The 144,179-nt window shown below is 38.1% G+C and overlaps 2 protein-coding genes across 4 annotated transcripts; one reads left to right on the top strand and one right to left on the bottom strand.

Annotated features, from left to right (window-relative positions):
- The first annotated feature begins 51,434 nt into the window (after positions 1-51,434).
- Positions 51,435-72,296, top strand: LOC121387546 (vacuolar protein-sorting-associated protein 25-like). The gene is made up of 6 exons (XM_041518700.1): positions 51,435-51,613; positions 59,000-59,145; positions 61,326-61,379; positions 65,203-65,291; positions 69,059-69,134; positions 70,311-72,296. The coding sequence occupies exons 1-6, from the start codon at positions 51,558-51,560 to the stop codon at positions 70,421-70,423; spliced, it is 534 nt and encodes a 177-aa protein (XP_041374634.1). The 5' UTR covers positions 51,435-51,557; the 3' UTR covers positions 70,424-72,296.
- A 6,133-nt stretch (positions 72,297-78,429) lies between these two features.
- Positions 78,430-139,574, bottom strand: LOC121387767 (protein Wnt-10a-like). 3 transcript variants are annotated; one of them, XM_041518969.1, is made up of 7 exons: positions 139,513-139,574; positions 136,896-136,936; positions 111,992-112,840; positions 93,571-93,833; positions 86,151-86,443; positions 83,917-84,063; positions 78,430-78,795 (listed from the first exon to the last, which is right to left on the bottom strand). In XM_041518969.1, the coding sequence occupies exons 3-7, from the start codon at positions 112,084-112,086 to the stop codon at positions 78,478-78,480; spliced, it is 1,116 nt and encodes a 371-aa protein (XP_041374903.1). In that variant the 5' UTR covers positions 112,087-112,840; positions 136,896-136,936; positions 139,513-139,574; the 3' UTR covers positions 78,430-78,477. The 3 variants fall into 3 exon arrangements, with proteins under 3 accessions (XP_041374903.1, XP_041374902.1, XP_041374904.1); XM_041518968.1 differs by lacking the exon at positions 139,513-139,574 and adding an exon at positions 139,330-139,502; XM_041518970.1 differs by lacking the exon at positions 139,513-139,574 and adding an exon at positions 139,330-139,502 and having other exon boundaries at positions 83,923-84,063.
- Positions 139,575-144,179: the final 4,605 nt, after the last annotated feature.

The following is a 144,179-nucleotide window of genomic DNA, read 5'->3' as shown; positions in this document are numbered from 1 at the left end:
ATCATATTGTGGTTTTGGAGGGACATTCTAAAAGAAACTACTCACTTGCCAATATAGCCGGATCATATTGTGGTTTTGGAGGGACATTCTAAAAGAAACTACTCACTTGCCAATATAGCCGGATCATATTGTGGTTTTGGAGGGACATTCTAAAAGAAACTACTCACTTGCCAATATAGCCGGATCATATTGTGGTTTTGGAGGGACATTCTAAAAGAAACTACTCACTTGCCAATATAGCCGGATCATATTGTGGTTTTGGAGGGACATTCTAAAAGAAACTACTCACTTGCCAATATAGCCGGATCATATTGTGGTTTTGGAGGGACATTCTAAAAGAAACTACTCACTTGCCAATATAGCCGGATCATATTGTGGTTTTGGAGGGACATTCTAAAAGAAACTACTCACTTGCCAATATAGCCGGATCATATTGTGGTTTTGGAGGGACATTCTAAAAGAAACTACTCACTTGCCAATATAGCCGGATCATATTGTGGTTTTGGAGGGACATTCTAAAAGAAACTACTCACTTGCCAATATAGCCGGATCATATTGTGGTTTTGGAGGGACATTCTAAAAGAAACTACTCACTTGCCAATATAGCCGGATCATATTGTGGTTTTGGAGGGACATTCTAAAAGAAACTACTCACTTGCCAATATAGCCGGATCATATTGTGGTTTTGGAGGGACATTCTAAAAGAAACTACTCACTTGCCAATATAGCCGGATCATATTGTGGTTTTGGAGGGACATTCTAAAAGAAACTACTCACTTGCCAATATAGCCGGATCATATTGTGGTTTTGGAGGGACATTCTAAAAGAAACTACTCACTTGCCAATATAGCCGGATCATATTGTGGTTTTGGAGGGACATTCTAAAAGAAACTACTCACTTGCCAATATAGCCGGATCATATTGTGGTTTTGGAGGGACATTCTAAAAGAAACTACTCACTTGCCAATATAGCCGGATCATATTGTGGTTTTGGAGGGACATTCTAAAAGAAACTACTCACTTGCCAATATAGCCGGATCATATTGTGGTTTTGGAGGGACATTCTAAAAGAAACTACTCACTTGCCAATATAGCCGGATCATATTGTGGTTTTGGAGGGACATTCTAAAAGAAACTACTCACTTGCCAATATAGCCGGATCATATTGTGGTTTTGGAGGGACATTCTAAAAGAAACTACTCACTTGCCAATATAGCCGGATCATATTGTGGTTTTGGAGGGACATTCTAAAAGAAACTACTCACTTGCCAATATAGCCGGATCATATTGTGGTTTTGGAGGGACATTCTAAAAGAAACTACTCACTTGCCAATATAGCCGGATCATATTGTGGTTTTGGAGGGACATTCTAAAAGAAACTACTCACTTGCCAATATAGCCGGATCATATTGTGGTTTTGGAGGGACATTCTAAAAGAAACTACTCACTTGCCAATATAGCCGGATCATATTGTGGTTTTGGAGGGACATTCTAAAAGAAACTACTCACTTGCCAATATAGCCGGATCATATTGTGGTTTTGGAGGGACATTCTAAAAGAAACTACTCACTTGCCAATATAGCCGGATCATATTGTGGTTTTGGAGGGACATTCTAAAAGAAACTACTCACTTGCCAATATAGCCGGATCATATTGTGGTTTTGGAGGGACATTCTAAAAGAAACTACTCACTTGCCAATATAGCCGGATCATATTGTGGTTTTGGAGGGACATTCTAAAAGAAACTACTCACTTGCCAATATAGCCGGATCATATTGTGGTTTTGGAGGGACATTCTAAAAGAAACTACTCACTTGCCAATATAGCCGGATCATATTGTGGTTTTGGAGGGACATTCTAAAAGAAACTACTCACTTGCCAATATAGCCGGATCATATTGTGGTTTTGGAGGGACATTCTAAAAGAAACTACTCACTTGCCAATATAGCCGGATCATATTGTGGTTTTGGAGGGACATTCTAAAAGAAACTACTCACTTGCCAATATAGCCGGATCATATTGTGGTTTTGGAGGGACATTCTAAAAGAAACTACTCACTTGCCAATATAGCCGGATCATATTGTGGTTTTGGAGGGACATTCTAAAAGAAACTACTCACTTGCCAATATAGCCGGATCATATTGTGGTTTTGGAGGGACATTCTAAAAGAAACTACTCACTTGCCAATATAACCGGATCATATTGTGGTTTTGGAGGGACATTCTAAAAGAAACTACTCACTTGTAGGCTCGAGTTCTGGGATGAGAATAGTGAACGTCTTTCTGACGCTTTCATTGGCGATTTCAGCCGATCTTCGTTTCCGTCCAACAGATTGGCAGTCAGGCTACAACAAAACATCGTTACCGTTACGCGCAAATAACTAATTTCTGTAGAAAGTTGGTTATATAATTTATCGCATTAGGAGGAGGGACAACAAAAAAAAAAAAAAAAAAAAAAAAAAAAATCAAACCCCCTCAATAGAATAACCAAAAACAAACCAAATTGCCCCCCCCGGATCAAAAATAGGGGGGAAAAAGGAAAAAAAAAAAAAAAAAAAAAGGAAAAGAAAAAGAAAAAAGAAAGAAAACGAAATAAACAAACAAAAGAAAAAAAAAAAAAAAAAAAACGGATTTATAAGGTGATACCCACATTCTGAAGTGAATCTCTTCCAACCTTAGTTGAAATAATTACATTTTGTATTTTTAATATGTTATTATTTTTCAAATTATGAGGGAAAAAAGCTAATTTGATTACTTTTGTAACAAAAGTTTGTTGATTATACCGAATTATGTGACCAAGTGTATATATTGATGATGTCTTCGCTCATACTACCGTAACAGGAAAATTACTACCTGTAATATTACTACCCACACACACAATATTAGTTTCGCAGTTTTTTGACAGGGCGTCGGGATTGTACAATCCCGTACGCCCTGTCAAAAACCAGCGTAACGAATTTATTACATTTTAGATCTGTTTTTATAAGTTAAAAAGAACTACACTAACACTCAACCTATTAACCAAAATGCACACACGTTTTGAGTTTGAGTTTAATAAGATAACATAACATCAAATTCCCGAAAATATATCATTGGATTTTTTTGTCGAAGGGACATTCCTGATTTTGCTGCAATTTTTAAGATGTTATCGACTAACAGAGACTTTTTGATGACTGTAATTATATATCAAATATATTTTTCTGCATAAAATATTAGTGGCTGTATATTAAACGCGTTTCTGATCGTTCTAATATTTGTACTAGGTTAAATTTCATTTTATTTCCAAAAGAAGAATATTTTTTTCGTACGTATGAAATTATTTGAAGACAAAATCCAGTTTTGTCTTCTTACAAATATTAAAACGACCAGAAACACATTGAATATGCAGACACTGATATTCTAAACAAGAAAATATAATTTATTAGTCGGAAACATCTTAAAATGCATGAAACTCGGGAATGTCCCTTTAACAAATAACTACGCAAGGTATTACTGGGTTGGGATTGGGTTTTTTTGTTTTTGTTAGCTGTTTGGATATTAAGAGTGTTAAGAAGGATTCCGGGTGATTTTACCCTGAAAATATTTCGAAGCCTGTTTCGCAAAGAGAGACAACTCACGCCTTATTATCTTGCGTGTTTTAAACGTTTATGATTATGTTGTAATCGTATCGAGAAAACAAAATCGAACACCCGTAGCCAAAACAAATCTTTGTCGTGTTGTACTAACTTGTAGAACCTGTACAAAAAGCATGTCAAGTTATTACTTAAAATATGTTCGTGATAAATAGCCCAAGTTCTAACACAGTAACTGATTACGCCATGCTATATTCTAGCATTAGATTTTAATACGCGAAAAATTACAATCCAGCACATTTTTGGCCAAACGTGCTCAAGTAATCTTCAAATAAACAGTAAAAATTAAATTTACCGAATTGTGGTATTCCCATTAATAATGAATTCAAGCCTTTTAAGAAATTTAATCAGTGAGGCGTGTTGGAGAAAATTTCGTAGGTTTCGTCAGCAGTTTGTATTTTCGTACAACCAGTCGAGCAAGTCACGTGACATTTTGTACACCCCGGCAAATTCTTATTTTCCGGCAAATCCTGTATTTTCATTTGGTATGCATTGGCTATTGACCAATCAAAACACATGAAATTTATCTAAAAGGTAATAAACACATACATGCATGCGTACATACATACATACATACATATATACATGGCTAGTCTTGCAATTTGCGGGCGATTCGGTGCCACAGGCTCGAGTCCCAGCAACTGCATGGGAAAATTTGTGAGGCCAGAAAGGATTTAACTATCCCCTGCGCCAGTGCGTTAATATCTATGTATGTAACAGTTAACCTCGACATACGTACAATATATAAATATTCATACATCAATACATACTAGCCAGTACAAGGTCTGCCCATTGTTTCATGCACGTAAGCGAGATCGACCGCGTAGATTGTAGGCCCCATGCATGTAGTTGAGTTAAAGAGCATCCTTTTTATGGATGTCTCAATAGCTCAGATAGCATCGTGGTTAGTCTTGCAATCTGCGGGCGATTCGGTGCCACAGGCATGGGACAATTTGTAAGGCCAGAAAGGATTTAATTATCCCCTGTGCCAGTGCGTTAATATATATATATATATATATATATATATATATATGTAACAGTCAACATTGACATACATACAATATATTGATATTCATACATCAATACATACATATCTATTATCTATCTATATATATCTATATATACTCTTCAAAAGAAGAAACGCAAAACCACATTGTCGTAACATTTGGAGAATTGATTTAATTATTGAATGGTGAGTCCGATAATTACCAAATGTTGCAGGATTGTTCACAATTCACTCTAGTCCACTGTGAGTAAGTGATAGGACACACCACCAAGGTCAAGGTCATCTGGAGTCAATACCGGGTGTGGCCTCCGCGTGTGTTGACAACTGCCTGGCACCGCCTGCCCATTGAAGCAACCAGAGTACGGATGACGTCCCGGGGGATGATGGCCCACTCGGCCTGCAAGGCTGCTGCCAGCTCGGGCAGGGTCTGGGGCTGTGGTTGTCGCTGTCGGAGGCGTCGGTCCAACTCGTCCCATAGATGCTCATTTGGGTTCAAATCCGGTGATATCGATGGCCAAGGAAGGACATTAATGTTGTTGTTCTGTAGGAAAGCCGTTGTGAGACGTGCTGTGTGAGGCCTGGCGTTGTCATGTTGGAACACTGCGTTGGCGTTGGCCATAACTGGAACGATGTGTGGCCGGAGGATCTGGTCAATGTAGCCCTGTGCATTCAGGTTGCCCTGCACGTGGACCGGGTCAGTTCTGCCAGTGTGTGAGATGGCTGCCCACACCATGACACTACCCCCGCCGAATCTGTCCACTTCCTGCACGCAGTTTGCCGCATAACGTTCACCACGACGCCTATACACGCGACATCTTCCATCATGACGTCGGAGCAGAAATCGGGACTCGTCACTGAACCACACCTGTCTCCATCGCAGTTGAGGCCATTGTCGATGAATCTGGCACCACTGCAGTCGGAGTCGACGGTGTTGTGGTGTTAAGATGACACCTCGAACTGGACGTCTGGCACGAATTCCTACCTCACGTAGGCGGTTCCGTACGGTCTGGTCGGATATCCTGCGCAAACCTGGTATTGCTGCGGCTGTGGAGGTGGCAGTAGTCAATCGTTCCCGAAGGTGGCGTACCCGGATGTAGCGGTCCTGCCCGGGGGTAGTGACCCGTGGTCGACCGGATCTAGGGAGGTCACGTGTTGATCCATGTTGCTGGTAACGGTCCCACAGTCTGGAGATGGTGCTTGGGGACACATGGAATGCCCTGGCAACGGCCGTTCTGGATTCGCCTGCGTCTATTCGGCCGATGGCATTGTTTCTCTGCGGTTCACTGAGACGTGGCATGTCCTGGATTGTCAACTGTCGGCCAGATACAGAGGCCAGGCAAGCGAACACCCTGCACTTTTATACTGTCGGTGTTCATGTTGCACGTGCAGACAACGCACGTGCAGTGGTGACATGGTTTGCACGTGGCTGCGTTTTTGCGAATATTCACATTTTGGAACTTTATTGTACAGTAGCTGCGTTTTATCGAATGTAACCGTGGGAATGTGTTTGGGACATGCAATGACCTTATATTCACAAAGCATGAACCGGTAGGAAACATAAAATCGGAGTTATAACCCATTTGTACCCTTTTGCGTTTCTTTTTTTGAAGAGTATATATCTATATCTATATCTATATTATACATGTATAAATATATATAAACCATCGCTGCTGCTACAAAGTGGGGGGCACATGTCCCCTCCTTACCCCATCATCAACCCTCTTCCTACGCCAGTGCCCGGAAAAAGCATTGAATAAAAGAGAACTTTTGCTTGATCAAAGGGAGGGTTCGACCACCGAAACAGACCCTCTGTACACCGTCTTAATCTAGTAATCTAGACTACATTATGATGGAATTCCTGACTAAATTATGACAATACTCTTAATTCCATTATGTTCCCAATTTGCCTGGAGTAAATAACAAATAGTTGAGACACCTTTGTAACAGACGTTTGACACTGGATTTTGTTTTACGTTTGTTCTTTAATAATGCCCGAGCCGTCACCACACAATATGTACATGAACAGCTGATTGCAAATCAGCCAATGATATCATGTTTTCTTGTCACAATCGGCTATTGTCGTACTAAGAATATGTCTTGTCATAATCGGCTATTCTCATACTAAGAATATGTCTTGTCACAATCGGCTATTGTCGTTCTAAGAATATGTCTTGTCACAATCGGCTATTCAAGTTCTAAGAATATGTCTTGTCACAATCGGCTGTTCTCGTACTAAGAATATGTCTTGTCATAATCGTCTATTCAAGTTCTAAGAATATGTCTTGTCACAATCAGCTGTTGTCGTACTCAGAATATGTCTTGTCATAATCGTCTATTCAAGTTCTAAGAATATGTCTTGTCACAATCGTCTATTCAAGTTCTAAGAATATGTCTTGTCATAATCGTCTATTCAAGTTCTAAGAATATGTCTTGTCACAATCGTCTATTCAAGTTCTAAGAATATGTCTTGTCACAATCGGCTATTCAAGTTCTAAGAATATGTCTTGTCACAATCGGCTGTTCTCGTACTAAGAATATGTCTTGTCATAATCGTCTATTCAAGTTCTAAGAATATGTCTTGTCATAATCGTCTATTCAAGTTCTAAGAATATGTCTTGTCATAATCGTCTATTCAAGTTCTAAGAATATGTCTTGTCATAATCGTCTATTCAAGTTCTAAGAATATGTCTTGTCACAATCAGCTGTTCTCGTACTAAGAATATGTCTTGTCATAATCGTCTATTCAAGTTCTAAGAATATGTCTTGTCATAATCGTCTATTCAAGTTCTAAGAATATGTCTTGTCACAATCGGCTGTTCTCGTACTAAGAATATGTCTTGTCATAATCGTCTATTCAAGTTCTAAGAATATGTCTTGTCATAATCGTCTATTCAAGTTCTAAGAATATGTCTTGTCACAATCGGCTGTTCTCGTACTAAGAATATGTCTTGTCATAATCGTCTATTCAAGTTCTAAGAATATGTCTTGTCATAATCGTCTATTCAAGTTCTAAGAATATGTCTTGTCATAATCGTCTATTCAAGTTCTAAGAATATGTCTTGTCACAATCGGCTGTTCTCGTACTAAGAATATGTCTTGTCATAATCGTCTATTCAAGTTCTAAGAATATGTCTTGTCATAATCGTCTATTCAAGTTCTAAGAATATGTCTTGTCACAATCGGCTGTTCTCGTACTAAGAATATGTCTTGTCATAATCGTCTATTCAAGTTCTAAGAATATGTCTTGTCACAATCGTCTATTCAAGTTCTAAGAATATGTCTTGTCATAATCGTCTATTCAAGTTCTAAGAATATGTCTTGTCATAATCGTCTATTCAAGTTCTAAGAATATGTCTTGTCACAATCAGCTGTTCTCGTACTAAGAATATGTCTTGTCATAATCGTCTATTCAAGTTCTAAGAATATGTCTTGTCACAATCGGCTATTCAAGTTCTAAGAATATGTCTTGTCACAATCGGCTGTTCTCGTACTCAGAATATGTCTTGTCATAATCGTCTATTCAAGTTCTAAGAATATGTCTTGTCACAATCGTCTATTCAAGTTCTAAGAATATGTCTTGTCATAATCGTCTATTCAAGTTCTAAGAATATGTCTTGTCATAATCGTCTATTCAAGTTCTAAGAATATGTCTTGTCACAATCGTCTATTCAAGTTCTAAGAATATGTCTTGTCATAATCGTCTATTCAAGTTCTAAGAATATGTCTTGTCATAATCGTCTATTCAAGTTCTAAGAATATGTCTTGTCACAATCGGCTATTCACGTTCTAAGAATATGTCTTGTCACAATCAGCTGTTCTCGTACTCAGAATATGTCTTGTCATAATCGTCTATTCAAGTTCTAAGAATATGTCTTGTCACAATCGTCTATTCAAGTTCTAAGAATATGTCTTGTCACAATCGGCTATTCACGTTCTAAGAATATGTCTTGTCACAATCAGCTGTTCTCGTACTCAGAATATGTCTTGTCATAATCGTCTATTCAAGTTCTAAGAATATGTCTTGTCATAATCGTCTATTCAAGTTCTAAGAATATGTCTTGTCACAATCGTCTATTCAAGTTCTAAGAATATGTCTTGTCACAATCGGCTATATTCGTACTAAGAATATGTCTTGTCACAATCGGCTGTTCTCATACTAAGAATATGTCTTGTCACAATCGGCTGTTCTCGTACTAAGAATATGTCTTGTCACAATTGGCTATTGTTGTACTATGAATATGTCTTGTCACAATCGGCTATTGTCGTACTAAGAATATGTCTTGTCACAATCGGTTATTCTCATACTAAGAATATGTCTTGTCACAATCAGCTATTCAAGTTCTAAGAATATGTCTTGTCACAATCGGCTGTTCTCGTAAACGAACAACGGCAAATAGTAAACAAAATCAAATTTGAAAAGTGTGTAAAACGTGAACACGTACCGCTTGGCACTGCGAGGCCTTTCCTGCGGGACACACTTTGACGGTGCAGGTGATAGAGATGACGTGGTTGTTGTTGAAGATGAACGGCTGCAGCTCGAATTTGGATTTTGTGTCAGTTTCTTTAGTGAGATCCTGCTTCATAAGTTTGCCCACTTCCGACGACCGGCAGCTGAACAGACAATAACCATTTGTAAAACTGTTTTTATTAAAGTTTGTTTGTTTAACAAAACCACTAGAGGATATTGATTCATTAATCATCGGCTATTGGATTTGAAACATATGGTAATTTTTACATATAGTCTTACAGAGAAAACCTGCTACGTTTTTGCAATAGTAGCCATGGATATTTTGTATGCACCAACCAACATACAGGATAGCACATACCACGGCTTTTGATATACCAGTCGTGATGCACTGGCTGGAACGAAAAATACCCCAATGGGCCCACCAACGGAGGTCAATCCCACACCGACTGTGCATTAGGCGAGTGCTTTACCACTGGGCTACGTCCCTCCACTACATCTATATGTCGACTAGAATTAAATTTTACATAGAAATGCTGTGAATTCTTTTGCTAGAATATTCAATATATGAATACTACTAATAATAATATTGTTAGCAACCTGTCTTCAATGAGCTTCAAAGTCTCCTGATCCGAACCCGATTGACCGTTAGATGCCGTGCCACTCTGATTCCAGCAAACTCTGCCGTAGCTTAAAGTAAATAAAGAATGAAAGTTATATGGTACTGTTAATTGTTCATACTTAAACCAAAACGAAAACTGTAAAGGCTGCACAGCACCATTAATTACTACCTGCAGTCCAATCATTTCTAAGTCAGACTATATTCTATGATAAATACAACATTATCGTGTGGGTTATATGCCTACTGGTAGACGATCACAGTTATTTGTGAATCATCAGCTGAGATTTATGAATGCCAGCCCATGGCATCCTAAATGTCTATCTGCGGTTTAAAAATAAAGAAAGATACAGGTATTTTTAGTTTAAAGAAAATTACAACTAACGTCATAATTATAAAAAAAGTACTCATTTAAAATATGTTTAGTTAAATGTTTGTGTTACTTGCAACATTATGTGCCCAAAATGCATGATTTTAGGTGTATTTGTGACAATGTTCACACCCATACAAACCACGCCAAAGCGGGAGTTGGCGGATATCATACATATATTTATGGAAACTTTGCTCATTAAACCTTACAAAAACCTTCATTTGAATAAAGGTTTATGTATTACATTTTTTTCACAAAATCAGCTTGTTTGAAAATTACCCAAATTGATCGCGCCTTCTGTCAAAAAATTGAGTTCGTTATTTCGTTTTACAAACAAACTCATATGTGAGCTGTCAAATAATTGTGTTCGTTATTTCGTTTAACCGACAAACTCAAAGCTACGCTGTCAAGCAGTTTAGTTTGTTATTGCATTTTACCAACGAACACACGGGTGAGCTGTCAAACAATTGACCTCGTAATTGCGTTTTACCAACAAACTCACGGGTGATCTGTCAAACAATTGACCTCGTTATTGCGTTTTACCAACAAACTCACGGGTGAGCTGCCAAACAACTGAATTCGTGATTGCGTTTTACCAACAAACCCAATTGTGATTTGTGAAACAATTCGAGTCATTACTGTGTTTTATCCTGCAACCACTGTTTTTATTGGCCGATTATGATGAACGATTAAAGCAAAGTTATAAACGTGTACTAGCAGATTTGACGTCCAGGTCACTGTACAATGTAGCTGAAATAAAAGAAATTTCTCCTTAATTTTTATGGAGTGCAGGATAACAATTCCAACTAGTTAATGACGCAGGATATCGGCTTTATCCTGTTCAAGCCGAAGTGGAAATTTCGCTCGACAAGCCTCGCGGAATTACCCATTCTTACCTTCATAGGATAAAGCCGATATTCTACGTCATTAACTAGTTATTCTCTATTATATACATAGCAATGAAATATATAGATCTACAGAAATCATAAAAGTGATATTCAGTGAAAAGTAACATTTTCACTTTATTTTATTAACAAGGAAAATATAGAAATTGTATTTACTTTTTTTTTTAACAAGCTCATGATTAAATTATCTCCCTTGTAAAATATTCTGTTTTGATTATTGAGGTCAGTGCTTCTTCTTGGTGTTTAAGTTTTATGATTACCGATGCATCCGATCGTATTTGAAAAAGAAAAAAATGTAATTTAAACAATTATACCTATACAAAAAAGATATGATAATGAAATGCATTTACGATAAAATATCTAAAATTAATTGAATATAAAGCTAAATAATGGTGACACAATGTCCTCAGTTAAAATTAAACATGACGTTCGATTCGTTTTGCTTCTGTGAGATTTTTGAGAGGATTGCTTTGTCAGGTATGTTTGCACAGCAGTATTATTAAAACAATGTTAAATTACTAATTAAATAAAGATAATTTCTATTCAAATTCCTTTTACAAAGTCTAGGGTCAAGTACATTCTCTGGGAAAAGTTTCATCAGAAGAAATGTATCATGACGTTACGAGATTTCGACAGGATAAACGAAAACTAAAAGTGAAAGATATTGTCAAACAATTATGAAAGATGTATACGATTTACACATCGCTCGTTGACATAAAATTTGTATTCGGAAAAAAAAACCCACACACAAACATGAAATAGCCTCTGTCTATTTACCAGCAAACTCGAAGGTGAGTTGTTCATCTAATGGCACCGGGGAGGAGCTGCTGACAGAGTTGCCATTCCTCAGCTTGATCTCAAAGTCTACAGCAGATGAGTCGATGTCAACCGTATTGTTGATATCCGGTCCTTTTAAGTTTCTGGAACAAAACAATACAAAGAAATACGGCAAAGATAAAAGTGACAGAGTTTTTCTGCTGGCGATGAATGCTGCCTGGTATGGGACTGATTGAATGCTACGACGCTTCTCATTTTAACAGCCTGCACTGCACCAACAGGGTAGATTCGTATTCAGGAAGAATCGTTGCCTGTACGTCATTTCCCCAGACTAATGCTAGTCGACCTGCTCTACAACTGGTGAAAAGGCCATTGCGGAGAACACCACGTAGTCTAGACAGTTTGGAGCCAGACAGTTTGTTTCCCCACACCGCATTTTGGAGAGGTCTCTAGAACAACATGTTATAAATGCACCATAATATTATACACCTTGAGGAAATATGTCTAATTTGCAAAGTTTGTTTTGTTTAACGACACCACTAGAGCACATTGATTTATTAATCATCGGCTATTGGATTTCTAGCATATGGTCATTTTGACCAGTCATAGAGAGGAAACCCGCTACATTGTTTTTCCATTAGTAGCAAGGGATCTTTTATATGCAGCATCCCACAGACAGGATAGCGCATACCACGGCATTTGATATACAAGTCGTGGTGCACTGGCTGGAACGAGAACTAGCTCAAGTGGCCCACCGAAGAGGATCGATCCCAAACCTACCGCGCATCAAGATAACGCTTTACGACTGGGCTATGCCCCCCCCCCCCCCCCCGCCGCCCCAATTTGTAAATATTCAATGTGGCTGTCAAACAATCCTTTTGTCCATATAGCGTGTACGAAGCTGAGTAGTTAGGTGCTTGTAAAGTTTAAAATGTATTTCTTAAGCAAGCTGATCCCTTTACAAGATGTAATATTTTACATTGGCACTTTCTTCATTTTGCATAAATCTAATATGGATGCCCAAATTCCTGGAAATGGCTTATTTTACCACATAAAAAGATCCAACGTAAACATTGTATTTTGTTTTGATGTTTATAAATATTACCGTAAGTTTAATTTCCTACTAAATGTTAATCAACACATTACACTCATAAAAATATTAAAGCTAAAGATATATTTGTTTGTTTTGTTTAACGACACCACTAGAGCACATTCCTTTATTGATCATCGTCTATTGGATGTCAAACGTTTGGACAGTCTTAGAGAGGAAACACGCTACATTTTCCCATTAGTAGCAATGTATACTTTATATGCAGGATCCCACGGCACATACCACGGCCTTTGTCACACCAGTCGTGATGCACTGGCTGGAATGGGAAATTGCCTAACGGGCAAATGACAGGGGGTCGATCCTAGAACGACATCGCTTCAAACAGCTTTAGATATATTACGAGTCATAAAAACATTACTACGCCACTCACCCATCCTGGCTTTGGCTGGTGAAAGTCTGTGTGACGTCAACTGTGCCTGCTTCATTTAGACACGTGACTGTCAACATGCTGTCTACGTTGGTGATGTATTTCTCGTTGTACTGTATGATCAAAGATCGATAACGGGCACCGGTGTCCTATCATTAAAAACTGACCTCATTTACGGACACATTTAGTCACCTCAGGAACAAACCATAAAAAATATACTGTTCCACAACATTTAAGGGTATTTACACAGCACGTGTGGTCGTCTTAGACAGGCTATCCCTGTACAAAGAGAGTATTAACCGTGTTGGAGGTGACTCCGCCACCGAATATCCCTGTACAAAGAGAGTATTAACCGTGTTGGAGGTGACTCCGTCACAGAATATCCCTGTACAAAGAGAGTATTAACCATGTTGGAGGTGACTCCGTCACAGAAAATCCCTGTACAAAGAGAATATTAACAGTGTTGGAGGTGACTCAGTCACAGAATATCCCTGTACAAAGAGAGTATTAACGGTGTTGGAGGTGACTCCGCCACAGAATATCCCTGTACAAAGAGAATATTAACGGTGTTGGAGGTGACTCCGTCACAGAATATCCCTGTAAAAAGAGAGTATTAACGGTGTTGGAGGTGACTCCGCCACAGAATATCCCTGTACAAAGAGAGCATTAACCGTGTTCAGTTCAATTCATTTATTAACCTTGAACATTTACAGTTCATCAGTTATACATACAAATGCATATACAACAATGACACAATGGAAGGTGTTGGCAAGAAAAGGACACGGAGAATATAAATGCTTTTGTATAGAACTCTGTATACAGACTATTTAACTATCGATTCTCGTCTTTTAAACATTTTGAACAGATATTTCCCTAATTTACATAAATCATTAACATTGTTAGTTGATAGTAATTCTATCAATTTAAACATAGATGGATGGATTCTATAATATTTCTTGATATATAAAATTCTATAATCACTGAAAAAGGGACAACATAATGTCACATGAAAATCGTCCTCAATTTCACCTATTTTACACAGGACACACAATCGTTTAGATCTACTTATGTTATGATAGCGACCAACTTCAATAGCTAAACTATGTGATGATAATATTATCTTTGTAATGCATTTTTTGTATAGACTTGGAATAGGTTTCATCAGGTAATTTTGTAAAATAAGCTCTTGTACTAAATATTTATACAAATATGAACATTTGATAGACGTGTCCAGGAGCCCATTAAGATCTTGCTTACACTGGTCCATAATTCTCTGTTTTATTAACGACAAATGAAAATTACAGTTTAATGCTTCTTGGTTACACCACAGTTCATATAAACCTAATGAACACAATATTTGCCTTATTTGTCTTGCCCAGTTATTACCTGTATCACATTTTGATCTAAGTTCCATATATGCAGAGTACAAGATACAATTCTTTGTGTTCAATAATTTAAACCAATATTTTATCATACGGTACTTACGAGTATACAAAAGGGGATATCTACCTAATTCAAAATATAACATAATAGTAGTAGTGGAACTTTTAACATTTAGAATATTCTTACAAAATTCTATGTGTAACTTCTCTATAGAGTTTGCCTTGTAAAAAACCCCAAATCTCAAGGGGTTTTATGATAATGGAAGATAAACTAAAAATTGCATCTGTTGTTCCCATACCTCTACGGAATCCAAACTGGGCGTCACTGATTTTGTCAAATTCCCCCGACCAGTCTAACAGTCTTTTATTAAGTATAGAAGTAAATAATTTACCGATAGCACTAAGTAAACTGATACCCCTGTAATTATTGGGATCGGCGGTATTCCCCTTTTTAAAAACCGGCACAATAACTGCAATACTCCAAGCAGCAGGGAAAATGCTTGCATTTAAAATAATGTTAAACATATCTTTGATAATAGGAAACAGAAATTCTTTGTATTCAATAAGACTATTCCTTTATATAGAAAGTACTGACCGTGTTGGATGTGACTCCATCACAGCATATCTATGTATATAGAAAGTACTGACCGTGTTGGATGTGACTCCATCACAGCATATCTATGTATATAGAAAGTACTGACCGTGTTGGATGTGACTCCATCGCAGAATATCTCTGTATATAGAAAGTACTGACCGCGTTGGATGTGACTCCATCGCAGAATATCTCTGTATATAGAAAGTACTGACCGTGTTGGAGGTGACTCCATCACAGAATATCTCTGTATATAGAAAGTACTGACAGGCAATATCTATGTATATACAAAGTACTGACCGTGTTGGAGGTGACTCCTTCACAGAATATCTCTGTATATAGAAAGTACTGACCGTGTTGGAGGTGACTCCATCACAAAATATCTATGTATATAGAAAGTACTGACCGTGTTGGATGTGACTCCATCACAGCATATCTCTGTATATAGAAAGTACTGACCGTGTTGGAGGTGACTCCGCCACAGAATATCCCTGTACAAAGAGAGCATTAACCATACTGGAGGTGACTCCGCCACAGAATATCCCTGTACAAAGAGAGTATTGACCGTGTTGGAGGTGACTCCGCCACAGAACATCCCTGTACAAAGAGAGCATTAACCGTGTTGGAGGTGACTTAAACCTAATAAAGATGCTTTGAGTATTAGTTTCTTTTTCAGTCAAGTCTAGCGTATTTTTTGACAGAACTTACCCATATAAGGGTGAAAGCCCTTCAAATACATCTAGTTAAGTTAAGTCTAATAATCCTTGTATTTCTTTAAACCCAAGGGAAGGGGATGTTCTCTTCTTTAGGTGAAGTTGATTTGTTTTCATATGATTAGGGACTTAGGGTAACAGGTACAACTTAAACAATTATTTAGTGATAACAACCATACAACACACATATTAACTGCAACACATAGGATGCACTGACTAATGATAACAATGCATCCAAACCACAATATAATGTCTCAGCGCCTTGTACTTAATAAGGAGCGGGGCAAAAGGACACAGGCTCCATGTACACAATTGCATAGAACCCAGAGGGAGTCGAACAAAATAATACTGACTCCCTCTACCCAACCCATTAAACGAGTCTCCCATGAGTTGCCCCTGCCAACCGGTCATGTCCTTTCAAGGAGAGAACCCGAAACAAAACAAAAACAAAACAAAAACAACAACCATGATCCCACAACAAATCAAGCAATTTTTAAGGGTAAAAGCTAGGGGGCAACCACGGGAGACCAACAACACGTCCACCAAGAGGCTAGGTTCCAAGACGAGCTACTCTCGGCAAACTAAGTTCAAATTAACATGTAGCTCACTTTTGTTTCCTTTTTCTTTCGACGGATTATTAAAAAATGCGCCAAAATTCTATTAACAAATTGCGCACTGCTTTCCTTTTTGACAGGTTATTCAAACTTCAATAGCACCAAAATTGCCGCCAATCGCTACTGAGTCCAGCCGGGCTGCTGGTGCTCCGTTGCACTTAGCAAAGCAGGCGACCCCTCTTCCACCCACCCCAACCCTTTTCCTGTCCAGGAAAGAGGAGCTGGTCGAGGCCGGCACCTGCGCCCAGGAAAAGCGTTCACTACAATAGTTTACTCTGAATGTGCACATAAAATTCTATGCTATGACATAACATGTTACAGGTGACTCCATCACATCATATCCTCCCTGTATATAGATAGTACAGTCCGTTATGGAAATTGACTTATTAGTAGAGAGTACCTTGTGTGTTGGAGGATATAGAGATACTGTCCGTGTTGGAGGTGACTCGGTCACAGAATACCCCTGTATATAGAGAGTACTGACCGTGTTTGAGATGACTTTGCCTCAGAATATCCCTGTATATTGTCATGGCTGTCCCAACAATTTTTTAACTATGTGCTGTGACATGAACTTTATTTTTACTTTTAGTAGTAGTTATTTTAATATTTGCTTGTATTCTGTAATATCTGGAACTATGCCATTTATGATAGTTATTGTTTAATGAAATTCTTAGTAGTACAGTGTTTGTCGTGTCGCGCACTATAGACAAAAACGAAATTGTGTCACTATTGTTATTAGCGATCGTTTGGATGCACAATGCGATCTACGTTTAGTTGTATTTCAAAATAATATGTTTATAGTGTATGAAACTATGTTTGTAAATAGTTGCCGTAATTTATTTATGGGATATTAATATATTACGATCGCTAAATGTGTTAATTTAATGCTTGACGTCCGTGTTTTGGTCTTGCGGTCTTCGACTTTATTTAATTCTCAAATTCCTGTGCATATAAAAGCTCAATGCTCAGTCAGGATTTAGAGACAAACACTCAAGTCAGACTGCACTAATAGACCAGTGGTTAGAACAACTAGATAAAGGAAACATGATTGGTTCTGTATTTTTCGATTTGAGCAAAGCATTTGACTTGGTGGATCACCAAATCTTGCTACAAAAACTTCAGGTATATCGACTGTCACCGAGTACTGTTGAATGGTTTAAGTCATACTTAAACAACAGAAAACAGCTTATACAAATTAACAATATTAGCTCCAAAGAATTGGGTATAGTATCTGGTGTGCCTCAAGGCTCTATTCTTGGGCCTATTTTATTTCTTATGTTTATAAATGATTTTCCAAAATGTCAGTGTAGATATGTATGCAGAGGACACGACATTACACACATCTGGCAGACATTTGTGTGTAATAGAGACTACGTTACAAACAAACTTAGATGCTGTAAACTCTTGGTACATCAATAATAATATGTCTATAAACCCATCTAAGACTACATGTATGTAATTGGTACACAGCACAAATTGGGCCAAACTGGTCAGTTGCAATTAAATATCAATAATAACCCTATATCACATTCGTAATTCACATGAAACATGTCGTATACCCTCAGGATAATTCGGAATGTTTTCAAATAAATATTTTTAAATCACTGGCATGATTCTGCAAGTAAGGTTTTGATTGCTGGACATGAGCTCCAACTGGCTGCTGTTAGATCCACATGTAATAGTGGAGCTAATTTTAATTAGATTGATCATATCCCTATATATAGAGTAATAACTGTGTTGGAATTGACTATATCACATCGTAGGCTTGTTTATAGATAATACTCTTACCGGATATATGGTGACTCCACCACAAGCTGTATTCTCTAAGTTCAGTTTAGTAGACCACGTTCCACCGGAGATCCTACAACCTGCCGTGTTTTTGTGACCATCAACGTAGAAAACGCCGGTAAATTCCCCATATAGATCCAACGATATCCGCATGGACGACGCTGTACACACCACACCATCTGGAAGTTAAAAACGACACTACTAGAGCACATTGATTTATTAATCATCGGCCAGTAGAAAGGGATCTTCTATGTGCACCATTACACAAACAGAATATCACATACCATGGCCTTTGCTATACCAGTCGTAGTGCACTGGTTGGACGACGAGCAACACTGAACATTGTCTGGAAGTTTTGTTTAACGAAAACACTAGAACACATTGATTTATTGATTCCTATAGTAGCAAGGGGTATTTTATATGGACCATCCTACAGACAGGATAGCACATACCACGATCTTCGATATACCAGTCGTGGTGCACTGGTTGGACGACGCAGAACAGTGCACATCAACTGGAGGTTAAAGTCTGTTTTGTTTAACGACAACACTAGAACACACTGATTTATTAATCACCGACTGTTGAATGTCTTACAAAAAAAAAAACCGCCACATTTTTCTATTAGTAGTAAGCGATCTTTTATGTACCATCTCACAGACAGCATATCACATTCCACGGCAGTTGGTATACCAGTCGTGGTGCACTGGCTGCAACGACATTAATCTACAATGTGAGAGACTTTTGTTTCACTCTGTTATAACTTTATCCAAATGCGTATCAGGTTTGTAGATTAACTAAACTTAGTGTCCCATTTCCACGAAGTCTGTTACTCATCTAGTCCAAAGCGGACCCAATTTAAATTTACCAATTTTCTATATACATGTACATGTATTTACCTATTTATTTTTGATCATGTAGATAAGTAGATTGACTTAATCTGTTAATGAATACGGAGCTTGACTATTATGACAGTGATACTTAATGCAATCTATAAAGTTTTGTTTCCTTTGTTTAACGACACGACTAGAGCACATTGATTGATTAATCATGGGTTATTGGATGTCAAACATTTGGTATTTTTCACATATAGTCTTAATAAAACGTGGGCCCACTATAACCCCCCTGCCCCCCCCCCCCCAGGGATTTTTCAAGATGAGTATATCTTTGAAGCCTATCCATAGCTATATTCAAATCAGCTTGTCTGCAGGCAATCTGTTGGTGGGTGTGCCTGTAGGGCACGTTTGAGTGTAGGCACCCTATTTACTTTTAACAGGGCAAATTTCTGATCAAGGTGAATGTTCCACATAATTTTCAAAAATATTTGAAAATAATTCTGAATATATCACTGCTTTTACTTTAAAGCTGGGTTACTGGTGAATGTATTCCACCAAAAACTAATACATTTTTGGCATCTGACTAAGTATAGTGAGTCAATGAATTTGAAATGTCCTGAGTATTACGAACATAGTATATGAAAAAACTGCATGGCAATGTTGAAGTTAACATGCATACATATTTTGAACAGGTTTAAGACCAAATTATGAATGCTATTCATGCTAAATTACATGTTCATAACAAACTACAGGTAGTACTATACCAAATAACTTCCGGCTGGGTCAAAGTTCGAGGTGCACCCAACTTTTGATAGAGAAGTGAACACCACAAGTCCTGTGATTGGTATAAATGTGAGTGTGTTGGTTGTAAAAAATAATAGTTTCATCTGGGTAAAATAAATGTGCAATTTTATTTCATCTAGTACCAATGTGTCAAGTAGCCTTGTGCTTGAAACATGTATGGGGTACCTGTAAAAAAAAAAGTACTCGAATTTTGTGCGAAACTAGGGTAGTCATAGACGCTACCCGTTATCTCAGAAACGAGCAGCTTGACCCCCATTTTTTTCTGATTCACTTTAAATGTAAGGGGTGGTAGTATTTATATCCGTGGCGTTTATGTCGGTTGATACGTTGCAGTTAGGAGTTTTAGCCGCATATGTTACTATTGTCGTCTATGGGATTTGATTTGGTAGTATACACCCTATAGCACATATTCAGTGCATAATAAAAAATATTATGATTTTGTCATTTTATTTAATTAAACTATACTGGTTGATTAATTAGCCATCACTCGATCATGCAAGTTCACAATGACCTTGACCTTGACAATAATCTCTGTACATGGCTCTGAATGGAGTTTGAATCAAAGTTAGCACTGAAGAAAAGTTGGTTTTGGCCTATAATTCATACTGTAAAGATTTCAATAATTTCTTTTTACATGGTATTTGACTTGCCATATACAACTGCTCCTAAATATGGTATTATATATAGGCAACCTGAACTAAGATTTTAATAGCAATTTATTTTTATATTAAAAATAGCATGTGCCAATAGTGGGTTAATGTCTTTAGTTTCCATTAACATTGTTAATTTTTTATGTATGAAATTCTGAAAACTCAAATTTGTAAAGAAGTTGATTTTTATTGTCATTTTAACATATTTATAGGGTGCTAAGTTATATTTTAGACAAATTTGTAGTTTTATGCAAAATTTAAAGTAAATTTGAAGAAAAACTTTACCAAAAACATAATTAAATTTGTTGTCACTATTGTGCCTTCTGTTCTTATTTGTACATAACAATAAGGTTGTTAAACATATACTTAGATCTCCAGATAATTTTTGTTTCTTAATAATCACTTAGTTAGCTCTCATGAAAAGCATTTTGAGTTTATACTAGATTCAGAACCAATTTTTTCAGATTTGATTATCTGCCTTGGATTAAGTTGATAAATTTATTTTATTGTTAAAGCTGTATTACCTAATGTTACTAGCTAAATAAAATGCTGGATTACAGATTGCAGGAATACATCTAATGTACATATTGTATTCATTCGGATTAGAAAATAATGCAAGAAAATAGATGTTCGGGTAATTTTGTCATTTAAAAATAGTTTTTTTCAGTAATTAATCAAAAATAAATATGTTAAAGCTGCATGATTATTCCAGATATCACACCTATTAAAACCTCCAACTACAGTAGGCTATAAATAAAATATAGTCAGGAATATTGGTGGCTGCCAATAGTTTTGATGGTTCATTATGAAAATCAGCATCGCCGATGGATTTGAAATTCCCACACCTGGTAACTTGAAGACACCCACACCCAGCATACAGGATTTCCTCTCAACACTAATGTTCAGGACATTAAGTCATTACTTCATACAGGTACAGTCATGTTTGTGTTTCCTTCCTCAGACAGAGTATTTTTTTATACTGATATTTCTTTGATGTGCCTGTTAAGGTCTTCATAGTCTAGGGGTCAATCAAGTGCATGTGTTTTAATGGAATTCTTTAAAGGGGTAGAGGTACTCTGACTATCTTTGTTGTCTCTACATATATACCCGAGTACACACACCCAACTGAAAGTAAATATCTTCAGGAGTTTTATTTTAAAACATTTTGTTGTTTAATATGACATATTGCATTTGTACAAAACTATATGCAATATATATGCTTTTTGAGGTGTACATTATATTAGGTTGCACTGTAGAAACAACAGTTTCAGTGAGGTTGTCAGTTTATGTCAGAATACACCAGATCCTGGTTGTCATAAAGACACATAGCTGGACACTTTTTGAAAAATGTATGTTATCAGTATAGGTAGTACTATACCAAATAACTTCCGGCTGGGTCAAAGTTTGAGGTGCACCCAACTTTTGATAGAGAAGTGAACACCACAAGTCCTGTGATTGGTTATAAATGTGAGTGTGTTGGCTGTAAAAAATAATAGTTTCATCTGGGTAAAATAAATGTGCAATTTTATTTCATCTAGTACCAATGTGTCAAGTAGCCTTGTGCTTGAAACATGTATGGGGTACCTGTCAAAAAAAGTACTCGAATTTTGTGCGAAACTAGGGTAGTCATAGACGCTACCCGTTATCTCAGAAACGAGCAGCTTGACCCCCATTTTTTTCTGATTCACTTTAAATGTAAGGGGTGGTAGTATTTATATCCGTGGCGTTTATGTCGGTTGATACGTTGCAGGTAGGAGTTTTAGCCGCATATGTTACTATTGTCGTCTATGGGATTTGATTTGGTAGTATACACCCTACAAAGCAATGCAATATATGTGGTATGGATATAGTACCGGGGGAATACTCACCAGCAAAAGTTACACAGTTCCCGATATACGTAATTCTCTATGTACATGTGTATATATACATATCATACCTAAAACATTGTGATTCTTTTATTATTGTATTGTATTTAATATTTGAAGGCAGCATTACTTACATATGGTGCAGTGCATGCTGTCTAAACCATTTACATGGATATTTTGAATATTTTTATATTACACACAAGTCTTACAAACATAAAAAGTGAATTTACATACCATTCTAGGCAAGTTTGCATTACATATACAATTTATCTATCTCACAACAGTTCATCTTACAATAGTTGGGTTTTTTTGTTGCTTTTTGTAATATTTTAGAATTGCAGTTCTATTTATATTATGCTTAACTTATGTTTTGGTGTATATAATTGATATCTACATAGAATATTGTCATCAGGCAAATATCTAGCACTATAAAAATGTAACTTTCATTCCCAATGCTCAATCATTTTATGTGACCCAAATATGATATATGTGAAGTTTACAATTTTCTATTTCTACATCCTTTCTTTTATTCTACAAAGTAGATGTTAATAACAATTACAAAACAATATAATATGAGGTATGAATAAGTATATACTTCTCAAAACAAGTTACTAGTAACCAATGTATTAATTTCTATGTATATACATACTTAAGATTGCCTGAAGCTTTTATTATTAAAAAAACAAATAGACCTGGCTTTTTTAACATATTGAGGCTTCATTATTCAAATGTGGTTTAGTATATGGAGTTTATATACAATGTTCACAAATTTATGAAGATGTCCCTCTGTTCTTAGTACCAGCCAATTATAAGTACCTTTCCTCGGCATGTGTGTTAAAACATTTACAATTCATCTATCTCACAGAAGCTTGTACTATTTTTAAAAACATATTTGTATTTAAATTGTGCTTAATTTATGCTTAGGTTTATATAATTGACATCAGATATAGTCACTAGGCATATCTAGCACTTGACTTTCTTTCCTATTTCAGTCTTATCATCTGACTCAAATATGTCTATTATGTTCACAATATCTGTAATGTTGTTTTTTTCCTCTGGGCCTTTGCTCTTGTTCCTCCCTTAATATGTCAACAGCTCTTGCATTATCAGATCACAAACCATCCAATTCAGCTTCATCATTTCTTTGGACATTTCTCAGCCATTTCTATGTGGTTGAGGAATACCCTGGACTTTGTGAAATGACTAATATGAGACCATGGCAATTTGCTCTCTTCCAATTTGCTCTATTGGTACAGCATATTTTCAGGGAATATCTACTGGATGGAAGGTTTGCAACTAATCCACAGTAGCATAATAACAGCATTTGTGGTTTGGCACTAAATTTCTCATGTGAAAGGGGTTCTTCCAAGCCACACTTGATCACGCAATCCCTACACAGGTCTTAATAGATTGGAAGACCTTTTAAATGAAAAAAAGAAAACTCTGTCCTCAGCTTCTTGGGAAGAGGGTTCTATTTGTGAGACAAAGTACATGTTTCAAATGCAAACCATGTCTGGGGGTGTTGTAAAGTACACAAGAAGATGCAGAAACAAAGATTATACTTCAATGTCTGTACATTGCTGCCAGTTCACCATCCCAGATACAAACTTTTGTATACACTCAACTTGGCAACACGAGGCATCTTATAGATGTGCACAGCATCATTAAGGATGCAGGGAAGACACCAACTAGCAATTCCAGCTGTGCTTGCCATTATTGGCTGTGATACCAACAGTGCTTTTATGCAGAATGGAAAACTGGAGGTTTTGTATATTCTCAAGCCACACCAAGACTTCCTTGAAATGTTGTTAGCTCATGAAGTTCAGCAAAAATTGATGTTCATATATTTAAGAAGCAGATCGTTTCATATACCTTCTCTATGGGAGTGCAGGTGCGAATAACATACAAAAACATCATGACTTGAGAAATATCTGGAAATGTTTGTTGCCAAACCAAGGATGATAATATTAAACTACAGAAGAGTGTAAATCAGCCTTCTCCACTCAATTCTACATGTATGTATTCACTGAGAATGCTCTGACAATGCACATAAAGAGAACAAATTGCCAAGTTGTCATTTGGTATCAGTCATGCCAGACAGTCCAGGCTATTCCTCAACCAAATTGTCATATGGTTGAGAAATTTTAGAAGGAACACTAGAGATGAAATAGTGATATTATACTATGAACGCTGATGGACATACTGATGGGAGAACCAGAGCAGAGTCTGGAGAAGGAGAATACCAGAAATTGTGAACATGACGGACATATTTTAATTGCATGAAAATGCAAAGGAATATGAAAGGAAGTCAAAACTTTCCTAGACAATATTTGATGTAGAAACTAATTATATACACCTGAGCATAAGTTAAGCACAATGTAAATATAACGGAAAATCTAAAAATATTACAAACACAGACTAGTATAAGATGAACTTTTGTGAGATAGATGACTTGTACATATAATGCAAAAGAAATTATGGTAGGTACACAAAACTGATGTTTTAAATTTTTAACACTGGTGTTTAGTAAAAAGGGACATATTCATAATATTGATGCACATACATGTATACTCAACAAAATTAATTAAGGGCTAGTAAACTTTCTTATATTATAATATAATTCTTTGTTACTGTCATATTATTTTAGCATGTTTTGGTCATATATATGGCTTCTATACATTGTTTCAGTAAACTTTTACTGGTTATACACGCAAAAAACACTGGGTATTTCACATACTTGAAATATTGAAATGAGCATTAGGCAAGTATTTGTTACACATTTGTTCATAATGTTTTATGTTATTGTGTTCCCTCAAAAATGTTATTTAAGTCATTAAGTTCAAGAACATGCCACAATGCTGACAACTTTCAACTGAAGAAGTGGTATTTTCCCCCATATTTAAAGAAAAATGCTAAAATATCTATTGGACCTTAATTAATTTTGTTGAGTATAGTATAGGCAGATATACTGAACCATATTTGAATAATGCTGCCTCAATATATTAAATACAGTGGAATTTTTAATAGTAAAAGGTTCAAGCAGCCCAAAATATGTGTAAATATAGAAAATAATGCATTTCAGGCATTACTTAACTTTTGCCGATGAGTATATCATTATTCATACCACATATTGCATTGTTATTTGGTTTGTTACTATTAACATCTAGTATAGGATGAACATCGTTCATTTTGGCCTTATATCTGTTAAAAATTCATATGGATGACAACTTTATCACTATATTTAATATTTCAATATAGTCTTTTGGGGACACAAAATGTGCAACGGTACCCCCATTCAAATGGTGATATTGTTTTAATCCACCAACATTTTTGCTGCAGATAAGCAGATATTAAATTCATATATAATGAGGTATCTAAAAATACTTGTCTCCAAAAATCCCTAGGGTGGGGGGTTCGGTATCTGGCCCATGGACCGGCCTCGGTGGCGTCGTGGCAGGCCATCGGTCTACAGGCTGGTAGGTACTGGGTTCGGATCCCAGTCGAGGCATGGGATTTGTAATCCAGATACCGACTCCAAACCCTGAGTGAGTGCTCCGCAAGGCTCAATGGGTAGGTGTAAACCACTTGCATCGACCAGTGGTCCATAACTGGTTCAACAAAGGCCATGGTTTGTGCTATTCTGTTTGTGGGAAGCGCAAATAAAAGATCCCTTGCTGCTAATCGGAAAAGTAGCCCATGTAGTGGCGACAGCAGGTTTCCTCTCAAAATCTGTGTGGTCCTTAACCATATGTCTGACGCCATATAACCGTAAACAAAATGTGTTGAGTGCGTCGTTAAATAAAACATTTCTTTCTTTCTGGCCCATGGACTATAAGAGAGGAAATATGTTATATGTTTACATTAGTAGCCTGGGATTTTCTATATGCACCATCCCACAGACAGGATAGCACACACCATGGCCTTTGATTTACCAGTCGTGGTGCACTGGCTGGAACAAGAAAAAGCCCAAATCGGGCCCACCAACGGGGATCGATCCCTAACGGACCGCGCATCAAGCGAGCACTTTAACACAAGGCTACGTCCCTTCACTAAAGCAATCTTTCAGTTCATTTTAAATTATTTTGGTGCTTATATCGAATTAAGGTTCAAACACGCTGCCCTGGGCACACACCGTAGCCATATGGGCTGTCTGTCCAGGACAGTGGGTTACTTGTTAGTGAGATAGAAGAGAGTGTAGTGGTCTTACACCTACCCATTGAGTCGTTAAACGTTAAAACTCGCTCTGTGTGGGAGTCGGTACCGGGCTGCGAACCCTGTACCTACCAGTCTTATGTCCGATGGTTTTACTACACACTACCGATGCCGGCCAAGGCAATAAAATACTGTGAATGTTCTTCAAGACATAACTGCAAACTTACATCGCTTATTTTCGCAATGGGCGCCAGTCGAGTCTGCGGGACAGTAACATAGCTTAAGTACAGACGTGTAGTTGTAGCAGATTCCGCCAGCAGAGCCACACGAATCAGTGTCACTGGTACACGGTGGTCCGCCCTTCAGTCCTGTAAAGATAATTACACATCAGTGTCACTGGTATAGGGAGGTCCGCCCTTCTCACCTGTAAAGATAATTACAAATCAGTGTCCCTGGTACACGGTGGTTCGCCCTTCTCACCTGTAAAGATAATTACAAATCAGTGTCACTGGTACACGGTGGTCCGCCCTTCTCACCTGTAAAGATCATTACAAATCAGTGTCACTGGTACACGGTGGTCCGCCCTACTCACCTGTAAAGATAATTATAAATCAGTGTCACTGGTATAGGGATGTCCGCCCTTCTCACCTGTAAAGACAATTACAAATCAGTGTCACTGGTACACGGTGGTCCGCCTGGTACACGGTGGTCCCCCCTTCTCACCTGTAAAGACAATTACAAATCAGTGTCCCTGGTACACGGTGGTCCGCCCTTCTCACCTGTAAAGATAATTACAAATCAGTGTCACTGGTACACGGTGGTCCGCCCTTCTCACCTGTAAAGACAATTACAAATCAGTGTCACTGGTACACGGTGGTCCGCCCTTCTCACCTGTAAATATAATTACAAATCAGTGTCACTGGTACACGGTGGTCCGCCCTTCTCACCTGTAAACATAATTACAAATCAGTGTCACTGGTACACGGTGGTCCGCCCTTCAGTCCTATAAAGATAATTACAAATCAGTGTCCCTGGTACACGGTGGTCCCCCCTTCTCACCTGTAAAGACAATTACAAATCAGTGTCCCTGGTACACGGTGGTCCGCCCTTCTCACCTGTAAAGACAATTACAAGTCAGTTTCACTGGTACACGGGCATTGACCCTTCTCACGGGTCAGTTTCACTGGTACACATTGACCCTTCTCACCTTTAAAGACAATTACAAGTCAGTTTCACTGGTACACGGGCATTGACCCTTCTCACCTGTAAAGACAATTACAAGCCAGTTTCACTGGTAAACGGGCATTGACCTTTCTGACCTGTAAAGATAATTACAATTTCACTGGTACACGGACATTGACCCTTCTTACCTGTAAAGACAATTATAAATCAGTTTCACTGGTACACGGGCATTGACCCTTCTCACCTGTAAAGATAATTACAAATCAGTTTCACTGGTACACGGATATTGACTCTTCTCAACTGTAAAGACAATTACAAATCAGTGTCAATGATAGATTTCACCTTCTCACCTGTAAAGACAATTTCAAATACACGGAGAGACAGAAACAGACAGAACTTCACGAAGATGAACAAAAATGACTTTCCAATAAATACAATAACACTAAACTATTAAGGCGACACGACATGATACGAGTCCCTAATACGAAAACGGCCGATTGCACAGCAACCGACGAAGTCGTAACGTTGTCACAACCAGCCACTTGTATCGTGTGTAGACGACTTTACAATATATGTTAACGAAACCTCGACTTACTCTCCACAAGCTCGCAGTTGTAGCCGAGGTATCCACTTTTGCATTTGCAGCTGCCATCTTCCTGACACGTCTGGGCCTGAACGCAGTCCTGACCATTCCGACGACAGTCAAAGTAGTCCCCACCTACAATCATAAAAAATAAATACGCAATTAGTAGTACCAGCCTAAAATCATACAGATCATTACGCGATTGGCTGTCCACGTCTGTAATGATACAAATCAATACGCGTTTAATAGTCCCAGCATGTAATCATACAAAACAATACGCGTTTAATAGTCCCAGCCTGTAATCATAAAAAACAATATGCGTTTAATAGTCCCAGCTTGTAATAATAATAAAAAACAATACGCGTTTAATACTCACAGCCTGTAACCATACAAAACAATACGCGTTTAACAGTCCCAACCAGTAATCATAGAAAGCAATACACGTTTAGAAGTCCACTTCTGTAATCATACAACTCAATATGCGGTTAGTAGTATCCGCCTGTAATCATACAAATTAATACGCGTTTAGTAGTACCCGCCTGTAATCATAGAAATCAATATGCATTTGGTAGTACCCGCCTGTAATCATAGAAATCAATACGCGGTTAGTAGTACCGGCCTGTAATCATACAAATCAATATGCATTTAGTAGTACCGGCCTGTAATCATACAAATCAATATGCATTTAGTAGTACCGGCCTGTAATCATACAAATCAATATGCATTTAGTAGTACCGGCCTGTAATCATACAAATCAATATGCATTTAGTAGTACCCGCCTGTAATCATACAAATAACTACGCGTTTAGTAGTACCCGCCTATAATCATACAAATCAATATGCATTTAGTAGTACCGGCCTGTAATCATACAAATCAATACGCGTTTAGTAATATTGGCCTGTAATCATAGAAATAAATACGCGGTTAGTAGTTCCAGTCTGTAATCATAGAAATAAATACGCGGTAAGTAGTTCAAGGCTGTAATCATAGAAATAAATACGCGGTAAGTAGTTCCAGTCTGTAATCATAGAACTAAATACGCGGTAAGTAGTTCCAGTCTGTAATCATAGAAATAAATATGCGGTAAGTAGTTCCAGTCTGTAATCATAGAAATAAATACGCGGTAAGTAGTTCCAGTCTGTAATCATTGAAATAAATACGCGGTAAGTAGTTCCAGTCTGTAATCATAAAAATAAATACGCGGTAAGTAGTACCCACCTGTATTCACACCTTGTGCCAGAAGACAAAACAATAGTACCACCAGTAAAACGTGTTCCTGCATCTTAGAGGAATTCTGAGGAAATAAACAGATAATAAAATATTTTTAGTCAAAATGCAGAAGAAATTCTAAGTTTGAACATTTGGAATAATAGTAATATACTAATAGACAGAAAACCTATATTATATAAGACTTTCATTGAAAAAGGCGTTATATTTGTATATGATTTACTAGATAGCCAAGGGCAGTTTATGGATTATAACACTTTTAATGCAAAATATAATATACGATCAAATTTTTTTGAATATGCGTCTTTAATATGTGCAATCAAATGATTTATACGAAACAAAACAAATGTAAATAAACAAACATACAAAATGCCTAAACTTCCCGTATTTCCTTCGAAAATAAAGCTTCTTGCGAAAAACAAATCGGGAAGTAGAGAAATATATAAAGTGCTGTATAATGCTACTAGTAGGGTCAAAATATGAAATAAATGGGCAAACCCCCACAAAATTCCTAGAAAACGTTTCATGGTGTTTTCCTATAGTATTTGGTCCAGAGAACAACATACCGAAAGTAGGCCAAAATAGGACTATCACAAAGGGTACAAATTTGACGTCAAAACAAGATGGTCGCCTCTGTTAAAAAGTGCTTTATATCTGCTCATATCCTATCAATATCCTATCAATATAGCTGTTTTTACCCATTTATGTGTGGAAATAAACTGGTCAAACCAGTATATCAATGAATTCATAATTCAATAGTATTGCCCAATGTACCCAAGTGACGTCATGACGTCATCAATGGTGTCGTCATGACGTCATCAATGGTGTCATGACGGAGCTTTTCATTATTTCAAGTTTTGTGGCAAATTAAAGACTGTTATTAAATTGTGTGTAGGAAACTCCAGTCATGCCAGTAAAACAGTAAGCAGGTGAGTGCATTAGCATATTTTCCCCAGGTGAGGCAGTCCATAACTGTAGTGCTGCCATCTACAAATATCGCTTCTCCAGAATAAGACAAAAGACTCCAATCAGATTCACATTTCTCCAGATTTTACCTAAGGTCGACGACTGTCACTTTTCGCACCCTTGTTTTGGCTTCCTACACAGTAAATAAAACATATCCAACGGTAATTATTTTATATGATATATTTGACAAAAGGTACAGACCTGAAATTGGAGTCCACTGTTGAGTATGTTCCCCAGAGCTTGCGTTACATGCTTCAGAATCTTCGTATCAGAAAGGACACCCGGAGGAAAGAAACAAGTACAGGCCACTCAATCATTCAGGCAGTTCGTCCAAGGACAGTTATAGCAACCTACACCTAGGACTTGCAGCACAAATGCACCACCACTTTCGATCTAGATTCCTTATAAACAGTCTTTCGGCAATGGGCTATTGCGCATCATATTCCGAAGTACAACGATTTGAAGAAAATGCTGCGTCTTCAGTTGCTCCAGATATTTTAGGTGGTCAAACAGCCATAAGCGAGATGATGCTGTTATTCGCTGCATAATGTGGACCACAACATTGTGACTCTTGATGGGAAGGGTACATTCCATGGAATGGGAATGATTGCTGCTGCAAGTCAGCTACACAATTCTTAGGCAGAAATTGTGTGAACTAAGCGTCATGAATGGACTAAAATTCCAATCAAAGAATACTGCTTCTCAAAGCACATCCGTTGCAGCATCAAATTCCAACCGCTACCATTGCTGAATAACGATGACCATAAAATTGATCTGCTTTGGGAGATGTCCTTCAGATTTCATGTACAATGCCCAGATTGGCAAGGAATGATGCACACGCTGACCAGTGAGCGTGGCCACCCAGGACAATTATCTGTGCTGTTCCTGCCAATGATTGATATGTACCCTAGAGACAGGACGTGCATCCTGTCCACTCTTGAGTTCATATGCAAGCTCGCATCAAAGCACAACATTTCACCTGTAGTCACTTTCGACCAGCCTCTCTTTTGGAAAGTTTCTGAAATAGTGAACAAGGTTGAAGACAAAAGCCCAGTAAAAGATGTTGTCTTGTTACTCGGGAGCTTCCATACACTAATGAACCTGTTGGGTGCTATTGGGACATTGATGGAATGCAGTGGACTCAAAGAAGGCAATTTATTGGGAAAATGCAGTCGTACACGTGATGACTGGAAAGGCTGTGCAGCGTGCGCTTCGTGGACATCATCTAGTTGACCAGTGTCTCACCAAGCAAATCATATCCAAGATCATTGAAAGTGAACCAGGATTTGAGAGCCTCATACAGGAACTCGAGGAATTATACTGTCAACCAGAGAAAGGTGAAATAGATGTTGACAGAGTGATTGGATGTGATTGTATGGACAAGTTTGTTTGTGTAGTAACATCAAAAAAGGCTGAATTGTCTGACAATTCCAAAACAAGCAAACTGTGGTTGAACTATCTGCGAATGTTGGGAGTTGTGCGGGAGCTTATTGAGGCTGATCGCACGGGATCATAACAAATGCATCTCCATGCTGTCTCAGATTGTTTGCCTATATTTGCCGCCGCGGGTCACCCAAATTACCTCAAGTCTGCCTATCTGTATGTGACTTGGTCATTGAACAGACTTTTATGAGGTCACTTAAAAATACAGGGGGTTTAACAAGGGGGTGTGGGATGTCAGAACACCAAAGGGCCATCTGGACAATGTCTTCTCCCGTATCATGTACGTAAAACTATGCCATGCAGGAATTTTGCGAACAGCACAAAAAAGCAACTGCTGCAAGAATAGTCAGGGATATAAAGAGGATCTGACCAAACTTGCCACAATGCTTGGACTGTATACCCCATTCTCAGATGAAACGAAGTTGTGGAACATTATAGCAGGGATAAACGCTAATGACGACGTAAACGTGCATGACCTTTTCACTGTTGGCAGTGACACTGTTAGCAAAATAGAAAGTCAGTTGATACTTTCGTATTCACACAAACGCAACACTAAAGTGAAGACACTGGCGTCAACAAGGGCTGTCAAGGTTGCTGAAGACAGAACCATTGATCCAGCACTGTTGTTTCAGAGGTTCCTGGTAGTGTCACAGTCTGGAGAGTTGAGCTTAGATGAGGTGATGAGTATGAACTTCCCCCGTATCCACCCTCCTTGTTCGAAGCCAAACATCAACTACGAAAGCCAGACGAATCCGCACTTCTTGAGGCTATACGGAACCATGCTACTTCTGTGGATGATGCTGTCCTTCAGTCTATTCCCAAGGCTGAGCACTACGTCTTAGATGGGGGTTCCCTCCTACATCGGCTGCAATGGACTGAAGGGATTTCGTACAGTTCAATTGCTGGTGCTTACACATCTTTTACAACAGAATTGTATGGAAAAGCAACCGTGGTCTTCGATGGATATGGAGGACCCAGCACAAAGGACAACACCCACGCAGACTTGGATATGGTAAAAGCAGCTATCGCTATCAAATCAACCACCCTTATCGGAGAAGATATAGATCTCATTGCTTCTGTACCATGGGAAAATAGACAGTAAGGAACTCTACTTTCGTTCGGACAAAGGGAAACCAAATGTGTACATTATAAAATTTTGAAGAAGTTACTCAGTGATGATGTCTGCACAGATTTGTTGTTTGTCCATGCATTCACTGGGCGTGACACTACATCTAGAATCTTTGGTGCTGGGAAAAAATCAGTGTTTCAAAAAGTCATCAAGGGTGATTCTGTCTTGCGTACCTGTTCAAAGATTTTTTGTGCTCCAATCACAGATCAATTTACTGTAGAAAGTGCTGGGTGTAAGACAATGGTGTCTTTGTTTAACGGGATAAAGTCTGAATCTCCAGTATCATTGCGGTACAGTTAACTCTGCAAAAAGGTGGCGACAGCAAAGAGATTCGTAACACCAGAGCGACTGCCCACCACAACCTCAGCTACAAAATATCACGCACGGCGAAGCTACCTTCAAGTCGTGCAATGGATGGGCCACAGTGACAACATGGACCCTGCAAAACGGGGCTGGGATATTCAAGAGGACAATTTCACACCAGTAATGATGGACAATAACCCTGCTCCTGACATCATGCTAAAAAATTATTCACTGCAACTGCTCGGCTGGATGCAAAACACTTAGATGTAGTTGTATGAAGTACAGACTTGAATGCACCGGGGCTTGCCAGGATGGCAATTGTGAAAATATGAAACATGTACCCATTTTAGATGAAAATGAGGACTGATAATATTTTGATTTGTTTGTGAAGCAGTAAGTAATGGTTCCCCACCTGGAATGACATCCTGGGTACCAACTAATTAAGAAAAGGTGGAATTTGGTTTTATATACGTACGAGACTGTGTGTTAAAAGCGTGTGGTTGTGGCATCAGCATCTTGGCGCCATCAGTGATTTGATGATGCCATTTCACACAGATATACAGGAAAAAAACTATTTCAATTTAATTTCATGTGAATCTCAGTTTCATAAATTGGAATTTACCATTAGATTACAAGACATTAGGTCATGTCGTCATTTCATGACGTCACATCATGTCATGACGTCATGACATAACTTAGAGACACTTCTGTCAACTGCAGGACTTTTAAGGTAATAAACTTTATGAATAATTTTCACTTTTAAAGTGGTCTGGTACTGCTTGTTTCAAAAGATATGTGAAGGTATTAGGATTTTTGATCAAATGGCGACCATTTTGTTTGACGTCATATTTAGACCCTTTGCGGTTCTCATATTTTGGCCTACTTTTGATATGCTGTTCTCTGAACACAATTTTACCAAAAAACACCATAAAAAGTTTTCTAGGAATTTTGTTTGGGTTAGTCTGCATAATGATCCTACTATACTGTAGTTCCTACATCACAACTGAAATATTCTCGTGAAGGATGCTGTTTTCCTACTTCAAAATAAGCAAAGTATTATAGTCTTCCATTTATGATTTTGAAAGACCCAACTCTACTATGGTTTTAGTACCAAATTTTACATAGCATTATACCAACAAATTCGTTTTTATATAAAATAAAGTATATTGCTTCCAGTACTTGTAACTTTTGTAATCAGCAACCAGAAACATTGCAACACTTGTTTTATGACTGCCCTAAAGTAAGTGAACTTTGGAAAACTATAGAACAATGGTTACAGCAAAAAGACAAATATATTCAGCTTGATAAAAGTATGGTTCTATTCGGCAGCATACATACAGATCATAAATTTGTGAATTGGCTTATTGTCAATGTAAAGCATTATATATATATATAGAACAAAACTTCAAAAGAATATACTTCATATAACTGGAATTAAAAATGTAATTACAGATAAATTACAAATAGAGAAATACATACTCTATAAAAACTGTTCACATAAAGAGTTTGATGAAACTGGGCACCTTGGCAAAGATTTCTAGAAAATTAAACTTAGCCTTAATAGTTAAAAATAACTCCAGTATAAGACACATACTGTTGGTGGTGTGTTTTTTGTGGGGATTTTTGTAACCTAAAAGCCAATAACGTTTGTTTTTTATATTTGGAAATATGGATTTTTCTTTTCTTCTTTTCTCTCTGTCTATCTGTTTAAATTCTCTTTTATTATATATTTAGTCTGTCATTAATTTTGTGCTCCAAATTTAACTGTTTCAATTAACTAGTAATTTTATTGAATGCACTTTATATTTATGTATCTATTGTAAGATAATGATTTCAGGGCCCCAACCCTGACATTATCAATATATAAATATCTGGGGCAATAAATATATTTAAAAAACTAAAAAGCAACAACAACAACAAACGTTTTAGTCTGTCTGTCTGTCTGGCTGTCTGTCGCTCTCTCTCTCTCTCTCTCTCTCTCTCTCTCTCTCTCTCTCTCTCTCTCTCTCTCTCTCTCTCTCTCTCTCTCTCTGCATGTCTATTTGTTTGTCTGTCCTGTCTCAAATCTCCTTCTCTCTCTCTCTCTCTATCTCTCTCTGGAAAAGGGGAAGGGGGCCGGCATCTCTCTCTCCTCTCCTCTCTCTCTCTCTCTCGTCTCTCTCTCTCTCTCTCTCTCCCCCTCCCTCTCTGCATGCAGGTATTGTTCATGTATAGACAGAGCAACCCTGACATTATCAATATATAAATATCTGGGGCAATAAATATATTTAAAAAACTAAAAAGCAACAACAACAACAAACGTTTTAGTCTGTCTGTCTATCTGGCTGTCTGTCGCTCTCTCTCTCTCTCTCTCTCTCTCTCTCTCTCTCTCTCTCTCTCTCTCTCTCTCTCTCTCTATGCATGTCTGTTTGTCTGTCTGTCTCAATCTCCTTTCTCTCTCTCTCTCTCTCTCTCTCTCTCTCTCTCTCTCTCTCTCTCTCTCTCTCTCTCTCTCTCTCTCTCTCTCTCTCTCTCTCTCTCTCTCTCTCTCTCTCTCTCTCCCCCTCCCTCTCTGCATGCAGGTATTGTTCATGTATAGACAGAGTAAATTGCCGTTAAAAATACTGTAGCTCTCTTAGACAACTTTATAATGACATTACGGGATTTTTTCCTACCACCGAGTAAGCCAAGAAGTTCCCGATATAGTGCAACAATAATCCTATGCTGACCATACCATTCTTAAATACCATTCTTACACACCCGTTGGTGGGAACATCATTCGTTATTTTTGTTAACACGTACTTCCTAACACATATACGTGCGATAACATTTTACAGACATACGACAGGCTGCTCCTAAGCAGAGGCGGATCCAGAGGGGTGACCAGGGGGACGCGTCCCCACAAACCCCCCCCCCCAAAAAAAAAAAAAAACAAAAAAAAAACCGGGGTTCACCACATTGTCTAACACGAGTAATTAGCGTCTTAAAGTTGCGTGATCAAAGTTGCATAATGATACCCTAATAGTTTTTGCTTTGAAGTTGTATAGTTTTATTTTACAAGTGCTTACTAGTGTCCCTTTGTGTCATTGGGTTTTCTTCTTTTTTTTTCTTTTTTTTCTTCTTTTTTTTTTGGGGGGGGGGAGGTGTTTTGTTTTTGTTTGTTTTTTGTTTTGTTTTCTGTAAGCTATATCTGTCCCTGGAATAGTGCCCTTTAAAAAAGTAACTACAAGTTCTTTTTGTTACCTGTGTCTTGAGATGGCGTGGGAAAAGAAAACCGTTTCACTAAAGATGCTAATTTTTAAGACTCACTTAACATCAGTTATACAGATGAGCAAACTTGTTATATAACAATTTCCAGCTACCTAATGTAGTGCAAATGATAGTTTCGCAGTCTTTCGCTTTCAAAGTAATAAGTTAAAAGATAAATGTTCTTTGCTTACCGACACCACTGAAGCGCATTGATTAATCATACGCTATTGCATATCAAACATTTGGTAATTTCGACATATAGTCTGAGAGAGAAGACTCGCTACATTTTTCCATTAGTAATTAAGATGACTTTCTTTATCTACCTCACCCCATGGTGCAAGTAACAAAACATCCTTATTGTTACTGAGATCTTCAGATGGCATAGAAAAAAAGCCATATTAATATATATGCAAATTTTCACGAAATGTGACTTTACAAATGAGCGAACACCTTAATACAGGTTCATTTTTCATATATAAATGATACATATTTTCATTTGAAAACCGATACATCACTGCACATTTCGGATCAGCAATGCGTTCGTTTATTTATTGATGCAATACAAGAGAAAACACCGTAACGTGTTGCCGTCGTGTTTTCACGCACCCTTGGAAAGAATAACGACGTAAAGAACGTTTAAAACGAATGTCAACATAACTTTCAAAAATACAGCTAGCACCTGTACGCCATGATATAGTATATATAATGTATATACTCGTAGGATAATTTCCTAAGTCATTTTATTATGATTATTCCCGATTCATATATGCGCCAAATACCCGTATCCAAATAAACATACTTTACTATATTTGTTTTTGCTGTTTTTTGTTTTGGGGTTAACATTTCGTCAGTTTCATCAAATCATGTGTCAAATCGTTCGTTAGTAGTGTGGGACTTATTTTCACAGGGGTGAATCTCCCCCTCGGGTTTTTCTCTTTTGTTCTTTACGACATTCCCATTCTCCTTTGTCTTTATTCTCTTCCATCTGCTTATCATGTCTTTTATTTTACGTCTGTCTTTGCTTTATATCCCAATCTTTGTATTTATTATTTTGTCTTTCTTTATGGTGTGTTTTCGTTTTGTTTCTTTTCTCTGCCTTTGTTGTATTTGTTATCTTCCTTCCAGTGTATCTGTCCTATTTCCTTTTCTCTCTGTATATTTTCTTTGTCTTTCTGTTTACCTATCTTATTTTCTTTTCTCTCTGTCTATTTTCTTTGTCTTTCTGTTTATCTGTCTTTTTTCCTTTTCTCTCTATTGTCTTTGTCTTTCTGTTTATTTATCTTATTTCCTATTCTTTGTCTATTTTCTTTGTCTTTCTGTTTATCTATCTTATTTGCTTTTCTCTCTGTCTATTTTCTTTGTCTTTCTGTTTATCTATCTTATTTCCTATTCTCTGTCTATTTTCTTTGTCTTTCTGTTTATCTATCGTATTTCCTTTTCTCTCTGTCTATTTTCTTTGTCTTTCTGTTTATCTATATTATTTCCTTTTCTCTCCATTTTCTTTTTCTTTCTTTTCTCTTATTCCTATTTACTTTTTCTATCTCCCATTTTTCATTGCCTTATGTTCTCTTTCTTCTGTTTCTTTTCTATATTATCTTTGTCTCCATCTTTCTTCTTTTTATTTCCTTTTTTTTTTGTCCTATTCATTCTATTCTCTGTCACTTTTATGTTATTTTGTATGAATATTGAATCTTCTGTTTACTCTCTTACTCCTATTTTCATTGTCCTATATTCTCTTCCTTCTGAAAATAAAGATGCATATGAATCGCGAATATTTAATAATCATTTGTGGAAGACAAGACATAACTTAATATATGTCAGTTCACTTTCTAAAATTACATTGTATACAAAAAAAAAAAAAAAAAAAAAAGAAAAAAAAAAAAAGAAGAAGCAAAAAACTGCAAAAACCCAAACAACAACAACAAAAAGACCAACAATCAAACCCAGTTTATTTATTTTTAAAAATTAAAACCTTCCTCAAACAGTTTTTCTAATTATGATGGTTTATATTTTCAATAATAGCATCGGACGTACTATTGACGATAAGCAATCCTTTCTAGATCAATAGATAATGTTATGCACTTAAAATAGTATTACATTAGATGTACTCTTGCATTTCCGTATTAACATAATTTTATGTAATTATGCTCCATTAAAACAAATGAGAGGATGTTGTGGTCTGCATGTCTAAGAAGTCAATGTGTTCAACATTTGGACCAATGTTAGGAAAAACTTATTTCTGTAAAAATGACAAAGGAGGGAATATTTATTTTAGGAGTAGATATTTATGCTTTTAAAATAATTCTTAAAGGAACAATGCTGAGTTTGCTGCAATTTGTAAGATGTTATCGACTAACAGAGACTTTCTAAATACTGTAATTACATATCAAATACATTTTTCTGCATAAAATATTAGTGGATGTATTTTAAACATGTTTCTGATCGTTCTAGTATTTGTACGTACTAGATTACATTTCATTTTATTTACTAAAATATTTTTTGTTCGTACGTATGAAATTATTTGAAGACAAACTGCAGTTTGGACTTCTTAGAAATATTAAAACGACCAGAAACACATTGAATATACAAACACTGATATTCTAAACAAGAAAATACATTTAATGCATTTAGACGTTAAAAGATGTTATTAAGCAGAAACAGCTCACAATGCAAGAAACCCAGGACAATGTTTTTAATGCTTTATTTTGAACAATGTCTAAATGTTTCAGGGTTTCCGAATCTGCACGACAGACGTCTTGGGCTCCATATTGTAGTTTAGGAATAACAAAAAATTAAAAAGTAAAGATTGTTTTATTTAACGACACCACTAGAGCACATTGATTTTTTTATCTTATCATCGGCTATTGGACGTCAAACATATTATGGTCATTCTGATACTGGTTTGTTAGAGGAAACCCGCTGTCGCCACATAGGCTACTCTTTTACGACAGGCAGCAAGGGATCTTTTATTTGTGCTTCCCACAGGCAGAATAGCATAAATCCATGGCCTTTGTTGAACCAGTTATGGATCACTGGTCGGTGCAAGTGGTTTACACCTACCCACTGAGCCTTACGGAACACTCACTCAGGGTTTGGAGTCAGTATCTGGATTAAAAGTTACATGCCTCGACTGGTATCCGAACCCAGTACCTAACCACGACGCCACCGAGGCCGGTAGTTTAGGAATAATAAAAGCATTGCAAACCATGCGTAGTGTTTTTTCTGATGATCTCCTGTTTCTAAGACAAATGGTAGTTTCACTAATTGGAGTAGAAGACAATGGGAGATCAGTTATATTGTCTACACTGATTGACCAGTGCTGCATCCATCTACAGGCACTGTTACTTGAGATGATGTCAAACATATCTAAGGGGATTAGTAACTTGTGAGCAATCATGAAAGTAATAACAGATTACGATATTACATGAGCAATGTAATCGATTACAATGGCGATTTCTTGGCATCCTCATACATTGTAATCGATTATGATTGCGAACACATAAAAAACATGTAATCGTAATCGATAACTGATTACGATTACCTCATCTCTATATATATTAGTGTGTGTGTGTGTGTGTGTGTGTGTGTGTGTGTGTGTGTGTGTGTGTGTGTGTGTGTGTGTTCATAATCATCAAAGAAAAAACATTTCAATAGCAATTTATACTGAAAGCTGTCCAGCGTTCCGAAAAATAAACATTATGCACTAGTTTATTTTGATGTAAGGACATCCAAAAATGACGTCATTCGAGTTTGACGTTATTTTCATTCAAACAGACACCACATACATTCTTACGTCATTTGAATATTTGTTAATGGCGGACTGGAATTAAAGTTGAGTGTACAGTTTACAAACACACGTTTTATTAAGCTCGATTTTATATGATAAAAATATTATTACCCTCGTGTGTTTCGGTATCATCAATATCATATATTAAAAATACAGAGGCTCGCATAATACAATTTTTATTCCAAATATATGATACCGAAAAACACTTTGGTAATAACCTATATGTATGTATGTATGTATGTATGTATGTAGGTATGTATGTATGTATGTATGTATGTATGTATGTATGTATGTATATATATCTATCTATCTATCTATCTATATATATATATATATATATATATATATATATATATATATATATGTGTGTGTGTGTGTGTGTGTGTGTGTGTGTGTGTATGTATGTATGTATGTATATATATACTCTTCTGAAAAGGAAACGCCCAACTAGTATATATTGTGATGACATTGCAAATTTATTTCATTAAGATAGAGCTTTATATATAAATATCAGAGAAAAGTTGAAACTTGCATAATATGATCTGATTTTCGGGTCGGGCCTCTGGCAAGGACAGAAACCTGACCCGGGACAGACATTACTGAACAGGAGGTGTACCGTATGTTCAGCGGACGATTACCTGATAAGGAACGCATGGGAACTGATGAATAACGGATGTGTAACGGGTTCCACAGGACAAAACTGACGACTTCAGAAAAAGTACAGTATAAGTACCGTACATGTAACGGGTCTTCACGGGGTCCGAAATGTACATCCCCCGGGGTATATAATGTGGCTAAGTCCGAGGGGCACCGAACTTTTGATAGAGAAGTGAACACCACAAGTCCTGTGATTGGTTATAAATGTGAGTGTGTTGGTTGTAAAAAATAATAGTTTCATCTGGGTAAAATAAATATGCAATTTATTTCATCTAGTACTAATATGTCAAGTAGCCTTGTGCTTGAAACATGTATGGGGTACCTGTAAAAAAAGTACTGGAATTTTGTGCGGAACTAGGGTAGTCGTAGACGCTACCCGTTATCTCAAAAACGAGCAGCTTGACCCCCAATTTTTTCTGATTCACTTTAAGTGTGAGGGGTGGTAGTATTTATATCCGTGGCGTTTATGTCGGTTGATACGTTGCAGGTAGGAGTTTTAGCCACATATGTTACTATTGTCGTCTATGGGATTTGACTTATAGTATACACCCTATAAGTATTTAATATCCATGGTATGCGCTATTTTCATTGTTTACCTGTATGTATTTTAATAACCATTTTTGGGGTTTTGGATTGTTAGGGAATGTGTTTTCATTTAGACGACGTTTACGGTGGTTTGAATGACCATGGTTTTGTAACAAATGTACTTGCGTTTTTTATTGTATTGTAGTATGGTTTTGATATTTGATTTTAAGATATATATTTTTAATATGCAGGTGAAAGAAAGAATATTGCTAACGGAATTGACCGTGTTGACTTATTGGAAGCCCAGGTCCATATACCTGGTAGGTGTAAAACACATGTTAACATTCTTAAAAACATTATTATAATGGATATATTGTATGCATGTTCTTTTATGTATGTTATATTATGTATGCCATATTATATGTATGAAATAAGGTTAATAACAATGGACATAAGTTCATTTATGTACCATGATATGTCGAATCTTTCTTTTTGTTTTGTTACAAACTACAATATTGATTGTTACAAACCAAAACATTTCAGAATAAACAATGTACATATATTATTTATGAAAGTAAAGTATAGTTTTCATGATCCAGCTTAATATTGTGTACTATTTTATTTTTGTATTGAGCTTTTATGTTGAACCCTGGAAAATAAACCATCAATATCGACTACCTTGTTTATGTTGATGCTGTTATAATAGTACTCGAATAATGTATTGGTATTGAATGAATGAATGAATGAATGAATGAATGAATGAATGAATGAATGAATGAATTTTTAACGATACCCCAGCACGAAAAATACATCGGCTATTGGGTGTCAAACTATGGTAATGCAAATAAATAAAGTGATGATCAACACCAATATAAAAATTCAAGACTTAAACAAAAACAGTGTAAAGAACTGTGCAACAACACAAATATCACAGAATTTTACGGATACTGAATTTTACTCAAAACTTCAATTTTGTGCTGAATTGGCCATTCTCAAAGAGAATGTTACACCCCTGCACCACGGTGAGGTTACAGCACACGCAGGGATATTGGTATTGCGCCTCTGTGGTAACTCTGGGACGGTCGTATCGGGGACCCATTTCGCAAAACATCGTAAGTTTACATCTGCGACTAGCAGTAATACCGGGCAAACGTTTACATGTGTTTGGCATTTATTTCACACGGAAAATTACATCATTACGAAAAATTGAGCATTTGAATAACAAAAGAAAAATTAAATATGTGTACTTAAAACTATTTGTTGTACTATGATAATAATACGAATTTTGTTTTAGTCGTAGATTTACGTTTACGTGCAAAACTAGGCTTACAATGTTTCGTGAAATTGGGCCCTGGGGCGATCACGTGACATTCAGTTTGCTGATAACGGTGCCTAAGTCTAGATATTGTAGATTAGTATCTAAAGTTTTGTCTACGTTTCGGGACTTTGGGCAACAGGTACAACGTAAACCGATAAAGAAAGAAAGAAATGTCTTATTTAACGACGCACTCAACACATTTTATTTACGGTTATATGGCGTCAGACATATGGTTAAGGACCACACAAATTTTGAGAGGAAACCCGCTGTCGCCACTACATGGGCTACTCTTCCGATTAGCAGCAAGGGATCTTTTATTTGCGCTTCCCACAGGCAGGATAACACAAACCATGGCCTTTGTTGAACCAGTTATAGATCACTGGTCGGTGCAAGTGGTTTACACCTACCCACTGAGCCTGGGGTTTGGGGTCGGTATCTGGATTAAAAATCCCATGCCTCGACTGGGATCCGAACCCAGTACCTACTAGCCTGTAGACCGATGGCCTACCACGACGCCACCGCATAAACTGATAATTAAATAACAACAGTCATACAGCACGTATACTAAATAACATCACTTCCACACAGGATGCTAAATAACATCACTTCCACACAGGATGCATCAACTAATATATAACAATATATTCAAACTACCTTTTAATGCCCATTACCACTGCACTACCTTCCTCGGGTGTGTGGGTGTGTGGTTAAGTTTTGACATGCTTCCGTCAGAGAACTGTTCAAGCATACCTGTCGTGTGCACAACCTCTGACTTCTCCTTTGCACACCCAAGCGCGGGCGACCCCCTCTCCCCCCACCCCGAACCCGTTCCTGTCCTGGACGAAGGAGCCGGCGAAAGTCGATTCCTGCGCCCATGACAGGCGTGTGGTCAAGGTCAAGGTCAAAGGGTTTTACGTGCACGTTCAGAGCAAGCTGTTGTAGCGCACGCCTGTCGTGGGCACAGTTGCCGGCCTTGGCCGGCCTCTCTGTCCAAGACAGGAAAGGTGGGGGGGGGGGGGGAGGAGAAGGGACCGTCTGCACTGGCAGGTGCAAGGGAGCACCAGCAGTCCGATTGAATCGGTAGCAGGCGGATGGGTTTTGGGTGCTATGGAATTTTGAGTGGAGCGATTTATCAAAAGAGAAAAGGTGCGCAGTTTTGTTGAGTGATTAGGCGCAATTTTGAACGGTCGGTCGAATGGTAAAATGAGCTAGTATAGATTTTGGAATTCGAGTGTAACTCGTTAGTGGTTCGAGAGTAGCTCGTTATTTATAGACCTTCCAGGCGTGTGCTAAAACAGCTTTGTTTTGAATGTGCACGTTAAAACCTATAACCTGACCTGACCTAGATATTGTTCTGTGAGGTGTGTTCCACAGACGGGCAATTTCTGATTGCGACTCACCATGACACTAAAGTGTTCGCCGCTTCTTCTAAATGACTTAATCGTGTTGTTTTAGAGGACAACTGAGGAGTCGCCTGTTTTTCCATGGATCGGCCGGGTTCACCTCTCTCCTTCTGGCAGGCTTGGTACCCAAAACGAAACACTAAATTAACCATCGCTGGATTTTTTGCGCCACTCCCCTAGTGGCACCAGCGATTAAACTCTTACAACCCTTGGCGTCACTCTTCAAGTGACGCCGGTTTGGGAAGTTATAATAACTTTCTAAACAACTAGTAGGCTGCCAGGATTGGACTGAACTGCAGTTGGACACGGTGGGGGTGGGGGTGATGGGATGACGGGAGGTAGGGCATTTTTTGGGGCTATATGCGTAGGCGGTTCGGCCTTAGGTTTTGTGTAGGGCCGGTGTAACGTGGTATTTTGACTCCCGACCCTCACCTGGTCACACCAATGTTTAAAATATGACTGGCAACCCCCTTTCCTCTTAACCTCCCATGGGCTTAATGAATATTATTTACGAATTATTATTAATTTTAGACCAGCCCATCTAAATTTGCGCCGAAAATATATTATATTAATAATTTATATAGGTTAGGAATGGTGATATTTTTCTTTAAGGGCGCAGCCAAAACTTTTTAACCCCAATTTCCCCCTTTTTATACTTTTGGCGTTAATATTCAAAATTTCCCCTATTTGTTAGGTTATCCCTGTCCCGAGTCAGACCCCCGATCCTATCGGAGGCCGGACTCGGGATAGGCGTGTTCGAAACCCTAGTGGTATATGGACACGTTAGCTTTAATAGCTTAGTAACTTGTTTAACGTGTCCATTAATAAACACGTTAAACCAGTTACTAAGCTAAGCGACTCACAGGCATTCATCCGGACAGTTGGCCTCAGATTACAGTTATCTTCCCATTTGGTTGTCCAAAATCCGGAAGTTTGACCGCGCAAGTAGTCTGCTGTTTGACTGTGATTATTTCATGGCAGACAGCTATGAAGTGGCAACTGTTTGACTGAAGTGACAGGGGATAGCATGTAGTTTGTAAACATGTGTAACTTGTTGACATTGAAGACTTGTTTGTGGTAATTCCGGCCCATGCAAAAGTAGTGCTTTTTGTGTAAAATGGGTGTACTCCGGCCTGGTTTAGAGGGTGTGTCTGTTTAAACCAATATGCTGGGAGAAAGAGCTGGACAACAGGGGTTGTCCTTTTCAGGGTATGTGTCCCCCATGCAGGCAAAGGTACATACAAAACTTCACGGGCCTGCTGATATTAATAAAAATGTTATAGCCACTAAGGCTATATAGAAACATATAGCGAAATTAATTGTGGTCTGAGGCCAGTTGCATTTGCATTGTTACAATGGGGTTCTGTCATCCGTGGCAAACGTTGCGACGCTATCGATAAGGCGTGTATGAATGCGAGTGTGAGGTCATGTAGGCCTACGTTTTGTACGTGAAAAAAGATAACGTCGAATAAAATACCTATTTTTGCCTTAATAACTCGGTTTATTTGTAATCCCAAAAATTCTTCGATTCCACAATTTATACTTTTTGATTCCAACTTTTATATAACAAATAAGAAAAATAGCCATTTCTCATTGGCTAATAAATCCTTTCGTCTAAAAGACTATTTTGGCAAGCCAAAGAGAAAAACGAATGTCACAAGTTTTTAAAACGTATTTAATTCTCCCTCCCTCCATCCCTTCAGCAGTTATTATGATACCAATACTGGCGGTGGATTTGCCGCACCTTCACTAAAAAAATTAGATATTCATAAATGTATAGAATTATTATTTATCATATCTTTTACATTTTCACAAAAACTAAATATCAAACAATAAACGGCAACCTTTAATAAATAAGGTGAGTCATTTTCGCCAACACCCTTGTTTGCATGTTTTCTTTTGAGTGAACGGAGCTTCACTGCATGTTGTATGGTCATACTGTGAGGTAATATAGTTACTGCTAAAACGGACCGAGTTATTGAAAGGCAAAATGTGAGCTCTGCAACCACAGAGTAATTAAGTTTGGGCGTGATTCTTTTATTGGATTTTATGGCTGTGGCGGTCGAGTCATCACCGTGGGGCAACCAATCATATGTCTCAAATATAAATATAATAATAATAATAATAATAATAATAATAGGCTAATAACTTTAATGTGGGTGATAGGTTTAGCACAAGCTAATCTTCCACTAGGCCCTCATTAATACATTGAAACATTGGTAAAATATTAAATATATACATGTATGTATACTATACTACTGCAATAAATGCATGCAGACGAATTGACTAGAGATACACATAAACAATCCTAACCTGGAAAGTATAAAACAAAGTACTACATTACGACTACTAAAATTTAAATATCTTATTTAAAAGTTGGAAAAATCCTGTGCCAGAACGCGAGGCTATCAAATTTCACGACCGGGCAACCAGTTTTGCCTATGACGTAAGCCCAGCAGGCTAATTGGAGACCCCCCCTCCCCCCACCCCCCCAAAAAAAAAAAAACACAACAAAAAACCAACAAAAAAAACCCCCGAAAAAAACACACACCTAAAATATAATTTTAAAATACCACGCTAATAGTCCCTCTCAAGCCAAATATTTGATATTACTATTCAATTACTTTACCGGCCGTTAATCCACATGTTCACGTGAACCAACCATACGACTCGGACATCGCCAAAACAACCAACGAGATGCACCGCGTTTGTTTTTACAGTTATGATTACAAACAAGTGAGAATATTTAGTAATACGACTGTTAATTGTGCAATATTAACATCAGACACACTGAACATATAGAAATTTATTTTTAAAAAATACTAATAATAAAAAAAAATAAAAAAAATACAATCCACCCAAACCCCCAAAAAACTCCCCCCCCCCCCCCCCCAACAAAAAAAAAAAATACACACGTATATTCAACCAAGTAAAATTTCATAAGATATTGTTTCGGGTTGTGTTTTAAGCTCTCAACTGACATTTGGTGTCTAATATCAAGGGGAATTGTATTCCATATCTGAACACCTGAGTAACTGGAGAACTTTTTATATAGTTCAGTGTGAGGCCTTGATAACTAGGGGACCGGCCTCAGTGGCGTCGTGGTAGGCCACCGGTCAACAGGCTGGTAGGTACTGGGTTCGGATCCCAGTCGAGGCATGGGATTTTAATCCAGATACCGACTCCAAACCCTGAGCAAGGCTCAAGGGGTAGGTGTAAACCACTTGAACCGACCAGTGATCCATAACTGGTTCAACAAAGGCAATGGTTTGTGCTATCATGCCTGTGGGAAGCGCAAATAAAAGATCCCTTGCTGCTAATCGGAAAGAGTAGCTCATAAAGTGGCGACAGCGAGTTTCCTCTCAAATCTGTGTGGTCCTTAACCATATGTCTGACGCAATATAACCGTAAATAAAATGCGTTGAGTGCGTCGTTAAATAAAACATTTCTTTCTTTCTTTGATAACTAGGGCCTCCACGAGTCCAAAATATTGGACTCTAGTACTATACTCGACCCGGACTCGAGTACCCGGACTCGAGTACCCGACACTTATACTAGATGATAATGAGAATAAGGAATAGCATAAAATAGCATTAGGCATCTTAATTCCAGGGCTGAACACGGATACCAAATAATGCCAAGCATATGGCAAAGTGACGTAAAAATATAACTAAATGAGAGTGCTCTTCCTTGCACGGGTACTCGAGTCCTGTAAACAGACTCGAGTCTTACTAGACTCGGCCCGTGACCGAGTACTCGAGTACTCGTGGAGACCCTATTGGATTATAACAACAGGGTTCAGATATTGGTGTTAGGAGAGATGTAATGTATTCTGGGGAAATATCGTTCAGTACTTTATACACCATTATGCCGATGTGGTATTTTATTCTGTCGGGAAAATGTAAAATACTTAGTTCCCTGAGCATATGTCTAGACGGTGTTAACAATGGCTTGTTTACAATGTTCCCAAACTGTAGCAGCAAAGTCGATAATTGGAATGATATATGCATTATATAAAAACAAAAAAACATGTCTTGGCAGCTTGATATAAGTATGTATTAAGTCTCGTAAGAAGTGAGATTATAGAGGACAGTTTTGAAATCAATTTTCTGATGTATTTGTAGTCCAGGTCAACGACTCGTCACCAAGTACTTTTGGAGATCTTATGCTCTATTGAGATTTTCATTGTTCAACATGATTTGTATTGAGGGCTGCGTGACTATTTTACGTGCTGTACTTATTAACGTACATGTTGCTTTTTGAAGATTAAGGGCCGTATTGTTATATTTGCACCATTTTTTAATGCCTAATAAACTAAGGCGTAGGAAGGTGCCAAAACACACACACACACACACACACACACACACACACACACACACACACATACACACACACACACATATATATATATATATATATATATATATATATACTAGTGGAAAAAAGTGGTGTGATTTTCTTATTTGTAAGTAAATCAACACAATTATTTGACACATTATTTATTTGCTATTTACGATCAATGCCAAATCCAGAAAAAAAAGTCTGGCATTGTCGTTACCAATCTCTGGGGTCATGAAGAGGGGTGGCGTCGAAAGTGAGTTCACAATGTCAATACCGTATATGGCCACCGTGTGCGTGCACACAGGCCTGACAACGACGTCTCATTGATGACACCAGATGGTTCAGAAACCCTTGTGGGATGTTGTTCCAGACCTGAACAAGGTCACGACCCAGTTGGTTCAAGATCAACGGCTGGTTTGGCAGGAGACGTAGGCGTCTCTCCATTTCGTCCCATAGGGTCTCAATGGGCGACAGGTCAGGCGAAACAGCGGGCCAAGGCAGTGTGTCGACATTCTGCTGTCCCAGGAAGTCGGTCACTACACGTGCGACGTGAGGGCGAGCGTTGTCTTACTGCAACATGACGGCGCCACGTTGACCTTGAAGGAACGGGAGCACATGCGGTCTTATGATCTCATCCCTGTAGCGTACGGCAGTCAGATTTCCAGTCATAATCACCAGCTGCGTCCTCCCGTGTGATGTGATGCCTCCCCACACCATGACGATCCCACCGCCGAAATTTGCACGCTGCACAACGCAAGCGTCAGCGTAGCGTTCGTTAACACATCTGTAGACTCGATTTCGACCGTCACTACCGTCCAAATGGAATATGGACTCGTCGGTGAATAGCACAACTGACCAGTCGCGACGGGTGAATCGTAAGTGTTGTCTACTCCATGCTAGACGCGCATTTCGGTGACGTCGTAGCAGAATAGGACGTATTGCTGGGCATCGCGGCCTGATGATGTGCTCCAATAAACGGTTGCGAACTATCCTGGCACTGATTACTCTCAAACCAGGGATGGTTCTGGCTGTCAAAGTTGCCGCCCGAAATCCATTCAGAAGATGTGTTACCCGAATATGGTTGTCCTGTGCTTGTGACGTCACACGCGGGCAACCTGAACGTGGTCTGTCTCTGGTGTTGCCCTGCTGTTGGTAACGTCGCCACAAATTCTGTATCGTGTTTCGATGCACGCCAAAACGTCTTGCGACCTCGTTATGCGCCATTCCAGTTTCGAGCATACCGACCGCGCGGTGACGTTCAAATTCAGATAGGCGTGGCATGATGTCAACGCCGTTTAGAATTAATCAAAGTTGTTTTTCTAGCCAGTGGTTTTGTCCTCTACCGTTTTCCGTTGCACAATGAACAAGGACATGTGCACCTGTACCACGTGATCAGCAAATCAGGTTACGAGTCGTGCACGTGCGGCACATGAACAACACGTGCGATTGCAATATCGAGGATAAAGTTTTGAACATAATGGTTGGGCACATGTCTCCTGAAAATTTTGTTATTTTACAACTTGCGATTATGATTTTATTCAACTTTTTACCATGCACAGGGACTTTTTTCCGGGATGCAGTGAACTCGTATGGAAACTAACTCGTATGAACGGAAAACTCGTATGTAAAAAATAACGGTGAACTCGTATGGGTATGTATGGATATGCAGATATACTAACTTTGATATTTCTCTTAAATGTGTATTTTGACACTTGTTTTGTATACATGCTTTTTATTTATGTCACCATCACTCAACTATTTGCATGTCAACCGCAGTTTATGCGTCAATGGCAGTCACCTATTTTCGTGTCACCCGTGTAATTCCAAATCAATAGAAAACAACTTGACACAAGTATGTTCAATTAATCATGTTTATTTTATTCTGTAACAAGCATCCAATGTCACCGGTATGGTATGGTATGGTATGGGTATGGTATGGTATGGTATGGTATGGTATAGTATGGATAATATACCTTCATGTAAAATATATAAATGTATGTATGTATAACACATTCTGTCAACATGTGAATAGCTATCATTATAGGTAACATTGAAAGTAATATATGTATTTGATCTAGAACATATTCTGATGTCATAAAAACTACACACAAGTTGCTATACAGTATTGGATATATCAGTTTGTAATTTCCATACGAGTAAGTCTTCCATACGAGTTCACTTGTGGATTTCCATATGAGTTCATTGCATTTTCCCCCATACGAGTACGTTTTCCATACGAGTTCACCGCAAGCCCTTTTTTCCACTATATATATATATATATATATATATATATATACACACACACATACACACACACACACACACGCATACACACACACACACACACACACACATGTATATACCTTTTTGCTAATCACGGGGAAATGAAGCGGGTTTCCTTTAAATATTTACATGTCATAATTACCGTATGTGTGACATCCAATAGTCGATGATTCATAAATCAAAGTGTTCTGGTGGTGTCATTAAAGAAAACAAACTTTACCTTGTAAGTCAAAAGAACAATTTGATATCCACCAGTTTGTTCACATTTCGCATGTTCTTTGTGTGATCGTTGTGAACTCGACAAATTCCGTGTATTTCCGACACTATGGTTCGGATTTTACACCAAGCTTTTACTGAAGGCCGCTAACAACAAATGGGAACATATTTGTAGAAATATAAATTACTTCTTTGAACACGCAATAGTTAAATATTGTTGTATATAAAGATTTAATGCACATGTTATATTTGTGAAAGTTTGTGAAGCATAACCACATCCTGGTATATTTTGTTTTGATAGAAGGATTATTTATCATCGGAATGGCGACCGAAAATTTTGAGTTTCCTTGGCAGTACAAATTCCCTCCGTTTTTCACGTAAATTAACTATTCATTTTTTAAATATATTCTTCTTTTCAGTGTATAAAATGTTTTGAATGTTGGGCAAGACTTTCGAACGTTCCAGCATTCAGTTTATTCAGGTTTAGGGTTAAGGTTAGTGATTTAGCATGCAAGCTGGAACGTTCGCCGGTTCGGAAGTCTTTCCGAATGTTGTAACAGACCAGCAGCCACTTGTCACGTACCTGTATATCGATTAAAAAACCGTGTAGTTAGATTTAACGGTCAGCCATGATTTACCGCCCGTAAACCGTTATCCGATAGTAACCCGGAAACAAAACAACAAAAACCCAACAAAACACTGTATCACAGTGTATATTAAAAATGCTTCAAGTCAAGCTGCCAACTTTGTTTTAATTATAATACCATAAATAGTGTGCATGTTATCAGTTTTTCGTAATGCAATGTTTTGATATTAATAAAATGCCTCACATAGCGAAATCCAGGTATCACAAATCCCTGCAAAATTATCGTCTGCAACACTGACATCTGACCTGCCAAAGTTCGACAATATACCACGTGATCATTACACTGAACAATAAAATCTATGGAAGGCTGGTTGGGTTACCTCTTATGTCATTCACAGCAAAGATCTTTTCGGTAATATATGGTGGGGGCATGTTTACATGTGCATTTACATTTACTACAAATAAAGGTGGTTTGGTGGAATTATATTTTTTGAAAATATATAGTTCTGTATCTCTGTCAGAGTACTTAAGGTGACAGTCTGAATTTTGGTGTCGTTGATACGTATAACAAGAGGATTAGACATTAGCCTATGACGAAAACATAATGTAAATATGTTTTACGTGAACACTGTCTATTGGTCTGAAGATTATTCAATATTTTTTACAAGTTACAAACATTATATGATTTTATTTTCAAAAGAAGATTTTGATGTAAATTATTGCACGGAGTATAGACTCTTCACTGCCATAAAAAGGACAAAAATAGACAGCCAATGAAACTATCGTAAACATATGACGTTTGTGAAAATATAGCGGAAACACCTGTACGACTTGTTTTTGGAGGAAAATTTTGTGTTCATGGGAAATGATCACTGTTTTTCATAATAAACTAATGTGACTTGAGAAAGGTAAAGTAGTATTGTATACATGTACGAAGTATTGTTTTTATTTTATTTAAATTTTTTGCTTATTGTATCGAAAACATATGACGCCGGGATACATGTATATTTGTCATGAAGATACCTCTCAGTATTTAAATATGTTAAACAATTAACTCTACCACATTGCAGGGCTCGAAACATGCCAAAAAATATGATAGCCCAAAAAATAATAATCAGTGTTCTCGCTGCTCCATTTAAGCGGGGCGGCCCACCCTGCTATTGCATTTTGCTGCCCTCCTTTCACGTTCTCCACCCTCCTTTATTTTTCTGCGCCCCTCTTTATTTTCCAGCACCATACTATATTTTCCAGCACCTGTCTCCGCTATTTCAAAATGCACACTTTTTTCCACACATAAAAACCCCCACAACCATCAGTCTGCCCACTGGACATCAAAGGAAACAAGCCGCGTTGTGTACGAAAAAGCAACTGACGAAACATTTACGACGGTTACCGTAACATAATTTAATAGTATTTTTAACAGCCTCTATTTTGTCCTATACCTGTATCCATTTGTATGTTTAATACTAGCCCGAGTACTCTGACTGTAAAAGAGCTAGACGGACATTTTGACATAAATACGTTCTCATTACAGTCAAAGACCAACCTACATGTATATTTTTGGCAATTCCTGACTACCAAACGGTAGGCAAAGATTCCCGCTCTAATACCACAACAATCCTATGTTTGACTTCAAATACCTTTACATCGATCATTTTTGAGTTAACTGATACAAAAAAATCCACATATTAATCACTAATACACATACTACAGAAAGAAACCCAACAGCACCCACATTCAGCTACGCTTCGTGACACTCTGTCGCAACAATTACAAAGCTCGGCGATCTATTTCGAGACGTAGATCACGTGATCAGTCCAAACAAAAATATAGGTGTGTTTCCGGTTGCATCCCCCAAAAATTAGGGTAGGTAGGTAGGTTTTTGTTTTTTTGTTGTTTTTAAATTGAATACTATCATAATAATAATAATAATAATAATTATCGATCAAGTCAAAATGGCATCGAGCAAGCAGTGTTCGAGATTAAACATTTTGGGCAGTATCCCAGTTGGATACTAACATTTCAAAATCTGGTATCCCACCTGAGAATTTATTATTATATGGGATACTGGGTTCTTGAAGTCTGGTATCCAAAATTAAATTCTGGTATCCCCGGGATATCGTGATACTGTTAATCTCGAACACTGGACAAGTCAAGACCTTACCAGGTGTCGCCCATCAGGCAGCCGAAAATTTCTGCATATTGTCGCTGTCGGACGAAAATGGCCAAATTCAGTTTTGGCGTGAATTTTTTTATTGCATTTTTAGAATCGGTTTATTTTATGTCTCCTTCTGAAAAAATGGCAGATCTCTAACCCAATTGGAAGCAGACCTTTCTGCCATGTGACCATTTGGCTGATATTTATTGGCCGAAAACTTTGCCGGCAAAAATATCGTATCTCAAGTTTCGCCATTTTCACCACACAATAACTTCAGATAAGTTGCATAATAATGCAATGAACGAAATTTGTCTATTAACACCAAAATAAGTCAGATTTCGTGAATATATTTACCCAATATCGTTATTTATAAGCTGGGGCATCGATTTGTGTTCGATTTCTTATTGTGCATTCTACTTAAAGAGATTTATTGTTATGTAGTGAACACATTTATTTATTTATTTTGTGGAGATACGACCTTTTCGCTCATAAAATAATTGTTAGGGTTTTAGTTCAGTGCATTTCGCTACACATACTTTTTATGATAAAATAAATTAAAATTAAATACGAATATGGAACAAAACTATTTAAGGAATGTATTTTTATCTTCTTGTCTTACACATATTGTTCATGGTAGTAAAGAAAGAGGTGAAAAAAGTGACAATATATAGTGATGGGTGCACTTATCAAAACAGAAACGTAACTCTCTCCAATGCACTTCTACTGTTCTCAATGAAAAATAACATAACAATTGAACAGAAATATCTAGAACGCAGGCACACCCAAATGGAGTGTGGTAGCATTCACAGTTGTATAGAACGGAAGATAAAAAACAGTCGGTTTTCATTCCACAGCATTATGTGGATGCAATCAAATCTGCACGTTTACGTCCACCATACAAAATAAAGTACCTAGATCACACATTTTTCAGTGATTACAGTGCACTGTCTTTTTATCCATCAATACGGCCAGGACAAGGAGTGGGTTCTTCTGTCGTTACAGACATTAGAATTTTGAAATACTTACCTGAGGGTAAAATCCAATTTAAGACGAAATACTCTGATGATAATTACAATGACTTACCCAAACCAAGAAGTACACGAACATCCACAGAGGATGCAGTTTCCAGTCTGTATCACAGCAAACTGCCCATTAAAATAACCAAATATGAACATTTGCAAAAACTGAAGGAGGTGATGCCAAGGGACTATCACAGTTTTTATGACACTCTTGTGAACATTCGTGTTTGTTCATTTACATTGAGCATATATTAACTTTATATTTGAGAACATTTAGCATTTTAGCATTACACAAGCTGAATGTTGTGCTATCAAATGCTAAAAGACGATCACTTTCTACGATATATTTCTCTCCGAGGAACTACATTAATTTTTGTTTAAATTGTTTCTGACACTGTTCGGTTGATTTGATGATACATTAACATTATATCTGAAGTAATTTGAGTATTTACACAAACTGAAGGAAGTACTATCAGATACCCAAAGACTCAATTGTTTAATTGGTGTCTCACAACAGTTAAATGGATGATATATAACATTTTATTTGAAATAATTTGAGCACTTCAAATAACTGAAAGAAGTACAGTCATAATGTGTCCGATGACTACCTCAAACTATGATATGCTTGAACCTGAGAAAGTACTCTTTTTTTTGTTCTTTTTGCCTCACAGCAGTTAAATAGTGACACATGAATCGTGTTTTTTAAAGGTAATTCGAGCATTTAAACGGAAAAAACCCTGAAGGAAGTACATGTATTATTAAATGTCATTATCTGCCAGTTTCTATGCTACACTTGTACCAGATGAAGTGCAAGTTTGTTTAATTTGTTTTAACAACAATTAAGTTGGAGATACAGTGTAGGCCTACATTAATATTTTATTTCAGGTAACAAGTTGCTTTAAGTTTATATTTTATTTTTTTTAGTTTGTTTGATTGTTAATAAAGTTAATAATATGTTTGCAGCGGTTTGTTTAGTTTGTTTGATTGTTAATAAAGTTTTGCAGCGTTATACTGTTAATCCAATACTAGTGATTCTTATATTTTAAAAGTGAAGAAATGGCGTAACTAAGTAGAGACAACACAATGTTTCTAATGATAAGTTTGGAAAATGACGTATCTCAAATAAGTTGTCACGAACTGAAACAAACACAGTAAACGGATTTTCATATGTTTCAGTACTAGTAATTAGGTCGTTATATGAATTATTATTTATTTATTACAAAATGTTTAAAAGTTACAACATTTTTTAGCCCTCCTGTAAAAAGCCGAAATTTGACTTTGGCCATTTCCGTCCGACAGCAACGATATAGTATTTAATTTGTATCAAAATTCAAATAACTAATGTTTGAAAGAGATTGGAAAGTTATTCTTTATTTATTGTTTTCAACTGGTTTCCTATTAGTATCTGCACAACCAAACCTATATACGACATAATAGCGATCACTTCCCCAGTCTATCGAACAGTCTAAAACAATTCAGAATGTTTCGGCCGGTTTTGATTACGTATTCGGAAAACCTCGGCCACGTAAATGTATTCGTAGGTTCAGTCGGAACACCTCAGTCATGTCCGTCTTACTTTCTATTTACCGGCCTCAGTGGCGTCGTGGTTAGGCCATCGGTCTACAGGCTGGTAGGTACTGGGTTTCGGATCCCAGTCAAGGCATGGGATTTTTAATCCAGATACCGATTCCAAACCCTGAGTGAGTGCTCTGCAAGGCTCAATGAGTAGGTGTAAACCACTTGCACCAACCAGTGATCCATAACTGGTTCATCAAAGGCCATGGTTTGTGCTATCCTGCCTGTGGGAAGCGCAAATAAAAGATCCCTTGCTGCTAATCGGAAAGTGTAGCTCATGTAGTGGCGACAGCGGGTTTCCTCTCAAAATCTATATGGTCCTTAACCAAATGTCTGACGTCGTATAACCATAAATAAAATGTGTTGATTGCATCGTTAAATAAAACATTTCTTTCTTTCTTTTACTTTCCATTTAGTTACAGTCGGAACAACTCGTCACATTCCGCTACGCTATGTCTCGCAGAAAGATTTTGCTTACGAGCCTGAGGTTTTCCGAAGTTACATTGTGTTGGAACGTTTTTGTTTCTTGCAGAATATACTGAGTCTTCTATACCAAACACCCAATCGTCACTGCGAACAATGTCAACATAGATTGCTGTCAGCTTAATATTTTTTTTAACTCCTCGTCATACGGCCTTAAAAGCACCTTATTCATTCCAAGACTGAGCCTTGGTAAAACATTCCAGGTGTTTGATTGTGTGGGTCCCCTGACCACATAATAATTATAATTTAATCAGAACAGTTTGTAATAAAACTAAATATGATATAACATGTTTTTAAAGTGTAATTTAAGTAAGTTCTTTTTTTCGGTCGCGGGTCATTCAAAAGTTGCATGGGTGAGTCAAAAGCGTTGCTGTGAGTGGCCTGAGTACCCTGAACAAAAAACTAAACAACTTAATAAAATTAATGATTTTAGAGGTTTGTAAAAATTTGTATTTAGATACTTGCTGGTCTGAAATGTTCTCGAACTGCAAAGAAAAACTTCACAAATGAACGATAAGCAAACAACAACAAATCAGATGTTGTTTGCGCGAACCGTGCACAAGAAAACAAACTGAACGGAGATTAGGAACATTGACGACAGTCTTAGAGAGGAAACCTGCTACATTTTTCCATTAGTACTATAGTAGCAAGGGATCTGTTATTTGCTCCATCCAACAGACAGGATAGCTCATACCACAGCCGTTGATATATACCAGCTGTGTGGCACTGGCTGGAATGAGGAATAGCTCAATGGGCCCACCAGCGGAGATTGATCCTAGACTTACTGCGCATCAAGCGATTATATCTTACTAAAAACAACAAATACATGTGTAGTTGCTATAAATATGTTCCCGATTATTGTCACATTTCCCGATTATTGTCACATTTCCCGATTATTGTCACATGGTGTGCATGTCATTGTTATTCTGTTGTTTGAAACTAAGAAGGTACAAGATAACTTACTTATGACTCCTTTTTTTTTTCCATTTGTCCGATAATAAACGTGACTTTTATTACATACCTATTCAATCTTACTATAGTGATAAAGACATTTTGAAACCGTGTGATAAATTTATTTTGTATCACACATATGTGCACATATGTGTGATCAGGACCGGAACTTTTAAATGGGAATTTCCTTTTTTCTTTTTACTGCGGTTATCACCTTTTATTTACTGACGTCATATATGATTTACAAATGACATCACATCGTATTTGAAACATTACACAAGGCAGGTGCAGAGTATGATTCTCAGCGTTAAGTAAATCCATGAAAGGAGTTTTGCTCATATATTTAACAAAGTGTTGTTATGACATTAAATTAAAAACCATTTTTGTAAAACTTAAAAGAAGGTATGTAATAAATACAGAACTTCACATACATTGTTTTTGCTTCCTATTTATTGCACTCCTTTATTTTGCTAAAGAACATATCACTCAACCGCTACGCAGTCTCGCTTCCTATTTATTGCACTCCTTTATTTTGCTAAAGAACATATCACTCAACCGCTACGCAGTCTCGTGGTATATATTTCGGTATTGAAAAATGTTATCCGCCATTTAGTAAAGCACTAACGATATATCTGACGAATGCAAAATAGCTGAAAAGAAGAGAGACGAGGGCCTTGTTTATGAATTTAATTTTCTTTACATGAAATTAGCGGGTGAGACTAAACTCGCGCATGCTTTTAAAGCAGTGTATACTGAAATTACCGCTTAATATCAGTATCGGTATCGGAGCAATACTGAATACCGTACCAATACCGAGGTAAATTACCCGTAAAAATACCGATACCGAAACTGAAATGTCAATAGCGGCCAGCTCTAGCTCTAATAATGTTATCAATTATAGATACGAACATGTACCATGTATTTTTCCATTATGGAATGTTTGACACATTGATCTGATGTAGTTAATTGTAATTTCATTTCTTCGTTTCAGAATACAGCCAAATTTGGAGACTCGGAAGAAGCAGTTGGAGGCGTGGTGTTCATTGATAATAGATTACCAGAAACATGCGAGGAGCTACAGACTAGATGTCACAGAAGCTCACAACTCACCACTCTTCCACAACAAGTCTATCAATCGTATCCTTGTCGGCAACTTGCTTAAACTGTATTTATGAACATCGTCATCATCGGGTCTATAAAACCCCCAACATATGTGTGTTTCAGGTTTCATCCTTCAAAAAACAGGGGGCGGGACGTAGCCCAGTGGTACAGCACTCGCGTGATGTGCGGTTGGTGTGGGATCGATCCCTGTCGGTTGGCCCATTGGGCTATTTCTCGTTCCAGCCAGTGCACCATGACTGGTATATCAAAGGCCGTGGTATGTACTACCCTGTCTGGGATGGTGCATATAAAAGATCCCTTGCTGCTAATCGAAAAGAGTAGCCCATGAAGTGGCGACAGCGGGTTTCCTCTCTCAATATCTGTGTGGCGCTTAACTATATGTCTGATGCCATATAACCATAAGTAAAATGTGTTGAGTGCGTCGTTAAATAAAACATTTCCTTCCTTCCTCTCCAGTCCAATATGAATGCATTACTGGTTTAGATGATGGTGTATAAAAGTCAGTGGTATGTGCTATACTGTCTGTTGGATGGTGCATATAAGAAATCCCTTAAGACTAATGGAAAAATGTAGCAGGTTTCTTAAGACTATATGTCAGAAGTACCAAGTGTTTGACATCCAATAGTCGATAATTAATAAATCAACGTGCTCCAGTGGTGTCATTAAACAAAACAAACTTTTGAACTTTTCTGTTAGGTAGTGTGCCATTCGGATGGAATTTTATCATCAATCATTGGTTATAATTGGTTTACACCAACAGATCAACGTTTGATTACACTATCCGTTGAGGTTTAATTATAAAGACCATACAGTTGTTGTCATGTTCACCAAGACGAACCGTACAGATTGATAATTTTACCTTTAATAGAGAATAATACATGATTGGCCGTTAATAACATTTATCTCACAAGTGGTTTTAAAATCTATCTAACGAGCAAAAGCGAGTTTGATATGTTTTTAAACAATGAATTGTAAGATAAATGGTATCTAATGGACACAAATGTATTATTCTATTTCATACATATCCTCAAAAACCAGGTTTTAAGCAAATTTGAACATCTTTTTCGACTAAAAGTTATTTACAGCCGTTGCACTTGTAGTGAACTTGTCAGGTTAACTATACGTCACAGTGTAATTTATTTCCACTGTGTTGTTTTTCATTGGCTGCATGGCACTGGTGACCTGGTCATCACCTAGGAACAGCCAGTCGTATGTCTTGAAATTGTTAACACACGTATACATACGTGTGATAACAACCCATGTGTTATAAAATAGCTATTTATTTTTTCTCCTTTATGTACATGCATGTACTCATGAAAACAACCCCAACATATGAACATCAGTTCCACTGGAGGAACAATTACAGTTAATATTTTTCCACAAAATTGATTACGTATTTTTATAATCGATCCTCACATCGATTGAACCAAACAGATCAATTTTTGATTGTGGTCGATCATTGGAATATGACAACTGTTATGTGTCTACCAGCAGTGCTGTGGTTGGTCAGGTGGAATGTCATCTGGACACACAATAACACTGGCGTTTGTCAGATCCTCTCGCATAGATCTGAACTCTGGAGTGACCAGTAAGATCGGATTTCAATTTGATTCATACACGTGGCATGTTCAGTGTACAGTTAAAATACAAAATGCTGCTAATCAAATGTTATACAAAGACTGAGTGTTTTTATTTTTGAAAAAAAAACCCCCATCCCATCACAAAAGACTAGTTTCATTAATCTAATAACCTTTATTAATTTTTTATGTCATATTTTTATATGCCCGTCTGTGATGGGTCATATTATGGTATGGCATTGTCTGTCCATACATCTGTATGTCCATCTGTTATCTTTTTCTTGTCCTGACCATACATGTATCTTGCATACAGATGGATACAGAACCATCAAACCTCACATGTAGGAACAACTTGAGATGGCGGTGTGTCTCATACTATTACTAGGTCACTGTGACCTACTTTTCACAGTCTACTACACATAACATCCATCCCATTGCAAACATTTCACATAATTAAAATTGAATCATACCCGTAACATATTCATTAATATCAGATTCTATGGTTTTCCATCAAATTCCTGATGGGCATATCATGTACCTCACCCATACTCGTGTTAAACTTTATTATAATTTTTAATCATCTTAATATCTTGTTTGTTATTCCTTAACACACTAAAGGTAAGCTGTCACAAGATGAGGTGTATATTATTTTAGAAGAACTTCGCAAACGAGGTAAGCAGGGCAGAACATTTTTCAGTTAAACCATATGTTGATCGTATGGTTTTAGTGTATACACAAAACGATTTTCTTTAGTAGATCAGATACAAATGAAAATATTAAAGGGACAGTCCTGAGTTTGCAACCATTGTAAAATGTTTCCGACCAATAGAGCCTTTTCGATGATGTAACATACAAATGAAATACATTTTCTTATTTAGAATATCAGTGTCTGTATTTACACGGTGTTTGTTGTTGTCCTAATGCTTTAAGTAGCCCAAACCAGATTTTACCTCCAAATAATTTCATATGTATGAAACCATATACATGTATATGTATCGTGAGTTGAAGTAAAAACTGAGTGATACAGACATTAATATATATGACTGCAAACGCATTCGATATACAGACACTAGTATTCTAAACAAGAAAATGTATTTAGTATGAAATAGTAGTCACCAACAAAGCTCTGTTATCGCAGACATCTTACAATGGCTGCAAACTCAGGCCAGTCCCTTTAATGGGCCACAGTAATCAAACGAGAATCCAATATGAACTGTTTCCATAGAAACCTGATGCCTCTATGCAAAACGAACCTGCACTGCACTTTCTTGTGGTAATGTAGGTCAAAGTGTGTTCCCACATGACACGTTGGTACTGGTTAACAACATTAATGACATGACCGGACTCGAGAATAATCAGATGAACTCTCTGTGGCATCAGATTTAGGAATGGCTTGCGACCCTTTGGTTGTTGACAATTGCCAAAGCATTACATAGAGTTTCCTCTAGCCTTCCACTACATATCAATGTCAATACGGTGAGGCCTGGAGGAGACTCGAGCCATGTTCCAAGTGACTGTCAGGTATAGAAAGAAAGAAATGTTTTATTTAACGACGCACTCAACACATTTTATTTACGGTTATATGGCGTCAGACATATGGTTAAGGACCACACAGATTTTGAGAGGAAACCCTCGGTGGTGTCGTGGTTAGGCCATCGGTCTATAGGCTGGTAGGTACTGGGTTTGGATCCCAGTCGAGGCATGGGATTTTTAATCCAGATACCGACTCCAAACCCTGAGTGAGTGTTCCGCAAGGCTCAATGGGTAGGTGTAAACCACTTGCACCAACCAGTGATCCATAACTGGTTCAACAAAGGCCATGGTTTGTGCTATCCTGCCTGTGGGAAGCGCAAATAAAAGATCCCTTGCTGCTAATCGGAAAGAGTAGCTCATGTAGTGGCGACAGCGGGTTTCATCTAAAAAATCTGTGTGGTCCTTAACCATATGTCTGACACCATATAACCGTAAATAAAATGTGTTGAGTGCGTCGTTAAATAAAACATTTCTTTCTTTCTTTTTCCATTTGAGGTTTAAGGTTGGAAATATCCAGTGTCGTCTATCTAGACTATTCTGTTAATGTCAGTACGGGGCTGGAGTGCAGTTTATGAAGACCCCACAAGATTTGAGTTCCTTGTATAACCGACTAAATTGTTATTTCTTGTCACAATTGGGGGCGGGATTTAGCTTAGTGGGTTGAGTGCTCGCTTAAGGTACTTGCGTCACAGAGTCGAACCACCTCAGTGGATCCATTCAACTGATTGTTTTTTTTTTTAGTTTCGACCAGTGCACCACAACTGGTCAAAGGCCATGATTTGTGCTTTCCTGTCTGTGGGAAAGTGCATATAAAAGATCCCTTGCTGCAATAGGAAAAATGTAGTGGGTTTCCTCTGAATACTACTTGTTAGAATTACCAAATGTTTGACATCCAATAGCTGATGATTAATTAATCAGTGGGCTCTAGTGGTGTCGTTAAACAAAACAAAGAAACCTTTTTGTCACAAATGGCTATTGTCATGGTTATTCTTGTCCGAGGTATTCATATCGTGTGGCATAGCCATTAGTCGTAAAAACTATGTTGGTGTTTTGTGTTAGTCAGGACACACACACACACCCAGGAAATAATATTTGAAACATTTAGGGAACCACAGGATGATCAGGGCCTAACCTAGCCGGGGAAATTTATAGTTTCTTTACCAAAAGTTGGCTCTAGTCGCTCAATTATTAGCAGTAGTGAGACGTCAAAGTTGCTGTAATATTTTCGACCTACTCCGATTTGAAAAAAAAATCGTTGTCCAGTGAACATTTTGTTTTCAAGATCCTGATTAGCAATATTTTAGTGAATTGAAATTTTTATTAACTCAAAGGTGCATTGAATGTACATTTAAATTGTAATGACAGTATTTTCATCTGGGCCCGTGCTTATAAAACTTAAAGTCTAGACTTTAACGTAATAGACCGGCCTAGGTGGCGTCGTGGTAGGCCATCGGTCTACAGGCTGGTAGGTACTGGGTTCAGATCCCAGTCGAGGCATGGCATTTTTAATCCAGATACTGACTCCAAACCCTGAGTGAGTCACACACACAGACAGACATGCAAGGCTCAATGGGTAGGTGTAAACCACTTGCACCGACCAATGATCCATAACTGGTTCAACAAAGGCCATGATTTGTGCTATCCTGCCTGTGGGAAGCGCAAATAAAAGATCCCTTGCTGCTAATCGGAAGAGTAGCCCATATAGTGGCGACAGCGGGTTTCCTCTCAAAATCGGTGTGGTCCTTAACCATATGTTTGATGCCATATAACCGTAAATAAAATGTGTTGAGTGCGTCGTTAAATAAAACATTTCTTTCTTTAACGTAATACTATTTGAATGGCGTTGCCATGACATTAAAGTCTGGACACGGGGCCTGATACTCTTACGTTTTAGCAAAATAAAACATAAAATAGAAATATTTTATTGCATTTCATTTAAGAACAGTTTCTTTGATACTTAATTTTGTTTTTGTTGTTTTGTGTTTGTTCAGAACACACACCTAACATGTTTACTGATTTTGTTGTTTTGTGTTTGTCAGGACGCACACACGCACACACACACACACACACATACAGACACACACATACATACAAACACACACACACACAGACAGACACAGACACACACACAGACACGCACACACATACAGACACACACACAGACACACACACAGACACACACACACAGACACACAAACACACAAACACACAGACACACACACACAGACACACACACAGACACACACACATACAAACACGCGCATACACACACACACACACATACAAACACAGACACACACACCCACACACATAAACACACAAACACACACACAGACAGACATGCACACACACACACACAGGCAGACATGCACACACAGACAGACACACACACACACATAGACACACAAACACACAGACACACACACACACAGAGACACACACACAGACACACACACACAGACACAAACAGACACACAAACACACACACACAGACAGACACACAAACAAACACATGCACACACAGACACAAACACACACACAGACACACAAACATGCACACAGGACACAGACACACACACACACACACATACATACACACACACAGACACACACACAGACACAAACACAGACACACACACACACAGACACACACACACACAGACACACACATACATACACACACAGACACACACAAACACACACTCACAGACATACGCACACGCACACACACAGAAACAGACTCACACACACACAGAGACACACACACACACACACAGACACACACGTACACACACACATACAGACACACACACAGACACACACACGCATGCACACATACACAGACACACACACACACAGACACACATACACAGACACACACACAGTCTCTCTCTCTCTCTCTCTCTCTCTCTCTCTCTCTCTCTCTCTCTCTAACATGTTTACTGGTTTTGTGTTTGTTCAGGACATATAGAGTGGCAGGACAAGACTAAGAAACAATGTTTGGTCATGTGGAGAACACCGGAGCAGTGGGGAAAGCAGATCTACAAATGGGCAAGTTTACATATACTGTAGTACGGCAGTTGTCGTCATTGAGATATAAATAGCCGGAGGTTTGGATCATCGCCAACGACACAAAAGTGCCATCGTTAAAGCTCCGTAATGATGGCAACATTTTTACACCTGGTGTTAATTACCTGCCAGTATGTAACATTAGTATATTTAAAATATGTCTATATACAGCAAAATAACTTTTCAGTCTTATTTATTTGCTGAAAAAGTAATTTTTGAAAAATAAAACATTACCATGGGCAGACTTTAAATTGCTGCCGGTAGGCTGTTTAGCCCTCTACAATTTTATTTTTAAATTTCCGTTGGAGACAAATTTTTAAATTCGAGCCCTGCACCGAGAGTGTATTTTTCCTATCCCTCTTGAGTGGATATGATGAAGTCTTTTTCTCTCGTCCTTTCAGTAAATAAACTATTGTTTCACACGAATAGACAAAAGTAACTTTTTTTATTTGACCACTTCATCTTAAAAAAACCTACACTATCATATTTGCTGTGTTTATTTTGTTTGTTAAATAAAATTGTAGTTTTTATAATGAAGGTTTTGGTAACAAAATATCGATCTAAAGCTATTGTCTGATCACCAACTCGCATTAATATGACATCAAATATTACCAACAACATCCAATCTGATTAAAATTAGCTCTACTGGTCTCACCAGTAGATCTAACAGCATTGCGTGGACTCCCATGTCCAGGTGACATTTCATCTATAAATCTATAAATAACAATTTAAATATCGACCAATTACACTTCGCCTTTTATAATGTTATTCGGGAGCATACAAATTCAAAAAATATCGGGCGAGACTATTTATGCAGTAGGTGGACTTGTTGGTCTATTTCAACATTGAAAAAACAGGGGAAAAAGTGCAGTAATAAACTCTGGATTGTATACTAGTATAAACAGATTTTATGGCTATACCATCACAGGGTTTTTTTTTGTCTTGAAATTTTTTTTATATAAAATTTTATAATGAAATTAATTTCCGGCATACCGAATGTTTTCAAATTCTTTTCAAATCACTGGCATAATTTTGCAAGTAAAGTTTTGATTGGTAGAATGAAAGGTCAACTGGACATGAGCTCCAGCGAGCGGGCTGCTGTTCGATTCACATGTAATAGTGGAGGTAATTTTAATTAGATTGAACAACATCATACCCCCCTTGTTAACCATGAGCATCTCAAAGCCTGGAAATGTCATATCTTTCATAGGTTTCTTCCATGTATGGGCGGAATGTAGCCCAGTGGTAAAGTGCCCACTTTATGCACGGCGGCTTAGGGTCAACCCCCCCCCCCCCCCCCCCCGTCGGTGGGTCTATTTCTCGTTCCAGCCAGTACACCACGACTGGCATATCAAAGGTCGTAGTATGTGCTATCCTGTCTGTGGGATGGTGCATATAAAAGATCCCTTGCTACTTATGGAAAAATGTTGCGGATTTCCTCTCTAAGACTACGGTATATGTAAAAATTACCAAATGTTTGACTTCCAGTAGCTGATGATTAACAAATCAATGTGCTCTAGTGGTGTCGTTAAACAAAAAAAAAAAAATCTTTTTGTCAATGTATATAGTTAAGCATCAGGGTTTCTGCCAGAGGGTAAAACGGGTATGGTGCCATACCCAAAATTTAATTTGTTTAAGTTAACTTTTTGACAAAATGAATTACTTTTATCATTACACTATGATTTTCTTAACCCTAACCCTAAACTTAACCTATTTTCATTTTGGGGGGAGGTCCCCCATACCCCTTGTAGTGCCATACCCAAAAATGTCTTTCTAGCAGAAACACTGCATGAGCATGAGAGGAATGTTGATCACCACACATCTACAAATGTCAAAATGTGGGTGGGGGGTAGGGGTGAGGAAGAGTTATATTAGTCACACACATACATGTATAGACACACTAACATCACAAGCACTTATTCTTATTTGTTTGTATTACCATAGTTTGACACCCAATAGCCAATGTATTTTTCGTGCTGGGGTGTCGTTAAACATTCATTCATTCATTCATTCATTCATTATTCTTATTAACAAATATACAGAAACACTTTTACATTCAACGATAGGTCACACGGGCTCCCATTTTTGTAGGGAGGCAGGCTGGTTTTTGCCTGAATTAAAACGAAAAATCCAGAATCTGGATGACAACATTAATTCATATTAGCATTACTACCAAACCTCGTTCCAGCCAGTGCACCACAACTGGTATATGAAAGGCCTTGGTAAATCATCCTGAAGGGGAATGACATAAAAGATTTGCTACAACTGGAAAAATGTAGCGGGTTTCTCGGACATGACAGTCAAAATGACCATAATTTGGCATCCAATGTGTACGTATTAATAAATCATGTGCTCTAGTGGTGTTGGAAACAATGAAATTTTTTTTTCTTACTACCAAAGATTTATATAGGGTTGCAAACGATCTATGCAAATTTACATAGACAGCTAATTTTGAAAGTAGTGATTGAAATATTGGTGAAAAGGTCACAGGTTAGCAATTTTGCCTGAATGACATAATTTGACTCAAATTTGCCCCCCCCCCCCCCCCCCCCCCCCATCTCATATGCTTAAGTTTTCAACAGGACTCATACTAAAAGAAATTTTGGTTTAGCCAATTTTCAATTATGTACAGTATTTCCATGAAACGATTAAAAATTTAAAGGGACATCCGTTTTGTTAGGGCACATCCCCTAGTTTTTGAACATTGAGACATATTTGTGACTATGATAGCCGTTTTTGATAACTGAAATCATACTTTACTTAGATTTTATTGTTTAGATGATCAATTTCCGTACATTCGAAGTATTTTTGGTCATCCTGGTGTTTTTAATATCATAAAATGCATTTCTCATGTCTTAAAAACGCACGTGTGTATGAGAAGTAACAGTTATGGAGTCAAGCTTTAGTCTATTTTTAGAGGGTATTTCACCATTTCAAAGTCACAGACTCATGTTTCACTCAATTGTAAATTTATCCCAATGTGTTACTGGTTTGTAGATTAACTAAATTTAGTGTTAATTTTCACGGGTTGAAACTAGGTCCTGTCCCTTTAACTAAACTTAGTATTAATTTTCACGGCTTAAAACTAGGGTATGTCCCTTTAAGGGACATACTTCTGTTTTTTGTGAATGACATTTAAGATTTGTTATCGCAGATCTCGGACAACAGCATGACCAACACAGTGTGTACGTATTACGAAATCACTGAAGGGGAATGACATTTAAGATTTGTTATTGCAGATCTCGGACAACAGCATGACCAACACAGTGTGTACGTATTACGAAATCACTGAAGGGGAATGACATTTAAGATTTGTTATTGCAGATCTCGGACAACAGCATGACCAACACAGTGTGTACGTATTACGAAATCACTGAAGGGGAATGACATTTAAGATTTGTTATTGCAGATCTCGGACAACAGCATGACCAACACAGTGTGTACGTATTACGAAATCACTGAAGGGGAATGACATTTAAGATTTGTTATTGCAGATCTCGGACAACAGCATGACCAACACAGTGTGTACGTATTACGAAATCACTGAAGGGGAATGACATTTAAGATTTGTTATTGCAGATCTCGGACAACAGCATGACCAACACAGTGTGTACGTATTACGAAATCACTGAAGGGGAATGACATTTAAGATTTGTTATTGCAGATCTCGGACAACAGCATGACCAACACAGTGTGTACGTATTACGAAATCACTGAAGGGGAATGACATTTAAGATTTGTTATTGCAGATCTCGGACAACAGCATGACCAACACAGTGTGTACGTATTACGAAATCACTGAAGGGGACGACAGCAAGGGGCAAGGTACAGCATTTTGTATGTTACAGTTTTCGACAAACTAACTGAAATCTGATATTGAACTAGGTGAGCCATATCTGTGTTAAGGAGACAGCTAAGCAAGTATTATAGTTAACACATGTACATGTTACATACACTCGGTATTTACTGTACACTCGTCAGCGGCTTATATAATCACCAGCTGTCTGTATATAGTCACAATCTGTCTATATAGTCACCAGCTGTCCATATATAGTCACAATCTGTCTATATATAGTCACAATCTGTCTATATATAGTCACAATCTAATTTTTCTATATATAGTCACAATCTAATCTGTCTATATATAGTCGCAAGCTGTCTATATATAGTCACAAGCTGTCTATATATAGTCACAAGCTGCCTATATATAGTCACCAGCTGCCTATATATAGTCACCAGCTGTCTATATATAGACATATTGTCTATATATAGTCAATATATAGTCACAGTATGTCTATATAGTCACAATATGTCTATATAGTCACAATATGTCTATATAGTAAACAGCTGTCTGTATATAGTCACCAACTGTCCACATACAGTCACCAGTTGTTTATATTTAGTTGCCAGCTGTCAATATAGTAACAAGCTGTTGATAAAGTCATCACCTGAGTATATATAGTAACAAGCTGTCTATAGCATCATCAGCTGTGTGTATATATATATATAGTCACCAGCTGTCTTATATAGTAACAAGCTGTCTTATATAGTAACAATCTGTCTATAGTCACCAGTGTCTATAGAATAACCAGCTGTGTATATAGCCACCAGCTGTCTTATATAGTAACAAGCTGTCTTATATAGTAACAATCTGTCTATAGTCACCAGTGTCTATAGAATAACCAGCTGTGTATATATAGTCACCAGATGTCTATATAGTTACAAACTGTCTATATAATTGTAACTAGCTGTCTATATAATTGTGTCTAGCTGTCTTATATAGTCACCAGCTGTCTATATATTGTAACTAGCTGTGTATATAGTCACCAGCTGTCTATATATTGTAACTAGCTGTGTATATAGTGACCAGTTGTCTATATATTGTAACTAGCTGTCTATATAGTCACCAACTGTCTATATAGTCACAAGCTGTCTATTTAGTCATAAGCTGTTAACTAGCTGTCTATATATAGTCATCTGTTATTTGTGTTTTCATTTCAGAATTCCATGGTCTGGAAAAATGGCTTCTCGTCCGAGCGCTTCAAACTCTACAATCTCAGGGGAAAGCAGAACTCATCTCAGCTGGAGGAACCGAAGGGGTCAAATTCTTCTGATAGACAGGTTTCCTCTCTAGTGTATCTGTGGTGACATGGGTTAATCGACATGGCTGTAATTGCGGATGCTCGAGCTGGCACAGTTGTTGATTGGCCATGTGAATCGTGCGGTCTTCATCACTGAGTTACCGGTGGCGCAGTGATTAAGACATCAGACATGAGGCTGGTAGGTGCCGGGTTCGCATCCCAGTACCCGCTCCTAATTCAAAGTATACTTTTGTGGCTCAGTGGATAGTTGGTTGTATGGCCACTCTGCAGATTTCTGTACTCACTAGCCACTCACAACTGATGCCTGTCCTGGACTAATGGCACAGATAGCTTGAGCAGTGTTCGACAAATGTTTGAGAAAGTCCCTAGCCCTCAGAGAAGCTTTGGCTGGTGCCCTACATGTATGTTATATAGTAATACAGTTGATAATTTCCACTAGCCCAGGACAAAAATTCACTAGCCAGAACGTACGGCTAGTTGATTTTTCGAACCCTGAACTTAAGGTGTGTGCCAGGGACAGCATACTTGAACCGTAATTGGATATTCATCTAAAAAATCAAGATAAAAATGAAATCAAAATTTCTCTTGCCAAAAGATGAAGACTTTTAATGTGGTTTGTGAAATTTTTCGGTCTAAAAATGGACCGCTTTTTATAGACCGCTGTTTCAAACCCTGCCTGGACAGGTAGCTGAGGTGTATAATTATATGCCCTGGGTCATGTTTTACGAAGCATTCTTAGTGCTAAGATAGGTGGCATGTAGCCCAGTGGTTAAGCGCTCGCCTAGTGCGCAGTCAGTCTGGGAAGGAAGGAAGGAAATGTTTTATTTTACGACACACTCAACACAAATGCAAAAAAATGAAATGCAGTATTTGCATGTCAGTGGACTGATAGACGATTGAGACTTTTTAATGCAATTTGTTTAATTTTTAACCAACAATATTCTGTGTTTTTAAAACTAAATTCTAGACTCCGGCCTGCTAGGTACTGTGTGTGTATCACCATACAAGATTCAATTTCATTTCAGAATAAGTACACTGTTCATAAAGAGCGTGTAAGGCCACTTTTGTGGCTTGTGCAAATATACATTCAGGTCTTCATAACCCACCCAGGTTTGCATAACCCACCCAGGTTTGCATAACCCACCCATTATGTCCATGAAAATAATGTCCTAAATTTAATTTGCGAACACAAATAGTTCATGTAAAATCATAGGCGTACGGGCTTCATTTTTTGCTCGCATTAAATAAAACTGTTCGAATCTGAATAACAGCGTTTTTTCCTATTAGCAGTACTGCCAAACAGCTATATAGGGTTATAATTAAATTTCTGTTACATTCATTTCCGCACATCACGTCGTCGGGGAACATGATATCTGATGACGTCATTTTATATGACCAAGTTGTCTTATTGAGCGTTATTGTTTATCTAACAAAAATAATTCAGAATAAAGTATGAAGTTTTAATGTTATTATTAGCAAGTATGATTCAAATTTAATTATAAGTATTGTTGGTTATTTTTTTTTAATGTTCATCTGGGTACGAATAACAACAAAGAATCATCCGCAAACTTATATGAGAACGGCTTTGCCGATTCATACAGTTAACAGATGATTTGTTTGTTCATACCTCGATGAACGTAAAAGAAATAACAGACAATCCTTAAGTAAACGAATCACTACGCATTTTTACGTGAATTACAACTAATTTTGAGGGTTGAATGGTGGACATACATGGTAAAAAGGCCTCAGTTTAGCACTTTTTCACCGAATATCTCTATCTTTTTGCCCAAATTTGAGGATTTGCTCCAGCACTAGGGTGTGGGGGTACGCGTATGTGCAAAATTAGATTTGTGTTAACAATGCATAAATAAAGTGATCATTCTTACATGTTTCGTTTAAAGGGACATTCCCGAGTTTGCTGCATTGTAAGATGTTTCCGACTAATAAAATATTTCTACGATTAAACTTACATATTAAATATATTTTCTTGTTTAGAATATTAGTGTGTGTATATTCAATGTGTTTCTGGTCGTCTTAATATTTGTAAGAAGCCCAAACTGGATTTTGTCTTCAAATAATTTCGTACGTACGAAAAAAAAAAAAATTGGAAATAAAATGAAATTTAACCTAGTACAAATATTAGAACGACCAGAAACATGTTTAATACACAGCCATTAATATTTTATGCAGAAAAATACATTTAATATTTAATTGCAATCGTTAAAAAGTCTCTGTTAGTCGATAACATCTTAAACATTGCAGCAAACTCAGGAATGTCCCTTTAAAGTGTGGAGATTTCAACATCATTGCTGTAACATCATACAGATTCTTCAGACTTCACTAAAACTGGAGAAAAGAATTTTCACATGAACAATGTAGCGATATTGGATTTTAAAATATTAAAATTATGTTGGTTTTGTTTAACAAAATATTTTAAAAGATATTGTATGATATATGATTCCTAACCCACGGTTTCTGCCAGAGGGTATGAAGCGTAACATTATTTATCATCGACTAAAAGCTTTTGTAGGAGATATCGCTGGCACTGTAATTTGCGATATCCTCCTAGGAGATATCGCATCTTTTGTTACGTCGCTGTGTGTTTCAGCGCTAAACCTATCATTAGTGACGTCACGCCATTGTCGTTCTGCTAGTTAACAATTAAATTCGGTTATTTTCTTTATGCCTGACATAGTCGCAAATGAAAATAATGATAATGGACGATAAAAAAGAATACACCCGCCTCGTGTCTTGTGATATAATTTATCAGCACGAGTTGATAAAAAGTATGAAAACCGAGGCTGACCGAGAATATAGGAAATTAGGGACACATTTTTATAATTCTTAGAAGGATTATAGTAGGAGAACTGCTGTTTAAAATTCGTCAAACTTCAACAACTGCAGTGTCCAATTTCAAAAGAGTTTTAACCCATAGCCGTGGGAACACAACTAGACCCCCTCCCCTCCTATTTATTTGCTCGCTAAACTAGACACCCACCCCTGCTAAAATGCCTGCATGCCACGTGCATGAGTATTCTCAAGTGCCACTTATTACTTTGTGTTTCATAATTTTTTATCTGGTGAAATTAATATTTTAGTGTGTTATTCATTGTATGTAAAACATATATTATATGCTGTAGATTTTCTGTATAAATTATGAATTTACAAAAGACTTGAGAATTAAACTTTATCTCTATTTGTTCAGTACTTCTACGACTCAAACTGGATTGAATTTTGGTTCAGCCAATTTTCAAATGTGTAGAGTATGTGTATTTCCTTGAAAATTATTAAAGGGACATTCCTGACTTTGCGGCATTGTAAGGTGTTTCCGACTTATAAAATATTTCTACGATTAAACTTACATATTAAATATATTTTCTTATTTAGAATATCAGTGTCTGTATATTCAATGTGTTTCTGGTCGTCTTACTATTTGTAAGAAGCCCAAAGTTGATTTTGTCTTCAAATAATTTCGTACGTACGAAAAACAATATGTTAGGAAATAAAATGAAATTTAACCTAGTACAAATATTAGAACGATCAAAAACACGTTTAATATACAGTTACTAATATTTTATGCAGAAAAATATATTTGATATGTAATTACAATCGTTAAAAAGTCTCTGTTAGTCGATAACATCTTCAGAAAACTCAGGAATGTCCCTTTTAAAGGGACAGTCCTGAGTTTACAACCATTTGTAAAATGTTTCCGACCAATCGAGCCTTTTCGATGACGTAACATACAAATTAAATACATTTTCATATTTAAAATATCAGTGTCTGTATTTACACGGTGTTTGTTGTTGTCCTGATACTTGTAGTAGCCCAAACCGAATTTTACGAAAATATATATATCCCGAATGGCGTAGTGGTTAAGCCATCGGACTACAGGCTGGTAGGTACAGTTTCGCAGCCCGGTACCGGCTCCAACCCAGAGCGAGTTCTTAAGGGCTCAATGGGTAGGTGTAAGGCCACTACACCCTCTTCTCTCTCACTAACTACTAACCAACTAACAATTAACCTACTGTCCTGGACAGACAGCCCAGATAGCTGAGGTGTGTGCCCAGGACAGCGTGCTTGAACCTTAATTGGATATAAGCACGAAAATAAGTTGATATGAATGAATGAATGAATGAATGAAAGTAAAAACTGAGTGCTTACAAACATTAGTATACGACCGGAAACACATTCGATATACAGACACTGGTATTAGAAACAAGAAAATGTATTTAGTATGAAATAGTAGTCGCCAACAAAGCTTTGTTATCGCAAACATCTTACAATGGCTGCAAACTGAGGACATGTCTCTCTAAAATAGGGTTAATTACAGAACACTGCATTAGCCAAAGAATAAGCGCCTAATTTACAAAGCCTGTTTGTCTTAAACGCAGGTGATTAAGCATTGTAACGCGTGTAAGACATAAACAGGCATTGTATCCACGGCCCCGTGTGTCTTAACGACTTCGTATGTAAATTAACAAAGGACTAATTTAGCAATGGACAGGAGAACTCTAATTACCGTATTGTAACGGAAACCTTCGCCTGCATCTCAGTTTACGTCGATGTCAGCGTTACGTTATTATACCTAGGTGGATCCGACTTGGGTTTTTGTAAGATAAACCTTTGAATGGATGTCTGTCACCTATGTATGTGTGTGTGTGTGTGTGTATATATATATATATATATATATATATATATATATATATATATATATATATATATACACACACACATGTATGTATGTATATATATATATATATATATATACACACACACACATATATAATATAATATACTCTAGACAGGACAGTACACACCACAACCTGTATGTCCTAGTCCTAGATGGAATGGTAAAACCCCCCAACAAATCCACTTAGGTTGATTGGTGCTGCAACCTCGAGACAAAATGCTTTACCGCTAAACTTTGTTCCACCTCTATATATATGCCTACGCACTGCCATTGGTACTAAAGCAACAGAAAGGTAAAACAAAAATGGCAAACTTTCTACACACCCGTTGGTGAGAACATGGGCTATTTTTGATAACACATGGGTTGTTTACACAGGTACGTGTGTTGACAATTTCAAGACATACGACTGGCTGCTCCTAGGTGATGACCAGGTCACCAATGCCGGACATCCAGTAAAAATCAGCAGGGTGGAAATCGATTACACTATGCACTGTGACGTATAGTTAACCTGACAATCATGTGTCTGTGACACGTAAGTCAGCTACAAGTGCAACGGTTGTAAATGACTGTTAAAAGATGTTAAAATTGGCTTAAAACCTTTTTTGTTTTTTTAGGATATGTAAGCAATAAAATAATACATTCATGTCCGTTAGATACCATTTATCTCACAACTCGTTGTTTAAAAACATATCAAACTCGCTTCGGCTCATAGATCTAACGGACATTCGTGTATTATTCTCTATTTCTCAGTATGCTCTTATAGGATCTACATAATTATATTGTCATCATTAATCTTGGGGTGGGATATAACCTAGTGGTAAAGCACTCGCCTCATGTGCGATCAGTCTAGGGTCGATCCCTGTCGATGGCCCATTGGGTTATTTCTTGTTCCAGTCAGCGCACCACGACTGGTATATCAAAGGTCATAATATGTGCTATCCTGTTTGTGGGATGGTGCATATAAAAAATCCCTTGCTACTAGTGGAAACATGTACTATGTCAGAATTACCAAATGCTTTACATCCAGTAGCCGATGATTAATAAATCAATGTCCTCTAGTGTTGTCGTTAAACAAAACAAACAAAAACAAAAGTTTTTGTTTAACGACACCACTAGAGCACATTAATTAATCATGGGCTATTGGATGTCAGACGTTTGGTAATTCTGACTCGTAGTCATCAGAGAAAACATGCAGTAAGAGATCTTTTATATGCACTCTCCCACAGATAGGAAAGCACATACCATGGCCTTTGACCAGTTGTGGTGTACTAGTTGGAACGAGACAAAATCCAATAAGTTGAATCGATCCACCAAGGTGGTTCGACTCTGCTACGCAAGCACCTCAAGCGAGCACTCGACCGACTGAGCTAAATCCCGGCCCAGAATAACAAACAAAATACTCTGCTATTGCTTCCACACTACCAGCGATATTGTAGTGCCATGGGACAGGCATCTCAAACAATAACATTGCATTTGAAAAAAAAGAAGAAGAAAAGAACAACACAAAAAAATTAACTGTACAGCGTTTATTTTTAAAATATATTTTTCACAAAAATTGCATATATTTTACATTACATTAGGGTTCAGCACGGGCGGATCCAGAAAATATTTTTGCGGCAGGAAGGGAGTGGGGAGACTAACAGGCTTGTCAAAGGGGTCATCCCAATGTAAAACAAAAGTAATAATAAAAGAGCACTGATATTTTAGGGGGCGGGTCCGCTCCCCCCTGGATCCACCTCTGTTTAGAATAACGTGGTCTGACGAGTTTCTTCTTTGTGTTCACTACCTCTATACTACTCGACATTGAGATCGACACACCACACAAACATGGTTTTGAACACAATGGACTATCTTTGAAACAATTATAGAGCAGATAAGAGTATTTTAAAATTCTTGACAACTAGTTTCATATGATATGGCAGCCCTGCCTAAACCACTCTCCAAATAAAAAAAAAACTACAGAAAATTGCATAGCGCGATCATATTTAGTATTAAAATATCATATTTAGTATTAAAATACACCTGTGATGTCAGGGTATTGTCTCAACGTAATATTTCGATCTACTCATTCCTGCATTCCATTTTTCATAAAGCTGAGACACCCCATGCTATAATAATAATAATAATAATAATAAATAAATAAATAATAATTAAAAATAATATTAATAACAATAAAAATAAAATAAAAAACATGAAAAGATTGAAAAAAGAAAAAAAAAATCCAGAATTTTCGGGTATACTGTTTTAGTCAGTATCGCGATTTGGGACACCTCGCTCACGATCATCAGTCTTGAAGCTGTGGTGTTCTGATTATGCATTGTACCGCCCCGCCCGTTGAAAAGTCCATTCATTACGGCCCGTTGAAAAGTCCATTCATTACCGCCCGTTAAAAAGTCAATTCATTACTGCCACCTCTGGTTGCTCGATCTTCCAATATCTTTGGGTCAGTATTTATTTTGATAATACATCTGTCTGAAGATCCAGCGAAAAGCTAGTATCAGACTGTCAACTGTCACCATGAAGTTGGCCAACTCGACGGTTATGTTGTAATTTCCCCCAACTCAATACTTAGACGGGTGCGCTCAGATTAACAATGCGGTGAAGGCAGTGGAAAATGGCCTTCCACGTTGTTTGTGTTTTTTGTTTTTTTGTTATTCTCTGTTGCTGTGCTGACATGGAATTCATATTTTTCTCAGCCTGGATGCATGCCCCCAAATTCTCCCCGTATACAGGTTTGGGCGCTCAGAATTAATGTCCAGGCCTAGGGCTATCACACTGACAGCGCCCCCTCAACTTTCAATATCCACTTTCAATACAAACCGCGGGCCCTGGTAATGGTCTGTTTTCAGCATTACCCTTCAAGTCGTAAGGTTCCCGCATTCGAAATGACACTGTCTTACATCAGATCTACTGACGAATACCACGACTTCAGGTGTGGTAAGATCCGAGGTGTGTTCAGGAGGGAGAGCACTAGCAATCGCTAGACTGACTGGTATTTTGCGTCTATGTTAAAACCAATGCGATTGGTAGGGTAGGAAACAGTCTAAATGTTCGGAGAGCGCTCTTCCCCTGGTTTCTCTGTCCTGGACAGAGGAGCCAGCCAAGCCCGGTACACGTGCCCATGACAGGCGTGAACTACAACAGTTTGCTCTGAATGTGCACGTAAAACTCTCTGCCTTTACCTGATCTTCCTCCGGAACACGTCACTGAATGCAATCTGTTTGTGACACACACAAACAAAGTTACTCTACCCTCCAAAAAAATAAAATAATATCAAGCCCCCCATCGCCCTCACCCCCCCCCCCCAAAAAAAAAAAAAAAAAAAAAAAAGAAGAAGAAAAGTGAGAGAGAAAAAATTGTGTCATCAGCCGAAACTTCATTTGCATACGGTGACCCACTCGTTGTAATGACACGTCTTGCACTCCACGTAACAGCACCAGTAGAACTTGCAGTGACACCGCTCCGAGCGCTCCACCTTGAGCGTGTTGTATCCCCGCCCACAGCACAGGGTCTCGCAATTGTCCAGCCCACCGCTCGTCTTGTTGCACATCCGACCGGTTGTCCCCGGCGCGTCGTATCTTCGGCTGGGTTCGCAGAAGTTCGGCGACTTCTGGTAGTAGAGGAGATCGGTTTGACGCGGGCGTCGCCCGTTTCGCTTGAACAGAGTCCCGTCGGCGTTGTTGGACACGTGGACCTAAAAATATAAATTATATTTTCGAGAATTAGAAAGGAAAGGAACGTTCGTTTAAAGAGATTATCCCGAGTTTGGTGTTATTGTACCGTGTTTCCTAGCCCGAGTACTCTGACGGTAAGAGAGCTAGACGGACATTTGGACCGTTGTTAACACTCTTTTTATTAAAGGCATATTGTCACAGACCACTGACCTATTTATTGGTCTAACACAATATTATCTGAACAAATATAATTTGATTTGTCCCTAAATGTACTTTATTCAACCCTCTTCATAACCACCATATTCCATTTATTAATATTTTATAAAAATAATTGAATTATGGCAATGGTCCATAATTCAAAAACTAAAATTGCTGAGAGGGTTGACATGGATTTCACTTCATCATTGTTCAGTTAAGGTGATGCAATAGCTAGATTTGGTTTCCAACAGTTAATGTAATTTTTAGTTATTATAAATTAAGGTCCTTAAATCCGTGACAGTATGCCTTTAACAACTCAGTTGAACTGTCCCAATGTCCGTTTAGCTCTCTTACCGTCAGAGTACTCGGACTACATGTTTCCGAAAACAACAACAAACATCACAATAAAACAACAACAACAAACAAACGAAACAAGGCAAACCAAGAAAACACAACACTAATGCTAGCTCAGACTACCAACTGTTAGACGAAGTTGGCCAACTCGACGGTTGCGTTGTAATTTCCCCAAGTTTAATACAACCGGTGCGCTCAGATGAACAACTAATGGGTTATACGACGAGAATCGAGTTGTAAGAGCGCTCAGACTAGCAACTGGACAGTCGTAGATGTCGTTGGAGCAGAAAGTTGGCCAACGTCGTGCTGGTTATTTACAAGATCAGTGTCTCTATAGCCAGTGGTGGGGTTAGACATATAGCGCTCGCTCGATGTGCAGCGGTCGGTCTGGGATTGATCCCCGCCGGTGGGCCCATTGGGCTATTTCTCGTCCAGCCAGTGCACAGCGACTGGTATATCAAAGGCCGTGGTATGTATTACCCTGTCTGTGGGATGGTGCATATAAAAGAACCCTAGCTGCTACTAGCGGGTTTCCTCTCTCAATATCTGTGTGGTCCTTAGCCTTATGTCTGACGCCATATAATCGTTAATAAAATATGTTGAGTGCGTCGTTAAATAAAAAATTATTTTAAAAGTGTGTTTTGTTTAACGACACCTCTAGAGCACATTGATTTATTAATTATCGAATATTGGATGTCAAACGTTTGGTAATGTTAACATTGTCTTAGAGAGGAAACCTGCTACACTGTTCCATTAGTAGCAAGGGATGTTTTATATGCGCCATCCCACAGACAGGATCGCAAATGCCACGATATTTGATATACCAGTTGTTATGCAATGGCTGACCCACCGACAGGGATCGATCCTTAGGCCCACCGTGCATGAAGAGAACGCTTTACCACTGGGGATCCGTCCCGCCCATAGCAGTTGTTATAAAGACTTTACTAGTCTGAAATATATTACAACAGCAGCAAAATCAGGACAATATCCCCCCCCCCCCCCCCCCCCCCCCCCCACACACACACACACACCCACCCCATGCAAAGAACAAATGCTTAATTATCGTTGTGTCGAACTATGTTATTCTACGAGCTGATAGGCGGGACGTAGGCCAGTGGTAAAGCGCTCGGTTGACATTTGTTTATAGTCTTAAAGGGACACACCCTAGTTACGTTTATTTGTTAACCATTACGGTGTTGTTTTACGCTATTAAACCCCATTTTTCACAAATAAAATTGCACTTTACTTACATTTTATTATTTAGAATACACATTTCCATTCACCTGAAGTGCTTTTTGGTAATCCTGATGTTTGTAAAACCACGAAATGCATTTTTTGCATGCACCCCCCAAGACGTGTTGTCGAGAAAAAACCGTTAAGCAAGCGAGGTCCAATCTATTTTTAGAGATGATATTTCCATTTCAATGTCACAGACGTTGGTATATCACGTGACCGTTATCATTTTGGTTCGGTTTGTTTTCTCGTGCACGGTTCGCGCAATCAACATCCGATTTGTTGTTGTTCATTTGTGAGATTTTTCTTCACAGTTCGTGAACATTTTCAGAAACAATAAAGTTCAGACAAGTAAGTGTCTCAATACAAAACGTTACAAACCCTTAAAACCAATAATTTTGCTAAGTCTTACGATATCTGGAGAGGGGATACAACCAGGACAGAACAGTTGGAACATGTCCAGGAGAGGTGAAACGAACGCACCCTAAGTCTGTGAAATTTGTCGTGACGTAGGCATTGTTGTGCTTCGAGCGACATCTACCGGTGACATCAGAATACTAACTTTCAAAATTATTTCAAGCAATTGGGACATGGTATTTATCGATATAAAATCTGCTTTTTCACTCCATTTGATAAAAACGTGATCTAAGTGTGTTACAGGTTTATAGATTAACCAAATTATAATTTATTTTCGCTGGATGGAACTAGGGTGTGCGGCTTTAAACACTATTTTGTAATCCCAATTCCGACAAAAAGTGACGACACACGACGTAAGAGCCTCGTACGAGAGAATAGCCAACAGACCAAGGGCCTAATTCACTAAATTCTCGCAACTTTGCGATCTCGCAGTGCAATGCTAAAAGACTGGCAAAGAGGATGCTGTGCTTGTAATTTCCAGGACTCGGGACAATATACCCCCCCCCCCCCCCCCCCCCCCCCCCCCCCCCCCCCCCCCCCCCCCCCCCCCCCCCACACACACATACACATGCCAGTACTCGAATATTGTTGTGTCGAACTCGTTATCTTTCGAGTTGATAGGCGGGACGTAGCCAAGTGGTAAAGCACTCGGTTGATGCGCGGTCGGTCTGGGATCGATCCCCGTCACTGGGCCCATTGGGCTATTTCTCGTCACAGCCAGTGCGCCACAACTGGTATATCAAAGACCATGGTATGTGCTATCCTGTGCGGGGGGTGATCCCTTGCTACTAATGGGGAAAATGTAGCGGGTTTCCTCTCTTTGACTGTGTCAAAATGACCATATGATTGACATCCAGTAGCCGATGATTAATAATTAATGTGCTTTAGTGTGTCGTTAAACAACAACTTTTTTCCTTGTTTTTTTTTCTTACGAACTGAGGTTACCTTGAGATCCTGGAAGTGTGCCACGGCGTCGTGATCGTTAGTGTTCAACTATACACATGGGAAAAACGTTAAGACGACATGCCAATAACTTTGTATAGTCCCATCGCTTTGAAAGTGTTTGTTTTGTTTAACGACACCACCAGAGCACATTAGATTTATTAATTATCGGTTATTGGATGTCAAATATTTGGTCATAGAGAGGAAACCCGCTTAATTTTTTGTTGTTGTAGTAGCAAGGGATCTTTTAGATGCGCCATCCCACAGACAGGATAGCACACACCACGGCTTTTGGTATACCAGTCGCGGTGCACTGGCTGAAACTAGAATTATGGCCCATGCATATTGTCACAGACCACTGACCTATTTAATGGTCTAACAAAGTATTACCTGAACAAATATAATTTGATTTGTCTCTAAATGTACTTTATTCAACCATCTCCATAACCACCATACTCCATTTATTAATGACATTTTTTACAAATAATTGAATTATGGCAATGGTCCATAATTCAAAAACTAAAACTACCGAGAAGGATGACATGGATTTCATGCCATCATGGTTCAGTTAAGGTGATGCGATAGCTAGATTTGGTTTCCAACAATTAATGCAAGTTTTATTTATTATCCATTTTTAGAGAAATAAGGTGCTTAAATCTGTGACAGTATGCCTTTAAATCCGTGACAGTATGCCTTTAAGTGCTTTAGCAATACTTATTCGTTTTCTTATTATTTTAATTTGGGCCTATTTATGCTGAATTAGTGTTATGGGTTACTGCCATGCATTTTATTTTAGAGATCGTCTATGGGGAAAGCCAGTCCAAATTCATTAACAATAAATGCCATTTTAAGTAATTATCACAAAAAGAAAGTCCATTTTTAAAAACACTGTAAATAATACAAAACAGTATTTTTACTTTTCTTCTTGCAAAATATATAAACAGGCACGGCGGAGAGAGTAGGAGGGGACTCTAGCACCCTCAGTAATTCTGAATTAAAAATATTATTGGTAATAAATTCTAAAGCAGAGATGAATTTTACTTGTAGAATGCAGCTTATCTCTGAACCCCCTAGAAGCTTTGCGCCCTCGATCTCAGCCCCCCCCCCCCAACTACCCCCACCCCGATGTCTACTTGCTTCCGCCATGCCTGAATTAAGAGCTGTGCATATTGTGAAATACATAAAACACATTTGTTTGTAGTCTTTTAACACTATATTGTAATCCCAATTCCGCTAAGACAAAAAGCAACGACACACGATGTGAGAGCTTCGTACGAGAATAGCTGACAGACCATAATTCACTAAACTCTCGCAACTGTGCAATCTCGCAGTGCAATGCTAAAAGACTTGCAAAGAGGATGCTTTGTTATCTAGCAGAGCCTAAGAGACCTTTGTGAATAAGGCCCCAGGGGCCTAATTCACTAAACTCTCGTAACTTTGCGATCTCGCAGTGCAATGCTAAAAGACTTGCAAAGAGGATGCTTTGTTGTCTAGCAGAGCCTAAGAGACTATTGTGAATTAGGCCCCAGACCTACATTACGATTCCATCGCTTGCTATGCGATCGTCTATTCTCGTGGCTATTCTCGTGCGAAACACTCCCATCGTGTGGTCGCCTTAAAGCGGAAATGATATTATTGTTTTTATTATTAAAGGGAAGTGTTTTTTTCTTTTTAAATTTTTTTTTTTTTGTGTGTGTGTGTGCACATTGGAAGGTTATTATCACAGACGATCCCTGTAAGATTAAAGAAAAAGCAACACACACACACACATGATAATCAGGAGCGGCTACGTGGGTTTTCTAGGGAGGGGAGAGGAAACGTCTAAAACGGGCACCTACGATATTCAAACTACACAAACATGCATTATACAGAGGATGTATATGGTATGGAGTTAGGGGGAGGGGTGCGTACCCCCACCCCCACCCCTGGATCCGTTCCTGATAACTATCCTAAGTAATGATCTCCATGCCATGCCTAGAGCATGATAGAGCATGTACCTGTACCTTGCTCGCCCCGTCAAACTTGCGTTTCAAAATATTGCCAACTAGTCGAAATTTTGGAGTCGCCTTCCAACAGGTTTTTAACTCACAGCTGCCCGACATACCGTGACACTTGCACTCCTTGGTCACGTGACGAATGACGGCCTAAAACAATAATAACATAATTATTATACACACTGCTATCGTACAAAGCTGGTCTGACCCATGACACTATCTAACGATTGCTGGTGGGGGAGGAGGGGGGGGGGGGAGTATAGCAAGTGGTTACAAGTGCCTTTTAACAATGCCAAAAGAAACCCACTGAACACTCTCCGAAGTGGTCAGACTAAGCCCACAGCTAAAGCTGATGGAGAATGACAGGCATAGCCACAAGAGACAAGCACATGTCGCGGTTGAAAAGACAAGGACCAGGATGTGGAAGCAGACATCGAAAGAAGCAGAAAGATCGGAGGATCTGCTAAATCAGGAAGAAATAAGAGAAAGGAAGGGGACAGTGGGATAAAGCAAAATTACTGTATACAATAACAAAGTTGAAACCCGCTGCAGTTTTCCTAATGAAGCAAGGGATCTTTTATATGCACTTTCCCCACAGACAGGAAAAGACACACCACGGCCTTTGTCACGTTGTGGTGCACTGGTTGTAACGAGGGAAAACAAATCAGCTGAATGGATCCACCGATGTGGTTCGATCCTGCGACGCAAGCACCTCAAGCGAGCACTCATCCGACTGAACCAAATCCCGCCCTCGTGCCGATACAAAATAATCACATTCAATCATTCTGCATCCAACATCAACACACCTTTATATTTTAAAAGGGTATTGTAGTAGTCCCGCCCGCCCCCTCCCCCACCTCCACTGCAGTACTCTACAATGCGAGTAAAATACTCGCCATGGCGACTAAAAACATTCCCTGGCGTCTAAAATATAAAATCACATTCGCCAGTTGGCTACTGTCCAATAATGTTACTTTAATCTGTAAACAAAACTGGACATCGGAAAACACAGTGGACCAGTAGCAATGTATCTTCCATAAAACATGTTTTCTATCGGTAGTTTGTTGGAAAAATAAAAGTTTAAGACAAGTTAATCGGACTATGAATAACGGTGACGTTAAGGGAGGTAATACTTCGTTATGATGTTATCTCCCTTAACTTAAATTTCAAGCGTTTGGAAATAATTCGGCCTCAGTTCAGTTTTGGACCAAGTCGGTCCTGTCCCATTTAGAGCCAGGTTTTATTTATGTATTAAAATGAGATTGTTGATTCACTGTGCGTCTTTACTTGTCTGTTTCAAACTCCAACGTTAATTATTTTAAATGTCGACTTATATATGCGTTATGCTGGGCTCCAATCGTGTCGTGCTTATCGTGATAACGGGTCCCCCCACAATAACGACGCGTCCAGTCATGAATGTTGTTTTAATCACGTCGGAAGTCGTGTTCACCAGTGGAGGATGAAAACATGTTTATATTTTCATGACGCGACTTTAGATGGCTTTAAAGACACAACTATTTACAAAACAGTATTTACAGATTTGCAAGGCAGTATTTGACAAAAATAAATATTACTTAAACCAAAAGTAAGGTAACCGATTGGTAACTACTAGTAACATGTTGAAGCCTGGTAATTATTATCACAATGCTTTTATTTAACTTTTAATGAGTACTGCAATTTAAATGCATGTCTTAGCAGTGTCATTAAAATAGTAATTCGCTTAATTTCGTTTAATAAAATTATTGGGTACGGAATTTCATAATGATAGTCAATAGTCCTTCACTGTTTTAGTTGTAATTAGTATTTAACAACTAGGAATTACCCCATCACAAGTTCATTCGAATGTGGTCCTAATAACAATTACGGCATTAGTAATGTGCCGTAAAATGGCAGATGAATTGATTTAATTACAAGAATATATTAGCTGGCTACTAAATATAAGTGGCTGGCGACTAAAATATTATACTTTACTGGCCAGGGAAGAGTAAATTTGAACTGGCTTTGTAGAGCACTGTCCACACACTTGCAGGTGCGTGTGCACGGTCGGGAGGGGGAGAATCGGGGACGACCCCCCCCCCCCCCGCCTACCCCCTTGCTCAAGCACATTTTTTTTCTTCATATATTTTCCAGGGAAGCAGGACTCGACGCCACCCCTACCCCCCTATAAACTGCACTCGCCACAATCTAAACCCACACCTGCTAAAACTCCTGCACACGGGCCTGACTAGGTTACTTACCAGACGTCCGGCTTTGTTATTGTGTAAATTAATTTGCGAATGAATGTCTCTGGCCATCTCCTTAGAATCGAGGAACTTTTTCGCGTACTGTTCTCCAAAGTCTACATTATGGCTGCAGCCACCCCATTCGAATTTTTTCCGCTGCGCGTACGCGTTCGGGTGGGCTCGGGTAAGTCCGTAAACGCTCATGTCGCACCCGCACGATTTTAGTTTGCCCATACTACACGCCTTCGACACTTGGTGGGTTACTCCGGCCGCAGAGATGGCGTAAGCGAACGAAGTCTCCTTGAAACCTAAAATAATAATAATAATAATAATAATAATAAAAGGGTAAGTACAAGTGAGAGTAAATAAGTAAGTTAATAAGAGTAAATAAGTAACAACATAAGAGTAAATAAGCAAGGATGTAAGCAAATAAGTAAGTAAAGTAAGTATCTTAGAGTAAGAAAGTAAAAAACAAAGTAAAGTTTGTTTTATTTAACAACACCACTAGAGTACATTGATTTTTTTTTAATCTTATCATCGGCTATTGGACGTCAAACATATGGTCGTTCTGACACTGTGTTTTTTTAGAGGAAACCCGCTGTCGCCACATAGGCTACTCTTTTACGACATGCAGCAAGGCATCTTTTATTTGCGCTTCCCACAGGCAGGATAGCACAAACCATGACCTTTGTTGAACCAGTAATGGATCACTGGTCGGTGCAAGTGATTTACACCTACCCACTGAGCCTTGCAGAACACTCACTCAAGGTTTGGAATCGGTATCTGGATTAAAAATCCCATTCCTCGACTGGAATCCGAATCCAGTACCTACAGGCCTGTAGACCGATGGCCTAACCACGACGCCACCGATGCCGGTAGAAAGAAAGTGAGTACCTACACGCGTACATGCCAAGGTTTTCCAAGAAAGATAACCTACAACAATTATTTTACAGACATGGATTATTCCCCTTATGTGATTGTTAGACAACCTGACTACATTACCCAGAAGAAAAAAAAAATGTTTTACTTAACGACGCACTCAACACATTTTATTTACGGTTATATGGCGTCAAACATATGGTTAAGGACCACACAGATAATGAGAGAGGAAACCCGCTGTCGCCACTTCATGGACTACTCTTTTCGATTAGCAGCAAGGGATCTTTTATATGCACCATCCCACAGACAGGGTAGAACATACCACGGCCTTTGGTATACCAGTCGTGGTGCACTGGCTGGAACGAGAAATAGCCCAATGGGCCCACCGACAGGGATCGATCCCACACCGACCGCGCATCGAGCGAGCGCTGTACCACTGGGATACGTCCCGCCATCACATTACCCAGAAGAACGTAGTTTCGTTTGCAGGGCCCCGTTCCACGAAGCGATCTTAGCACTAAGATCACCTTAGTGCATAAGGTAGCTATGCACTTTAGGTGATCTTAGGGCTAAGTTCGCTTTGTAGAACGGGGCCCGGAACGCTTATGCAGAAGGACGGGTGTCTAGACTATGCAAACGAGTCGAATTTGCTTAGGATTTTTTAATAGACGGGACCCAAAACCCGTTGTTGGTTTTGAAAATAGAATTTAAAGGTCTTTGACAGCTGGACGGGACAAGTTTGCTTTTTAGTGTGTGTATTCTGTAATATATATTGTCTGACCAAATATAGGAGGGTGGGGGTGGGGGATGGGGTGGGGGTGCCGGGCCCCTTAGGCCACCGCCTGAATCCGCGCCTTGTTTTAGAATCTGATACATCAACATCCCGCAGTAGCGGATAGGCTAAAGCGCGGTTGTGGAGATTCTAGAATTCACGGACAAGTAACATAATTTATAACAGGTTTTCGGTTTATTTTTAATTTTAGGGCGGGAGTTAGCTCAGTCGGATGAGTGCTCGCTTGATGTGTTTGCGTCGCAGGATCGAATCACCACGGTGGATCCATTCAACTGACTGGTTTTGTCTCGTTCCAGCCAGTGCACCACAACTGGTCATAGGCCATGGTATGTGCTTTCCTGTCTGTGGGGAAGTGCATATAAAAGATCCCTTGCATTAGCAAAAATGTAGCGGGCTTCCTCTGATGACTTCGATTCATAATTACCAAATGTTTGACATCCAATAGCAGATGATTAATTAATCATTGTGCTCTAGTGGTGTGGTTAAAAAAAAGAAAAAAGAAGAAGAAGAAAAGAAGAAGAAAAAAAAAAGACGTGTTACAAAATTTTAATATTAGTCTTGTCGTCTGGCTTAAAGGGACATTCCTGAGTTTGCTGCATTGTAAGATGTTTCCGACTAATAAAACATTTCTACGATTAAACTTACATATTAAATATATTTTCTTGTTTAGAATATCGGTGTCTGTATATTCAATGTGTTTCTGGTCGTCTTAATATTTGTAAAAAAAACCAAACTGGATTTTGTCTTCAAATAAATTTGTACGTACGAAAAAATATATTTTAGGAAATAAAATGAAATTTAACCTAGTACAAATATTATAACGATCAGAAACACGTTTAATATACAGCCACGAATATTTTATGCAGAAACATATAGTTGATATGTAATTACAATCGTTAAAAAGTCTCTGTTAGTAGATAACATCTTAAAAATTGCAGTAAACTCAGGAATGTCCCTTTAAAGGCATATTGTCACAGACCACTGACCTATTTAATGGTCTAACAAAGTATTACCTGAACATAAATAATTTGATTTGTCCCTAAATGTACTTTATTCAACCCTCTTCATAACCACTATACTCCATTTATTAATGATATTTTGTAAAAATAATTGAATTATGGCAATGGTCCATAATTCAAAAAATAAAATTGCCGAGAGGGTTGACATGGATTTCACTCCATCATAGTTCAGTTACGGTGATGCACTAGCTACATTTGGTTTCCAACAATTAATGTAATTTTTAGTTATTATCAATTTTTAGAGAAATAAGGTCCTTAAATCCGTGACAGTATGCCTTTAAAGGTACTATCCAGAGTTTTGATTGATTGTTAAGATGATGTCAACCAACAGATACGTTTTAGCGACTGTTGTTACATATTAAAAAATTTTTTTTAAACAAAACATTTAGTGATTGTTTATTAAACGTGTCTCTGGTCAAATGTCAATTTATTTATTCCTAATAATACCATTGGGCTATTTCTCATTCTAGCAGGTGCTCCACAACTGGTATAACAAAGGCCGTGGTATGTGTTATCCTGTCTGTTGGATGGTACATATAAAAGATCCCTTGTTGCTAATCGAAAAGAGTAACCCATGAAGTGGCGACAGCGGGTTTCCTCTCTCAGTACACGTGTGGTGCTTAACCATATGTCCAAAGCCACATAACCGTAAATAAAATGTGTTGAGTGCGTCGTTAAATAAAACATTTCCTTTCCTCCTTCCTAATATATATTTGTGCAAATACACATGTACTATATTATTGGGATACCAAATCCAATTTGGGTCACTTACAAATATTAGTACGATAAGAAACACATTGAATATATAGACACTGATATTCTAAACAAGAATTATATTTAATATGTACTGTCAACGTCCCAAACTGCGTTCAGCTAACGACAAAAATTCGAATGCGATACTTACGGAAACAATATTCTATATGTTTTAGAGTAGGCTACATGCAATACAATATATTCCAATCAGTTAACGAAAGTGTAACACTGTCCAGTAAACAGGAAAGTGTGGTAGTTTCTAATTGTGCTCAGGCGCATGCGTTTGGAAAAATTACCAAAGAAAAATGTTCCCGCACTGTGACAAAAAACCTCACAAATGAACGACAAGTAGACGACAACAATTCGGATGTTGATTGCACGAACGGTGCACGAGAAAACAAACCGAACGAAGTTTTAAGCATAACGCAGTTAGGGACGCAGACGACAATAATAGTCGTTAAAAAAAAAAAAATATTTGTCGAAAACATCTTTAAATGCATCACTCCGAATAGTTCCTTTAAACTGAGGTTACGAACACACACGAAGATACCCGAACACACAAGACGGTTCCCGAACACACACGAAGGTTCCAGGTAGCTCAGCTATTTTCCCTCGCTATGGGTTGTTTGATTTTACTGAAGAGAAAATAACGATCCATAATAAGCGACTTTTATTTTCCAATTCATGGCCAACACCGAGTCTTGCAGAAAAGAGAGATTCTTTTGATCATTAACAGATGTTTAAGTATCGGAACCACTCGGGGCGACTTCGGCTCCTTCGGAAATATTTTATGTGCCCGGAAATACACAATAAGCGCGAGCACCCACAGGACTAATCAGCAGTAAATGGTGTTTATCGCCACCGCGGTTTGATGTCCGCGTCACCGTATGCGCGCGCACACCTTGGAGAGTTAGTAACAACTAAAGCATCCCCAAATGTCTTCCGAAAATAATCCAATAGAAGAAAACACGCGGTAAATAGCTAACTGCCGGTTTGACCCCTACGTAGGTAAATACATGTTAAGTTTTGGAAAGCCGTCTGCTGCAGTAATTACCCCGCAGACGTCTATCAAAATGGCCGCTCCGTGCCGTATCGAAAACAGATGACGGCGATGGAAACATAGAAGTCTGTTTTGTTATTCGTGCCTTTGCGCAATTACCGATAGCCGATAGCTCCCGCCATTAACAACACACGTGTGCGTGTTGTTTTGCCCTCTCGGGGCTGTATCAAAATTATTGTGATAATAATTCCCGAGCCAAATTCAAACATCGTGCTTATGATCAAGAGATCTTGTATTTATGGACACGTGCGAAAATGTAGACTGCACGGCAATATGTCTTGTGGGCGCGGAGCTATGTCAGTGTGTTAAAAGTATTCTGTTGCTATATTGATACTTCAGCACATGCATTTGTTTATTAATAGTTTAATGTACAACTATTAGGGGACCACGCTGTCACAAATGGCATTGGTGTACTAAAGGGACATCCCTTATGTTTAAACACTAAAGCATATTTTTCACCTAGACACAACCCGTACAAATGGATACTAAGTTTGGTTAATTTACAAACCTGTAACAAATTTGGATTCAACAGAGTTCTCTAGTGGTGTCGTTAAACAAAACAAACTGATGACTACGAGTCAGAATTACCAAATGTTTGACACCCAATAGCCGATGATTAATTAATCAATGTGCTCCAGTGGTGTCGTTAAACAAAACAAATTTTTGGACAATAATTATATCAGATTGACCAAATGTTTGACATTTAATAGTCGACGATTAATGAATCAATGTGCTCTAGTGGTGTCGATAAAAAAGAAGCAGCTATAACTATTAACAGAACAGATAATATACTAGTGCTTAAAAATATACATAAATAAATTAATTTCATCATTACTGCGAGCTGTCTTCTGTAATGACGTAATTACACGAAATTGATGCCAAACACGTGTATAAATACAACAGGTGTAACTGCTAATCGTAAACGAGAAGTTACGATTCTTTCTGAGATTGGATACAATTCGTATACTTGCGCCAGTAAAGAACCTCATCGGGAGTGGCTGTCCTCCCATGGACGGCGGCATCAGATAGAGATTAAGGGAGTGCGAGTGCCAATAATTTTTACATGCTCATATACCACTAGAGTTTCGAGCATGTCCGTCCCGGGACCTGTCTCTGGATAGCCAGGGGCTTGCCCCGGGACAGAAAAAACTTAAGCGGACAATTTTGAAATTTACATCCAAAAATTAAATAGTGGGCCTTTAAAATTTTGATGCGCATCTCTAATTAATATAACTGATAAAGAAAATTCTACTCATTAAATTTGGTCGCTAGATTAGATCGGGTGGTCAAAAAGAAATTAGATAAGATCGGTGGCCTGACTCGGGATGGAGGAAGGGTGGGGGGTGGGGGGTGGGGGTGGTAGAGTTGAAAATGGGAAGAATTATTAGTAATTAGAATTAGTAAAAAAAAGTTAATAGATTTTTAAAAAAATTAAAAAAGTTACAAGCCAAAAATAAAAAGAATCGACTGCTCGGTCGAATATTTATATAATTTGGAGCATTTTAGAAGGACAGTCCAAAAATAAATAAGAGAAAGAAGAGAGGACTATTTAATAATATTAAAAAAAGAAAGTAATTTCGACATAAACGTTTGAACGAAGGTCTAAAAGTTTAAAATCCGATCTATATGTCCACGTGAGTGGCCTCGTTAAGGTCGTTAGGGGAATCAACCGCTATTTTGCCAAATACCCATTCGACTCTGCATTGTGCAGATATACGGTCACGATCACCTATTACAGTTTTGTTGTTCAGTTTTGTTTATTTTTTTGTTTAACGACACCACTAGAGCACATTGATTTTATTGATCATCGGCTGTTGGGTATCAAACATTTTGTAATTTTGATACATGGTCTTAGAGATACTCGCTACATTTGTTCATTAGTAGCAAGGGATCTTTTATATGCACCATCCCACAGACAGGATAGCACACACCACGGCATTTGATATATCAGACATGGTTCACATGCTGGAACGAGAAATAGCCCAATGGGCTCACTGACGTGGATCGATCCTAGACCGACCGAGCATCAGGCGAGCGCTTTACCACTGGGATACGTGCTGCCCCTTGTTGTTTAGATCACAGTTCAGTGCTGTAAATAAAAACACAATGGGAATGTGTGTGTGTGTGTGTGTGTGTGTGTGTGTGTGTGTATTGATGTATGAATATCTATATATTGTATGTATGTCGAGGTTGACTGTTACATACATAGATATTAACGCACTGGCGCAGGGGATAATTAAATCCTTTCTGGCCTCACAAATTGTCCCATACCGTTGCTGGGACTCGAACCTGTGGCACCGATTCGCCCGCAAATTGCAAGACTAACCACGATACGCTCTGAGCTATCGAATGTATGTATGTATGTATGTATGTATGTATGTATGTATGTATGTATGTATCTATGTGTGTATGTAGGTAGGTAGGTAGGTAAGTAGGTGGGTATGTATGTATGTATGTAAGTAGATGTGTGTGTGTGTGTGTGTGTGTGTGTGTGTGTGTGTGTGTGTGAGAGTATTTCTTCTGTGCTTATGTATGTCTCTCTCTCTCTCTCTCTTTTTCCCTCCCTCCCTCTCTGTCTGTCTGTCTGTCTGTCTGTCTCTCTCTCTCTCTGTCTGTCTGTCTGTCTGTCTGTCTGTCTCTCTCTCTCTCTCTCTCTCTCTCTCTCTCTCTCTCTCTCTCTCTCTCTCTCTCTCTCTCTCTCTCTCTCTCTCTCTCTCTCTCAGTTGTGTCTGTTTGTTTTTGTCCATTTATGTCACAGTATTGTAAGAAATATATGAAACTCGATGAGAATTTGCAAATATATAAATGTATACTGCCTCCGATATTGTATCCATTATGGTGATGACGTGGTAAGTTAGAAAACTTGTGACCAATCCATTGTTTGTTTTGTAATACAATATATATATATATATATTTCCATCAAAACGTTACCTTTTCTCAGTATAGGACTTGCGTGTGGGTTTTTATTCTTTTTCTCCAGGGAGGAACAATTCCACCGATGTGCCTTTAACTGATACTGGCATTCGTGCACGGCTATCTGAACCCCCTGAATAGCCGAGGCCGTGACGTCAGGGTACTTCCGGCACAGTTCGTACTGATTGGCTGAGAGTTGCGGGTATGTTTTGCACACGGTGTTGGGGTCCAAGTGAGGCTCCTTCGGGATATTCAGTCGCAGAATGTCGTTCTGAGTACATCTGCAAAACGAAGGAAGGAAGGAAGGGATGTTTTATTTAACGACGCACTTAACATATTTTAATTACGGTTATGTGACATCAAGTTTAAGTTCAAGTTCTTTATTGCTTTAAAGGGATATTCCTGAGTTTGCTCCATTGTAAGATGTTTTTGACTAATAAAATATTTCTACGAATAAACTTACATATTAAATATATTTTCTTGTTTAGAATATCAGTGTCTGTATATTCAATGTATTTCTGGTCGTCTTAATATTTCTAAGAAGCCCAAACTGGAGTTTGTCATCAAATAATTTCGTCCGTCCGAAAAAATAATATTTTAGGAAATAAAATGAAATTTAACCTAGTACAGATATTAGAACGATCAGAAACACGTTTAATTATACAGCCACTAATATTTTATGCAGACAAATATATTTGATATGTAATTACAATCGTTAAAAAGGCTCTGTTAGTCGATAACATCTTAAAAATTGCAGTAAACTCAGGAATGCCCCTTTAAGATGTTTTTTTACAACTCTTCAGCATAATACAATGTACAACAAAATTATAAATATATACAGGATATGTACAGGATTATGGTGGAGAGTGATTTAGTAACAAATGATAATAACAATAATAATAATAATAATAATAAAAATATAATAATAATTATTATTATTATATTAAGAATAATAAATCAATTAATTAATGTTCTATTGACTTAATATTGTTTAAAACATACAAACCATTATTAAATATACTGAGAGATGCATGTATTGTTGGTTTAATATACATGTAAGCGAATAGTGCTATGCTGAATAACTAGAAATAATGTTAATATTAACCAATTTGCTCCAGTAGCTGATCTCTAACGGCATTTTCTCCAAATAAATATGTTCAGAGATTATTAAGTTCGAGATGGTTAAGAATCACACAGACAGACATACATACAGATAGTTTATTAAAGTTACAAATAAAGAGAAAGGAAACTGCCTACCGATAAGCAATGGTATACTTTCTCCAATTAGCAGAAAGGGATCTTTTGTATGCAGCATCCTACAGACAGGACAGTACATATTACGGCCTTTGTACATTATACCGGTTGCAAAGCACTGGCTGGAATATCTAATATCCTGATGGGACCACCGATGGAAATCGATCCTAGACCGACCGACCAGGCGAGCGTTGTACCACTAGACCCACCCCAACCCCCAGAGTCGAAGTCGAAGTCAAAACGTTGAATCATAGTTTTACCGATAACAAAGAATATATATCTATTAGTTTGTGAAGACTGCAGACAAAATCATAGTACCAAGCTTCAGAAGTATTCGACCAAACCTCTAGGAGTAGAGAGACTTTTAAATTTTCAATATTAAATTTCTATTTAAAATGCTTAAATTTAATAAACATTCGCAAACATCAAAATTATCTTTAATAGTTTGTGAAGACTTTCCACACAGAGAATCATAGTACCACCAAGTTTCTGCACTATTCGATCAAGTAGAAGATATGCTTTTACATTTTCAATATTAAATTTCTATTTTAAATGCTTAAATTTAATAAACATTCACAAACATCAAAGGTATCTTTAATAGTTTGTGAAGACTTTCCACAGAGAATCATAGTACCAACTTTCTGCACTATTTGATCAAGTAGAAGATATACTTTTACATTTTCAATATTAAATTTCTAATTAAAATTGTTTGTTTTAGTAACAATTCAAAATGTCCACAATGCCTCTCTATGAGTTTGTGAAAACTGCCTCTGAGAATACTTATGCTAAGTTTGAAATCTATCCAATTATAATTCTAGAAGACGATAGACTATTAAATTTATATTTAAAACGTTTATATTTAACAAAACAACTTCACATATTCAAAAGTTCCTAAATAAATCTATCTCTATTAGTTTGTGAAGACTACACCGGCGAAATATAGTGGCAAGTTTCAGAACCATTCGATAAACACATCAAATTTCCATTGGTACATTTCTATTTAAACATTTTAAATTAAAAATAAAATTGACAAATTCAACATTTTCAAAAATTTTGATGACTGCCCCTGACAGTATTTATACTAAGGTTCATAATTATCTTGAGAAAATATACTTTTAAAATTTCAATGTTAGTTTCTATTTAAAATATTAACATTTAATAAAAATGGACAAATTCAAAATTTCCTAAATATCTCTCTATTATTTTGTGAAGACTGCCAAGAAAATCATAGTACCAAATTTCAGAACTATTCGACCAAACCTCTAGGAGAAGATATACTTTTAAATTTTCAATATTGAATTTCCATTTAAAATGCTTAAATTTAATAAAACTTCACAAATTCAAAATTATCCCTTATAGTTTATGAAGCCGCCCCACAGAGAATCATAGTATCAAGTTTCAGAACTATTCGAGTTGAACTCTAGGAGAAGATATACTTTTAAATGTTCAATGTTAAATTTGTATTTAAAAGAGTTTGATTTAATAAAAAATAAAAAATTCGAAATTGCTAAAGTATCTCTCTGATTATTTGTGAACATTCCCCGTGAGAATATATATGCTAGGAATCAGAACTATCCAATTAAAACTCTTAGGAAGCATAGATTTTTGAACATGTTTAAATTTCCCCGTGATAATATATATATATGCTATATAATCAGAATATATATCCAATTATATAATATATATCTTAGGAATATATAGATATTATATTACATTTTGCATGCATGCATATATTTGCATGCATGTATGTATGTATGTTTAAATGTTAATGTATGTAGTATGTATGTATGTATGTATGTATGTATGTATATATATATACTACTACTACTATATGTATATGTATGTATATGTATGTACGTACGTACGTACATGTACATACATGTACATACATACATACATACAAACATACGTGTACATAAATACATACAAACATACATACATACACACACAGTGGTCGGTCTTAGTCAAGAAAAAAAATCGTCACTTTCAGAAAAAAAGAGAGAAATTAATACATTCAAAAAATAATTAGGGTCGGCTTTTCTTTCTAGTTAAGATCGGGTTTCCGGAAAAATACTAGTTTTATTTTTAAGCCTAAAACAAAACGTGTTATTCAATATTTTTCATATTTTATTACATCAAATACATGATGCATTGATCTTAAAACAATAACACTGTATTCGTTTATCTTAAGCAGGCGCGTGTGCGGACATCTTAGCAGGGAGTGGGCTATGTCTATATCGGGGTAGAGTCATGATCCTTCGGAAAATATATTTTGAGAAAAGCAAATTTGCTTTAGCAAGGAGGGGTTTGGAATATATATATATAAAAAGAAAAAAAAAACTCTCCCAAAATGAGCACTGCAGCCATGTCGGTTATGATGTAAACGAGTTTTTAGTGTCAAATACTTCATTTCCGTCTAAAATTTCACATTTATTTGTTCTGATATAATTTCGTTTTTTTAAGTTAAGAATGTATTTTTTAATTTGTTTAACACTCTTTGTACCATTTTGCTTTACTTCGGAGTATTATACCTGCTTTATTACATATATTTTCAAATTCTAACTTTCTTTTTGTATCTCATAAGCTTTTACTTCTTTTCTTCGGTTAAGTGATTTGAAACATACAAAAGTTTAGAGTTTCCTTTCCAATATATGTAGGCATCCGGAAACGTATCCGCTATGTAATAAACTGGATGTAGATGAAAGTCTACATCTTAAACAGTGTTTATTTAGAAATATTAGGAAAATCACACGCTGGTTAGGGGCTGTGCTATACTTGAAACGTTTTGGAGTGGTGCGGTCAGGAAAGGTCAAATTTACGAGAAGGCAGACATTCCAATATTGTTATACTTGGCATGCGGAGTAATTCCATTCAGGTTGGACTATACCAATTCAAATCCCATAGGCGACCATGTTAACGTTTGCGTTTAAAAACACTATATGCAATATATCAACCAAACTGTGACCCATAAATATCAGTACTACAACCCCTACCTCAAAGTATTAACTGCAGAAAATGGTACCTTTCATGGCTCATTTTCGGTATAACCAGATGTTTCTGCAACACCCCTAGTTTCGCACAATATTTTAGTACTTTTTTTTACAAGTACCCCATACATGTTCCAAGCACAAGGCTACTTGACACGGTGGTACTACATCAAATAAAATTGCATACATTTTTAGCCCAGATGAAACTAATTTTTTTTACAACCAACACACTCACATTTATAACCAATCACAGGACTTGTGGTGTTAACTTCTCTATCAAAAGTTCGGTACACCTCGAACTTCGACCCAGCCGGAAATTAATTGGTATAGTGCAACCTATACTGATAACATACATGTTTCAAAAGGTGGTGAATCATGTGTTTTTATGACAACCAGGATCTGGTGTCTTCTGACATAAACTGACAACCTCACTGAAACTGTTGTTTCTACAGTGCAACCTAATTTAATGTACACCTCACAAAACACATGTATTTTGTATAGTTTTGTACAAATGCAATAAGTCATATTTGAAAAAATAATTTTTTTAAAAATAATACTCCTGAAGATATTTATTGTCAGATGTGTGTGTGTGCTCAGCTATATATGTAGAGACAGCATGGCTATTCAGAGTACCTCAACTCCTTAAACTTATTCCATTGAAACACATGTACTTGACTGACCCCTAGATTATGAAGACCTCAATAGGCACATCAAAAAAATATCAGTATTATACAATGTCTGAGGAAGGAAAAACCAACATGACTGCATCTGTATGAAGTAATGACTTAATGTCCTGCACATCACTGTTGGAAGAAAATCCTGTATGCTGAGTGTGGGCATCTTCAAGTTACCATGTGCGGGAATTTCAAATCCATCAGCTATGCAGATTTTCAAATTGGACCATCAAAACCATTGGCAGCCACCAATATTCCTGACTATATTTTATGTATACCCTACTGTAGTTGGAGGTTTTAAAAATTTGTTATATCTGGAATTATCATGCAGCTTTCGCATATTTATTTTTGATTCATTACTAAAAAAACCTGTTTTTAAGTGACATAATTACCCGAACATCTATTTTATTGCATTATTTTCTAATCCAGATCAATACAATATGTATATTGGATGTATTCCTACAATCTGTAATCCAGCATATCATTTAGCTATTAACATTGGATAATACAGCATTAACAATAAAATAAATCATCAAATTACACCAAGGTAGATAATCAAATCTGGAAAAATTGGTTCCAAATCTAGTATACACTTAAAATACACTTCATGGGAGCAAACTAAGTGATTATTTTAAAAAAAGAGTTGATCTGGAGACCTAAAGATATGTTTAACAAGCTTATTGTTATGTATAAATGAGAACAGAAGGCACAATAGTGACAAAAATTTTAATTATGGCTTTGATAAAAAAATTCTTTAAAGTAAAAAAATGTTTCCCCTAAAACTACAAATTTGTCTAAAATATGACTTAGCACCCTATAAATATGCCAAAAGGACAATAAAAATCAAGGTCTTTAAAACGTTAAGCTATCAGAAGTACACACATGAAACATTAACTATGTTTATAGAAGTTAAAGACATTATCCCAATATTGGCACATGTTATTTTTAATATAAATATAAATTGCTATTAAAATCTAAGTTCAGACTGCCTAGATATATTAACATATTTAAGAGCAGTTGTATATGGCAAGTCAAACACCATGTAAATAAGAACATTCAAATCTGTATAGTATGAATTATAGGCCAAAACCAACTTTTCCTCAGTGCTAATTTTTGTTCAAACTCCATTCAGAGCTATGTACAGTAATTATTGTCAAGGTCAAGGTCATTGTGAACTTGCATGGCTGAGTGACGGCTAATTAATCAAATAGTGTAGTTTAATTTAATTAAATCACAAAAATCATAATCTTTTTTATTATGCACTGAATATGTGCTATAGGTTGGACTATACCAATTCAAATCCCATAGGCGACCATGTTAACGTTTGCGTTTAAAAACACTATATGCAATATATCAACCAAACTGTGACCCATAAATATCAGTACTACAACCCCTACCTCAAAGTATTAACTGCAGAAAATGGTACCTTTCATGGCTCATTTTCGGTATAACCAGATGTTTCTGCAACACCCCTAGTTTCGCACAAAATTTTAGTACTTTTTTTTACAAGTACCCCATACATGTTCCAAGCACAAGGCTACTTGACACGGTGGTACTACATCAAATAAAATTGCATACATTTTTAGCCCAGATGAAACTAATTTTTTTTACAACCAACACACTCACATTTATAACCAATCACAGGACTTGTGGTGTTAACTTCTCTATCAAAAGTTCGGTACACCTCGAACTTCGACCCAGCCGGAAATTAATTGGTATAGTGCAACCTTCAGAACTCCTCGCCCGATTCTACGAACCATACCCCAAGGGCGGATGCGGTATCTAATACAGCCCTGTAAACGACTAATATTGCGCAAAATTATATATATATATATATATATATATATATATATATATATATATATATCTGTGTGTGTGTGTGTGTGTGTGTGTGTGCGTGTGTGTGTGTGTGTGTGTGTTGGGGCTATAATAAAATTTACATATGCCACTTTGTTGATGCATAATTATACTTATGATAGTAAATAAAAAAATTCGTTCAGAAAACATTTCTATTAATAATGTTTTAACGGACACCTTGCGTCTTGCAGACTGCCAACATTCATTTGTTACGGATTGGTGCTGTAAAATCACAATAACATTTTAAAAAACCCATAAATTCATACACAATAATCATGTCATAACGAGTGCAAAAGTGAAATATTTTAAGCATTGAAACTTTGCATGTTTTCGGGAACTTGCTGTAAAAACATTACGTAGGGTAGATCGGTTTTATTTATTTATTTATTTATTTTACTAAATTCACTCATACGGATCCGGATGTATGTAATCGTTTCGCCTACATCTCTTAAACATATAGGGTCGGTCCTTTTTTCTAGGTAGTGTTACATTCCTGGAAACACATTCTTTACCTTGTGTAAAGATTAAAATAAAAACAAGAGTTTAACAACAATAATAATACATTAATACAGCAATAAAGGTCACAGCCACTCCTACTATGGAGTTATGAGAGACTTTAATTAAAAGACCATGAGAAATATCTTTAAAAATTTTGTATTTATTTAACGACGCCACTAGAGCACATTGATTTTTTATCTTATGATCGGCTATTGGACGTCAAACATATGGCCATTCCGACACTGTTTTTTTTTTTAGAGAAAACCCGCTGTCGCCACATAGGCTACTCTTTAACGACAGGCAGCAAGGGATCTTTTATTTGCGCTTCCCACAGGCAGGATAGCACAAACCATGGCCTTTGTTGAACCAGTTATGGATCACTGGTCGGTGCAAGTGATTTACACCTACCCATTGAGCCTTGCGGAGCACTCACTCAGGGTTTGGAGTCGGTATCTGGATTAAAAATCCCATGCCTCGACTGGGATCCGAACCCAGTACCTACCAGCCTGTAGACCGATGGCCTAACCATGACGCCACCGAGGCCAGTAAATACATGTATGATACCAATACCGAGGTAAATTACCCTAAAAATACCGATACCGAAACTGAAATGTCAATAGCGGCCAGCTCTAGCTCTAATAATCAAATCAATTATAGATACGAACATGTACCATGTATTTTTCCATTATGGAATGTTTGACACATTGATCAGATGTAGTTAATGAGGCCGGTCAATATTTACAAGAAGTAAAACTAAAACCCATGAAATATGTATGTATATCAATATGTATAAATTTATTTGACGATGTAATACGATAAGGCATTACTTATATAGGTCTTTTGATTGTTGCCATTCAGGTAGTACTAAACCAAATAACTTCCGGCTAAGTCAAAGTTCGAGGTACGCCTAACTTATGATAGAGAAGTGAACACCACACGATCTGTGATTGGTGATAAATGTGAGTTTGTTTGGTTATATATATATATATATATAGTTTCATCTGAGCAAAAAATGTATGCAATTCTATTTCATCTAGTACCACTATGTCAAGTAGCCTTGTGCTTGAAACATGTATGGGGTACCTGTAAAAAAAGTACTCGAATTTTGTGCGGAACTAGGGTAGTCATACACGCTACCCGTAATCGCAGAAATGAGCAGCTTGACCCCCAATTATGTCTGATTCACTTTAAGGGTGAAGGGTGGTAGTATTTATATCCATGGCGTTTATGTCGATTGATACGCTGCAGATAGGATTTTTAGCCACATATGTTACTATGTTGTCTATGGGATTTGATTTGGTAGTATACACCCTAAAGGCACCCTTCGAATTGCTTTTTAATAATTCAGAGCTCATCCCCTATGACGTCACGGACCGTCACCGGCATCTTTACGAAACGGATCTATTGTGGTATGTCACAGATACTGTATCTATTCACACCCTATGACGTCACGGACCGTCACCGGCATCTTTACGAAACGGAACTATTGTGGCATGTCACAGATACTGTATCTATTCACACCCTATGACGTCATGGACCGTCACCGGCATCTTTACGAAACGGATCTATTGTGACATGTCACAGATACTGTATCTATTCACATCCTAGGGCGGGATGCAGCCCAGTGGTAAAGCGTTCGCTTGATGCGTGGTCGGTCTGGGATCGATCCCCGTCGGTGGACCCATTGGGCTATTTCTCGCTCCAGCCAGTGCAACACGACTGGTATATCAAAGGCCGTGGTATGTGCTATCCTGTCTGTGGGATGGTGCATATAAAAGATCCCTTGCTGCTAATCAAAAAGAGTAGCCCATGAAGTGGCGACAGCGGGTGTCCTCTCTCAATATCTGTGTGGTCCTTAACCATATGTCCGACGGCATATAACTGTAAATAAAATGTGTTGAGTGCGTCGTTAAATAAAACATGTCCTTCCTTCCTATTCACATCCTGTGTTATGCACGTATGAATTTTTTTTTATTACATGTTAGGTCAAAATGCTGTGAGAAATGCAACGCTGAAAAAAAATCTTAATCCTATATATAGTTCATGTAATGAAGATAATAAAGAAGGTGTTCTGTGCTTTAATTCCCTCCCCTTTAACACGTTCTAAAAATTTAACGTTCAAGTGTTTTCTAAAGTTGAACGGAAAGTAATCTACAGCCCATTAGAGGGTCAAAATGTTGTGAGAATTGCAAACGAGAACAACATGCTAATCACGTATAGTAGGTGTCATGACGGTAATAAACCCGATACCGTCTCTTTTAACCCCGGCCCCTTTCGCACGTTGTAAAAACTGAACATTCAGCAGTTTTCAAAACTTATATATATAATATTCTACAGACCATTTTATAGCATTTTAAGTAACCAGAAAAAGGAAGAGGCAACAGATAGCTTCCACACTGTGTTGTTGCATTGTGCGTTATGATATGAAAGACCCCGCTAACTCGCTTGTTACCAGTATACAAATTTACGACCTGACTTTAACACAAATGTATTTGTGATCCTGGCCATAATATAGATGGACCGTGTTGACATCAAAGACTGAGCCGCGTTAATTTCAGTATGTCGGTTACTAAATAAAGACGCTATACTGGCGTTGATCATATCGCAGCTTAGGGAGTCAATGTTATCAGATACAACCAGTTGTTTGTATAGTAGTTTTTGTATTTGCGCAATGCACCAGAGCAAGACTGTGAATCGCGAAAATATACGATAACCGAGTCTGACAATAGACTGGCGCTGTGGCATTATGTAACGGCAAATAGAAAGAGAAATAGATAATGTCAAATACCGGTTACAGTCTACAAAACACTAATAGTGTTAACCACCCAACAACTATTGGTATTTTTATGTCTGAGGAATGAAATCTTCTCCCCCGCAAAAAAATATAATTGTAAAATAACGATATAGCTCTTATGTCGCATCCAAATTCAATTATGACTGAGCTAATAGTTTTATTATCCGCGTTAATACATTAATTCATAGCGTGAACACGTAACTTAAAATTATGAATTCAAAACTTACAACTGCTTCCGTTTTGTTTTATTGGGGTTTTAAAAAAATTGTAAATATTTATTTTATTTATTTATTTCTCTACTTTAAAAAAAAAAAATGTTTTAAGCCATTTACAAACAACGTTTTTCCACAATAAACATCTACACACCCGGGGGGGGGGGGGGGGGGGGGGGGGGAGGGGGGCGGGGGCGTAGCCCAGTGTCCAAGCGTTCGCTTGATGCGCGATCCACGTCGGTAGTCCCATTTCTCGTTCTAGTCAGTGCTCCACATATGGTATATCAAAGGCCGTGGTATGTGCTATCCTTTCTGTGGGATGGTGCATATAAAATATTTCTTGCTACTAATGAAAACATGTAGCGGGTTTCCTCTCTAAGACTATATGTCAGAATTACTAAATAGTTGACATCCAAGAGCCGATGATTAATAAATCAATGTACTCTAGTGGTGTCGTTAAACAAAACAAACTTTTTTTAAAGACATACGACTGGCTACTTCTAGATTATGTCCAGGTCGCTCCTGCCATACCATCCAATGAAAAAAAAGAGTAGTCAAAATTGATTACTCTGTGACGTGTAAATTAACCTGTGGCCGTAAATATGTTTTAGTTGGAAACATTTTTAAAATTGTTTTTAAAAATATGTAAGAACTAGAATGCTACATTCGTGTCCGTCCGATTCCATTTATCTTACAACTCGTTGTTTTGAAACGTATACACCTCGCTTTCGCTCGTTGGATACGTTTTAAAACAACTCGTAAGATACGTGGTATCTAAGTGACACTCATGTATTATTCTCTAGATGTAAGAGAACTAATAGCTGCAATACCGCCCCCCCCCCCCCTGCCCCCCGTCCTTCTATTTTGAACAGGTTTTGGGTGTGAGACTACAGTGCAACCGGAAGTAAAACAACTGCGCGTATCATATACTACATCCGCAGAGTAACCGGAAGTGAGCGTGTAGGCCACATGCTGGTTGTTTACCACTTTAAAGAGCTTCTCGAAGAAACAAACTTTAGACAGGGTTACACTTCAAAGTACGCCACTTCCATTCCCAACTCTTTGTTCTCAGCATCATGTTCTTCTGTAAGGTTTGGAATGCGCTGAAGTGAAGAGAAGTTATGGCGACTGGCGAAGAACTTCGGCAAGCTAACGCAGCATGCTGTGCGCAAGAAATTGTGGGTTGATCCAAGAATTTTGTGGAGTTCAACGTGACACACGCACAATTTTAAAACGCCTGTTTTCGCTATTAACTAATGTTAGGAAGGAACGAACGAACGAACGAACGAAATGTTTTATTTAAGGACGCACTCAACACATTTTATTTAAGGTAATATGGCGTCGGACATATGGTTAAGGACCACACAGATATTGAGTGACGAAACCCGCAGTCGCCACTTGATGGGCTACTCTTTTCGATTAGCAGCAAGGGATCCTTTATACGCACCATCCCATAGACAGGATAGCACATACCACAGCCTTTGATGTATCAGTCGTGGTGCACTGGCATAACTTTATTTTGATGTAAGGACATCCAAAATGACGCCACATATTCTTACGTCATTTGAATATCTAGTAATGGCGGACTGGAATTAAAGTTGCATGTACAGTTTACAAAAACACGTTGTATTAAGCTTGAGCTTATATGATAAAGAGATTATTACTCTCGCGTATTTCGATATCGTCAATATCATATATTAGGAATAAAAATAATGTATTATGCTCGCTAGAGGCTCGCATAATACAATTTTTATTCCTAAGATATGATACTGACGATATCGAAAAACACTCTGGTAATAACCTCCCTCCCTCCCCCCCCCCCTCTCTCTCTCTCTCTCTCTCTCTCTCTCTCTCTCTCTCTCTCTCTCTCTCTCTCTCTATATATATATATATATATATATATATAATATTACAAAAATAATTTTAAAATTTCTACACTCTACATCACGATACGTTAAGGGCTGGATCTAGGTCAGTCGGTAGAGCGCTCGTCTGAGGTGCTTGCTTTGTAGGATCGAACAACCACAGTGGACCCATTCTCCGATTATTTCCCCCTTCCCCGTCCCAACCAATGCCCCACGACTGATATATCAAAGACCGTGGCATGCGCTGCCATTACCATGGGAAAGTGCATATAAAAGACCCCTTGCTGCTAACGAAAAAAAGTAGCCGGCTTCCTCTAAGACTACAAGTTTACTAGCCCGAGTACTCTGACTGTAAGAGAGCTAGACGGACATTTGGACATAAATACGCTCTCGTGAGAGCTAGACGGATATTTGGACATAAATACGCTCTCGTGAGAGCTAGACGGATATTTGGACATAAATACGCTCTCGTGAGAGCTAGACGGATATTTGGACATAAATACGCTCTCGTGAGAGCTAGACGGATATTTGGACATGAATACGCTCTCATGAGAGCTAGACGGACATTTGGACATGAGTATTCGGGCTACAAGTTTATCAAATGTTTCACATCCAGTAGCCGATGATTAATAAAACAATGTCGTCTGATTGTGTCGTTAAACAAAACGTACATACCATGCTATACTGTACATCAGCATCAACTGATTGTAATAAAGAAAATACACGATACTATAGTACTGTCGGAAATAGAATAAACATTATTTTCGTCGATTATTTCTTTCATATTAAACTGACAAGTAAATATTTTGTAAATACCCATTCAATAATACTCCACCTAATTTAGCATTTACTTGTTTGGGCTCTCATTGATGTGCAAGGTAGTGTTTACTCTTGAAATTAAACTAAAGATGTCTGTAAACAGGTGATTTGTGACCTTTACTGGAACAGACTGTAACACATATGTGTCAATTTCATTTACCCTTAAACAAACTTTTAATTTAAAACTGCAAGTTAACTGATTATTTTGAATTGCAGCATAAATTATTAATTATGACAAGCATATTTATTGAATATAAATTCAATATAAGTACATTAGAAATTTACACAATCTTGCAACAATTTAAAGGTGCTATATCATAATTATATGCGAGCTGTGATAAAGATTCTCCAATAAAAATATATTTTCTACCAGTAGATACAATTATTTCCTATAATCATTTATGGGCATATTGTTAAAGGTGTCTTCTTTAAATGTGAAATCAAAATTTTATTATTAAAAAAAAGAAAAAAAAGAAAAGATTTGCAATAGCTGTCATTGTGCAATAATGGATCACTCATAATGGTTCTTGACAGTTTTGCTCAAAAGTTACTTATAAATGACTACAAATATTTTATTTGGAAAGGGATAGGGGTAAACCATCATCAGAAACAGTTCCTCACATATTGTAACAGCAATGAAATTGATACATTGACAAAAATGTGTTATAGTCTGTTCCATTAAAGTGCACAAATCACCTGTTTACTGACATTTTTCTTTTAATTTCAAGAGTAAACACCACCTTGAACATCAACGAGAGCCCAAACAAGTAAATGCTAAATTAGGTAGACTATCATTAAATAGATATTTACAAAATATTTACTTGTCAGTTTAATATGTAAGAAATAATCGACGAAAATCAGTTTTATTTTATTTCCAACAGTACTTTAGTTAAGTTTATTATTCAGAGTTCATTCCCCTGTCGGATCTCTGGAAGTGAAGCGTAGTATTTCAAACTCCATGTAGCGATTCCTCCCCCCCCCCCCCCCCAATAGAATGTCATTACAGAAGTTATTCTCTTTTTCTAAGATAGAAAGTTAAAGGGACATTCTTGAGTTTGCTGCAATTTTAAGATGTCATCGACTAACAGAGAGTTTTAACGATTGTAATTACATATCAAATATATTTTTATGCATAAAATATTAGTGTCTGTATATTAAACGTGTTTCTGATAGTTCTAATATTTGTACTAGGTTAAATTTCATTTTATTTCATAAAAAAGATTTTTTCGTACGTACGAAATTATTTGAAGAGAAAATCCAGTTTCGGCTTCTCACAAATATTAAGACGACCAGAAACACATTGAATATACAGACACTGATATTCTAAACAAAAAAATATATTTAATATGTCAGTTTAATCGTAGAAATATTTTACATTGCAGCAAACTCGGGAATGTCCCTTTAAATATTATTTATTTATTTTATTTTATTTTTTATTTTATTTTATTTTATTTTTATTATTATTATTATTATTATTATTTTTATTTTTATTTTATTTTATTTTATTTTATTTTATTTTATTTTATTTTTTTTTTTTTTTTTGGGGGGGGGATGTAATTGCAACATAGGCTGAGATGCCTAAATAGGAAGGAAATGTTTTATTTACCGTTATATGGTGTCGGTGGAAACATTGACAGGAGCAGATTTAGAACACTCTTTAAGGTTGCACTATACCAATTAATTTCCGGCTGGGTCGAAGTTCGAGGTGTACCGAACTTTTGATAGAGAAGTTAACACCACAAGTCCTGTGATTGGTTATAAATGTGAGTGTGTTGGTTGTAAAAAAAATTAGTTTCATCTGGGCTAAAAATGTATGCAATTTTATTTGATGTAGTACCACCGTGTCAAGTAGCCTTGTGCTTGGAACATGTATGGGGTACTTGTAAAAAAAAGTACTAAAATATTGTGCGAAACTAGGGGTGTTGCAGAAACATCTGGTTATACCGAAAATGAGCCATGAAAGGTACCATTTTCTGCAGTTAATACTTTGAGGTAGGGGTTGTAGTACTGATATTTATGGGTCACAGTTTGGTTGATATATTGCATATAGTGTTTTTAAACGCAAACGTTAACATGGTCGCCTATGGGATTTGAATTGGTATAGTCCAACCTTAAAGGAACTGTTCTAAGAAGTCCGGCCAACGTTGTATCGTAATGTCTGTAGCAGTAAATTTTTCATTTTGCTTAATACACACCCCCCCCCCCCCCTCCTCCCTAGTTATTGAAGGGTAAAATCTGGTTTTGGCTACTACAAACATTAAAAAAGATAAAGTTTGTTTTGTTTAACGACACCTCTAGAGCACATTGATTTATTACTCATCGGCTACTGGATGTCAAACATTTGGTTAATTTTGACATATAGTCTTAAAGAGGAAACCCGCTACATTTTTCCATCAGTAGCAAGGGATTGTTCATATCCACTATCCCACAGACAGGATAGAACATACCACAGCCTTTGATATACCAGTCGTGGTGTACTGGCTCGAATGAGAAATAGCCCAATGGGCCCACCGACAGGGATGAGCCGATCCCAAACCAACCGCTTATCAAGCGAGCGCTTTACAAATATTAGGACAATAACAGACACTTTATATATGACAATGATATTTTAAACAAGAAAAGCTACGCATGTCAAAAACATCTTATAATGGAAACATGCTTAGGATTTTCCTTTTAACAATTGTTTTTTGTATGTTTTTTTTTTTTTTTTTTTTTTTGGGGGGGGGGGGTTTGTGAGGTCATCATCTACAGCCTCCTCCTCCCCGCACTAGGCACTGCCCTTAATTATTCTGCAGGTAACACAAGTAAAGCGTGGGAATGGGAAAGGTAACGAAGTATTTGATTCACCGAAATACACACGCCACGTCAAGAATATTCCGGAAGTACATCTCAGACGACGTACCGATACATTACGTGTGTTAGCATGTGTGTGTTGGCCTTTGGTTGACAACGCAACGTACACCTGTGATGTATGGTCGAGAAAACAGAACCATACACGCGTACCTGGTCACATTAGACTGTCTAAGTTACTTTAACCGATTACCGAGGACAACGCACGTTTATCAGGTAAAGCGGTGTCAATTTCAGAGCGGAGTTGTCTATTTCACTACGGATACAGATGGCTCGATTAAAAGATTTGTAACTCTATAATCGATGCTTTATTGAGGTAAATTATTAGGGAAAGTTAATTGCCCGGTAAATGGATCCACAGTGTATCAGATTTCTCTGAGAGAGTATATTTGTAAATATCACTAATTCCTGTGGGAATGTTTTGTTTTTTTCCTTCTTTTTTTAAAGGTACATTCCCGAGTTTGCTGCATTGTAAGATGTTTCCGACTAATAAAATATTTCTACGATTAAACTTACATATTAAATATGTTTTCTTGTTTAGAATATCAGTGTCTGTATATTCAATGTGTTTCTGGTCGTCTTAATATTTGTAAGAAGCCCAAACTAGATTTTGTCTTCAAATAATTTCGTACGTACGAAAAAATATATGTTAGGAAATAAAATGAAATTTGACACAGTACAGATACTAGAACGATCAGAAACACGTTTAATATACAGCCACTAATATATTATGCAGAAATATATATTTGATATGTAATTACAATCATTAAAAAATCTCTGTTAATCAATAACATCTTAAAAATTGCAGCAAACTCAGGAATGTCCCTTTAACATTTTAAAGACATACGACTGGCTGCTCCTAGATGATGACCTGGTCACCAGTATCATACCATCCAATACAAACAAAGAACGATCGAATCGATCGCTCCGTGACGTAAAAGATAACCTGAAATTGACTTGTCTGTCTATTAGCGTATGGGCCGTAAATAGGTTTTCCTTGGAAAAGACATTTAAATAGAGAATAATATATAATTCGCCGTTAGATACCATTTATCTTACTACGAGTTGTTTTAAAATGTATCTAACGAGCGAAAGCGAATTTAATACGTTTTTAAACAACGAGTTGTAAGATAAATGGTATCTAACAGACACGAATTAATTATTCTATTTCTTACATATCCTCAAAAAACAGGTTTTAAGGAAATTTTAACATCTTTTTCGACTAAAAGTTATTTACAGCCCTTGCACTTTCGCGTCACAGACAAATGATTGTCAAGTTAACTATACGTCACAGTGTAATCGATTTCGTTCGTGCTGTTTTTTCACTGGATGTATGGCATTGGTGACCTGGTCATCACATAGGAGCAGCCAGTCGTATGTCTTGAAATTGTTATCACACGGACATGTGTAAACAATAATGATTTTCTCACCAACGGGTTGGTGCAAGAAATATATTTAAAAAGTTATCTTTTTTTCAGGATATGTAAGATACGCTTTAAAACAATTCGTTGTAAGATAAATGGTATCTAACGTCCGATCGTGTAGTATTCTCTATTTCACAACGTTGACGCTGGGGGATTAAGAGTATGCGTTGCCCCCCCCCCCCCCCCCCCAGTTGAAAGGCGACCTAAAGATGGATTTGATAATTTTATTTACTCTCTCTCTCTCTCTCTCTCTCTCTCTCTCTACAAACAGAGAGAGAGAGAGAGAGAGAGAGAGAGAGAGAGAGAGAGAGAGAGAGAGAGAGAGAGAGAGAGAGAGAGAGAGAGAGAGACAGTGAGAGGCAGATAGAGATGTAGACAGAGAGACAGATAGACATACAGTTATACAGAGACAGTGAGAGAGAGAGAGAGAGAGAGAGAGAGAGAGAGAGAGAGAGAGAGAGAGAGAGAGAGAGAGAGAGAGAGAGAGAGAGAGAGAGAGCGCGCTGTTATGAATCTCTTAAGTCTGACAACCCACTTAATAGTGTTCCCGACACGTGAGTGAGGTAAGCAACTGTCAAGGGGCCCGTTATATGAAACACCTGTGATATCAATGGTATTTACAACACTCTTTGTTTAGAACATTATTGAACATAGGTCTAATAATAAGTAAGAAGAATGTTTAGATGGATTTCGAATGAACACAATATAAACATTGGAAAGACACAACGAGGAACACACGGACACAAAATTGAAAGTTTGTTTTTGTTTAACGACATGATCGGCTATTGGATGTCAAACATTTGGTAATTTTGACATATAGTCTTGGGAAATCCACTATATATTGCCATTAGTAGCAAGGGATCTCCTATATGCAACATCCCACAGACATGTTAATACACACCACGGCCTTTGATATACCAGTCGTGGTGCACTTGGTGGAACGAGAAATAGCCCAATGGGCCGCTGACGGGGGTCGATTTCAGACCGACCGCGCATCAAACGAGCACTTTACCACTGGGCTATGCCCTGCCCCAACATTGGTTTGGTTTGTATATGTTTGAAAATAATATTTTAATTTAACGATTAAAAATAATAAATAAAAACATGCAAGAAATAAGAAAAGAAAAAAGAAAGAAAAAACGATGAATGAGAATTGAGAATAGAGATAAAGAAAGGAAAAAAAGGAATGAAGGAACTGCACTTACCCCATTCTGGTCGTCAATGAAATTAGACACACTGTTAGTATGACGAGCATGTTTATCTCTCGAAACACGAGAAGGATGACACCGTCTCGTTCCATGACGTCATGTTTCTGTCACAGGTGCGCGTGCACAGCAATAACCACTGCTCTGGAGTTAAAAGATACGATGTGGTTTATTGGTGGAAATTAAAAAAATAATAATAATCCCAGTTCTGCTATTTCAAGGAATCTTTTTTTTTCAAAATCTCCTTTCTTTCTTTGTTTTTTTTCCCCGCTTGTTTCTTCTTTCTCTTTTTTCCCTTCTCCTTCCTTACTGTTTTCTTCTCACGTTCTGTTTGTATAATCCAGGTACTGATGTATGCTTCACTATCAAAAGCACACTTTGAACCACGCACTTGGAAAATGCTCCGTAAATTTATCAAGTTTCACAAAGTCAACTTTCTGCCTTAAAAAAAAAAAAGATTCACGAACAGTCCGCGGATCCTGTCCAATCAAACGCGCTGTTCTAATCGTCCTTTGGGGTGATAGTGTCATAAAGGTTCTGAGGTTTTCTCCAGTTTTCTTTGATTTACACCGTGATCGCACGCCTTAATATGGCGGAACGTACTTTACACAGATACGTGAAAAAACAGTGTCCATTTATCTTTATCGATGTGTTACGATTGCGATCCATCCAAAGCAGCACGCGACTCTACGCGCCAATCCTCTCTAACCAGCGAAACATCTCACACTCGCCAGATGCCTGTAGGAAGCCATTCAGTGTTGGTTTTTCCCCCACTGCAATGATCGGTTACTTGTTCGAGTCAGGTAGATTCTTCCTCTGTAAGGTTTCTGCCCGCAGGGGGGCGCAGGTCTGAAAAGAGCAGGACAGTAAATTTAGTGTTTCGCGCGCCAACTGATTCGTTCCAGAAGAATTCCAAGTTTTTGTTAGAACCACTAATGAAATGGATATGGCTGCCACCTGTTAATTACGGGTCTATTGGTGGCAACCGTCTGTTTCTCCCACCGAGTGAATAACGTATATGTGTGGATTTATTTTTTATTAAAAAACAAAACAAAACAAAAAACATCTTTCTGGACTAAAGTTACATGATTCAGTGTCGTATACAGACAGACGCAGATTTAAAAGATCATTTGGGTTGATGAGCCTTATATTAATTTAATTATTTTCTCTTGCATTGATAACACGAATCGCTCGTTAAATAGAGAATACTACATGAATAGCCGTAAAATAACATTTATCTTACAACGAGTTGTTTTAAAACGTATCCAATGAGCGAAATATTTTACCTTTTCCTGACAGAATAAAATACCACATCGGCATAATGGTATATAAAGCACTAAATGGCTTCTCCCCAGAATACATTACATCTCTCCTTACCCCAATATCTGAAACCTAAGATCCTCTAAAAAAAAAAACTTCAGCTACCAAGACCTCATACTGAACTATATAAAAAAATCCTTCAGTTACTCAGGTGTTCAGATATGGAATAAAATACCCCTTGATATTAGACACCAGAAGTCAGTTGCGAACTTTAAATGCAGCCTGAAATAATATCTCATGGACGTTTATTTGGCTGATTAGTTTTTATTCTATATAATAATTATGTTTTAAGACTTTAGTGTCAATATTATACAACTAACAGATGTCTGTTAAATATAAGTTTTCTCTAGTCAATATGTATGTATGCATTTATTATAATAGTATAGTACTTAGTATATATGTATTTTCTTTTCCAGTGTTTCAACGTATTGTTGAGGGCCAAGTGGAAGATTAGCTTGTGCTAAACCTGTCACCCTCATTAAATAAAGTTATTATTATTATTATATTATTATTATTATTATTATTATTAATTATTATTATTATTATTAGCGAAATGACATCTAACGGACACGAATGTTGTATTCTATTTCTTATATATCCTGAAAAAAAAAACCCCCAACAACAACAACAAAAAACAGTTTTAAAATAAATTTAAATGTATTTTACAACGAAAACCTATTTTCTGCTCTTGCGCATATAGTTAACTTGTGGGTCACAGACAAGTCAATTTCAGGTTATCTTGTACGTCACGGAGTGATCGATTCCAACGTTCTTTTTTTCCCCATTGAATAGTATAGCAATGGGGACTTGGTCATCACCTAGGAGCAGGCAGTCGTAAGTCTATAAACGTTTATCGCACGTATATGTATTAACAAGCATGTGTTATCAAATATTCTCACCAACTGGTGTGTCAGAAAAAGGAATATTTCAGTGCAGTTTTCTGTGACACGTCCAAAGCTTTTGACAAAGTTTGGCACACAAGTTTAAAGTCACAGATCCAAATTTCAGCCCGTGAAAATGGACACTACGTTTAGTTAATCTCTTATCTCTACATTTTTTAAAGATAAAGTTACAGCAGAGTGAAACACCTAGATGCCTATAAACACTTTGGATGTTCAGAACGCAAAGGACTTTTGTAAAATTTAATGATTCCCTACCCAAGGAGTATCACAAGGCTCAGTTCTCAGTCCATTTCTGTTATTAGTATACATAAATGGCATTGCGTACGATTTTAATTACATAACTTGGTTATTTGCAAATGACACCGGTTAAGTGAATAAAACATTATAGAATCTAATCTCAATTACATTTTACACACATGAGTGACTGATAAGAGCCACGGCTCCATCGATACACTCGCTAGTCATAAAAAGTGCACACGAAAACTTTCTTGAAAAATATATATTTAAAACCCTTTATTTTTAATAATATATAAATATTGTATTTAACGTGTGTCTTATTCCATGTAATATTCCTTAATAACAATGTTCTTTTTTTAATTAAATTATAATGAGCATATTAATAATACATTTTGTCAATATGTGTGAAAATAAATTCTGGAAATTTTAATTGCCCATAGGAATGCAAACTGTCGCTTTCAACCACTAACAAAATAGAGAAACCATCAAAGCGTCATTGGAAAACAAGACAAAGATATACTAACTCGATCATAGTTAAACAACGATTTATTAAAGTTTGATTTGCGTTCAGCGATGGCACGGTCTATCAAGTATATTTTGCAATAACTATTAATGGAAATAACGTTTCTATGTCCTGCAGTTAAAGGGACATTCCTGAGTTTGCTACATTGTATAAACTTACATATTAAATATATTTTCTTGTTTAGAATATCAGTGTCTATATATTGAATGTGCTTCTGGTCGTCTTAATATTTGTAAGAAGCCCATACTGGATTTGATCTTCAAATAATTTCGTACGTACGAAAAAATATATTTTAGGAAATAACATGAAATTTGACCTAGTACAAATATTAGAACGATCAGAAACACGTTTAATATACAGACACTAATATATTATGCCGAAAAATATATTTGATGTTTGATGTAATTACAATCGTTAAAAAAGTCTCCCTTTTTTTGGATAAAATCTTAAAACTTGCAGAAACTTTATGATATTTTTGCTTACATCCTATAAAAAACGCGTTTCGCCATGAAATAACTTTTTAATGTTTTGTATATTTTAGTCAGTGATGCGTCATATCGTGAAATGGCCTCTTGAATGTCTACCATAAAAAAATTTGAAGGCTTTCAGGAGTTCTAGGATTTTATAACCCTGATGAAACAACTTCGTTACCAGAACGATATGTTGGTCTTTAATATCGGCGTATGATAAGCATGTCCTAAGGTATCTCAGAAGTTGTGAAGTATAGACACCAGAAAGTTGGAGCAGAAGGAACATGAAAGAATAATTGGCTATTGGAAAGATGCAATCATTCTTTTTATCATGCAGCTTTGTATGAAGGCCAAGGTCGTTCTGAGTCTCTGCGTATAGATCAAGGTATGAAGGAAGGAAATGTTTTATTAACGACGCACTCAACACATTTTATTTACGGTTATATAGCGTCAGACATATGGTTAAGGACCACACAGATATTGAGAGAGGAAACCCGCTGTCGCCACTTTATGGGCTACTCTTTCCGATTAGCAGCAAGGAATATTTTATATGCACCATCCCACAAACAGGGTAGTACATACCACGGCCTTTGATGTACCAGTCGTGGTGCACTGGCTGGATCGAGAAATAGCGCAATGGGCCCACCGACGGGGATCGATCCCAGACCGACCGTGTATCGAGCAAGCGCTTTACTACTGGGCTACGTCCCGCCTCTGATAAAAAAAAGAAAAAAAGAAATGTTTTATTTAACGACGCACTCAACACATTTTATTTACAGTTATATGGCGTCAGACATATGGTTAAGGACCACACAGATTTTGAGAGGAAACCCACTGTCGCCACTACATGGGCTACTCTTTCCGATTAGCAGCAAGGGATCTTTTATTTGCGCTTCTCACAGGCAGGATAGCACAAACCATGGCCTTTGTTGAACAAGTTATGGATCACTGGTCGGTGCAAGTGGTTTACACCTACCCATTGAGCCTTGCGGAGCACTCACTCAGGGTTTGGAGTCGGTATCTGGATTAAAGATACCATGCCTCGACTGGGATCCGAACCCAGTACCTACCAGCCTGTAGACCGGTGGCCTGCCACGACACCACCGAGGCCGGTAAAGTTACAACAGAGTGATTCAAGAGTCTGTGACGATAAAACGGTGATATATCCTTTAAAATGGACTAAAACTCCATAACTGTTGTTTCTCAGACGCACATGCGTTTTTAAATATGACAGGGCATTTGTGATATTTAAAAACCCCAGAATGACCAGAAACACGTCGGTTGTATGGTAATGGATAACCTAAACAATAAAATCTAAGTAAAGAATGGTTTCAGTGACCAAAAACAGCTATAACAGTGAAAAATATGCCTTAGCGTTAAAACATTATGGTCTAGAAGAGGACAATTAAGACATTTGGCCTGGTATGCACATTCAACGATATATAATGCAAATTATTGCTTAATATCAACACGTATAATCGTATAGTTCATTAATAAAACGGTTAATTGTGACGGCTATTATATATAACGGGCGCAGCCATTTTGTACCATCTCAGTGAGTACGCCCTCTGGCGAGCTGGTGGTTACGTAATCCTTAACGCGTAACGTCAGGAATAAGCCTTAAAACTAGAGAAACACAATCTACCTGATTTTTTTGCGGGATGATAAATAGTAATATATTGCAATGTTCTGTAATAATACACATCCCAGTAAGCCAGCAATAAGTATATCCAGCACTATATATATTATTTTTCAATACAAAATAAAATACCATTGTCAAAGTGGCTACACAGCAAGTCGAAACAATTAACAATGTTTTGCCCATGCATTAACCTACGTACTGAAATGATACACGGAGTATTTTCTTAGTTAATTGGTCTATGCTGTTAGTTGCTTCTACCTGTGATTCCTGATTGGCAGGTGTATATTTGATTGGTAACCAGACGAGCCAATTAATTGACGCTGTCTAGACACAAAAATACATACCGGCATTGTGGAATATTACCTGTCGCCCCTAAAATTGTAATGGACATGGTTTATTACTGTAAATAGTTCTGTAAAACTATTGATTAAGTAGAATTTTCCATCTAAAACCACAGAACTGACCAATTACGTAGTCCCAAAGAAACGAAAATTATCACTTGGGTATCGTGGGTTGTCGTGTTTGCTCCAACGTAGCATATCAATAGGCCTAATAGTGTACAGTTTTCCTTTGGATTATTTAACAGAGAAAACTACCATAACCCCATAACCCCATTTTGTTCCGTTAATGCAACTTGAAATGTATTTAGTTAAATAGTTTATTATATTATTACGTCATTTATGCTGTTTTACAAGTCAGGTTGATCAAAGAGAAGCGCCTTGTCGAAAATTACTGCTTTTGTTTACACTGTACATACAGGAGATGGTCAGGAGCTGACGTCACTTCGCCCCAAGCTATCCCACCGGACGTCACAAAAACGAAACAAAATGGCTGCCCCCAGTTAGCAGGAACAATCATGTGTTTTTATTAACTCTAAAATTACGCGGGTTTTTTGGTGGTCCGGGTATGCATCTTTCCAAAACACACGGCTCTTGTTTGAGTTGACCCTACCTTTAATATATCAACAGGAGAGTCTCAATGTGCAGCTGTGAAACAGGTTAAAGTGTTATGTTGTTCTACTTGTAAAATATCCGTTCTACTAACGTTGATTAGTTATTGTTTTTTTGTGTGTTTTTTTTAAACTGAACAGTAAAAAGAAAAAAGCATATTGACTTTTAAGGAAATAATGATTAACATCTATAAGATAAAACTACCCCCTCCCTAAAAAAAAAAACACCCCACAACAAAAACAAAAACAAAAACAACAAAACAAAACGAAACAAAACAAAACAAAAACAACCCCCTTCCCCAAAAAAACCCCAAACCAAACAAAAACATACCCCCGCCCCCCCCCCCCCCCCCCCCCCCCCCCCCAAAAACAAAAAACAAAAAACAAAAAAACAAAACAAAAACCCTACACACAACAAACTCAGACAATCAAACAAAGAAACAAACAAAGAAAACAAATATAAAACATCATATTATTTAAACAAGAGACCTGTCGGCCTTTAGAGCTTCGCCATTTCATTTTCAATTTTGTCAGTAGTAGATAATTTATTAATTTATAAAGTGCAACTGTCTCTATAAAAGTCTATGGGAAGATAGAATTTCGAATTTTCAGTGTTAAATTTCTATATACATATTTCACATTTAAAACTCTATGAATATATAGACTTTGAACATTTTCATTAAAATTTTTTCAATCGCTTTTTATTAGTTTGTGAAGACTGCCCCAGAGAATGATATTACCAAGTTTGAGAAATATCCCATCAAAAGCCTAGGAGAAAAGAGATTTTTAAATTTCTAAATTTCCTAAATATCTTACTGTTAGTTTGTGGGCTTATTGTACCACGTTTCCGAACCATTCGATCAAAACTATAAGAAAATGTTAAACATTTGTTATTTTTAATTACACCACTAAGAGAACATTGATTTATTAATCATTGGCTATTGGATGTCAAACATTTGGTAATTTTGACATATAGCCTTAGATAGGAAACACGATACATGTTTTTTTCCATTAGTAGCAAGAGATCTTTTATATGAACCATCCCAAAGACAAGATAGCACATACCACGGTCTTGTATATACCAGTTGTGGTGCACTGGCTGGAACGGAAAAGTAGCCTAATGGGCCCACCGACAGGGATCGATCTTAGATCGACTGCGCATCATGCAAGCGCTTTATCACTAGACAACTTGATGTTAGACACGCTCCACTGACGAATGTAATTTCTATCTAAAGCTTTTAAATTTGAAAACTCTATTAACAAAAAGAGAAAAAATGGACACCGATAAATGTTCAATGATAATTATTTATTTTATTTTTTTTAAATATATTGAAAATTCAAAACTTTCAAAATATCTCTATTTCAGTTTGTGAACATTACCCCTAAGAGTACTTATGCGAAGTTTAAGAAATATACAGTCAAATTTTTATTTTTATTTTAAAATTCAAAGTTTTATAAATATTTGTATATATTACTTTATATAAAAAAAATAAAAATAATTAATTACAATTTCAAAATTTACAAATTATCTCTCCATTAGTCTGCTCTGATAAAAACTCTAGAAGATACACTAGTTTATAAAGGTGTCTCAAAGAGTCATTTTACCATTAGTCAGAACTATACGAGAAGATAGACAAATCGGTATTAAAAATGCTCAGCTGACGAATTTTAATTAATATGATTTTTAAAACAGCCAGCAGCAATAAACTGCAGTGTCGTCCATGTGCTGTGAATGGAAACACATTTGCCCAGTTTCGATCTTTAAAACGAGTATTTCTCTAAATTCGAATTCGACTGTTCGTTTCGCCCGTGAACTCTGGTTATTATTTTCAGGCAATATTTTCTTGGAAAGTATTTAGTAGGTTAGTGGTCTTGCGATCCGTTCTTTAATACGCTTGACGCCATTACCTCAAACTGTTTGTCAGTAAAGCCTGGTTTCCATAAAATATGAAACGGACGCAAATCGTCGCAGAAACTCTGGAACAAATGTGCAAAGTTGAACAGGTGCGGATCTAGCTCGATCAGTAGATCGATCAGTAGAACGCTCTCCTCCCCCATCCCTGATGCGCTTGAGTCGAAGGATCGAAACCGCTCGGTGGACTCATTGTCTGATTGGGTTTTTACGTTTCAACCAGTGCTCCGCGACTAATATATTAAAGGCAGTGATGTGTGCTGTCTGTGGGAATGTGCATACAAAAGATCCCTTGCTGCTAAGGCCTGTTTGGGGTCAGTAGGGGTGATTTTTTTTTAATATGGCTACTTTGATAGATGTGGATTCTTTGTAACAAGATAAGATTGACAAGGCATCTCTGTGCGCAACCGCGCGGTGCATAGAAATCGGACCGAAATAGCGAATCGGACCGAAAGAGAGCGACCGAAAACGAATTAACAATTCGTATTTACAACGGTATATTTATTGACGAAATAAGTGCTATTTCTCACTGTTACCTTACGAAATGCGCCACGATAGACTAGAATGGTAAAAAAAAAAATTCTTTAGAGTTATTTGTGGAAGTCGGCGGCAAAACAAAAAAAAAAAAATTGAAAAATATGATTTAAATTTTTAAATTTTTTTATTTGAGCAAAAGTTACGTCGGCGGGTTCGTAAACCGAATAATAAAAAAATACTGGCCTAATGGAAAAAATGTAGCTAATTTTCTGTGAAAACCACGTATGAATAAGAATGATCAAATAGCCGATGAGAAATTGCTCGTTAAACAAAACAAACGACCCACCGCCAATTTCAGGAAGACTTTCTATGACTATGTTGCTATATTTATTTTTCCTTTTGGTCTCCGTCGATCTGGAGTTCATATAAAGAACACTCCCCGCTTCTAACAAGTTCATCACACAAGTACTTTCAGGTGGCGTGTTTGGGAACTTAGGGCAAACGTCAAGGCGATAAAGCTTTAATTGCCAGCTATTGAATTGTTTATAACCGCCTTCGCCTATCCTGTTTTTCCTTTCGCGCATTAGGAGATAAACAGAAGATTAAATGTTCTTTTGACGGAGGGAAAAAGGAATCGGAAATGCGCGCACAACTATTCCTGCGAATATAGACTAGTTCCACTGAAAAGCGTAGTTGTCCCTTTTCTTAATTTTATTGGAACTGATGTGACTCTTAGCTTCCACCTTCCATAATCATGGCGTAAAGTCAGTTTTGATTCCCGCATCTACAACAGGCCGTCTACTGGTTCAAATTTCACAAACTATCGTAAATTTACGTCTGCGACTAGTAATTTAACACGTGTTTGGCATCAATTTCACGCAGAAAATGACATCATTACGGAAGATGGAGCAGTTTAAGGGCAAAATAAAATGAAATATGTTTACTTTGAACTATATTTCTTATAGTGTTATTAGTAATAAGAATTGTCGATTAGTCATCCATTTACGTTTACGTCCAAAACGTGGCTTACGGTGTTTTGTTAAACTGGGCCCTGTGATTTAAAGGAACATTCCTGAATTTCCGCCTAATGAAATATTTCTACAATTAAACTTACATATTAAATATATTTTCTTGTTTCGAATATCAGTGTCTGTATATTCAATGTGTTTCTGGTCGTCTTAATATTTGTAAGAAGCCCAAACTGGATTTTGTCTTCAAATAATTTCGTACGCACGAAAAAAATACATTTTAGAAAATAAAATGAAATTTAACCTAGTACAAATATTAGAATGATCAGAATCACGTTCAATATACAGCCACCAATATTTTATGCAGAAAAATATATTTGATATATAATTACAATCGTTAAAAAGTCTTTGTTAGTCGATAACATCTTAAAAAATTGCAGCAAACTAAAGGAATGGCCGTTTAATGAGGATTAATTCCCTTTCGGACGCCTGGATGTAAAGAGAGATGATATTTCAAATTCCAGGTGGCGAACTTGTTGTTTCCTTTTAAACCGGCCTCGTGGTTAAGCCATCGGACATAAGACAGAGTTCGCAGCCCTGTACCGGCTCCCACCCAGAACGAGTATTGACGACTAAATGGGTAGGTGTAAGACCACTATACCCTTCTTTTCTCTCACTAACAACTAACAACTGTCCTGGAGGTGTGTGCACAAGACAGCGTGCCTGAACCTTAAATGAATATAAGCACGAAAATGAGCTGAAATGGAATGAAATTTCGTTTTTAAAATTAATATAATGACATCACAGGAGTCGCTCTCTTCTTCTAAGGCAGAAAGGAAGTATTGTTTGTCCGGTTTAATTGCTACACAGTTTAAGTAGTACAAAACCAAATAACTTCTGGCTGGGTCAAAGTCCGAGGTACACCCTACTTTTGATAGAGAAGTGAACATCATAGGTCCTGTGATTGGTGATAAATGTGAGTGTATTGGTTGTTATAAAATAGTTTCATCTGGGCAAAAAATGTATGCAATTTTATTTTATCTAGTATCACTGTGTCAAGTAGCCTTGTGCTTGAAACATGTATAGGGTACCTGTAAAACAAGGGTACTAAATGATTTTGCGAAACTAGGGGTGTTGTAAAAACATCTGTTTATACCGAAAATGAGTCACGATAGGTACCATTTTCTTCAGTTAATACTTTGAGGTAGGGATTGTAGTACTGATATTTATGGGTCATAGTTTGGTTGATATATTGCATGTAGTGTTTTTAAACACAACCGTTAACATGGTCGCCTATGGGATTGTATTTGGTATACGTAGTCATACCTTCAGCACACTTTAATCTACGAGTATTTGGCGTGTAACATGGCTAGTTCGACATATGGACGGTCGAGAGAGACAAGTGGATACACGCTGCCGCCACATAGAATACTCTTTACCGGTAAAACAGAAAATGACCAAAACCTATGGAACGAAATTAATAGTAAGAACGGGGGACACGCTGTCGTTAGCTAGATTGTTTTCACGCCTATCGTTAAGGTTCCAAACCACCATTAACTCCATGCAGTTCAAAACAATTTCTATGTCAGAATATATTCTGTGAAAAATACAACACTGTCGAGAGGGTTATGTGATTACTAATTCTAGGGAGTGCTCTCAACTGATAAGTACAGTGAAAAATCAACATAGGCCGACCACTAACTTTTTCAGTTGTCTACCCTCACGCCAGAGCACCGCATCGTGTTGCTGTTATACATGTGGTAGTATACCACTTGCACAGTTGTAATCAGTTAGTACTACATATAACAAGTTACTAAAAACCAAGGGTTTATTTAAATACTACAGAGGTCAACCTACTTGTAATCATCAAATAAAGATTACAAAAGGCATATCAGAATTTTGTAGTATTTGTTTTCTGTCCCGTCGGTGGGTCCACTGGGCTATTTCTCGTTCTAATCAGTGCCTCACAACTGGTGTAACAAAGGCAGTGGTATATACTATCCTGTCTGTGGGGTGGTACATATAAAATATCCCTTACTGCTAATCGAAAAAGAGTAGCCCATGAAGTGGCGACAGCGGGTTTCCTCTCTCAATATCTGTGTGGTCCTTAACGATACATATATGTTCGACGCCATATAACCGTAAATAAAATGTGTTGAGTGCGTCGTTAAATAAAACCTTTCTTTCCTTGTTTTCTGAGGAAGTATTTCCTAAGCGGGACTATATTAATCTACTACCAACAAAAAAGAGAAAGAAATGTTTTATTTAACGACGCACTCAACACATTTTATTTACGGTTATAGGCGTCAGATATATGGTTAAGGACCACACATATATTGAGAGAGGAAACCCGTTGTCGCCACTTCATGGGCTACTCTTTCCGATTAATAGCTAGGGATCTTTTATATGCACCATCCCACAGACAGGGTAGTACATGTACGACCTTTGATGCACTGGCTGAAACGAGAAATAGCCCAATGGGCCCACCGACGGGGACCGATCCCACACCGACCGCGCATCGAGCGTACGCTGTACCACTGGGCTACGTTCCGCCCCTAATCTACCACCACAAGTAACGACACGCTAAATGGTGGTGTGTTGCCTTAAAATGAAAGTGAAAGGAGAACTCGGCCTACTGAACTGAGGCCTTTTCAGAAGGACTCAACGATCCCGGTTCCTCGCTAAACTGGTTTTTTGCGCCAAAAGCGAAATGAAAGTGATGTGATAGGAGTCGGTGGTACCAGTCAAATTTCTCGCAAGCGCTCATCCTGTTGAACACATCGCTGATGATAACAAGACTGAGTTCAGCGGACAAAACGTCCGCTAGTCTGGTTTATGCCAAATGACTACGTCGGTAACTAGTCAAATCGTTCGCGAACGTTTGCGAAACGTTAGCTGGCTGAACTTGGCGCTGAAATCTTTTTACCTCGAAAACATTGCGGTTTGTTCGTGGAAATACGAAATTGTGTTATGGCTGTCAATTTCGATTTCAAAGACAACACAGACGAGGTAAGTATGCTCTTCGCAGTAACCTAAGCTTGATAACTCTATTAAGCATGACTGATCGCCGAGATCAAGCTAGTTAAGTGCACACCAAGTATCTGGGTAAACAGTCGAGGCGGGATGCGACTCCTTGATAGAGCACTCGACTGATGCAATATTGAGTTTGACGAATAAAAGTTTTAAAAGAAAGAAGAAGAAAAAGAGCACTCGACATAAGTGCGACGGGTCCCGGGATCAATCCCCTCCATTGCACTCGGGTTGTTTTTTTCACGTCCCAGTCAATCGCATCGGCTGATACGATTGATTTGGACGTGAAAGAAAGGATTTCACTGAGATTGTGGAGTCTTTAACAAAATAAACTTTATGGGTCGAATTGTCGAAACCTGTTTTTTTTTCTTAAAGGGACATTCCTGAGTTTGCTTCAATTTTTAAGATGTTATCGACTAACAGAGACTTTTTAACGATTGTAATTACATGTCAAATATATTTGTCTGCATTAAATATTAGTGGCTGTATATTAAACGTGTTTCTGACCGTTCTAATATTTGTACTTGGTTAAATGTCATTTTATTTCCTAAAATATAGTTTTTTCGTACGTACGAAATTATTTGAAGACAAAATCCAGTTTGAACTTCTTACAAATATTAAGACGACCAGAAACACATTGAATATACAGGCAATGATATTCTAAAAAAGAAAATATATTTAATATGTAAGTTTAATCGTACAAATATTTTATTAGTCGGAAACATCTTACAATCCAGCAAACTCAGGAATGTCCCTTTAAACGCAGGTGTTTAAGCAGTGTACATGATTTAGGATCGAACCACCTTGATGGATCCATTCAATTGATTGTTTTTTTTCTCTCGTTCCAATCAGTGCACCACAACTGATCAAAGGCCGTGGTATGTGCTTTCCTGTCTTTGGGAAAGTACATATAAAAGACCCTTTGCTGCATTAAGCAAAATGTAGCGGGTTTCCTCTGATGACTACGAGTCATAATTACCAAATGTTTGACATCCAGTAGAAGATGATTAATTAATCAATGTGTCTAGTGGTATGGTTAAACAAAACAAGAATTATATTTTCTATTTGCAACACATCTATATGAATAAGAATAATAAAATAAAATAAAACAATTGAAAAAAAGAAAGGATTATGTTTCCGTTTGCAGTTTTCTGCTTTATTCCATGCAAATATCCAGTAAGGTTACAAAACAATAATTATATTCGCGTTATAGTAACATCCAATGTTGTATAATATTCGACTGTGGGATAATTATAAAACGGGTGCTGCCATGTTCCTAATAAACAAAGGTTTTACGAACCACCCCCCCCCCCAAAAAAAAAAAAAAAAGAAGAAAAAAAAAGAAGACGTATTACAAAATTTTAATTACCAAATTACCAAATGTTTGACCATCCAATGGCCGATGAATAATTAATCAATGCGCTCTGGTGGTGTTTGTCAAACAAAACACGCTTTGTTATGTATGTAGTTACGTGCATGTAAGACAGACACGGTCTTTGCAAATTCAGCGCTATATGACTGTCTCCTCTTCAAAGACGTTTGAACGTGTAACACAAAATGCTGCGTAAATGATGGTAGGGTACAAATTATTTCCAAGAATTATTGTAAACAGAAATATCCTCTGGGGCCGGACGTAGACTAGTGGTAAAAAGCTCGCCTGATGCGCGGTCGGTGTGGGCTCGATCCCCGTCGGTGGACCCATTGGGCTAATTCATTTTTTCCAGCCAATACACCACGATTGGTATACCAAATGCCTTGGTGCGTGTTATCCTGTCTGTGGGATGGTGCATATAAAAGATCCCTTGCTACCCAATGGAAAAATGTAGCGATATGTCAAAATTACCAAATGCTTGACATCCAATAGCCGATGATTGATAAATAAATATGATCTAGTGGCGTCGTTAAACAAAACAAACTTTAGATAAGCTCTTGTCTGCCACCCCACCCCCTCCCCCTCCCCATCTCTCCCCACCTCTTCGGGATGTACTACTGCGTGCAGAGGGAATTCCGCCATTCACAGGTATTCGAAATGTTTAAATAAATCGCAAAAGTGACTTTCAACACTTATGAATTGTATAATTTGTTTGGAGTGTTTTTACCGACAAACTCCAGTAGGCCTACTGTGATAAATATATAGCCCGCGTTTGGGCTTCTGGTGGTAAACATGTCATGACAATGGAGGAAGGGATAAAAAGTGTATCTAATGTGGCGTGTATATCATCAAAATGTGGCGGCTCAGAGTCTTTATCGTGGAGACGTGTATATATGACTGGCCCAAGTGTTGATGTTGTGATAGCCTGTGTGCCGTCTGCGAAGCCGTCTGTTTGGAATTTATTTTCTGCGACTGGTTTCTTTAATTGATACGCACCAAATTTCCATTCAAAGCCATTAGACTGGTTGGTCTGTTGTTGAGATTTTATTCCTGTGCACTAAATGACCTTATTTGCGTTTCTATGAAATGAAATGCATGGTCGTACCGAACGTACAACAAGCGGAGTTGGTGCGGGGTTTGGGGGGGGGGGGGGGGGGGGGGGGGCAGGAATAAGTTATAATTTAGTTTTATCGGGACACGGCGCGTGTGCAGGAATGTCAGGAGGAGGCGTACGGGAGGTCTAGACTGTGGCGACCCAGTTTACGGCGTGTGTGTGTGTGTGTGTGTTTGTGTGTGTGTATCATGCGCCCCAGGAAACTTGGTTCGAATCGGATGTAGAAAGTATGTGGTTCTTTAATATAATGACCCCCCCCCCCCCTCCCCCACCCATCCCTTACATACGCGCCTGGGGGCACATTTGTGTGTATTTCGTTGACAGTCAACGCACGTGGACGTCATTACTGCAGCTATTAACTGGGGCAAAGAAACTCTGTGACAAACATCCCTAGTCCTGGAAAGGTACGGGCTCGTGTTGTTAGCAAAATCAACGGATCAAGATAACTTGAGATGAGACGGGCTCAAAGCGGCGGCGATAATCCAAGATAATCCGTAATGATCCTCAGAGTCAACATCAACATATCTTCGGTGCATAATTCGCGCGGGATGAGAGAAGAAACCCGGATGTTATTTTGCGAAAAACATTGAACGTGCAGGTGTGGTTTTGCGCTTCAAACTAATTGTCCTGTATACTTTGTTAGTCACTAGATGTCGCTTTAGTCGGTGTCTTTTGTATTAGTTTCCTGTTTGCCAATTAGCAGTCGATGACTCGTCAGCTGATCGTAATCTGTTCAACTGACAGAACATAGCTAGAGTGCACTTCATACAAAATACTGTCAATTTTCGACAAATAAGAAATGTGTTCAAAACATATTGTTTTCCTAATCAGTTTTGTTTAACGACTAGAGCATATTGATTGGTCAGTCATCGGCTATTGGATGTCAAAGATGGTAATTCTGACATATTATAGTTTTAGAGAGGAAACCCGCTACATTACTCCATTAGTAGCCAGGGATCTTTTATATGCACCATCCCACAGGCAGGACAGGCCATACCACGGTCTTTGTTATATCAGTCGTGGTGCACTGGCTGGAACGAGAAATAGCCCAATAGGCCCACCAACGGGGATCAATCCGCGCATCAAGCGAGCCCTTTACCACTGGACTACCCCCCCCCCCCCCCCCCCCACCCCCCCCCCCCCCCCCCCCCCCCCCCCCGACACTTAGATGCTACCCTTTCTTGTCTATTCATAATATTAAAGTTACAAGTTAGTGACTCTTTTTAACGAATCCACCAGAGCACATTGATTAATTAATCATCGGCTAGTGGATGTCAAACATTGGATAACATTTCATCTACAAATAACAATTTAAATATCGACCAATCACACTTCGCCTTTTATAGCGTTATTCGGGAGCATACAAATTCTAAAAATATCGGGCGAGACTTTATGCAATAGGCGAACTTGTTGGTTTATTTCAACATTAAAAAACAAGGGAAAAGTGCAATAATAAACTCTGGATTGTATACTAGTATAAACAGATTTATGGCTATACCATCCCGTTTTTTTGTTTGTTTGTTTTTTCGTCTTCAAACGAATTTTATATAAACTTTTATATTGCAATTAGTTTCCGGCATACTTCGTAATTCACCCGAATCATTTCGTATACACTTGGCATAATCCGGAATTTTTCAAATTCTTTTCAAATCACTGGCATAATTTTGCAAGTAAGGTTTTGATTGGTCGAATGAAATGTCATCTCCAACGGGGTGCTGTTAGATCCACAGGTAATAGTAATTAACCAGTGGAGTTAATTTTAATTAGATTGCCTCTTGTGGTGTCATTCAACACAATGGTTACGTCTGTAACAGGGCTTCAGTAGGATGGGAGAAAAAATCAGAGTGGATCGCTCCACGGATAAACGTCCGGGGTAGACATGCCTGAAACACCAGTGGTATAGAGGCAAGTACACAAGTTATATGTCTGCCTGTCTGTCTGTCTGTCTCTCTGACTCTGACTCTGTATCTCTCTCTCTCTCTCTCTCTCTCTCTCTCTCTCTCTCTCTCTCTCTCTCTCTCTCTCTCTCTCTCTCTGTGTGTGTGTGTGTGTGTGTGTGTGTCTGTCTCTGTCTGTCTCTGTCTCTCTGTCACTGACACCAAATAGCCGATGTACTTTTCGTGCTGGGGTGTCGTTAAACATTCATTATCTGTCTCTCTCTCTCTCTCTCTCTCCTCCTCTCTCTCTCTCTCTCTCTCTCTCTCTCTCTCTCTCTCTCATCTCGATCTCTCGACTCCTGTCTCTCTCTCTCTCTCTCTCTCTCTCTCTCTCTCTCTCTCTCTCTCTCTCTCTCTCTCTCTCTCTCTCTCTCTCTCTCTCTCTCCAGGTTTATGAGCACAATAATAGGGAACGGGGAGGGGGGAATCATGCCCCCAGTTCCGCTGTCTCTGTAATTCGGCACCAATCTTTAACCTCCCCACCCCCTCAGGTTCTCGCCTGCGTTCTCAAATGCATGTGACAGTGATAGAGTTTTCGTCAACACTTAACAACATTAAGCACACTAGTGACAAGCACTTCTCTCGAGTGACACGTCAAGTAGCTATTGAAATAAGGATTACAATACAGTGGTCCTCTATTACCGTACGGGGCGAGAAGTAGCCCAGTGGTAAAGCGCTCGCTTGATGCGCGGTCGGTTTGGGATCGATCCCCGTCGGTGGGCCCATTGGGCTATTTTTCGTTCCAGCCAGTGCACCACGACTGGTATATCAAAGGCCGTGGTACGTACTATCCTGTCTGTGGGATGGTGCATATAAAAGATCCCTTGCTGCTAATGGAAAAGAGTAGCCCATGAAGTGGCGACAGCGGGTTTCCTCCCTCAATATCTGTGTGGTCCTTAATCATATGTCTCACGCCATATAACCGTAAATAAAATGTGTTGAGTGCGTCGTTAAATAAAACATTTCTTTCTTTCTTTCTTTTTTTTTCCAGCCAGTGCACCACAACACAAGTTCAGCCTGCAAAGGTTTCGCTAACGTTCGCGAACTATTTGATTAGTTCCCGACGTGGCCATTTGATGTATATCAAAGGCCGTGGTATGTGCTATCCTGTCTGTGGGATGATGCATAAAAAAAATCCCTTGCTGCTAAAGGGTGTATACTACCAAATCAAATCCCATAGACGACAATAGTAACATATGCGGCTAAAACTCCTACCTGCAACGTATCAACCGACATAAACGTCACGGATATAAATACTACCACCCCTTACACTTAAAGTGAATCAGAAAAAAATGGGGTTCAAGCTGCTCGTTTCTGAGATAACGGGTAGCGTCTATGACTACCCTAGTTTCGCACAAAATTCGAGTACTTTTTTTTACAGGTACCCCATACATGTTTCAAGCACAAGGCTACTTGACACATTGGTACTAGATGAAATAAAATTGCACATTTATTTTACCCAGATGAAACTATTATTTTTTACAACCAACACACTCACATTTATGAACCAATCACACAGGACTTGTGGTGTTCACTTCTCTATCAAAAGTTGGGGTGCACCTCGAACTTTGACCCAGCCGGAAGTTATTTGGTATAGTACTACCTATACTGATAACATACATTTTCAAAAAGTGTCCAGCTATGTGTCTTATGACAACCAGGATCTGGTGTATTCTGACATAAACTGACAACCTCACTGGAACTGTTGTTTCTACAGTGCAACCTAATATAATGTACACCTCAAAAAGCATATATATTGCATATAGTTTTTGTACAAATGCAATATGTCATATTAAAACAACAAAATGTTTTAAAAATAAAACTCCTGAAGATATTTACTTTCAGTTGGGTGTGTGTACTCGGGTATATATGTAAAGACAACAAAGATAGTCAGAGTATCTCTACCCCTTTAAGAAATTCCATTAAAACACATGCACTTGATTGACCCCTAGATTATGAAGACCTTAACAGGCACATCAAAGAAAATATCAGTATTAAAAAAATACACTGTCTGAGGAAGGAAACACAAACATGACTGTATCTGTATGAAGTAATGACTTAATGTCCTGAACATTAGTGTTGGGAGGAAATCCTGTATGCTGGGTGTGGGTGTCTTCAAGTTACCAGGTGTGGGAAATTTCAAATCCATCGGCCATGCTGATTTTTCATAATGAACCATCAAAACTATTGGCAGCCACCAATATTCCTGACTATATTTTATTTATAGCCTACTGTAGTTGGAGGTTTTTAATAGGTGTGTGATATCTGGAATAATCATGCAGCTTTAACATATTTATTTTTGATTAATTACTGAAAACAAACTATTTTTAAATGACAAAATTACCCGAACATCTATTTTCTTGCATTATTTTCTAATCCGGATAAATAAAATATGTACATTAGATGTATTCCTACAATCTGTAATCCAGCATTTTATTTAGCTAGTAACATTAGGTAATACAGCTTTAACAATAAAATAAATTATCAACTTAATCCAAGGCGATATAATCAAATCTGAAAAAATTGGTTCTGAATCTAGTATAACTCAAAATGCTTTTCATGAGAGCTAACTAAGTGATTATTAAGAAACAAAAATTATCTGGAGATCTAAGTATATGTTTAACAACCTTATTGTTATGTACAAATAAGAACAGAAGGCACAATAGTGGCAACAAATTTAATTATGTTTTTTTGGTAAAGTTTTTTCTTCAAATTTACTTTAAATTTTGCATAAAACTACAAATTTGTCTAAAATATAACTTAGCACCCTATAAATATGTCAAAATGACAATAAAAATCAACTTCTTTACAAATTTGAGTTTTCAAAATTTCATACATAAAAAATTTACAATGTTAATGGAAACTAAAGACATTAACCCACTATTGGCACATGCTATTTTTAATATAAAAATAAATTGCTATTAAAATCTTAGTTCAGGTTGCCTTTATATAATACCATATTTAAGAGCAGTTGTATATGGCAAGTCAAATACCATGTAAAAAGAAATTAGTGAAATCTTTACAGTATGAATTATAGGCCAAAACCAACTTTTCTTCAGTGCTAACTTTGATTCAAACTCCATTCAGAGCCATGTACAGAGATTATTGTCAAGGTCAAGGTCATTGTGAACTTGCATGATCGAGTGATGGCTAATTAATCAACCAGTATAGTTTAATTAAATAAAATGACAAAATCATAATATTTTTTATTATGCACTGAATATGTGCTATAGGGTGTATTCAAGCACAAGGCTACTTGACACATTGATACTAGATGAAATAAAATTGCACATTTATTTTACCCAGATGAAACTATTATTTTTTACAACCAACACACTCACATTTATAACCAATCACAGGACTTGTGGTGTTCACTTCTCTATCAAAAGTTGGGTGCACCTCGAACTTTGACCCAGCCGGAAGTTATTTGGTATAGTACTACCTATAGGGTTTTCCTCTCTAAGACTATGCTTCAAAATTACCGAATGTTTGACATCCAATAGTCGATGATTAATAGTAAATGTGCTCTAGTGGTCTCGTTAAACAAAACAAACTTTTGTTAACTTTTTAGCCCAAATTTGACAGTGAATTAATTTTGTCGTGAAAATGTTTATTTGTCTGTCAAAATATTAGCATTTCTGTTGTTGTGTATTATGTTCTGCGTCTCTTTAATGAATTGTGTATGGAATGAATGGATCGATGGATGAATGAATGAATCAATAAACGAATGAATGAACGAACGAACGAATGGATGAATGGATGGATGGATGAATGTATGGATGAACGACTGACTTAATGTTTTAAAGTATAGCTATTTAATATCTAAAGTATGCTTATTTTGACATTTGGTCCACAAGTTTGCTTGGTTTTTTGTTTAACGACACTACTAGAGCACACTGATTTATTAATCATCGGCTATTGGATGTCAAACATTCGGTAATTTTGATATACTTATATAGTCTTAGAGAGGAAACCCGCTACATGTGTTTCCATTAGTAGCAAGGGATCTTTTATATGCATCATCCCACATACAGGATAATATATACCACGGTTTTTGATATACCAGCCGTGGTGCAGTGGCTGGAACGAGAAATAGCCCAATGGGCCCACCGACGGGGATTGATCCCATACCGACAGTACATCAGGCGACCGCTTTAAAACTGAGCTATTTCCCGCCCACACACCTAAAGTTAAAGCAGCAAGAGATATTTTATAAAAACCGTGTCACAGGCACGACAGTACATACCACGTCATTTGATGTACCACACATGAGGCAATGGCTGGAAGTTGGGGAAAACCCAGAAACAAAACAAAAGGGAAAAAAAAAAAAAAAAGAGAAAAAACCCTAATAACCATAAAGAACCAAAACAACACACTCCCATCCCCACCCTCAAAATTAAAAGGTCCACCGAGGGCGATCGATCCTGCACACCATCGCGCCTCAGGCTTGAACTGTCCCGATGGTATTGCATCCCGCTTTGGGTCGTTTAAGACTACACGCCGGCCAAGAATGCCAATAGCCCGACATTCCCAGCTTGTCACGGCTTCGCACCTGATCAAAGGGAAGTGAAAGGTGACGTGGTTTGGTAATTAAAGAAGTCACACAGCATCGCAGCCTGAGTGCGATCTTTACGCTGAGAGACATGCGCAATGCCACAGACCCTTTCGTAAAGACCACAGACACAAAACAATTTAAAGGCATGCTGTCACAGATTTAAGGCCCTTATTTCTCTAAAAATTAATAATAAATCAAAATTACATTAATTTTTACAGACCAAATCTAGTTATTGCATCACTTTAACTAGACCATGATGGAGTGAAATCCTTGTCAAACCACTCAGCAATGTTAGTTTTTAAATTATGGACCATTGCCATAATTCAATTATTTTTACAAAATATCATTAATACGTGGAATATGGTGGCTACATAGATGGTTGAATAAAGTACATTTAGGGACAAATCAAATATATATATATATTTTTAAGTAATACTTTGTTAGGCCATGTAATAGGTCAGTGGTCTGTGACAATATGCCTTTAAAGGGACAGTCCAGAGAAAATTTTGTTTAATCATCGGCTATTGGATGTCAAACATTTGGTAATTCTGACACATAGTCATCAGTAAAGTTTGTTTTATTTAACGACGCTGCTAGAGCACATTGATTTTTTTATCTTATCATCGGCTATTGGACGTCAAACATATGGTCATTCTGACACTGTTTTTAGAGGAAACCCGCTGTCGCCACATAGGCTACTCTTTTTACGACAGGCAGCAAGGGATCTTTTATTTGCGCTTCCCACAGGCAGGATAGCACAAACCATGGCCTTTGTTGAACCAGTTATGGATCACTGGTCGGTGCAAGTGGTTTACACCTACCCATTGAGCCTTGCGAAGCACTCACTCAGGGTTTGGAGTCGGTATCTGGATTAAAAATCCCATGCCTCGACTGGGATCCGAACCCAGTACCTACCAGCCTGTAGACCGATGGCCTGCCACGACGCCACCGAGGCCGGTCATAGTTATCAGAGAAAACCCGCTACAGTTTTCCTAATGCAGCGAGGGCTCTTTTATATATGCACTTTCCCACAGACAGGAAAACACATACCACGGCCTTTGACCAGTTATGGTGCACTGGTTGGAACGAGACAAAATGGATCAATCGAGGTGGTTCGATCCTGCGGCGCAAACACATCCAGCGAACACTCAACCGACTGAGCTCAATTCCGCCCCTTGTTTTAAAAACCTTTATTAACATTTTCAGTCCATTGAAAACTGATCAGCAACTATATATTGTGTAGCGATCTCTGGAGCTTGCATAGTGAATAGCGACGCCATGCTGAACAAAATATCCCCTTCCCGACTCAAGTTTACTACCATCGTCATCGGTGATGTAGTGGTACGGGCTCCCATTTTTGAAGGGGGTGGGGGGAGGGGGTGGCGGAGTGGGTAGCCTTATTTTTGTCCTGAATGAAGGGAGGGGGATGGGAGGGGGATGACAAAATGCATTTCTCATATTTTTAAAAACGCTTATGCGTCTGAGAAGTAACAGTCATGGAGTCGGGTTTTGGTCTGTTTCTAGAGGGTATTTCACCATTTCAAAGTCACCGACTCATGTTTCATTCAGTTGTAAATATATGCAAATGTGTTACAGGTTTGTAGATTAATTAAACTTAAGTGTTAATTTTCAGGGGTTGAAATTTGGGTCTGTCCCTTTAAGTTCTTTTCTGTTCTGATTGCAATATAACATCAGTTATAACAATAGTTTAACAGTTGCAAATTTGAAGTTTATGTGCAAAACTAGGCCACTGAATTGACGATTAAAACAATTGATCAGTTAGTTCAGAATAAACTAATATTTTCTTTTGTTCTTGCTTCGAACCATATTCCGTAATTTTCTGCGTAAAATAAGATACATCTACTTGTAAACGTACGACTCCTCACATTGTTTTTTTTATTTTATTTTTAACCGGTATTTTCCCACAGACAGAACAAGGCATAACAAACATATACTCTTCAAAAGAAGAAACGCAAAACTACATTGTCGTAACATTTGGAGAATTGATTTAATTATTGAATGGTGAGTCCGATAATTACCAAATGTTGCAGGATTGTTCACAATTCACTCTAGTCCATTGTGAGTAAGTGATAGGACACACCACCAAGGTCAAGGTCATCTGGAGTCAATACCGGGTGTGGCCTCCGCGTGTGTTGACAACTGCCTGGCACCGCCTGCCCATTGAAGCAACCAGAGTACGGATGACGTCCCGGGGGATGGTGGCCCACTCGGCCTGCAAGGCTGCTGCCAGCTCGGGCAGGGTCTGGGGCTGTGGTTGTCGCTGTCGGAGGCGTCGGTCCAACTCGTCCCATAGATGCTCAATTGGGTTCAAATCCGGTGATATCGATGGCCAAGGAAGGACATTAATGTTGTTTGTTCTGTAGGAAAGCCGTTGTGAGACGTGCTGTGTGAGGCCTGGCGTTGTCATTGTTGGAACACTGCGTTGGCGTTGGCCATAACTGGAACGATGTGTGGCCGGAGGATCTGGTCAATGTAGCCCTGTGCATTCAGGTTGCCCTGCACGTGGACCAGGTCAGTTCTGCCAGTGTGTGAGATGGCTGCCCACACCATGACACTACCCCCGCCGAATCTGTCCACTTCCTGCACGCAGTTTTTTTGCCGCATAACGTTTCACCACGACGCCTATACACGCGACATCTTCCATCATGACGTCGGAGCAGAAATCGGGACTCGTCACTGAACCCACACCTGTCTCCATCGCAGTTGTTGGGCCATTGTCGATGAATCTGGCACCACTGCAGTCGGAGTCGACGGTGTTGTGGTGTTAAGATGACACCTCGAACTGGACGTCTGGCACGAATTCCTACCTCACGTAGGCGGTTCCGTACGGTCTGGTCGGATATCCTGCGCAAACCTGGTTATTGCTGCGGCTGTGGAGGTGGCAGTAGTCAATCGTTCCCGAAGGTGGCGTACCGGATGTAGCGGTCCTGCCCGGGGTAGTGACCCGTGGTCGACCGGATCTAGGGAGGTCACGTGTTGATCTATGTTGCTGGTAACGGTCCCACAGTCTGGAGATGGTGCTTGGGGACACATGGAATGCCCTGGCAACGGCCGTTCTGGATTCGCCTGCGTCTAGTTCGGCCGATGGCATTGTTTTTCTCTGCGGTTCACTGAGACGTGGCATGTCCTGGATTGTCAACTGTCGGCCAGATACAGAGGCCAGGCAAGCGAACATCCTGCACTTTTATACTGTCGGTGTTCATGTTGCACGTGCAGACAACGCACGTGCAGTGGTGACATGGTTTGCACGTGGCTGCGTTTTTGCGAATATTCACATTTTGGAACTTTATTGTACAGTAGCTGCGTTTTATCGAATGTAACCGTGGGAATGTGTTTGGGACATGCAATGACCTTATATTCACAAAGCATGAACCGGTAGGAAACATAAAATCGGAGTTATAACCCATTTGTACCCTTTTGCGTTTCTTTTTTTGAAGAGTATATGTACATATAATATAGTTTGAATTAAACTCACCAATGTAGCAGCAATTTCAGTTTGTTTAGCGTTCGGGTAGCCTGTAAAAACACAAATGTACTATATTTAAAATAGATACATGGCCATTGGCATAAACACACACACACACACACACACACACACACATACAGAGAGAGAGAGAGAGACGGAGAGACAGAGAGATAGAGAGAGATGAGAGTAGACAGAGTGGAGAGATGAGAGACAGAGGCAGAGAGAGAGAGAGAGAGAGAGAGAGAGAGAGAGAGAGAGAGAGAGAGAGAGAGAGACAGAGAGAGAGAGAGAGCGAGAGACGAGAGAGATAAACAGAGAGAACAACAGAGAGACAGACAGACAGAGGCAGGAGGGAGGAGAGACAGAGGCAGAGAGATTTGTGCATGTGTGGTGTGAATTTTGATGGAGAGAGAGAGAGAGAGAGAGAGAGAGAGAAGAGAGAGAGAGAGGGAGAGAAGAGAGAGAGAGAGAAGAGTAGAGAGAGAGAGAGGAAGATAGACAGACAGACATACAGAGACGCAGAGGGACAGATAGAGACAAGAGAGACAGACGGAGAGAGACAGAGACAGAGGCAGAGAGAGAGAGACAGAGGCAGAGAGAGAGAGAGAGAGAGAGAGAGAGAGAGAGAGAGAGAGAGAGAGAGAGAGAGAGAGAAACAGACAGAGGCAGACAGAGGCAGAGGGAGGGAGAGACAGAGGCAGAGAGATTGTGAATGTGTGTGTGTGTGTGTGGTGAGAGAGAGAGAGAGAGAGAGAGAGAGAGAGAGAGAGAGAGAGAGAGAGAGAGAGAGAGAGAGAGAGAGAGAGAGAGAGAGAGAGAGAGAGGCAGATAGACAGACAGACATACAGAGACGCAGAGGGACAGATAGAGACAAGAGAGACAGACGGAGAGCGAGGGAAGTAAGAAATAAATAAAAAAGGAAGAATGAAAAGATGAAAGGACGAAAGTAAAACAAAGAAAGAAAGAAAAAAGAAACAAAGAAAAAAAGAAAGAAAGAAAGAAAAAAATGAAAGAATGAAAGAGAAAGAAAGAAAAAAAGAAAAAAAGAAGGACGGAAAGAACGAATGAATGAAACGAACAAATAAGGAAAGATACATTGTAAATTACACTGTATTAGGATACAGGAACTAATCTACATAAAAATTAAATTAGGGAATTTCCAGAATTTATCTCTTTACGTTCGTACAGCGCGTACTATAATTAAACATGCTGTCAATGTTGATATCATGTTGTCAGCAACAAACATAACTAATGAAAGAAAATATCACTTCTGACATGAGCAATCTGGGTACACAGGCGTAATTAGGAGAGGGCGTGCCCCGCCCCCTCAATCACACCTCTCCACCTTTTGTATTTGTCCTCTAACACGAACTATAGACAGAGTTGGTGCCCCCACTCCAAAATATGGATGTCTTCCCCATCACTCAGGCGCATGTGCAGGGATTTTAGCATGATAAGGTCTAAAGTGTTGAGCTAAGTTTATAAGGGGGAGGGGGGTGTAGTCCTGCTCCCTCGGGAAATATATTGAAAAAAAAAGGAAGAAATTTTGCTTGAGCAGGAAAGGGATTCGGCCCTCGAAACGGCCCCCTCCCCCCTCGCCCAACTAACAGAACGTGTGGGTGCTCCCCCCAACCCCAACAATGTAGTTCCCCCCCCCAACAATGTGGGTTCCTCCAACTCGACAATGTGGGTGCCCCCCCAATCCCAACAATGTGGGTGCCCCCCCAACCCCACAATGTGGGTGCCCCCCAACCCCACAATGTGGGTTCCCCCAACTCGACAATGTGGGTGCCCCCCCAATCCCAACAATGTGGGTGCCCCCCCAATCCCAACAATGTGGGTGCCCCCAACAAAGTGGATGCCCCCAACCCGACAATGTGGGTGCCCCCCAATTCCAAAAATGTGGGTGCCCCTCCCAACCCGACAATGTGGGTGCCCCCAACCCCACAATGTGGGTGCCCCCCAACCCCGCAATGTGGGTGCCCCCCAACCCCACAATATGGGTGCCCCTCCCCCAACTCCACAATGTGGGTGCCCCCAATATAAAATCCTGACTACCCCAATGGCTGTTACGGTGTTCCCGAAAAACAGCACCCTTCCTATTAAGGTACTATCCTGTCTATGCAATGGTGCATATAAAAGATCCCTTGCTACTAATAAAAAAACAATGTAGCGGGTTTCCTCTCTATCATATGACTGTGTCAAAAATGACCACATGTTTGACATCCAATAACCGATGATTAATAAATCAATGTGCTCTAGTGGTGTCATTAAACAAAACAAACTTCCTTCCTATTAAAATGATAATAATCCTTTAAACAAAAACACGTACAGTACAAAAAGTCTAATTTCCTCAGAAATGAACACAAAACACAGAACACGCCACTCAATTCCACTGTGAAATCAACACAGAAATCAACAGCGAAATGAACATTGAAATTACCGGAGCGATCCAACTGAAGAAGATGAAGAAATTAACAATGCGAAACAGACACAAAAGTCGAATGACATCCACGAGACCGAGCGATTCAAGCTCTCCGCGTCCGTAAACACACGCCAGCTATCAAAAGGCTGCCGTAGAGTAAGCAAAAGGCAGGTAAAAACCCAACAAGTAAAACGCACTGACCAGGTAGTGAAATAGATCTCCGCCGTCAATTTCACCTCACCTTTTACCTGTATCGCCGAGCGACACGTGGGCCCTACCTTTACGAAAGTCACGTGATCTATTTACCGAAAATGTCAAACGGTCGTAAAGATGAGAGGGAGGGGATAGACACCTGGGAATAAATCAGTGGCGGATTTAGAGGGTTTTAAGCCCCCCTCCATCCATTCTTTTTGTCTACTGAAACCGATACTTCTTATGTGTGTTCACGTTTATATACCCAATTAACGTTTTAATTCAGTGTTCAAAATATATATTTCGTCCTTGGCTGTCTGTCTTTCTTTCTCTGTCTCTCGCTCTGTCTGTCTGTCTCTTCCCCGCTCTCTCTCTCTCTCTCTCTCTCTCTCTCTCTCTCTCTCTCTCTCTCTCTCTCTCTCTCTCTCTCTCTCTCTCTCTCTCTCTCTTTGTATGTCACTCTCTATCCTGTCTCTCTGTCTTTGTCTCTCTATCTCTCCCTCCCTCCCCCTCTCTCTGTCTCTCTGTCTCTCTGTCTGTCTCTCTGTCTGTCTGTCTCTCTCTCTCTCTCTCTCTCTCTCTCTCTCTCTCTCTCTCTCTCTCTCTCTCTCTCTCTCTCTCTCTCTCTCTCTCTCTCTCTCTCTCTCTCTCTCTCTCTCTCTCTCTCATGTACAACACGATATTAGTCACCGAACCCACAAAAACAACCTGAAAAGACTATTTAACATTGCCTAAATAACTAGGATGACTCAGTGCGTTGGACGTTTTATTTTGTTTATAGAGATCACTAGAGCACATTGAGATATTAATCATCGGGTATTGCATGTCAAACAGGTGATAATCCCTTGTTATCGGTATAAACATTTTTAGCTGCTAGGGACTTTTTTTTTTTCGTTTACTTACACATTCCTACAACACTGACCAGGCTAATATTTCTCATCGCCCTTGGGTTAACAGGCGTGCGTGCTGGAAATGGTGCGGGAGGGGGGTGGGGGTGGGGGTGGGTTGGGGTGGGGTGGGGGTGGGGGCGGAGGGGGGGCGTTTGGGTTTGGGGTGGGGGGTGCGTGGGGTCTAGACTGGTGAACGAAGTTTTGGGAGGGATCAGATCATATTCCCCCAGAAAATACATTTAAAAAGAAGAAAATTTGCATATAGCGGGGAGGAAGATGGAAGTGACGTTTATGGGGGTGGGGGAGGGGGGAGGGAGTTGAGTCATGTTCCAGTGAAAAAGAGGGAACATTTTATTGAACGTTTTAGAATTTAGACAATTCTGGACCATGAATGTTGGTCGGTATGTTCGACTTGGACAGGTTTCACTGTAACACTGTAGCAATGAACACCCACCCACCCCTGGGACCGCCACTGGAATACAGACGACAGTCGTGGGTGTGACGTCAGTGCAACATACAGTACACATTTGTCACGCCTAGAGGAAGGTAGAACTACTGATGTAAGAAAACACCACGCACAGTGGGCGTTACCGGAGATGATGAACAACAGAGGAATAGAATAGAGGAAAGGAATGTTTGCTTTTTGGTACCCCAGCACATTGTTTAATAATCAGCAGCTATGAGGTGTTTAACACATTGTAATAACTAGTTCTAAAAATGAGAGAAGAAAAAACCCTAAAAGTTTGTTGTGTTTAACGACACCAGTAGAGCACAATGATTTATTAATCATCGGCTATTGGATGTCACATATTTTGTCATTTTGACATTATAGTCTTAGAGAGGAAACCCGCTACATTTCGTTTTCGTATTAGTAGCAAGGGATCTTATATATGCATATTCACCACAGACAGGACAGTACATACCACGACCTTTGTTACACCAATTGCTTTGCACTAGATGTAATGAAAAATAGCTCAATGGGCCACCGATGGGGATTGATATTAGACCGACCGTGCATCAAGGGAGCGCTTTATGTATATATAAATATATATGTATTTGTTTATTTATTTATTTATTTATTTATTAATGTGAAATACTTATACGTTTGCCATCTTGTCAAAATATATGTATAAATGCATTATGTACCTCTTATGTCGTGGTTTACGGCCTGGGAGTAAATAAAGTTCTGTTCTGTTCTGATCAGATAAAATGAATGTTTGCTTATCTCAATCCATCACAGACGTTTCCCAGCATTTTGATGGGTTTCTTTTGCTGTGGAGTCCTGCTTGCATATAAATAACACGAGTGATGATAAATTGTAATGTCAGTATATAGTATAATGTCTTTCTCTTTTTCTGACCGGCCTCGGTGGCGTCGTGGCAGGCCATCGGTCTACAGGCTGGTAGGTACTGGGTTCGGATTCCAGTCGAGGCATGGGATTTTTAATCCAGATACCGACTCCAAACCCTGAGTGAGTGCTCCGCAAGGCTCAATGGGTAGGTGTAAACCACTTGCACCTACCAGTGATCCATAACTGGTTCAACAAAGGCCATGGTTTGTGCTATCCTGCCTGTGGGAAGCGCAAATAAAAGATCCCTTGCTGCCAATCGGAAGAGTAGCCCATGTAGTGGCGACAGCGGGTTTCCTCTCAAAATCTGTGTGGTCCGTAACCATAAGTCTGACGCCATCGTTGTATTGATGTTAGCTTGGCCGATGCGATTTACAAATTTTACAAATACTCTCTCTCTCTCTCTCTCTCTCTCTCTCTCTCTCTCTCTCTCTCTCTCTCTCTCTCTCTCTCTCTCTCTCTCTCTCTCTGGCTCTCTCTTGTGATGTTACTTCCTTTCGAATCCACGGTGTTACGCCGTTTCGCTGTTATGGTATTACATCTTATCACAGTTACAATATTACACCCTTTCGCTGTTACGGAGTTACACTGTTTCGCTGTTACGGAGTTACACTGTTACGAAGTTACACTGACTGTTACGGAGTTACACTGTTTGACTGTTACGGAGTTACACTGTTACGGAGTTACACTGTTTCACTGTTACGGAGTTACACTGTTTCGCTGTTACTGTTACGAAGTTACACTGACTGTTACGGAGTTACACTGTTTGACTCTTACGGAGTTACACTGTTTCACTGTTACGGAGTTTCACTGTTACTGTGTTATACTGTTTCGCTGTTACACTGTTACACTGTTTCGCTGTTAAACTGTTTCTCCGTCGTCCCCGTGTTGAGAAAGGGAGAGGTGCGGAGTTCTGTGTCGGGACCTGGGTCATGAATTCTTGCGACAATGTCTTCAAAGAGACCACACCGTCACGAACACGGTCACTGGATAGCGCGCTGTCAGCCAAGCGTGCGTTCGGCGTTGTCGCTGTGTCAAGAAACAACGCTATCAACTGACTTCACACAAGTCCTGTCATTGACGGCCCGGTTCGGATTTCACACACCAGTTCGTTAATTCAATATCGCCCGTTTCCGGACCATGTTCCGTGGCGGTAATCCCTTATAAAAATCTTCTTTTCAGCTCCGTTATTTAATTGCCGTCCAGTGTCGTTGAGTATACAGTGAAACCGGTGGTAAACGGACACGCAATGGATATATGGGTAATTCCGCGGTGATTGGTGTTTCATTTTCAGGCAGTTTTGAAAGTCAAATACCTGTATTGTGGTTACTTTTGTATCCAGACACGTCATCATGACGGCCATGCTGTTAGGCTCGTATCTGAAGACCATAGGCCCACATGTTTATAAGCGTACGAGACGGGGGTGGGGGTGGTGTAACTGCCCCCCCCCCCCCCCCAGTGCTGGAGCAAAACCTCAAATTCGAAGAAAAAATTACACAGAAATTCCGTCAGAATTTGCTTTTTATCAGGTATTTCCATCATTCTACCCTCAAACGTAGTTGCAATTCATGTAAGAATGAGTAGATGTTCGTTTACAAACCTATATACCTGTTTGGTAGTAATGCTAATATGATTAAATGATGTTTTCCAGATTCGGACATTTTTGTTTTATTCGGGCAAAAGGCAGTCTACCCCCCCCCCCCCCCCCCTCCCCCCGCCTCCAAGCTACGTAATGCAGTAATACAGATTCGCCAGGCTATTGTAAGTTTTCTTTGGTGATCATTTAAGTAAACCTAACTGACGTTACAAAAATATAACGGATTTTTGTTTTGTAACGTTAACCACCATCAACTATATGGCCACCAGTATCTGGAATCTTAAGTTATTAGCCTGTTAAGTAGCTTATGATATGATATGATATGGTAGGATAGGATAGGATAGGATAGGATAGGATAGGATAGGATAGGATAGGACAGGATAGGATAGGATAGGATATGGTATGGTATGGTATGGTATGGTATGGTATGATACGGTATGATATGATATGATATGATATGATATGATATGATATGATATGATATGATGAAGGTAACAGCAGGGAATCCTTAGATGCATTAGTGACGGAAATAGAGGTATTTAAAATTCAAAATTGGCTAAAAATTTATTATTTTATTATTACTTTTGAACTCTTATTTTAATTTTAATCTGTACACAAGGTGAGATGTAAATTATGAATTTGTCTGTCTGTCTGTTTGTCTGTCTGCCCGTCTGTTTGTCTGTCTGTCTGTTCGTCTGTCTGCCGTTAAGGCGACGCCACACGATATGAGTGTCCCGTACGAGAATAGCCACGAGAAAAGCCGATTGCAACAAGACAACATTACATTTCATTGGATGCCATGCAATCAGCTATTTAAATGCTGACAGCCACTAGAATAGTC

Source organism: Gigantopelta aegis, chromosome 13, assembly GCF_016097555.1.
Source record: "Gigantopelta aegis isolate Gae_Host chromosome 13, Gae_host_genome, whole genome shotgun sequence".
In the NCBI taxonomy this organism is placed as follows: domain Eukaryota; kingdom Metazoa; phylum Mollusca; class Gastropoda; order Neomphalida; family Peltospiridae; genus Gigantopelta; species Gigantopelta aegis.
The sequence above is the reverse complement of the archived record's forward strand: the minus strand, read 5'-3'. Positions and strand labels throughout refer to the sequence as shown.

Excerpts from the sequence above, each read along its gene's own strand:
- LOC121387767 (XM_041518969.1), bottom strand. The coding sequence starts at position 112,086 with ATGGAACGAGACGGTGTCATCCTTCTCGTGTTTCGAGAGATAAACATG. Across the intron at positions 93,834-111,991 it reads TCATTGACGACCAGAATGGG|ATGTACTCAGAACGACATTC; the intron begins GTAAGTGCAGTT and ends TTCGTTTTGCAG. Across the intron at positions 86,444-93,570 it reads AAGTCCTATACTGAGAAAAG|GTTTCAAGGAGACTTCGTTC; the intron begins GTAACGTTTTGA and ends TTATTATTTTAG.
- LOC121387546 (XM_041518700.1), top strand. The coding sequence starts at position 51,558 with ATGGCGACCGAAAATTTTGAGTTTCCTTGGCAGTACAAATTCCCTCCG. Across the intron at positions 59,146-61,325 it reads CCACAACAAGTCTATCAATC|GTAAGCTGTCACAAGATGAG; the intron begins GTATCCTTGTCG and ends AACACACTAAAG. Across the intron at positions 69,135-70,310 it reads GGACGACAGCAAGGGGCAAG|AATTCCATGGTCTGGAAAAA; the intron begins GTACAGCATTTT and ends TTTTCATTTCAG.